The sequence below is a fragment of the Pinus tabuliformis genome, chromosome 6 (assembly GCF_031772625.1).
Source record: "Pinus tabuliformis cultivar Carrire ecotype Pingquan chromosome 6, CPIR1, whole genome shotgun sequence".
Lineage (NCBI taxonomy): Eukaryota > Viridiplantae > Streptophyta > Pinopsida > Pinales > Pinaceae > Pinus > Pinus tabuliformis.
Window position 1 is genome coordinate 732735318 of NC_142292.1, and position 144179 is coordinate 732879496.

Consider the following 144179-nt stretch of genomic DNA (forward strand, 5'->3'; position numbering starts at 1 on the left):
ACAGCATCTTTGTATGAAAATGCCTTGGCTGAAGAAGACTGTCCTGCAGCTCCCCCTCTCAAACGAAGGGCAAGAATAATGGAGGAATTTCTCTTAATGCTATAAAAATAAAGGGGGTAGAGATCCTCGAGTTGTTTACCTTCGTGTAGGAGTCGTTGAGCTGCAGATGGAATCCCCAGCTTGAGTTCCAGAGTATGTTTGAGGTTCTGAACTAAATCCGATGAGATCACCCACTGTAGCTGGGTTTTGCCTGAGATGAGCTTGATTTGGATCTGAAATGAGGCAGAGAGGTCAGAGATTCGTATTCCCCTGCAAATTTGAGAAGCCGCGTTTGAAGACTGGAGGGCGAGCCGTTCATTGATGTCTGAGAAAACCCTCGTTCCAGAACTGTAGCACGTATCATCATCCTTAGCAAGGTCGAGGTCGAGCAGGAGCCCGAGAGTGGCCGAGGGTCTGGGGCCGAGAGCGATCGTAGGCCTGGAGGCGGCGGCAAATTCGTCTGCATATTCATTCTTAGCCAATACGTCTGCGGTTAGATGGGGGCTGTTATATCTAGATGCGGTAGAAGGGGACCAAGAACAGGCAGCCCTAGCGACTTGATGGGGGGGAGCTCTCAGGAAATGTTTGTAACCATGCATCCCAGAAATGAGAGCACCTTCCAGCGTTCCCTGCGTTGAAAACGCATTACCAGCAGCGGCACCTTCCAGTGTTCCCTGCGTTGTAAACTCATTACCAGCAGCGGCACCTTCCAGCGTTCCCTGCGTTGAAAACGCAATACCAGCAGCGGCAAGGTTGGGTACCTCGACGGCGGCCGTAACAGGGGAGGCGGCAGAAACTCTGCTAGGGTTCATCTTCGGCCGGCTCCGTCCTAACTATAGTTTAGAGTTGAATTATATTATTAATACTAATTATATTAATTATATTATTATTAATATATTAATTAATATTAATAATATTAATTATATTATTATTTTTATTTATTTATTTATATTATTATTCCTCAATATATTAATTATATTATTATTAATATATTATTAATATTAATTATTAATTATATTAATTATAATAATATTAATATTAATTCTATTAATTGTATTATTAATATTAATTATATTACTAATATTAATTTGTTTTAATATATAATATTAATTCTAATATGAGATTAATATTATACCTAGGGAGATATTAATTCTAATATGAAATTGATTTTAACCTAGGGAATAATGATACTAATAGGAAATTAATTTAATATCTAGGGTTAATAAATTCTAGAATTAACCGAAATTCTATACCTAGATCTAAATGAAAACAAAGACTGAAGACACAAGAAAGGAGAGGGATAACTTACCTGCTGAGGCCTTTACCAGGGGATGCGCTTGCGATTTTTATTTCCTTGATCAAGGGAAGCCAGCTCCCGCTAATCTCCACGCCATTATCTCTGTTCAGATTATGAGGATGTTTGATAATTTCAAGCGCTTCTCTGATCTTTCGTCTCTGATGTTGCTCTTCCCTAGCGATAATTGATGCGCTTTCCAGACAGATATGGTGTTTAGTTTTTAAGGAGTGCTCTGCCAGGGCTGAAGTACGAGATCTTTCGTTCTTAATATCCGCGCCATGTTCCTTGAGTCTTGTCTGGAGGGAGCGACCTGTTTCACCAATGTAGCATTTTCCACAGGAACACTCTATTTTATAAACTCCTTTAAGCTGTTGCTTGTCGATATCATCTTTAACGGACTTCAAACTTTGTCTGATAGTACCTGGGGCTGAGAAATGAGTGATAATGTTTTTCTTTTTTAGGATTTTGGCGATTTTGTCCGTAATCCCATGGATATACGGTAGAAAAACAATACCACAATTAGGCTGGTCTTGAGCCTTAGGCTCATGAGACAACAACTTCCTTTCAGCTTTCTCTATGGCCTTTTTAATTTCCTGCTCCTTGTAGCCTATACTTTTAAAAGTTAAGATTAGATGCTTCTTCTCTTCCTCCAGGTGCTCTGAGTTGGAAATTCGAAGGGCTCTGATGGCCAGCGTGTTTAGAACACCAACCTTCTGCGCAGGGTGATGGTGGGAATCAGCATGGAGGTAACTCTCTGTGTGGGTTGATTTCCTGAAAACCTTATGGCCCAAAGAGCCATCCTCTTTTCTGATGATTAGGACGTCTAAAAACGGAATGCTCTTGTTTTCTTCAAGTTCCATTGTAAACTTTATATCTGGAGAGATCGAATTTAAGTGAGTGAAAAAATTTTCGAGTTCTGCTTTGCCATGAGTCCATTTTATATTGGTGTCATCGACAAATCGCTTCCACCAGGCTGGTTTCAAAGGATATGAATTCAGGGCCTTCTTTTCAAAGTATTCCATGTAAAGGTTGGCCACTATTGGCGAAAGGGGGGACCCCATTGCCACACCGGATGTCTGTTCATAAAATACTCCTTGGAAGGTGAACACAGTCGACCTTAGGCAGATCTCGGCCAGCTTTGCAGTCCCTGGATCAACAACTTCTTTTATAACCTGAATGGCTTCATCAAGAGGGATCTTAGTGAATAAGGATACCACGTCGAAGCTTACAAGGATATCATCATGTTCCAATTTTTCATTCTTAATAAGATTCACAAAGTCCTGGGAGTCCTTGATGAAGGAATCAGTGTTTCCGACAAGGGGCTTGAGAATTTTTGCAACATATTTCGCAAGCTCATAGGTTGGGGAACCAATAGTATTAACTATTGGTCTAAGGGGGACCCCTTCCTTATGGATTTTGGGTAATCCATAGATTCTGGGAACAGTTTCATAGGAGGGGATCAACTTCTTCTTTAATTTTTCGTCGAGGTTTGAATTAGAGATAATCTTCTTTACATCCTTCACGATTTTGGGGATGGGATTGCTGCTTAGCTTCTTATAACTGCCACAATTTAGGTGATCATTCATCTTACAAACATAATCTTCTTTGTCCAGTATGACCGTAGCTCCTCCTTTGTCTGCTTTAAGAACCACGACCTTGTCATTGCTTTGCAAGGAATTGAAGGCTTTTTGTTCCTCTTTACTCAGGTTGCTTTTGGGGATTTTGGTTTTCCTCATGATTAGAGAGCATTCTTGCCTCAATGTTTCTTTATCCTCCAAAGTAAGGTTACTGATCCCCTCCTCTATGTTACAAATCATCTTTTCAAAGGGAAGGTTTTTAGGTGTCACTGCAAACCCCAAACCTTTGCTGAGAATATTAATGACTACAGGATCCAATTCCAGAGAGGACAGGTTAACTACTTTTCTCTGCTTTCCACTGCCCATATTTATTAATGTGTCACTGCTCTGTGAGTTGGCAAAGTTATCTAATTTCTGAGGAATCATTGGAGTCACTAATGCGGACAACCCCTTGCCATCTGCGATGTGACTGTCTTTTGCATGGGAATTCAACGGATTGGCTCCATTATTCTGATCCCTAACCAGAACGCTTTCATCACTAAAACTCTTATCCCATCTGCTATTTTCTCCAGCGTTATTATTATTACCTTCTGCGCAGTTGATACCTCCATCGTTACTGCTGCCACCTCCTGCTGCGTTTTCTCCAGCGTTATTATTATTACCTTCTGCGCAGTCGATACCTCCATCGTTACTGCTGCCACCTCCTGCTGCGTTTTCTGCGTGGTCCACACTCTGTTTATCTTCAATATTATTTATTTCTGCGCAGTCTTTGTGATCTTCAATACTACCTCTGCAGATAGGTTTTATATTCTTCTTAATACCTGCGCAGATAGGTTTAATACCTGTGTGTTTACCTTCAGCGTTCACAATTGGACAGGCATTGATTTCTGTGCAGTCTTTGTGATCTTCAATACTACCTCTGCAGATGGGTTTTATATTCTTCTTAATACTTGCGTAGATAGGTTTAATACCTGTGTGTTTACCTTCAGTGTTCACAATTGGACAGGTATTGATTTCTGCGCAGCTGCCTTCTTTCGAATTGCTGATCCCTGAGCAATTGACTTTCTGGGAGACTTCATTTTGGGACTGGACTGCGCAGCTAACATGCGTGACTTTAGTGGCTGGGTTCAGGGATCCAATTTCCTCAGATTTATTTAATAGTCTAGTCAATTTCTTGTGCTGCCTTACCAAAGCAATCTGTCTTTCATTATCGGCTTTGAGAGCAGTCCTTGCATCAATAATAGCCCAGAGATTCTTATTGATGTTGTTAGCAAGCTTAAGGTGAGATGAGAGAGCCAAACGACCCAGGTTTTCCAGAGCAGCTCTAACCCTTCTGATTTCTGACCGAACTAGAGAGAAGCTTAGTTGAAGAAACGCTTTATTATTATATTTGTTTTGAAGTTTATGCTTAACCTGAGCGAATGGAGGAATGATCTTGTTATCCCGACAGTTTTTGAGAAAATGTAAATCTGCTGCTCTTCTTGCTATCCTCACTCTCGATTTTTTGAGTAAAAGGATATCACTCCAAGTATCCCCTCCGTACTGGGACAAGATTATGGATTTCATTTATTTTAAAGTAGTTATGTGTTATTAATTAAAATAATTAATTAAAAAATATTTTAAGTATAAGTTATGACATTTTGGAAGCCAAAGATTCTACATCAACTTATAAGTAGAGCCTTGTACTAGATAGCCATGGAAATAGAGATTGAACCAAATTTAGGAGTTGAAAAATTCAAATAGCTCAATTGCATGGACAATGATTTTGGTCTCATATTCTTATTAATTTCTCCAGAATTAGTGTTTCACGTCAAAGCATGCACCACTCAAAATCAAGATTGGACCACTTTGGAGACACTCTTTAGAAAGGCAGGATGAGATGTGGGGTCACATCCTTGGAAATGGGCTCAACTCATTAGAATCAACTTGTTTAAAAAACATTCAAGATTTATTTAGAAGGTTCAAATCCTTGTTACTTATGTTGAAAGAATGTGGAATCAACAAATCTAGGCAAGAAAGGAAATTAACTTCTGCGATATTGTAAAAATCAGGTCCAAAGTTTGTTATATTGGTCTCCACCTTTCACATAGTTAGGCTTGCAACATGAGCAACCTAGAAGATGCCCACACTTGAGGATTTTATTGAGTCCCTAATACATGAGAAAGATAAGCTCATAAATATGGGCACATTGAAAAGTTGCAAAGCCTATGTAGATGTGAATGGAAGGGGTAAGAACAACTCGAAATCAAATAACAAATCCAATGAGAAATTAAAGGAAAAATAATCGGATCCAAGAAAGGGACGAAATCCCAAACTTCTAGATGAATCTACAAACTTGAAGGAAAAGAAGGGTAGGAAGGGGAAATCAAAATGAAACTATTGCAACCATGGTTACCATCTAGAATCATCATGCATGAAGAAGACAACATATAAAATATACTTTAGAAGAATGATCTTCTTGATTTTATTTTAAAGAATGTTGAGAAGTAGAAGGGAGAAAAATAATATGAAACAAGAGGGAATGCACAATAATTGATTGTTATTCATTCTTCTTTTGATGCATGGAATATAGATTTTGGAGCTTCACATCATAGGACAACTGAAAAATCTGTTCTCCCATCTTTAAAACCAAATGTCAGTCCTTCTATTCTCATGGGAGATGATTCTCTAGTATAGGAAACTAGACAATGGAAGGTAGATGATGGAGAGGGAAGTTTCAAGAAGATCCTATATATTATAAAGATTTTAGTAAATCCTCTCTTCGTGTATCAAATGGCACATGCTAACACCAAAAGGAGAGTTTAATTCAACCCAAGTTCAATGAGAATATATGTCATGTAAGGTAACTTGAAAATTGTAGTTGGTGAGGTAAATCATTAGTCTCGTTTATATATTTTTTCTGAATTTGTTCCTCCAATAGATTCCACTTTACTACCGACATGTAAATGATGAAACAAAAATTTGGCATGAAAGGTTTGAACACTTAAATTTCAAATACATGCTAATCCAGATTTAAATAGGAACACAACAAATTACATGTTTAACCATAAATACAAAGATGCAGTAGAAATAAAACTCCATTTCACTAATATCAAATACTGAAATATGCTTACAAAATAATGGAAATAAGACTATCTCGGGCGATGGTAGCTTATCTCTGAGAAGATATGTGGTGGCTACATGCCTCTGAAATGTGTTACAGTGAGGCTCAAGGGCCTTTTTATTATTGAACAATAAGATCAAACCCTCAACAACCAAAACCCTAACCCGAGGAGATGTAACACCAAGAGTTCATGGGCCCCATTGGGGTTCGTTAGAAAACCAACTTCCTGGGGTTGCGACTTGGTCATATTACCTCCATTTGACGTGCATGATACCCTGTTAGAAAGATCTCTCTGAGAATTACAACAGAAAAGACGATTTTCGAAAAAAAGTGCTAGTACAAGATTACCAGAAAAACTTTGTTTATGGCCTCAAAACAGCTTCGAAAGTTTAGAACCTGAAAAGCTGCTAAAAATAGTAAATTGTGCTACAGTTAAGGAAACTGAAATAAACAATGGTGGGGGTCCAAGTGGAATTGGTGGGTGGCCACCAATATCCACCTAGATCATTCCTCCCCCCTTAGGAATAAATGGTTCCCATTGCATTGAGTTCCTCCATGAGATGGGGAAACTTCTCCTGAACTTGGGCCCTGGTTGGCCTCTTGCCCTAGTGAAGGAGTTGGCTTGCTTTGACAAGTCGATACAGTTGGATCTTTTGATGGAGACTATGCTTGATCTGTGTGTCCATGATCTGATTAGTTGTGGCTTGTTCCACGCGATCTGGATTTAACTATGTAGGTGTGAGTTGTTCTGCAATGTCTGATGTGTCTAGCAATGGTGGGAAGTATGGTCAAAGGCGGTCCACATTGAACACTGGGTGCAGGCCAAGGAATGGGGGAATGCTGAGCTCAAATGCATTGTCTCCCAAAACCTTTGTAATCATGTAAGGACCATATCAGAGTGGTCTGAGTTTCCAATAGGCTTCAGTAAGGCATTCCTTTTGCAAATGCAACCAGACTTTGACGCCCATCTGAAACTTGTGTGGCACCTGATGTTGATAATTTTTTTCCTTGTACTTGGCATTTGATTTCTCCAGAATGTCGTGGACCTACTAGTGGATATGTTGTATGCGATCAATGAATTTGTTTTCCTTATTGGTTTCGGATTAGACATGAGCCGAATCTGCTTGAGTAGCTACAAATGGCATGGCCACATCAGTGGGACATAGTGGCTGGAATCCCAAGCCCACCTAAAAAGGACTATGGCCAGTCAAGTTGTGGAGAGCCCGGTTATAGCTATGCTGGACATAGGGGAGGCTCTCATCCCATCTGCGTGGATGCTTTGAGTTGTACATGCGCATAATGTGTATGATCATCCTGTTGATGACCTCTGTCTGGCCATCAGTTTGGGGATGGAAAGTTGTGGACTTAGTGAGCTTGGTCCCCAGCATTGACCAAAGACTGGACCAAAATGTACTGAGGAACCTACTATCCCAATCTAAGATAGATAGACTATGGGATCCCAAATTGTACCCACACGTTCAAAGAAGATTTTAGTAGCGGCTTCCGCTGTGATATTCTTCTTGCAAGCAGCCATAATGGCCATCTTTGAGAATCTGTCGATGACCACAAAACCACAGTAGCTACCATTCTTAGTAGAAGGAAGGCCTAACATGTAATCCATGGAGATGGATTCCCAAGGTCAACTAGGGGTAGGTAGCGGAGTATAGAGGCTATGATTCTTGATGGTCAGTTTGGAAATGGTGCAGGCAGTGCAAGATCTGATGTACTACTCGACATCCTATCGAAGATTCGACTAGTAGAAATTCTTTTTCAGTACTTCCAACATTTTCTTGACCATGAAATGCCCAGCAACTCGATTGTAGTGTGCTTCCCAAAAAATCTTGGAAAACTTGCTTGAATGAACAAAAAGGTGTTCGAGGTGGCATAATACGGCATCCTGAAGGTGAAAATATGGAACTTGCTGACCCTCCAAGAGTGTCTGGTATGTGTGGGTGAATTTTGGGTTGCTTTTGTAGAGAAGTACCGAATCATAAGTCTTGTGCCCGCAAGAGTTGAGTACGGTGGTTAATGCCATGATTGGTGGTCAGTTGAGGCAAGCTGCAACATTATTAGTGTTGCCCTTCATATACTTGATATTCAAATGGAACTGTTGTAGGTATGTGGACCAATTCTAATGACAATCATTCTGCAACTTCCCTTGCGTCTGTAAGAACTATAGGGGCCAGTGGTCTATGTGGATGATCATTTCCTTCCCCAAAATGTAATTCTTCCATTGTTGACAGAACTACAGAATGGAATATGCCTCTTTTTGATAAGTGTGGTACTTTCATACTATGTCTGAAAGTGTCTCACTATGATATGCAGCTGGATGCCCCTGTTGAGTAAGGACTACTCCAATAGCATAATCAGAGGCATCTGTCTCGATCTCAAATGGTTGTTGCATGTCTATTAATGTGAGCACTGATGTAGAGCAGAGGCGATGTTTGAACTCTATGAATGCCTTCTATTGAGATTCAGACCAAAATAATTTTCCCTTTGCTCCTCCCTTGGTGACTTGACTCAAGGGCCAAGTGATATGAGAGAATCCAAACACGAACCTGCAGTAGAAATTAGTAAGACACAAAAAGTTACGGAGCTCTATCAAAGTGGTTGGAGCTGGCCAATCCTGAATGACTTGGATCTTGGTTGGATCCACATGCACCCCCTGTTCATCAATAATGTATCCTAGATACTGAGCCTGGGTCATGCTAAAAGTGCATTTCTCCAAATTATCACATATCTTGTGTTGCCGCAGTGTTTGGAGAACCTGTTGGATGCGGTGGAGGTGCTCTTCCCAAATCTGGCTGAAGATCAAGATGTCATCCAAGTATACCACTACAAATGAGTTGGTGAATGGCCGCAAGATGTCATCCATCAGCCTCATGAAGGTTGCAGGAGCATTCGTCAACCCGAAAGCATAACCAACCATTCGAAAAGGCCCACCTTGACTTTGAAGGCAATATTCCACACATCAGAGGGTTTTATTGTACCTGGTGATATCTTGATTTCAAGCCGATCTTGCTAAAATATTTTGTCCCCTTCAATTGGTCTAGAAGGTCATCAATCTATGGGATCAGGTACCTATTCTAGATAATGATCTTGTTCAACGATCAATAATCAATACAGAGTTTTCAAGTCCCATCCTTCTTTTGTACCAACATGATCAGGTTCCCACAGGGCAATGAACTTGGATGGATGTGACCTTTTTGCAGCAGGTCCAGAATCTGTCTCTTGATTCTCCAGAACAGATCAGCAATAGATTGGTCAATTGGGCAGTGACGCACTTGGGGTCATATCGATGCAGTGTTTGACCTGAAAGTGCAGAGGCACCCCTACGGGGGAGGTGAGGATGTCCTTGTACTCCTCCATGACCTTGTCCATCTATTATTGTCGTGCAGAGAGGCCCTATCTAGAGGTCGTGGCTATCGTCTTCTTCTTTCTCTGAGGGCGTATCATCAGGAAAACAAATTTCCCAGTTTTGGAAATGATCTTATTGCATTGTTTTGTAGTAACCAAAGAGATGGCGGTAGGTGGTGCTACCTCTAGTGTCCTGGAAAACTTATTTCCAAAAGTAACAATAATAGCACGAGGCCTTGACTTATACAAAACATGTCACTTCCATAAGTATGGTTGGCCTAATAATAAATCACAAACATCAAGGGGAGCAACCTTATATAATACCACATCCGTGAAGGGCTTGATGTTTTATGGAAGGTGACACTGCTGGCTCACGCGAAGATCCCGTCCCTGGTGAAGCCACTCGATGGTGTATGGTTATGGATGTGCTATGGTCGGTAAGCCCATCCACTTCACAACCTCTACCGAAATGAGGTTCTTTTGGCTCCCGCTATCGACAATGAACTGTAGTGGGGAACCCTTTACCCACATTTGGGAGTGGAATAGCCGCTCCTCCTCCTATGGATCTTCTTCTAGATCTTCATGGTGGCAACAGTAGCGTTGGGCTCCGCATTGATAATATGCTTCCCTTTATCATTCCCCTTGTTGGGTTCTGACTCAGAGTCAGAAAATGCATCTGATTTCGAAGCCTTTATCTCAACCACCAATGACTGCTTGGCCCAACACTCACTTGTGTTGTGAGTGGAGCTCTTATGGAACTCACACCACTTTCCTGCATCCTTCTTCAGCTTCACGATGTTGTTATTTTCTTGCAGCTTTTGCCAGTTGTCCTGAGCTACCCCGCCTTGGCTTTTTCCTTTGTTCTACAGTTTGGGGGCACCTTTCCCTTGCTTTGGATTCAAAGTCCAAAGTCTCGCTTCTTCTGTTTAAACTTTTGCTCAATCTTGACAGCATATCGGTAATATGTGCCGAGCGAGGACATGTCTAGGAATTCCATCTCGTCTTGGATGTACTTATGTAAGCAGCCATGGTACTTGAGAACCAAATGCTTCTCAGAATCCTCGAAACCCAACTTCGTGTGAAGGGTATGAAAAACATTGGTAAACCCCACCACATCTTGGTCCCTTCCTTGTCGTAGTGTTTTCCACTTTATGTATTTATCCTCATATCTCCCAAAACTATAGTACTTTTCCTTTATGGCATTTGAGAATGAGTTCCAAGTGGGTGCGGCTGAAAACATTGAGTTCGTACTTTCATCCTTCTGCTCACATTAGGTTTCCCTCCAGTCCTTGACGTGAGGGGCTGCTTTGAGAAGTGAAAAAATGATCTTTTCTCGACTGGAAAAATCATGAACAGAAAAATATCCTTCTAGTAGATTTAACCATTTATCTATAGCATCTGCATGTATCTAACCCTCAAATATGGGAATGTCAAAGTTAACTTTTACCTTAAAGGGTCTAGCACTTCCAGAGTAGCTGCCGGAAGTAGATGCATTGCCCTTCGGTAGCCACTAAAGGATCTGGGCAAAGTTGTCCATCATCGAGTTCCTTTGTCGCTCGAGGGCTTCTTTGAGCAAGATTTTGATAGCATCTCCTTCTCCCTCATCTTTTTTTCATCCTCCATGGGAGGCCATCAGGATTTGTGAGGCTGGTCTTGCAAAGGTTCGACCAGTTCAAGCCCTAACTCCTTATATACCGATCTCGTTGGGGACATTAAATAAAAACAAAGAAAGTGCAGGCCGCTCTGATACCACTGATCCAGATTTAAATAGGAACCCAAAAAATTACAGATATAACCATAAATACAAAGATTCAGTAAAAATAACACTTCACTTCATTAACATCAAATACTAAAAGATGCCTACTAACAAAATGGAAATAAGACTAGCTCGTGTGATGGTATCTTATCTCTGAGAAGAGATGTGGTGGCTACATGCCTCTGAACTGCATTACAATGAGGATCAAGGGCCTTTCTATTATTAAACAATAAGAGAAAACCTTAAACAATGAAAACCCTAACCCGAGGAGATGTAACATCAAGAGTTTATGGGCCCGGTTGGGGTTAATTGGACAACCAACTTTCCAGGGTTACGACTTGGTCATATTATCTCCGTTTGACGTGCATGATACCCCGTTGGAAAGAACTCTACGAGGACTATGATGGAAAGAATGATTTTAAATAGAAAAATCATACAAGATTGACAAAAAATCGTTGTTTAGGGCCTCAAAATAGCTCTGGAAGTTTAGAACTCAGAAAACTACTAAAAATAGTAATCTGTGCTAGAATTAAGAAAACTGAAAAACTGAAATAAATAATGGTGGGGGTCCAAGTGGAATTTGCGGGTGGCCACCAATGTCCACCTGGATCACATGCAATAGCTTAGCAAGTAGGAGATGGTGAACGACTTGCTCACCAAAGAACGTTTTAATGGAGTTTGTGAAGGTTGTGCTCTTAGAAAGCATCCATAAGAAAATTTGGAAATGAGGAAGGCAAGGAGGGTATTGTCTCCCTTGGAGCTTGGTCAAAGGGATATTATGGGGTCATTTTCAAATCCTTCCATAAGTAAAGGAATATATGTACTCACATTCATAATTGATTGCATAAGATACACATCAATGTACTTCATTAAACTTAAATTTGAAGTGTTTGAGAATCTAAGATTTTTCAAAGTGCTTACAGAGAAGAAGTTTGGAAAAAGTATTAAGATACTCCATATAAATAATGGAGGGGGGCATGTCAACAAGGATGTCCAACATTTTTGTGTTGAAATAGGAATACATTATAGCAAACATATCCTTACACTCTGCAGTAGAATGAGGTAACCGAGAGGAAGAATATATCCTTGAAAGAGATGGTTAGTTACATGTTGCATGTAATGTCCCTTCCCTCCAAATTGTGCACTAAGGAAATAACTATGCTGTGTACATAAAAAATAAATATACTTACAAATATGTTATAATAAAAACACTTTTTGAAGCATAGAGTGGCATGCAACCAAAAGTAACACATTTTCAGATTTTTTGATCTCGCACATGGGCTCACATTCCTTCAGAAAATAGGAAGGATTTGGAACATCAAAACAATGAGTGAACCTTTGTTGGATATCTAAATGGTGTAAATAGATACACAATGCTAGATATTTCAAGAAAAATTCTCTTCATTGAGAGGAGTGTCTACTTTAAATAAAGTCCCTTGCATGCCTCTAAGGAAAAAAATGTAGGATTTTTTGTGTTTCCTCCTTTATTGGATCTAAAAGATGTTGTGTTATGTCATTCAAATGGAATCTCATATTTGATTTCTAAAGCTAATTTAGAAGGTGATGCACATGCATGTGTTCATATTCCTGACCACTTTCAGTACAAAAGTGGCATGTCATGAGCGATATCTTGGGTCATCCTACCATGAGATATCAATTTCAAGAAGCACATCATGCACTCACATCTATATAACTAGTTATTCCCATGCATCAGTACATGGTTCTAATGTCTAACCCTCAAACTTAGGAAAAACTTGTAGGGAATCATTTCTTGGAAGTAACTATAGACAAAGAGTACAACTTCATCATTGGGAACAAAACTTGGGACTTTGTTCTACTTCCTTCATATCATAAGTTTTTCAAATGAAAGTGGGTCTAAAGGAAAAATGGAGCAAAAAATGGACTTTTAAGAAGATATAAATCATGATTGGTGGATGGAGCCTTTGAATAGGTTCATGGCACCGACTATGATGAAGCCTATGCTCTAGTGGATAAATTGGAATCTATTGAATTACTCTTGCTATTGCAACAACAAGAAGGTGGGTGGTTCACTACATGGATGTGAATAATTCATTTATTCATGGTAATCTCAAAGAGAAAATTTACATGGAGCAACCGAAACGGTATCTAAAGAATTGATCTTTAGTTTTCCAACTCAAGAAGTCTCTCTATGGCCTCAAGAAGGCACCTAGAAAATGTTAGGCTAAATCAGATTCCTCTTTACTATCTAGAAATTTTTTTCAATGCAAATATGATCGAAATGTTTATATGCTAAAAACATATTATTGTTGGTCATAATGATCTATGTAGACGATCTAATAATCATAGGTAGTTCAACCTCAACCATTTATATATTAAAAAATGCTTTGCATGATAGGTTTTATGTCACATATATGGCTCTATTACACTACTTCCTTAGACTTGAAATTAACCGAAATGATTCAGGAACCAAAATTGTTAAATCCAACTATGTGAGAGACATCTTAGTTCGCTTTCACATGGTTAACTGCAAGCCAACAACTACACTTTTCTTATTGGTGGTACACCTTTAGGATGGAAAGGATACATCGTTGGTTGATTACACCATGTATAGATAGCTTGTGGGGAATCTCCTCTATCTCACTCACTCCTATCTAGAATTATCATATGCAATAGACATAGATTCTAGATACACGCAAGAGGAACATGACATGCATTGGAAGGATCCCAAGATCATACCCAGATGTGCGCAAGGAACCATCATCTTTGGGATTCATCATACAACAAGATGTACTTTGGATATCATTAGGCACACTGATTCAGATTGGGCTAGTGATAACATTGATTACAAGTCCACTTGAGGATATGTTCTTAGTTTGGGTTCTAGAGACATTTGTTTGTCCAACAAAAAGAAATCCATGATTTCTTTAATATTAGCATAGGCCAAATAAAAATGTGAAATCAACATTTCCATTTAGGCCATATAGTTGTAGAAGTTCCTCACTAAGTTTGGTATCATGTTTCATCATGTGAATGCCATCATGTGTGACAATCAAAGTATACTAAGCTTTTGCAGAGATCTTATGTAGCAACAATCAACAAAGGACATTGAGATCTGCATGTGCTATATCTGGGAATTTGTATATGATGGGACCATTAACTTGCAGTATTATACCACTTCTAACAAATTGTTAATATCTTCATGAAAAAAAATCCATATACTAGAAGTTTCACGTTCTATGAGACCATCTTGGGGTGAAGGACACAACTATCTAAAAGTTATATTTCTTTTTTGCTTTTGTATTTTGAAGGGAGGGTTTTGTTCCCATCTAGTTTTCTCTCTTTCCACTTCTTGCAATTGTTCTATGTTATTCAAATGCATTACAAAATGGCTACATTAAACGGATTTTTGTTAGGACCCAATCATTTTATTCTCTTGAGTAGTGCTTTAGGGGGATATTGGAGATAACATACACTTAATTGTACTTCAGTTATACTGATGAGTGGATTAATGCATGGAAAGTTCATTATTATCACAGAGAGATCACTCCCCGAGAGCATGCATGGGTTATACTAATCCCCACTTGTGTGCGACAATTAACTAAAGACTCATGGCTAGTTAACTAGGACTAGGTGTCAGTTTTTTTTAGTGCACATTTATATCTCTCTATATTCACTACTATTATAGTTCAGCTATGTAGAATATACTGCAATGAATTTTATTCTCTCATAATTTTCTTTTTTCACATAAATGGAATTCATCGATTCTTTTTTTATCAATTTTCCTTCCTTTTTATTACAAATTTTGTTCATTGTTTTTTTTCTTTTATCTAATCCAATTTATGTACCATTTCACACATTGTTGTGGATCCATTTTTGTTCATAACAATATTGGTTATCAGAATCAATGGTATCGGATGTACATTGCTATGGATGCATTCGTGTTAATAGCAACATCCATTATTTGAATCAACGGGATAGATTTTAGTTGTAGCAAAACCTTCGGAACTCTGTACAGCTTTTTCAATAGCATTTTAGGGCGCTTCCTTAGTGTGTTTACCAATTGTGCCGTCGCATACCTTTTATTGTTGTTACAAACAACATTCGTTAACTTGTTGGGATCATTATTATTGTTATAAAAAAATTGATTGTGGTCCGGAGTAGCTATGCGTGGAAACAAAGTTTAGCCTTTTGAGAGATTGTGGTCATTTTGAATGGGACAATAATTGAGAGGTTGTGCATGATATGAATGTTTAAGCAGATGTGTCTTGTCACAGGCCACATAAAGATGGAAAGTTTGGCGAGTTGCATTTGGCATATTATCTTCCATCTTTTGCTGCTGGAAGAAACTTTACTTTGTTTCCTATGTAATGATACATTGTGAGTTCACAATAGCCATATCTATGCATTCAAATTTCTTTTGAAATAACATTTTGCAGGTTTTTAAGTATAATGCTTCACAAATGCAATCGATTTGCATTTGGACAAGTAATATTTCACTTGCTACAGTTCTTTCATACCACACTCTTTTTGCAGGAATTTGTAAGCAAATACTTAACCAAAGACATTCTCAAATATTATGCTCATTGTTTGGTGAAACGCTTCATTTACTCCTTCAAGAAAGCCTTTGCAATTATCTTCGAAATTAACTTGTTCAGCACAAGGTTTGCATCGTACTACTATTCGGATCCATTGCCAAATCACAGTAACGCATATTGTCGTTTACCATTGCACTGAATACCTCCAACCCAATTTCTGCAATTGGTTCTTCAAGACTTTGACTTTTAACCGCATGAAAATCAATACCTAAAGAAGAGAAAGAGTTATCCAATATAGCACACACATACAGAGAACTCCAATTAAATCCACTGATGTTGGAGTGTATAATTTGCGTCTTTTATTTTATTTGGTAGCGGTCTCGTCCGCTTAATCCGCTAGTTATTGAGTAGAGTTATTTATCAGACAGCTCTTTAATGCATTTACCGAGGTGTCAAGACTTTCCTTTGCAAGCTTAAAGCAATCAGATATATCCTCGTAATCTCTTCACAAATTTTGCCCGTTGTATAATCTACACTCTCAAAGTATTGTCTTAGTTTGTCAGCCTCTTCCTTTTGATAAGAAGCTATAGCTAATGCAATGCTCCTCGTGTCATTGGCTTTTAAATTTTTTGTGCCAAAAGTTGTGTCTTGTGGCTCTTTAAACTTTACGCGTGAAACTCAAAACTAAAAATTTTGATCATTGATTTATATGTAGCTTTGGATCCTCTCTGCTTTGTCACAAGGTAATTTATGTTTTATCTACTATCTTTTCAAGAAAATATTTTGTGTAGGTTTTATTTTATTAAATAGTTTTAAATTTCAATGAACATTCAAACATATAATTTTGGTAATAATATCTCAATTCATTGCTAGGATAATTTATTTGCATGCCACATTGAAATCATTGTCTCGTTTGTTTTGAATCAAATTTCTTTATATTTGTCATGTGTAGTTCAATTGGTTAATTCTAAATTTATGAAATTGTTGAAACAAGGCAGATTGAGGTTCAAATCCCCCTTGAAGTGACCCAATACTTGGGAAGGGAGATAGGTCTGGTAAACCCTTAGAGGTTTACTAGTAGTTATGTGTTAGGTGGGCTACGTAGTTCCTTTAGGATAAAAAAAAATCTTTATATCTGCCACAACAAACTTGTTCTTTGTAATCAATCTCTTTCCTAGATCAAGGAAGTTTTTTTCATAGTGTTGGATGAGCTATTCAACCTAGCCAACTAGCTCAAATCCAGTTGATAAACATATATTGTAATGACAAATGTCATAAGAGTAAAGCTCAAATCCAGTTGATAAACATATATTGTAATGACAAATGTCATAAGAGTAAACTAATGTTGGTTTAGTTAAAGTGTTTGTTTGGGCAATTACACTGTTGTAACTATCCAGACAATATATATATATATATATATATATATATATATATAGATATAGATATATATATATATATATATATATATATATATATCGATGTATCGATTATGATTTAGCTAATAAGAGATTATAGAGTGTTTTCGCTAGTTCTCCATTACCATATCTTTGTATCTTTACGTATGCTTGTTATGTGATTGTTCGATGTTTGTATGATTGGTAACTACGTGCCCTTTTCCCTAGATTACAACATTGGTTTTGTTGTTGGTAGTTAGAACTCGAGTCACAAAGTATGCAAACATAAATGTTAACATTGGAGGAGATACATATATGGTGGGAGACAAAAATCAATAACTACCTAAAGAACTATTTGTATTTAAATGAACTAATAATAGTAGAAGTCAGATCCAACTACTTTACGGAAGTGCACAAGCGATTCAATAAACATGCCCCACTGGACATAAAGAAATTCCATGACCGAATCGCCCATGAAAAAACCTCAGAATGAAACTAGTGCCTAACTTCTATTGAAACTATCAAATGTGAGTCAAACAAATCTACATGAGTGGGTTGAGTCGATTCTAGATTACTTTTGTGAAGAACAAGAAATATAATATCAAACTTCCCTTGAATGCATTAAAGCCATATTTTTTGACAACTTGCATCACAACTTCTTATGCACGATTCCTACCCTTTTGCATAAGTTTCTTCTTTAAAAGGGTGCATGACATATCATTGAGTACTAACCTCTATTGTAGAATTCAGTTAATACACACTGGCGAAAGGAGCAAACCGACTTGCAAAACCTTCTTGACACCCATTTTAAAGACACAAAAGTAGCATGAGATTACTTTTTAAGGAAATAAACATGGTTGTCCGGTATTTCCCCACAAATTGACACAAAGTTGCATCAGCATGAGGGGGGTAGCAAATTTTGACAAATAAAGTGAAAAAGGGAAAAAAAAATTATAGTTGGAAATATACCTATAAATAAAAAATATGGAAAGAAGAAGGTCAGTTTCTAGAAGGCAACAATAAGAAAGTAGCTGACAAAATAACAACCTGTAGTACAAACAGTCACCGATATATAGAAAATAGCAAGGGACAAGAGGCAACAACGATAAGAACAAATATACCAGAGGAAGAGAATGAAGAATCATGAGCATGATAGTGAAGATGCATGGGACTCCTTAGACGAGTTGAGAGACATAGAATTACCGTCTCTAACAGAGAATAATGGTCTACTTATAAGCCCTAGAGAGCAAGTAGACACTATGGATATTGATGACTCTAGTCCAATGATACAACGAGCTCTCATTATATCAGTAGCAAGTCCCATTGTTCAAGAATTCCATGAGCAAACATCATGGAATTATTCAGACATACATATAGTCTAGCATAATTAAGAAGAATACATTAAAAATCCTCATGAAAACACACTGAGTAGTAATAATAATGAAATAGAACAAGTACTTCACCAACTTTGGAATCTCATGACCATGCCCCCTACTATAGCTGGTATCAATTAGGGAAGTTAAAAGCATAAAACCAGTCAATGTAGAGTCGCGTGCCCGAGTGAGTTGGTTTATCAAATATATAGATAGAGTGTGAAAAACCAACAAATCAGTTTAAAATGGCATTGTCGATGAACAAGAAAATAGCATGCTTTAGAACAATTGACCCACCATCGATCCTATTAAATGACCAGCTAAAAAACATTCTAACATCCAGAACGTTGACACCCCAGACAAATAAAATGGGATTGAACCATATACCCATCTATGAGGGCGACGAGGATCTGAAAAAGCACTAGTTTTTCTGTGAAATTTTCTGTTTTTCCAATGATGTTACGAATGAAGATAAACAAATGGTGCAATTTGTTGTAGCCTTGAGGAAACATGCTTTGATGTGGTTCATGAATCTTATGGAGAAGAAATTGAAATAAAAAAATTAAATAAAGAAGAGCTTCCTCACATTCTTCAAGGCCCAAGATGTCAAGCACTTGGTAGCACAAAAATTAGAATAAATCAAACCATGACCAAATGAATTAGTATGAGAATACGATAAAAGATTTAAATATTTACTGAGCTAGATTACATACACTATCGACAAAAATATCTTAGTACAACGGTATGTGGCTAGTCTCCTCTAGAAGATCTATGGTCCACTCTAAATGCACAAAGTTGGAACTTGTGATGAACCACTTAAGCTATCCAATGTAACGAAACAGATGATGAAGGCCAATTGATTATATCACCAACTGAAAACAAAATTGAAGACAAGCTTGAAAAAATACAAAATTATTTGCTAGCATTGACACTTCAAAAGAACAACTTATGGTGCACCAACCGTCGTGTGGAAGGACATACTGAAGGCAATTGTAAATATGTAGATTATTTTGATAAGGATGTCCAATGAGTATAGTCTGATGTATATTGTGATATCTATTAGATCGCTTCAAATCACACAACCAAATTCTTTCAATATAATCTTTGATATTCTAAACATAAATGGTGTGTCATTTGTGAAGATAATATGCACTCTACACAAGAATGGCCACTTAATGGAAAAAACAAACCAAATTATCACATTGTTTATCATACACAAACCATGAATTAGTTTAATTAACTACCATCATATGGTGGATGAGGAATTGGTCAAGGGGGTTATGGTGGTCGATGAGGCAGGTACAATGGCAAAGGTCGTGATTGTGGACAACGTCAAGGGATATTCTACTATTATACCTATTGGAAATAAGGGCACATAGCTGCATACTTTCCTTTAAAGGATAATACGGATTCGTGCTTCTGCAACATGTGTGGATTGGGGAATCACTCCTTGGATGATTGCAACAAGATGATTGAGAATGTTTTAAATAAGATAATTATTAATTTACTATAGACTGTTCCAAAATAATAAATTATGAATTCCAAAAATATTGAAGTATTTACAAGGTCAAGAACTCGAAAAAACAACAGTAATCAAAATAGTCAAGTTATTTGACTAATAAAAAACATGATTAAATATCTAGAAATGTAGGAACTGAAAGACACAATGTGAAGAGCCGTGGAATTCCTTATGAAGGAAACTTATCAACAAATATTGTCTAAGGATATCAATTTGGAAGAATTTCTACAACTTCTAAAGTAGGTGCATTCCATGGGTTTCTTGGAACTCTTAAATATGTTAAAAATTTGTAATGAAAACATTATAAAATAAATGTTCAGCAACCCTCTTAAGGGAAACAAATGGAAGAGCACAACCCATAAGTTTACTTAGAAATAAACGGGTACATGGTTAGAAGAGTTGTTGTCAATTTTGGGTCACAAGTAAATATCCTCCGATCAGAAACATGGATCAATATGGGACGACCAATTTTGCATAGGACAACCAATTGCCTTAAACTTTTTGATCATAGATTTATCAAACCTATTAGGACATTAAGGGAATTACAAACTTCAATTATGGGAATCCCGACGACAGCTAATTTTGAGGTCATCTCCCTAGTCAATGGAATAATCGCATACCTTGCACTAATCGGTCGACCCTGGGGATGCAAAATCAAAAGGAACAATATCCACAGAGAAAGATAGGATCAAGCTCAAAGGAAACAAGAAGAAAATTATTATTCCTCAAGATCTTGAGGAAGGAAAGCTTTAGGTCGAACCTTTTGATGAAAAAACTGAAACAGGAAGAATTTACTAAGTACTTCATGAAGACCGTGATAATGTTGAACCAAATTTTTATGGTGAAATTTTGATAAATTCACCAATTTCCGTTGGACATAAATCTAACACGGAGCACTATGAATAGAAAATTGAGAACTATGAATCCAAAGCTAAAGAATGTTGGACAATGTAATCCATTATGACATCAAGGATCCAACCTTGCTACTCCATCAAATAATTACTTATTCTGAAAGAAAAATACTGTCGCGAAATGTCATCTCTACTTCTAACTAACTTAATGCATGATCCTACCAACACGATTCACTTTAAAGAATGGGAATCACCTGTTAACCATATAGAACATGTAACAAAATCTATTGGTGAAAAGGGAAGAATGTAAAGCTTAGTAAAAAAAAATATGGGTGAAGCAGCAAGATGGTGGGATACCCATTCATCTCAACTTCAAAGATGGACAACCACAATGACATATTTCATCAAGCATTTTGGAGGGGAAAAACTTATGCACAAGAAAATATACCCATTTTTAGTGTTTCACCAGACCCTATGCACATTCAAAACTGTGAGTTAGAATGGAGAAGGATTAATTATAGAGATAAATAAGTTTGGCCTAATATGTTCCTAAACATTTTAGATGACTTACCAAATAAATGGTAAAAATAAAAGAAGCACAAGGACAATCATTGAAGTGGAAATAGCTAAGACAAAATTTCATCAAGGAATTTGTATTCAAACCAAAACAATGAGAATTAAATGATTTAGTTCATAAAATCAAAGAATTCATAAAAGAATAACCATCCAATCATCATAAAGCACCAGTTTGTGTTTCATCCACCTACAATTATGTGTCATGCACATGATAATAAAAAATGGATAGCTGCATAAAAATGGAAGAAACACTTATCATTGGTCAATTTTTTTTGTTTGAAGAAAATTAACCCAGAGAATCATAAAAGAATACAACCAGTATACAAACATGACAAACAAGAGATTGAGAAGCTAGATAAATCAGATTTTCCATCAACTTATCAAGAAATAAAATTTGGGGAGCAACCACTTGATGAATCAAAAGCACTAGACTGGATGGATGTGTAAATAAAAATACGTGAAGTCGACATATCAAAAGATGACCAACCAAAGATTTCCCAACTTGGTGATTAGTGGTTGGACAAGCAGATTGTAGAATTCATTGACTTGATTAATGAATATCATGATGTATTCGCTTGTGATTACAAGGATCTGATGGGATTTGTCAAAGAAATGGGGGAAATGAAAATTAACTTTTTTTTGGGAGAAAATACAATAAAAAAGAGACCATACAAGCTTTCTCACAAGTATAAACCTATTATTCAAAAATAAATAGAGGGGATGTTTGTTGTTGACATCATCTACACAATAGAAACATCAGAATGAGCAAGTTCCATGGTCATGCAATCTAAAAAGCATGACCTAAATAGATTATGTATTTGTGTCGACTACCATGGGTTAAAAAAGCTAACAATTACTAATCCATTCCCTACTCCATTTGCTGATGAAATTACAAATGAAGTTGTAGGGCATGAATGCTACTTGTTCATAGATGGTTTCTCAAGCTACAATCAAGTACCTATTGCAAAAGAAGATAGAAAAAAAATAATGTTTGTTAATAAGTTTGGTCCTTTCATCTACTGGGTAATTTCAAAATGCACTAGCTGTATTTTCAAGAATCGTCGTTAAAGCTTTCAATAATATATTTCTAAAACAATGGCAGTTTATTTTGATGATTAGATAGTCTACACACTACATAATATCGCATCCAATGGTTAAGATAACTTCTTGAAAGACGTTCACAGATCCATTTATCATTGAATATTAAAAAGTGCATCTTTGCAACACCAATTGGAATAATATTGGGCCATGTAGTCTCAAAGGAAGGGATTAAAGTTCATATGGAAAATATTATGGTAATCTTAGATTTGAAGCCCCCATCAATAAATAAATAAATAAAAAAATTATTGGGACACACTGGCTACTACAAATGATTCATTAGGCATCACTCTGACATTACATTCCTAATAGATGAGCTCCGAAATAAATATGTTCCATTTATTTGGTCTAACGAGTGTGACAAGCCATTTCAATTGCTAAAAAAGAAACTAGTCGAAGCACCCATCCTTAAGTTTCTTAACTGGTCAAAACAATTTCATGTACATGTCGACACATCCAATGTGGTAGTTAGAGAAGTTTTGGTGCAACCCGATGACGGATTGACAGATCATCCAAATGCTTATGTTAGTTGGAAATTGAATAAAGATGAAAGAATTATTTAATAAGTGAACAGGTAGTTGTAGCAATGATTTTTTCCTTGGAAAAGTTTTGATACTACGTTCTTCCAAACCCATTCATGGTCTACACAAATCATCAAGCACTAAAATACCTCATAAAAAAACCAATTCATTAAGGGCACATTTTTGGATGGCTATTACTATTTCAAGATTTTGAATTTGAATTCATAGTTGGACCAAGAAAAAACAACATCATTCCTCACCACTTATCCTGATTAGCATATGGAGAGGAACTAACTGATATTGATGATGATCTTCTAGATGTGCACTTATTCAGAGTTGAAGAAGTCCCTTTAGAGCCCGCTGAAATAACATAATTTTTTCATACTAGTAAGGCATATGAGATACTATCCAAAAAGAATAAAAAAGCCCTTACAATTAAAGAAACACCATTTACATTAATAAATGGACAATTATATAAGCTTTGTATCGATGAGGTACATCATAGATGCGTCTTGGAACAAGAAAGAGAAGAATTTATCAACAAATCACGCAAAGGGGGAGACATAGGTCATTTATAGGGTGAAACAACTTCACAAAAAATATTGCAAGAAGGATTATGGTGGCAAATGCTATTTTGGGACTAATGACAACATGTATAAGAATGTGACATATGCCCAAGATCTGGATGACCACTATTGAAACATCATATGCCACTACATTCAGTTGTTCCATCACTACCTTTTGAGATATAGGTGACTGACTTTGTCGGCCCATTTCCGAAAAGAGCCAAATGAAGAAGAGATAAGTATATCATAACAACAGTATAATACTTGATGAAAAGGGTACAAGCAAAACCAGTCGACTCATGTAACAAAGGAGTAGCAGGAAAATTCATGTACAAAAATATAATAACACGATTCGACTATCATATGATCATTATCAGAGATAAGGGGACACATTCTGTCAACTGTACAATCCAAATATTAATCAAGAACTTTATGATTGAATATAGGAAAAATACCACTTACCACCCATAACCAAATGGCGTTGTCGAATATTTTAACAAAATACTACATAAAGGATTAACAAATATTTTTAAAATAGATAGAGACAACTTGGACAAAAAGGTTCCAACCATTTTATAGGCATACAACACAATGTACAAGCAGTAGACAGATCGACACCTTTTAAACTTGGGTATGAACAAGAAGCATTCATACCATTTCATTGTGACACAGGTGCATTAGGCCAAGAACATAAAAATAATAAGCTATTAAATTCAAACCAACAGCCTAATTATGTGATGGATTGATCACATGTCAAGGCTAGAACATTTTAAAGTTTATTTATGAAAAGTTTTTGATATAGAGAAGATTACTTAGGAATATTTAGTTAAAAGAAGTAATTTTGTAGTTAGTAGGTAGTTAGGGCTAAGGGAAATTGGTTCACATCCATGAACTAATTTCTTGGATTTTTTTTTTAGTTTTTTGAGAGAGGAGGAACATTTTTGGCTAGGAATTTTTTGGGGTGAGAGAGAGGTAATGCTTCTTCTTCTTTTTTGCGTGAGATTGAAGTTAGCTGAAAAAATTTCTTAGACCAATTGTTTTTATCAGTAAATCGAATTTGTAAGTGTGTGTGAGACAGTTATTCGCATATGCACTTGTGAGGTTTGTGAACCATAATATTAATATCTCGAGATTGAAATTTATGTGTTCTTCATATTGTTGTGTTGAATGAGGAATTGATGCACTGTATTTTCTCTGTTATTTAAATTTAAATGAGAACCTAGAGAATCACATTTAATCTTCTAATCCAGTGCTTTTATACCCAAGATTGTGTATTGGAAAGAGTCATTTACATTTCAGATTCGAGAATATAGAGCACTTTGTATCAAGCTAATAGAAGAAAGAAAAATTTGTAAGGGAAAACCATCATCAAATTTGTGGGTAAATGTTTTATCAAAGGAAGACGAAATTCAGAATTCCGGCATCTGTGTTTTGTGCAGAGCAAGGTCTATTTAGTAAATCGAGAGATATTTTCAAAAAATATCCTTGGTTGGGGAGTTACAAGGGGATATTTAAACTATGTTTTTACAAACTGCGTGGCTGGGAAAAATGATTTGTTGTTCCCCCTATACCAGCACTATGGTTTGTTGAGATAGCAACACTTTGTTGTTTCCGTTGTACCAGCACTGTGGTTTGCTGAGGTAGCAATGATTTGTTGTTCCCCCTATACCAACACTATGGTTTGTTGAGATAACAACGAGTTGTTGTTTCCCTTGTACCAACACTATGGTTTTCTAAGATAGAAGCCATCACATGGTTTGGCAAATGAAAAAAGTGCATCTACAATACTAAAATATAATACAAAATGACAAACATATTGACTCGAACAATTGCATCAACTAGAAGAAAAACGACTCCATGTACGATGCCATCAAAAAATTAGTAAAGAACAACAAAAAGCATGGTATGACATAAAACTACAAATAAAATATTTCAAGTTGGTGACAGTCTTATTGTGTGATAGTTGAGTGAAGGGAAATCCAAAGAAACTAGAAATTGCATGGTTGGGACCCTTCGACATTGAAGCAATATGACCTTTACGATCCGTTCAGTTGAAGACACTATAAGGACACCTTTTGAAGTCACTTTTTGGTGGTTCCTGCCTTAAAATATATATATCTTAACAAAATTTAGTGTGGGTTAGCTCCAGGACTACTTTGTGGTAGGCTAACCGACTGATAATTTGTAATATTAGTAATTTTTATTTCTTAAGTTCAAATTATCAAACTAATTACAAAAAGTAGTTATAAATTAGCAATAAAAATTACTAACATAACAGTTGGAGATCCAATAAAGGAAGAGAAAGAAAAAATCAAGCAGTAACACACAATAACATGGAACAAGAGCTCAACCTGTGTAATATTATAAAAAGTGGAGTAAAAAAAAACATGTAGTGACACCAATCCCAAGAAAATTGATGGCTAGAGTGCAAAGAGAAATTTTGAAGCCAGTATAAAAGTTATGTCTCAACTAATAAATCAAGACAAAAAGATACAAGTTGACTTGAACTAAGCAAAAATCGTTCGACATGACAAATTTCCAAAATACAATTCAACAGGATAGAAACTCAAGACATAGTTTTTGACCAACCATGAGAAGGGATGTTCAAAAAATCTGTTGGTAATAAACTCTTGGTGTGTGAGTATGACAGCGCATCACACAAAATACAAAAAATGGATTTAAAAATCACAGTACTCAAGTACATCTATCTAATCAGGACACGTCCCAAAGTTCACTTATCCCATCACTATCAGATGTACAATGAAGATCAACTCAAACCACCCCACAAGTAGTCACCACCCCACAAAGAATGTGGTGATCATGTGATATTCACAAATTGACCGATGGTCAAGGATCAATAAAAAATCGACGAGACATTTTGAGGAAGAGTAACCAAGTGAAAATGATGGCACAATTAATTCCACTTCTATAAAAATTAATGAATCCTTTGACCTAACCAAAATCTTTCCAGAAACATCATTTAAAGCTTCAAGTGACCTTGTCAATATCCTAGACATTCCAAGCTTTGATCTTTGATTTTGAGCTATTGGATTTCCTTTGAACTAAAATGATTTTGCAATGGTGAAGCACAAAGCTTGTTTTGAATATTATGAAGTCACGATAGTACTGAGGACCAAGACAAGGTTTCACCTTGTGGGAAAAACATAATTAAAAGTCTTCATGTACACTATAAGGCAGGAAAAGGTCATCGAAACCTCTTAGGAGAAATACTTTTAATTTTTATCAGATGGGACAACCTGAATGACCAGTGGACTTATCCATCTAAATTGTTGCAGAAAGTGGGAATTTGGGACATCCTTGGCACTCCACTAGTAGCATATTTGCAAGGAATGGAAGAAGAGGCCACCAAGTATTTAGTTATCAAATACCACCGTGGAAATATTTGGCTCGCATAACCTCAATCAAATTTTGGGGCTGCCATTCATTTGATCGCAAACCTACCATACAAAGGTGAAAATGTTTTTAGCACAATCGACTATAATAAATGGCTCACAAAAATTTGCTAGAAAAGCATCAAGAAAGAATTCAAGAGGATTAATCATTATATAGGTTTAGGACCCACTAGTTAGATGGGTTTGCACAATAGTTTCCCTCTCTCACAACTACTGGTCAAGCCTCAAACGTCAAATTGACAATGCTCGAAGTAATTGGTGAAATAGAAAAATATGGCAAAGAATATAATTGGGTGGAGCATGTAGCAGACGTCATGAAAGCCAAGTACCAAGATTGTCAAAACATCCTTAAAGAAATTAGTTTAACCTCTCTTCTAATTTGTTTAGCTATGAATTCTAGCCCATCGATTAGGAAGGAATACTTCACAAAAAAATGCATGTCTCTTATGAATAACCTTAGGATCTTCTCACATCACTAGTTAGGGAAACTACAATACTACACATTAATAACATATCCCTTAAATAGATAGTTCCCCAACACGTCCTTGAGGTTTACCTCCATCTACCCATATCTATGTCTAGATGTCACCAAAGTCAAGTATAAAATCTCCATAGAAGTCGACCCTCAAGAACTCCCTTACCAACCCTCAATTGGCCAAGTGTTCAATGAATAACATCGAAAATCCAATACCAATTACATTATTCCCCCTTAATTATTTGACCCATCCCAATATATTATTATCTCGTTATTTTATGTTGAATTAGAAAAAGGTTCATAGGCCACATTGTATTTATAACCCTTTATAATCAATTTATTCGTGACTTTACTAAAAACCTCCCAAAAGTATACTCATACACGGCCCCAACACCACCTTGACCACTTCCAAATCAACACAATGGAGAAAGGTACTTTCAAAAATATTTCTATATAATATTGAACAACAACATCAACTTGATGAAGCTATGCGACAACTGAAGGTAAACAAAAAAACAGTGAAAATGACTCAGAAACTGAAAGTTTCATGTATTCAACCAGATATCCAGAATGCAATGGAAAGCGCTAAGCAAATTTTTGAAAATAATATTTAACTGAAAATGTAGTAGATTTATCAATCTTCACTAAATCAAAGTCATGTGAAAAATGTTTCTTATTCCAATAAGAAAAATGGAAATACTCAACATAACAAAACGATACTTCAAAATAAGTCATAGTTAGACAGAGCAAGTTGTCGACATACATACTATAAAGTGACTGAAAATGATTAAACAAATGATGCGCTAGTTAAATCTATGACTCGTATTGAAGAATAACATAATTAGTTGGAGTATAACTCGTTAGATCAACAAAACCCAGAAATAATTCCAAAAGAAAATTCGCTAGATAATTTATTTGAGCACACTCAGTCTGACAAAAAAATTAGAGATTGCAATCTACAAATGACTACTGTGTTTATCAATCAACATTAACGAGAAAATAATGAAGTTCTAGTCAATAACCCACCAAAATCTAAGCCTGATTCGACTGACACAACCTCCTCAAATTTGGCTTCAACAAGCCTGCCTAGAACTAAAGATAAAAAGGAACGCATTGATATTTATACCATGTATGTTGATATCAAACTTACTAGTGATAAATTCTTTTTCCAAGTTTTAGAGAAATTCGTCAAATATGCTAAGAGGTGGATGCAAAAGGGGAATATGGACACCAACAAGCTTCAATAACAACAATAATGAGAAAGGGAGACTTGGCTGGATTGTCAAAACCGGGAAGTAGAAAATCCCAATATCGAAAGTCTAGTGGAGGTTGATGATCATTTCGTTTCTATTCAAAAATTGGTGCATCAACAAGTTGATCAAAATGAATATCTTAATGCACAGGTGACATAGCTTCAAGCCATACCTACAACTACTGGAAATCTAAAATTTACAGACATATTATAAAGGGCTCGTGATGAATTCTCAATGACCAAATAGACTCTAGAGTATACACTCGATAGAGGTATTTCTCCCACGACCATATTAAACAACCAAGCTACTTATTTGCCATCTAATCATACTCGTATCATAGTGAAATATATTGTCATTTGCAATTTGGATTCAGGGCAATTCGCAGATCCCATGGCAAAGAAATCACTCACAACAAACTGAAGCAAGAATGAGAAATTTATGAATAGTTAATTAAAACTGAGTGCCACTGGCTCAAGAAGGGAAGAAAGCACAATTGGAAGCTAGTAATACATCATAATTTTTATAGGGAGTACTTAGCAAAATTTTGAGCATTGACAAGGTCAATCCCTTCAGCCAAAGGATAGAAGAAAACACGCCTCTCGAAGAAAATGTCCAGTACTTGTTAGATCTCAAAGAATCTACTCCTATGGCTAGACTAGCAGTGCGCGAATGGTCAATATTCGATGAAAACCTACATAAATTCACTCCAGTCATTTATCAAACTAGATTTCCAAAAATGCCTCCATCGTTGTCATCTTGCTCTGATCACCACAACCGCCACTACCACGCATTAGTTTCTTACACAAATTATTTTGACATATGTTGCACCTTCAGAATAACAACTGAATGAATTTGAAGCCGACCAAGTAGTAAACTAGTCGATATATCCATTCCAAGAAGTTATAGAAAAACCCTCAGAAGTACATGCCGAAGAATTACTAGTTGTCCTATCTTGATTTACTTTTTCAATGTAATATGTTTTATATTAAAAATTTTTATCTTAAAAAGTCAGTGGGATAAATTGTATACGTATTGTCTCTATTAGAATTTTTCTAAAGTTTTTTTTATCACTCAAAATATCCACTTCTTCGAGACAAAGAAGTATTTCAGGGTGGGGGAGATGTTGGAGGAGTTAGTCATCCTAGATGACTAGCTCAAGTTGAGTTGATAAGCATACATTGTAATGACAAATGTAGTAAGAGTAAACTAATTTCGGTTTAGGTAAATTATTTGGTCGGATATTTAGATTGTTGTAATTATCCCAACAATCTATGTATATTTGTTTGTATATCAATGTATCAATTTTTATTTGGCTAATAAGAGATAATATATCAAAGTGCTTTCACTAGTTCTCCATTACTGTATCTTTGTGTCTTTACTTATGCATGTTATGTGATTGATCGATGTCTATAATATTGGTAGCTATGTGCACTTTTGATTACAACACACAACATATCTCGAGTTCCATTGCATGGACTAACGTGCATAGGATGGAGTCAAGGAAATCCTATCCACATCATATCTCAAGTTCCATTACATGGACTATGGTGCATAGTATGGGGTCAAGGAAATATTTTCCACAACATATCTAGAATTCCATTACGTGGAGTATGCCGTATATTATGGGGTGATGAAAAAATCAGGACATCCAACAAATTCCTCACATTCATGTTTGAGCTTCTGTACTTTATTAAGACCAACATAGATCCATCTTAAATACATATCTAACATGAGCCGAGAGGGATCCAATTTCTTCACGTGCAAATATTTTTATGAACGGACATTATTTAAATATTTTGCATAGTTATATAAACTTTTTGTTTCTAATTTATATTTGGGATCACATGAGAAAAATTTAAACTTTGATGATGAGCGGATAGAGCAACACATCACACTAGGTTATTTAATATGCTTCTCGGCACAAGGGCAGAGTTACACATCATGTTGGCCTATAGAATGAGCTTACCAGCTCAATAATTTATCTAGATAACACATTGAAATCATTGTCTTGTGTAATTTGAATCAAATGTCTCTATATCTATCACTACAAGTTTATTCTTTCAAATCAATCCCTTTCATGTATGAAGGATGTATTTTCCACAACATATATCAAGCTCCATTACATGGACTATGGTGCATATTGTGGGGTTAAGGAAATCTTGTCCACAACATATCTCAAGTTGCATTGCTTGGAGTATGATGTGTATTATGGGGTGATAAAAAAACCAGTTAAGGAAGTAGAATAATTAGGGCATTCAATGAATTCTTCACATTCACATTTAATCTTATGTGCTTTATTTTTCCTCCCCATTTTATGATGATCTTGCATCTTCACCATAAATTGAAAAACACAACTTTATGCATTGTTTCCTATTTTTTTCCCATATTAATGTCCTAGTGATGGAGACATCCCTCTGCACTACTGTTGGCAAATATTAAGCACCATGTAGTAAGCCAATCACTGGGTTATTGACTTTCCATCATATCCATTAGATATCACTTTAATATTTTCCAATGGACTAGATGTAAAAGTAATAAGCCAATGATTTACTGAATGGTGATTAGTATTTTCCACTACTACCCATATATTTTTTTTTTATTAGGTTGTGTTAATTATTTTTACGTCAATATCCTAATTATACTCTTTGATGACTTAGTTAACACTGAGAGTGACATTTGAGATGAAGTTTGGATACTTTTCCCAAGCATCCTCCTCTCTTTTTAGTCATGAATGGACGATATTTTCGTAAATTTGTTCCTGCCTCCATGTTGTAATCCAATATTTGATTATGAATATAGTAATCAATGTAATTTAATTGAACCCATTGTCTTGCAAGTTTCTCAGGTGGTGGTGGAGGATATTCTTGTCATTCCTCGTAAACTTGTAACAATGTTTGTCCTTGAATATTGTCATAAACACTTTGTTGTTTCCAGTCCTGACCCATCATATCCACAGATGGTGCTAGATCATACAAAGGATCCTTGAAAAATGTACTTTCTTGACCCTAAGGGATTATTTCATATCTTTCAATATGGAACTATGGATTTAATTTCCTACCAAAAACAACGTAACTAGTGCTAAAAGCTAATTACCTTCAAATATGATATTTTCCTCACTATGGGCATTCTTAGAAAGTTCTAGCTACTCCTTTGCTTCCCTCTGACCTTTGCAATAAGGAGGTGAATGTTACATTTCTTTATTTGTGTTCCTCTACCTAGAAAAGAATGCTTACATTATTATATAGGTAGATTTAGTTTGTTGGTTGGTTGGGTTGTTGAGCTATTTTCTCAACAAGCAATGTCCTAGTTTGGAATATATTGGATCTCATAAGAATTATTTATGTGGCTTGTATTTTGGTCTTCATTTGTAATATACGAATCTTTTTATGTTAATTATTTTGTGCTATGGATTCCCATCCATTTTATTTGTTGGTATCGAGGCCTATATGGGCTTGTCTCCCTCAAGGGAGGGCCTAGGGGGATGTGAGAATCATGATAACCAATCCTCTAGAAATAAGCATGTTCGGATATAAGAATGATTGATTTTTGTGAGTGTTTGTTTAATGGTTTTTGTAGTTGAATTTGTGTGTGTCCATCTCTTTCCTATGAGAAGCAACAAGTATTTTGTTTGGAACAAATCACATTCATACCCATAGGACGCAGTGACCACATGGATTGGGAAGGATCCTATAAAATGGTATAAACATTGGAGCCCCGCCACCATCAAATTTGCAATCATGATGACTGCCAACACTTCTGACACTGTGAATAAACACGATGTGCCAATAGGCGACGACGAAAATTCTTGGTTATTGGCCAACCCAAGCACATGATGATACAATATGGAAGCCATATCATGCTTGTTGATGACATGATATATGCTAGAATAGTTACAGTAAGCATCTCAAGAGGATATGACAACAAAGACATAGCTTTTCATTATGGTCTAATGCTGAGGGACTGTAGACACCATCAAATTATTGCAAGGTATGTTTTGGAGTCTCATAATATGAAAAAATTATTGGGTTATATACAACTTCCAAATTTTAACCTTGCTTCAGATGTTGCAACCACCTTTAATACATAAACCAACTGTGGCTCATTTTCTAAAAAAGAATTATGATTGGAATTATGAATGGTTTTTTGTAGAATAGAACCAAGATTTATTTGACTCTCTAAATTACATTATCAAGTGACATGTTGTTAAGGTACTTGGATAAATTTTACTAGATCAATCAAATGCTGCAGCCATGATGAGTTATGCAGACTCAAAAGAAAATTTGCAAATCCTGATGAACCTTCTCAGAGAATCTAGTAAAAACACCAAAATTGAAGGTCACGAGAATCATAGTTTCGGAGATATTCCATGCTTCCAGGAAATCATAAAGATTTCTTTGTCAACTTTATAGTTTATTTGATTCCTGAATTGCATGCCTTTGACCTATCTAAGAAAGGTATGGTCTCCAAAAAATTTACACCAACGTCCTAGATCTGATTAAGTCATGCTCTTTGCTCAAGTGTCCATGTGAAGTTAATGTGAAATGAATTATAGTATAAATTTATTTGGATATTTTATTTTAAATGTATTGACTCTAGTCAAGTCAATATGTTAATGCAAGTTTGTTATAATTGATTAGTCTAACAACTTCTTTGTGAAGGCGAGAAACTCCAATAAAAATATGAACCAAGATGAGAAAAAATGATGTTGCAATAGACGTGGTGGACAAGATTGTGTGGTTATGATTTTTTTTCCTACTTGTAAAAAGCGCAGAACCAATTATTGAGTTGTGCTACATAAATCAGATTAGTGGTTCTTGGCACTTAAAAACTCTCGAACACATCACTAGCTTGATTGTGTTTATATATTGTTATGGTTTGTTTTTCTTAGTGCTCAAAAACCCGTAAATAATGACTAAAAGTTATAGTATGAGATCCATGTGTGTAAAATAGGTCAAATTATTTGATAAAATTTTGAACAAATTTAGTATCTAGACTATCTTCCTAGTAATTGGTCGATAGTTGAAAGAAAAAAATCCAAGAAATAATGATTTGTCTATAGGATAGTTCATTACTTCATAATTTTTATCACGAAAGCCTCAATGAGTTGAGTTTGTCAATACTATTGATCTTGCAATTTATTCAAATATGGTTAGAATAGGTTATGTCTTAAATGGAATTCAAGTGACAACTTGAATATGTGGTGGTGAAGAAAGAGTGATGTTTGCGAGATTCCAGCGTGAATGTGAGTGTTGATAAAGACCAGTCAGGTAGACTATATGCAAACTGTAAGTTGTAATTATTTTATAATTATTTGTAACATTGTAATGTAAGCATTAAGGGAGGGACTTAGAAAATAATGCTTACATTAGTATATAGATAGATTTAATTTATTTTTTGGTTGGGTTGTTGAGATATTTTCTCGAAAAGCAATGTCCTAGTTTGGAATTTGTTGCATCTCATAAGCACTCTATATATGGCTTGTATTTTGGTCTTGATTTTCAATATATGAATCATTTTGTATGAATTTTTTTGTGTTGTGGCTTCCCATCCATTTTCATTTTCCTCTAAAATACACTTTTACAGCGGTTGGTTTCTTCTCATAATCATTTTGATCTTCACTACGTCACGATTGAAGTGACTTTCCTTTACCTTTTGGTTTTCCTTCCCTTTCCTTTAAACCTTTCCAAAGGAGAATAATCAAGACATGACATGATCTATGCAATGAACTTAGGCACAAATGCATACACTCCAACTAGTGCCCCTTAACACTAGTTTTGAATCTGATAATAAAAACATTTCCCACCCATTTAGAGTATGTTGTTTATGACATGGAACTGCAATGTTAAGTGCATTTGGTGCAAGCAATGTGAAATACCCATGCTAACAACATTATGTCCTCAACCCAAAAGCTACATATCGAAGCTTATGTTTGTACATATTCCAAGTGTATTACTATGGACTATGGATCCTCATGTACCATCATGTGTGCAATCACCAACTAAGCATCGTTTATGTATTTTCTAATTTGGATATGATATAACACATAGAAGCCATCCCAAGATTTATGTTAATTTCAAAGGATGATAACAAATGGCCACACATATAGATCCATTTAATATCATACAAATTTTACTATAACATATCAAAGCATTTCCTTTGAAAAAATTACTAACACTTACAAAAATAAGATTATAGTAATATATTGTATTATTGATCATTATTAATTTACCATTGATTAATACAAATCTTCATATTTAATTTAAAAAGAAAAAAATAATTTAAATATTATTTAAAAAACGTTTAATATGTGATTGGAGTATGATTTGAAGAATTTATTGCAACCATTGGACAAAGCCATGCCAATAACTACCTACCTAAATTTTGCAAATATTTCTTAAAAAAATACAATTAATTAATATGGATAATTGTCTTCTCATTTTTAATTAATATGGATAACTATCTCCATTTCCAATTTCTTGTAATTATTTTTGGAAATAATTGCAATTAAATAATATATGTAACTGCATATCCATGAATAGAAATGTTAAATCAAAACTGATTGTCTCACATTTAAAAATACAGTTAGAAATAAAAAGCCACTATGATGTTCCAACTTCCCATGCATCGTGAAGGGATTAGCATCCATGGTAGGATTGTTCATGCCATGATAACCATTCTAAACTGAATTTTAGTTTTATCAAAATTTTCAATGGTAGATTTTATAAATGTTTTGTTATAACATATCTATCAGGTTGAGATTTAATGATTGAGATAGGAGACCACCATGCAAAGAGTCCAAGTTCAGACCAAGGTAGATGTAGTTCGATTATTCATCTTTTATCTTATATTTTCTTTAGTTGTTTGCATGCTTTTATTGGCAATTAGACTGTTCCTCACATCTTGTGTCTTCTCACAGACAAACAAGGAAAAACATAATTTAAGAAGCATTTTGGACAATCTCTAATATTAGTGGGGGACCAAAGAGCATGCTCATGTGGAATGGGATTTTTATTTCTACTGTTGTTACGAGTGTCATATTTTGTGTCTAACATAACTTGAGCTTGTTGTCTTAATGCATTTCATTTTCATTCCACGTTGTGATTGATGCCAAAATTATTCCCATACTCTTAACCCTATTAACAAATGTTGAATTAGATATAAACAAAAAGAGAGCGTAGACAGTTTCAAAGGTAAATTCTCATGGAAGTAGTGAACAGATAATGTATGAAGTTTTTCTTTACTTTCATGTGTAATTTTTTGCATCATTTTCTCATGAGGATTGGTGATAACATAAGATATTTTAATTTTTATAGATACCTTGCCATTCAGGGTTGCATATAGGCACTTTGTAATCTTCTAGGTCGCATGGACCCAAGGATTATTACCATCTTCCTTCAAGGTCAAGAAAGCATATTGAGAGCTGGAGAGGTTGAAAAAAATGCAGGCCTCACATATGTCCATGTATGTGTGTGCCTAATTCTAGATGCTAATGGTTTGAATAAGATTGAATTGTAGTAAAAGGGTTGGTCAATTTTTTTTGATAATTATTTTTACAAGGCCAAATAAACAACACAATGGAAGAGCATTGTATTAATGATAAAATTACTTATTTATACATGTGCGATCTAGGTAGGCGACAGTTGTGTCTCGGTAACTTAACCGTAAAAAAATAATGTAAAAATAATTACATATTATACAATAACAGTCCCGAATGATTAGTTAACATTCCCCCCTTAATCCGAAGGGACATTTGACATGCCAAGTAACATTCTAAACTTTTCAAACTTTTCACGTCCCAATGGATTTGTAAATATGTCTGTGATTTGCTCTGAAGAAGGAAAATGTCTCAGATGAATAATTTTGGCCTCTACATAATGTCAAATCAAGTGATATTCGGTGTTAATATGCTTTTTTGTATCATGAGACTTGGGATTCTTGGCCAACGATGAGTAGTGGAATTGAAGCCTTTTATTTCTCCTATAAGTCTTCAAGTATTTTGTGAAGCCAAATGATTTATTTGTAGCTTGAACTACTGCAACATATTTGGCTTCGGTGGTAGAATCAAAACGAACAAATTATTTTCGTGATCTCCAACTAATGGCTATTGATCCAAGAATCAACAAATAACTAGAAGTAGAGACTCCATTATCCTTGTCTCCATCAAAATTAGAATCTGAATAGCCAGTGAGATGGAAATCTACAACTTTGGAATATTTGATTCCATATGTTCGAGTGCCTTTCAAATACTTAAGCACTTACTTTGTTGCATTCACGTGGCCTTCACATGGCTTATGCATGAACCTGGAATGTATCCCTACAACAAAATCTACGTCAGTTCGAGTAGTAGTTATAAAATTCAAACTTCCAAGAAGTTGCCTGTCCTTTGTTGGATCTCCAAACATACTTCTTTCAGTGGAAGTAAGCTTCAAATTCTGCTCCATAGGAGTAGCGACAGGATTATAATCCTGCATCCCAAATCTATCCAATAACTGTCCAATATACTTTTTCTGACAAATGAAAATATATTTGGGTTTCTGATCAACTTCAATCCTTAAATAATAATGTAATAAACACAAATATGTCATGTCAAAAAATTTCAAGAATTCTCTTTTAAACAATGCTATATAGTCATCATTGTTTCCTTTGATCATCAAATCATCTATGAACACAACCAAATATACAACTGACTTTCCAATTTTCTTAACAAAAAGAGTTGCATGATCGAGATCAAATAAATTACAATTCAACTTGAGAAGACGCTCAGTTAAATTTTCATACCATGCACTATATTCTTGTTTCAGTCCATACAAAGCCTTAACCAATTTGCATACCTTTTAGTCTTTTCCTTTAACAACAAAACATTCAGGCTGAAACATATAAACATCCTCCTTCAAATAGCCATTCAAAAAAGTTGTTTCAACATCCATATGGTGTATCTTGCAGCTATTCTGAGCTGCAAGAGAAAAATGGTTTCTAATTGTGCCCCATTTTTCTCTAAGAGCAAATATCTCTGTGTAGTCAATGCCTTCCTTCTGAGCGTAGCCTTTTACTACAAGTCTTGCCTTGTATTTATCAAGTGAACCATCTGCCTTTTATTTGATCTTATACACCCATTTTTAACCAATGGGTTTGACACATGTAGGAGGATCCACTAACCTCCAAGTTCCATTCTTAATAAGCGCATCATATTCCTTTTGCATTACATCATTCCATTCAACACAATTAGTAGCTTCTTCAAAATAATTAGGTTCGCTACTTCTACAATGATTGAATTCACAGTCATGAGAAAAATTACCTGAATCACCTTTAGAAGACATTCTTGTTTCAAAATCATCATACTTTATTATAAATTTTTGAGCACGTGTAGATCTTCATAAAGGTTGCTGAAGTGGTTGTGATGGTTTCTCATCTTAGAAAACAGGCTTAAGAACAAGCTCTTCAAGAGAAATTTCTTGTCCTACAAAAACATTACTATCATCCAAATTTTCTTCAGCAATAACTTTCTTATGAGTCAAAGATGGAAGAACCACATAATGATCCAAAATGAGAACCCCACCTTCAATATGTGGAACATCATTATCAGATTCAAAATAGAACTTCTTAGATGCAAATTTCTCCAAATGAGCCAGTTTCCTATCAACAGTGGAATTACTTCTATTTGATTCAAGGAAAATAACATCTCTGGAAAAAATGAAATTCTTTTTCTACTCATCATACAACATATAAGCTTTGGAATTAGCATAATATCCAAAGAAAATACATTTGTGACTTATATCACCCAACTTGTTGCATTGATGTTTAGGAATTAATGCATAGCATAGAGAACCAAAGACTCTAAAATGTCGAACAACCGGAAGATGATTATACATATTTCATAAGGAGGTTTATTATTGATGACAAAATAAGGACAACGATTGTGAATGTAAGTTGCACAAAGCACTGCTTCTCCCTAAAACATCAACTTAGCATTCTTAAAGAACACCATAGATCTAACCATATTAAGTAAAGTTCTATTCATACTTTTTGCGATGCCATTATGTTGTGGATTATAAGGTATGGTAGTTTGATGTTTGATTTCATTTTCCTTCAAATATTGTTCAAAAACATGACAAATCTACTCACCACTATTATCAATTTTGAGAATTCCTATATTCTATTGAGTTTCATTTTTAATCATCATATGAAAAATTTTAAAAACTTCAAACACTTGTGACTTATTCTTCAACAAATACACCCAACACATTCTCGAGTAATCATCAATAAGTTTCAACACATATTTATTTCCATTTGCAGTTGCAATAGGAATAGGTCCACATAGATCTAAATGTATGAGACCTAAGTTTCATGAAGATCTGAAAGAAGAACTATGAAAAGGTTGTTTACAATGCTTTCCTATAATACAAGCATCACAAGGTGTAATATTTCTTGGAACTGTCGGAATACCTTTAATACCTTATTTTTTCATAATTTTGATGCTTCCATAATTGATGTGACCAAATCGATCATGCCACAGCAAGTTGGGAGACAGGATATCACTTTGCTTCACCAAAAGAACAAGACTTTCACGAGAATTAGTAGATGAAGTACCATTTAATTTTAAAAGTGTACCTTCTTCCACACCAGTCATAACAACTGCATGATCAAATTCTCTTCTTATCTCGATGATGTTATTAAATATATGAATAGAATTCCTCTGCTAGCGAATATGGATAAGGGACATCAAATTTCGCTGAAACTGTGGAATATAAAGTACATCGTGTAGAACATAATCTGGAAAATTTAGTATCTTCAAATGAATAGACCCAATTCTAGATGATTTAATTTGAGACTTGTCAACAAATTAAATAACACCATTGATATCATCATTGATTGTTTCAAAAAAATCTCACCTAAATCTCATATGACAAGTGGCTCCTAAATCAAAAATCTAACTATCTCTCCATGAAGAAAATGCAATGATGACAACATCATTCATATTAAAATTACAATGAGAAACAGTGTTATGAAATGCAAACTCTGATGATTTTCCCTTATCTCGTGGTGGCTGATCTTTCTTTTCATTCAACTGTTCTCTCCTTTCACTGACTTTATCCCAAGGTATTTTACAGTTAGTAGTAGTATGACAAATTTTACCACATCTAAAACATTTGATAGCTCATCTATCATTTAAATTATTTTGTTCTCTATCACATTTTTGTCTATCTCCCTGATTATTTTTCCCGCCCTGCCTTTATAATTTCTCCTACCACGACCTTTGCTACTTTTATCACATATAGAAGTTTTAGCATGAGACTTCTGATCCTTTTGTGCAAGGCACAAAGTTTCTACATTAGAGTTAGGTGGAGCCTATTTCTTCCCAAAGGCCTTTTCTCTCTCAACTATTTTTCTTACTAGTTTATCAAATGTAATTTCTTTTAACTCCCCACTAGCATGGAGAGATTCCAGATAGTTTGAATAGACAAGGTGAATGAATTTTATAAAAATTGTAAGATGTGAATCTACTTTAATTCCAGTTTCTTCTATATCATGAAAAATGGCTTTTATTTCAGACACACTCTTCAAAGGATCATTATCCTTCATCTCCAAACTAAACAACTTTAGCAATAACTGAATAATTTCGAGTTGTAAGTGCGAATCATACAATTATTTCAAATCCTTTAATGCTTCGAATGAATTACCACAAGAAACAATATATCAGCTTATCTCTTCTATCACCGATACAATTATTAATGCATATTACTTGTTGTCTTCTGTATCCCAAATTGCATGATGCTTCTCATTATCAGGTAGTTCCGGTGCAATTTATTTTCCATAACTATCCTTCTTTCCTTGAAAAACTTCCCACAAATTGTTAAAAACAAGGGCACTTTTAATCTTTCTAAACCACTCTTGATAATTTTCTTTTCCATTAAGAACAACTCCAACTATGGAAACTATTGAAGTCATAATTGCTATGTAGCCAAATATTCTTCAAATCCTTTCGAATTCAAAATATATGCAATACTTCTGAAAATATATAAATATGTTTCTCCTCTTGTTTCAAACAAAGTTGCCTTTGTGGTTTAATGGTAAGTTTCAAAAATAGCCTAGCCAACAACTAGGTTCAAATATTATTAGCCTCTAAATATTTTATTTTACCAATGGCCTCTTAAAAAAATATGTATTTCAAATCACCAAAAAATTGACCAATCTTCAATTATAAATCTAATTCAAACCACCGATTAAACTCTTCCTTCAGAAATTTTACTCAAACTCTGGTCCTTCAAAAATTTACCCTGAATCCAAGTGTAAATGCATTTTTGAAATTTTTATTCCACACATGTACCTTTCCATCAATGAGTGCCACATTGAATCCTTTGTCCTCCGTTGCCAAAATAGATACCAAGTTATTCTTTAGATCAGATACATGTAGTACTTCTTGTAGATGAATGGTGTTACCTTGATTCAATTGAAGAGTAACATTCCCAACTCCCTTCACGGATAGGTGGCATTGTCTCCAAGGATAATTTCCAAATTTGTATCCTTTTCAATCAGATTTGAAAGAGCTTCCTTATACCGAGTGAAGTGCCTTGAGGCACCACTATCAATCAACCAGTTTCCCAAGGTGTCCGAAGGAGAGGCAGTAGAGAGGGAAGATATAAGATACAATTATTTTTGCTTGTTATTAACAACATTATATTCATCATACCTGGAGTTTCTTGATCTCTTAGGAGGGTGACCATTTCCATGTTGAGTAGCGGCAACATTCCTTTTTCCTCTGTTGTTGAATTTTCCATTCCTTTGATTGTTGTTTCCCTGAAATTGTTGTTGTCGTGGTTGTCATCATCATGAGGTGTATCCCTTCTATTAGGACACTCCCTAGCATAGTGGCCAAACTTGTTGCAAATGAAGCACCTTCCCTTCCTTCCATTCTTGAAACACGGTCTTCCTTGAAATTGCTTCTTTGAACCTTCATTGTTCTTCTTTTTACCATGAGCGAAGAATGCAGTAGGATCATTCCTATTTGAAGGCATATGTAGTTCCATCATCCTTGTTTCTTCTTAAGAACATTTGGTCAACAATTATTCAAAGCTTGGAATCCTATCTTTGTTAAGAATAGTAGTGTTGAACACGTGCCATTCATGAGGGAGTCCTTGAAGGGCAATAAGAGTAAGATCCCTATCAACAATAACTTCTCCAATTGAAAGAAGATCATTTTTTATCTCAGTAATACTCATGAAGTAGGATTGAATGTCTTCACCTCTTCCCTTCTTTATATCCTTCAGCTTGTTTTTGAGAAAGAGAACTTGGTTTGCATTGCTAGCTTTGAACATGCCAAGCAAATTGTCATATATCTCCTTTGATGTGTTCAAATTAGAGACGTAAGAAACTAAATTCTTATGAATAGAATCCCTGATTATCTTCTTTGCTTTGACTTCACCCTTTTTGTAATTTGTCTTAGTAGCAACCAATACATTAGAAGGAGGTTTAGAAATATTTCCCTGCACATAGTCCATAACATTTTGCTCTTCTAAAGTCAAATCAAGAGACATCCTCCATGCATGATAATCAAACTTATCATGAAGCTTGTCATCAGATTTGAAGTAGGATGAGGAGGCCATTAACTCTTACCCTTGTCCAAAAAAGCTCAATGATTTCTCTTCTTAGTGATTGTTGTTTTCAGTCTTGGTTGGGCTTTTGTCTTCACCTTAGCTTTGATCCAATGTTAACTTTAGATAACAATGGTATATTCTATGCTTGAGAGAAATCTACTTCAATTTTCTTATTAGCCTAATATCAATTTCCAGATTAGCAATCACATTAACATGATAGTAAAATGCAGATAGAATGTAAACAATAATAGTAGAAGACAAGCCAAGACAAGAGAACACAAGATATGGCACCAGCCAGGGACAAACCCCAATGTGGGGAAACCCTTTGATCTATTCTTCTTATTATTCTTCAAAAGTTCAAGAGAGAGAAAGAGTACAATATGTAACATTCACTTGCCCAATCAAAGTGAAATCTGTCCAGTCAAATAGTAGCCACATAAAGCCCTAACCAGAAAGTCAACAGTGGTCAACAAGGTATATTTTTTACCTCAAAAATATCTAGGTCAAACTTAGTCAATTCGGCCTCCAACAACAAATCAAATCAGCCCAAAAACAGTCTAAAAATACTCAGTCAAACTTTGCCAACGTTGCAATCAAACCCTTCTGCAATCAATGCTGGTCAAACAATATGTTCTGCCTCAATTTATTTGCCCAAAAATGCGTCCTGCCCAAATAGAAATTTCCCTCACAAAAACGCAGTCAAATAGGTCAATGTTGCTGGTCCAACTTCCCTGAAATTCGATCAATGCAGAAAACTGTCTTCTTCTTCTTGACATGAGTGGAGAGAGGCTGTCCTGAAATCTGTACCCAATCATGTGAGGAGAGAGAGATGTGTGAGAAGTGAGTGATGCCCAAATTTGGCAAAGGCACCTTCTATTTATATGCAAATGTTGAGGATGAATAGACGTGACTGTTGGGCTTCTGAGCCTACATTAGTTTGTTGGCTGACCTTGACAATTTGTCCATAAACAAAATAAATTCATAATTCCATTTGTACATGTTAGAATGAGATGATATTTAGATTAATTTGACACCTCTCAGAGAGAGTAATCCAATAAAAATATCAGCTGCATCATACGAGTTGTCTAAGGTGGAGTTTGGCCCTAGTTTCCAAAGTTAACACTCCCTTTCAACTAAGAAGAACTCCACCTAAGATTAAACTAATGCTTACTGTAGTAAATGAAAATACTATGCTTCAGAAATTTTACTTACTATGATTAAACTCCTTTTTTATTGCAATAGATGCAAATACTATCTTTCAGAAATTTCACTATAAGTAAACTCTCATTTAATGTGGTAAATGCAAATAAAGCCTTCCGAAATTAAAACAACAAGAGACCCTTGGATGCACGGAACTTAGACTTTTAGCAAACAATCCAACAATTATTGGTATTCAACTCAGTATTGGAAATTTTCATTGATAACAACGAGCACTCAAAACTCCAACATGTATTCTAACTTCCAAGGATATGTAAGAAAAAAATCTTGATACCACTCAATTTCTCCAATCATCTTTCATTATGACAGAAAGTTATAAAACTTACAAAGAGTCAATAATTTGGGTGTCCCACTGGGCTAACCTTCTGCTACATTTAGCTATCCTCACAACCTTCATGATTTGTGTCTCCTATACATCGTAGACTTCAAATACATGGATTTTAGAATAAGTAAACTCCAATGATGTAATAAATGAAAATAAAGCCTCCCAAAATTAAAACAACAAGTGACCCTTGGATGCATGGAACTTAGAATTTTAGCAAACAATCCAACAATTATTTGTATTCAACTTAGTATTGGAAATTTTTATTGATAAAGACGAGCACTCAAAACTCCAACATGTATTCTAACTTCCAAGGATATGTAAAAAAAAATATTTATACCACGGAATTTCTCCAATCATCTTTCATTATGACAAAAAGTTATAAAACTTACAAAGAGAATAATTTTGTTGTCCCACTGGGCTAACCTTATACTACATTCAACTATCCTCACAACCTTCATGCTCTGTGTCTCCTTTACGCCATATAATTCAAATACATGGAGTTTAGAAACAACTCAATCGGGGCTCCAATACCACTATACAAGTCGAAATAAACTCCACAATGAAATAGCATCATATTAGTGATAAAATTACTTATTTATACATGTGCAATCTAGGTACGAGACAGTTGTGTCTTGGTAACTTATTAACAGTAAAAACAGAATGTAAAACTAATTACATATTATATAATAACAATCCCGAAGGATTAGTTAACATTATTTAATTGAGAAAAATCCTTAACTTTTCTTGGAAGACTCCTTTGGAAATGGCATGGAAAATGCCCAAAAATCCATCAACTTTTCTTAGAAGAATCCTTTGTTGGAAATAATACTAAGAGGGGGCATGAATCAATATTTATAAATCAATAACTTTTTCATTTCCATAGTCTAATTTATATACGCTACTTTAGAGAAGGGAACTCACATGTGAACACAACTATTCTTAAGGAAACTAGCGTATATCCAATGAGCTTATGGTTCAGGTAATTCATCATATGTTGATCTTTAATTAGTGCATCGATACTTTATTAAACATTAAATAGTAACCATGTGCAATAATAACATAATAAACCATCACACATAAGTAACACACATGAACACCAAGATCTAAGGTGGAAACCCAATGTGGGTGAAAACCACATGCTTTTGTCATCTCTGTCTTCCTTTAATAATAAGAAAATTTGTTTATAATCTTGTACTGGTGCAGACTCATACCAGTACGCAAGCACCCACCTGCAGAAGGCTACAACCTTCTCTCGTTCTCTAGCTTCTTCTAGAAGGGAGCTATAACCCCCTAATTCTTGTACTAGCCAACATATTTACTAGTACATAGGCTTCAACCTACAGAAGGCTACAACCTTCACTTGTTCTCCAGCTTTTACTGGAAGGGAGCTCCAACCCCCTGATCAAATCACCAGCCACTATTAGCAGGAAGCTTCACTTCCTCACTGAAGGCTCCAACCCTCAGTATCCTCCAGGGACCACGTTTCATAAATTTTTAGACTGGATGCTTCTGGTACACAACAATACACATGAAGGCCTCGTTTCATCAAATTTTCACATTGGACCCATTAGTAACAATGAAGCTCAAAATCAATCACCACTACAGTACAACCATCAAATACATCTACATCAACCAATCACTGAAACCCAATCATCAATCTCTGATATAATTGAAATAATCAACCACTGAAACCTCTAAACCTCTAACACAAGTGAATCAACCATTCATTCAAACTTAATCAAATTCAACCAATCAACTGGAACAGATAGATCATTGTAACCAGTACACATATTTGAACGCAGAACACTACATCAACAACCAAAACTAACTGTAACCTCAAAAGGCATGTGTCAGAAAGTGTACGCTCCTTCAATGAAGAAAACCTGCGTCTATACGCTATTTCCTTTTACCCAACCTGTATACAGTTTTAAAGATACTAAATCATAAAACCTTTGAACCACAAACTATAACGGTCAGTGAAATTCTGAAGATCTACTTGTCATATTACAGAGTTTTCATCAATCAATCAATCAATTAGACTCAATTTCATTATTCATTTAGTTATACTTTCAGATCTAAGAAGACATCATTGAAAAACAGGAGTAAAATAGCAACACTAATCTGATAGATCAGTCATCCCTGAACATCGAGATTTTATTTTTCATACACTACCTGGAAGAGCCAAACCAGCGTGTATATACAACTTCATGAAAGCGAACTAGTGTATAGATCTGCGAATACTTAATTATAACTTAATTGCAATTCAAGACTTCATACATACCTAGATCATCACTTATAAAGGATAAAATGTGCGTTAGCAATCATATCTAGCATATCCATTATCAGATCTCAAAATGACAAGTCATTATGACCCTAATCCATCATTAGATCTCATCCATCATCAAACACTCAGGTGCATACTTAGTTCAGATCAAGCAAAGCATCAGAAAACCATAACATGCATATTTGCTTTTGATCAAACACTTCATAAGATGTTCATTACTTGTGTACTTAGCTCTTTGATCTTCTCCTCCTTATATACTTAGATCCTTTATCAATACCTCATACCAAAACCACTTAGGACCAATACCTTGGACCAAATACCTAGGGTCAATACCTCGAACCAAATACCTCAGACCAAATACATTGGACCAAATACTTCGTACGAAAACCTTGGTTTTCCAACATATAAGTGATTTCCCTCCTATGGGAGTGCGTGTATACGTATACGCTCTTTTTGTTCTGTCGATTAGAATGTATATTCTGTTTCGACTAAGTGGATCTACGTATACTTCTTAAATTGATTTACATCAACCTTTTCCTTTACCTTTTTTATTTTGATTAGTAGACTTTAGTTCCATCTTCTTGTTCTTCTGTACCAATCCCCGTGTACCTTAGAATACACTTGTTACACTGTAATTTCCCATATTACTTCTGAAATGATTCCTTTGAACTGCCCTTCATTTTGTCACATCTGTAAACACAACTTCCATGCATTCTGTCACATCTGATATCTCTCATGTAGATTCATCTAGTTACGTAGATTCATCTAGTTACCATATACAAGTGAGTTGTTCTGCTACAAGTGGGTTTCCATCAATTACAACACATGCATCATAATGCCAACAATCTCCCCCTTTGGACTTGATGGCAACCATGTTGGTGTTGATTATTGCAAGCTGTAGAAACTGTTAGAGATAATAAGCAACACCAAAATACTCTCCCCCTTTGACATCAAGGGGAAAGGGTGGACCAAGATATTAAGACCAAAATGAAGACTTTCATATCTGAACAGTTGAATATAGACATTAATCATGCCCCCCTAGGCACATGCTGAATTCTCTTATTAAAATCCCCCTTTGTACATGTTGTGATGCACTAAACCATCCATGATCTGCCTAAGGACATGTAGAGTCTACAAAAATATATTCGAAAAGAATAACATGACTATATAACTAAAATATGTGAGTTTGACCTTCCTATCACCAATGACTCATACATACATCAATCTCCCAACCAAGTGGGGATATACCAAATTTGACTCATCTACCCAACCAAGTGGGGATTAGGGAAAATTTTAGGTGCTAATATTTGCCCATGGGCTAATTTTCTATACTTTTTCCAAAAAAAAAGATTCGTTTATTTCCATTTTTTTGTAAAAATGATTTGCCCAAATTTTATAGAATGAAATTATTTTACCCTAAAAATCGCCAAAACATTATATACAGACTATATAAAAATATTATACATTTGAATATTTTTACAAAAACATCTCCAAACATTTTATAGATTTCATATTATGGACTAGTGGGATTTTCCAAGGTTTCTAAACTTTAGGATAAATTTCGATCCTTAAAATTTTCCATGGTGGGGATATACCAATTGTTTATGCATGACTCAATTATTACATCATCCTTACCATACATAGTGGGGGTGAAAATTACATCATATGACCAAAAATGACTCATTAAAAGGCTACGACGGACAGAGACATATTATTTCATCATGGGCCTTTATATGACCTTTACATCGAATGATATACATGACATTTATAACAGAGACCAAAGATCTAAATAAGACCATGATAGTCATCAACAACTATCATACACCATGTATGATCTACACCATAAGCATCTGTCAGCCACATCCAAACCCGCAACCTGTATATGTCCATCATCAGTTCTAAAGATATGACAAAGTAAATATCATCAACCTGTGACAATGTACGCCACATATAAATATCAACTCATCCTCTTGATCTCATCAAGATCAACTTTCTCTGCTTCCTTAGTAGAAAGAGCCTTATCATAACCTTCCATGAATCAACTAAGCATATGTCATATCTCCAAGAAGTAACACAAAATAATTCACATCATATCACATGTATGTGAAAACGCCATAGTCGTCATCTATGATCATAATATGATCATCAAGAACTGCATGATCTTTCCACAAGAGACCTCAATATATCAACCATGTATCATCACTAGGGAACATCTCACATCTGATAAACATTAACCATGATAATCAACATATGTGAGTATCAAACCTATCATCATAAAGTAAGTAGGCATCATCATTATGTGACTAAGTAAGCCATGTCTCCAAATATCCATGTCTTCAAATAGCTATGTCCTCATGAGACCTGTAATAAAACCATTCTCTTGGCCAACCAACAATGTTTATCAATATGCAACTTAAGTAATCATCCATGTACCCAGCATAATGTGTATCCATCAAAGAGATAGCGATATGTAGCTAGCAAATCATGAGCTCACAGTCATTTGTCAAGCTTTCTTGATACTATCAATAGCAACAATCCTCAACCATGTGAGAGACAAGAACTATAGGAATCCTGCATCATAACTACACGATATGAACTTTATGGATCTTTGAAGGCATGATGACAACAACAAAAAACAAATGAGTGACTCATAGTCAAATAATGAAGTTGTGTACTGAAGATTTGTATGTCTCCTTATACTTATGAAGATCACCATGTAAGAAACATATATGTACTATATGCATCATCAAAAGTCATCCATAATCACCCATAAATCTGATCTGAATAACAACTATGTAACCCCAAGAAATACAAGTATCATCATCATAGGCAACTCGTAACCACAACATAGCATGATGTATCATTTAAACACCTTAGTCATATAAGCCTCATCACCTATGATAAGAATCATTAGGCACCAAAGACTTATAAACATAATGCCAACAATGCAATATTAGAAGCATAGAATATTCTCCCCTAGAACTTGTGCCACCTGTTCACTGTCAGATCTGATCATTGCATATATCAATAAGAAATATTAAGGCATCTCTTTCAATTAGATATACATCAAGTCATCAACAACTGATGAGGATAAAAAGCACTTCTAAATAACATCCACAGACTGTAGTCATCAATCATCAAGACAAAAAAGATAATTGGTAGTTGTCTGAACCATATCAGATCATTTTTTTAAGTCTGTCCCACTACTTCTTCATCAAACTAACATATACGCAACTGCGCAGCTTCGAACTTACGTATATACACGACTTGTCTTCATGATAACTTTGTATGAGAATTGGAACACTGAAATTTCATACTCTCAATTTCTCCTAAGTCTATTATGTCTATATACTGAGTTATGCCACATATTTCTGGTTATACTTCCTTCTTCTTCCATACCTTGGAGTGTGATTATTAGAATTAATGGAGAATAGGCTCTTCTTGTTACGTAGTTGTGAGTTTAATTTTCATAATTAGTCTGTTCCTATTCTTCAGGGATATGATTTTTTTTCCCTAACAAATTTTATCTATTTAATATTGGAGATTAATGTTAAGGTAATGTGGCATTTTGCTTGAGGTAGCTCCTAGTGATCCACACTTGTCAGCTCCTCTTGTTTTGTTTCTCATTCCATGTCTTCCTTGTGCTACTCTTGACATGGTATCAGAGCTCAGGGATGTTAATCCTGTATGCTGAGTGAAGGGCGCGACTGAAGTGGATACGTCACGAGGTTTGGGTGGAAAAGTGTGACAAGCACATTGGCTGCGACTATCTTCACAACACCTTGGTGGATAAACGTGTTGATCTTTTGCTACATCCGTGTGGAGGAGATCTGCATGAAAGCTGCTATTGTTTGATGTCGAGGTGAGGTGCGGAGGCTGGATCATCAGGAGGGCAGATTTCCAAGCAAAGCCACAAGGAGGAGCTCTCTGATCAGCATCTCGAACAAGAAAGATCATCACTTCGAATTTCGGTAGGCCACTTTGAATCAAGGATAATTTTAGGGGCGAATGTTTGCCCTTTGGCGAAATTAAGGGGTTTTAAATTTTTAGTGGGCGAATATTTTGTATCATAGTACATTTTTACAAATCACCTCAAATAGCCCACCTTATTTTAAGGGAGAGGGTAAAAAAGGTAAATTTATCCCTTGAAATTAGGACTTACAACCTTCCATTCGCCCATTTTCAAGAATAGGTTTTATTTAAGTGAATCCATTGGCCCATTTTCAAGAATAGGTTTTATTTAAGTGAATCCTATGGGCCAAATACCATATTTATAAAAGAGGTATGGTAAATTAATAAAGATATAAATAAATGAGAAGTATGGTAAATAAATAAAACATTTTTTATATTTACTCCATAAGTCACCTTATATACATGTAAGGGTGTAAACAAATAAAAATATAAGTAAAGTGGAGGTATGGTAAATAAATAAAACGTCTTTTTATACTTACTCAAAAGGTATGGTAAATAAATAAAAATATAAATAAACTAGACGTATCGTAAATAAATAAAACCTCTTTTTATATTTAGTCCATAACCCTAGTTATATTTATGAAGGCTCAAGAAAGAGGTTTTATTTAAGTGAATCCTATGGGCCAAATACCATATTTGTAAAAGAGGTATGGTAAATTAATAAAAATATAAATAAACGAGAGGTATGGTAAACAAATAATTTTTTTTTTTATATTTACTCCATAAGTCACCTTATATTTACGAACACTCAAAAATGGGTTATATTTAGGTGAAACCTATGGCCAAAATACTATGGGACAAATACCATGGACTAGATTGTTATTAATACCATGCAAAAAACCATTATTAACCCTAATATTAGAATTAATAAAAATAAAAATGGCACATGGTATTGACCCATGGTATTCACCTGGAATGTAGCCTATTTAAATGGGGGAATTAAACCAGCATGTAGCCTATGCTAAAATTCACTAGGACTCTACAAAGTTTTATTATTTAGTGAAAGACTCACCAAGATCTTACAAGATTTTATAATTGAGTAAAATATTCGCCATGCCTGGTGAGAGATTCGTCAAAAAATTATATATACATATCATATTATTGATAAAATCACCTTCCATTTTTCCTATATACCATGGAGATTCGCTCATTTATTATATTTATAAATTTAGGGGGGGTTCTTAAAATTTTCCCTGCTTTGAATATTCGGATTTTCTTGATAGAAATTGTGCTGTGACAGCTGCGTGGTGGTTGTGTGACCTTGTAGCTACCTATTTTCCGTTGAAGGCCATGGTTGAGGTGTTGACATTCGATCGTTGTGCATAGTGGGCTGAGAGAGGCTGGATCTGATGTGGATTGCCATGTGAAGGCTGCGCGCAGAAGCACTGACATCCTGTTGTTGCTCCCATCTACTACACTCATCTTGCAGTGCATCGAGGACACCAATATGCAGAAGGCATATGACTATGGTGCTAAGGGGGAGGAAGGCGGAGCAGAATCCGTGTGGCAGAGGAGAATTCTAATGGTGCGGTGATCTACAATGTGCGGTGATCGCATGCTAATCTTGATATGCTACTTTCTTGACATTTTTTATATCACCAGATGTGGAAGGGCCAACAGAATGGGTGTGATTTTCAAAATTTGTGTGTGATCTGCAATGTGCTACGTGTGTGGAGTATGAGCATGATTGAAGGTAGTCTTCTCGAATTTGTTTCTTAACAAAACACTTCAATAATTATCACTCAGATAATTAAGTTTTTTTTTAATTGGAGTTTTTTTTCAAAGTGTAATTAAAAATTTTGGAGGGCTTTCATTATTTGAAGGAATTATTATCTGATATTAAGGGAGCATTTTTTTATAAAAAAAAGGGAATTTGGTATCAGCATTTTTTGTAGAGAATATCTGGGGTTTGTATAAATTATTGAAGGTTTTAGTCATTCAATATGAATAATCAAATTGTTGAAGCTTATCTCAATGAGAGTAATAAGCTTGATGGTTCCAATTACACTAATTGGAAGTTTAAGCTCCAGACTCTGCTTGAGGGATAGAATGCCTATGGCATTGCCACCGGTGATGAGGTCAAGCCAACTACTGCATCTGGTGGATCGAATACAACAATTCAAGACTGGGAGGAAAGGGAGATGAAGGCAAAGGTTCTCCTCAAGTTATCAGTCAAAGATTGCATCATCCCTCATATTCGGGAGTGCAAGACAGTGAATGATATATGGGCGATTCTCAAAGAAATGTATGAGATCAAGAACACGAGTCGAACATTTTACCTTAGGAAGAAGATTATCTCCATCAAGATGGAGGAGAATGAGTATGTTTCTTCATTCGTATCCTGGATAAAGGAGGTTAAAGATAAACTAACTGATATCGGTCAGACTGTGGCAAATGATGATCTGGTGATGATTACCATGAACAGCATGACAGATGATTATCATATGTTTATAACGGGATTGAATGCAAGAGAAAATCCTCCAGGATTTGAAGAGCTTACCGGGATCTTGCTACAAGAAGAGGAAAGGAGGTTGTCTCTGAAACCTTAAAATCCAGATCTTGCATCGATGACCAAGTTCAAGCCGAAAGGGAAAGCAGTGTCTGATCACATGAAAAGAAACATATCACGAAAAAAAACACTACAAGGTATGATCTCGCATAAACATGACTCTGCTCCTAAATGTTTTTAGTGTGGTAATATAGGCCATATTATTAAATTTTTCCATAAGAAAAAGGCAGATGGGGAGAGGTACAAGTAGAGAAGACATGTAGGTCATCTGGCTGATGCAGATCAGAATTAGGATGTCAAATTATTTATGGCTAAGAATGCACTAGCCATGAAGGAGGATGAATCAAATATTTGGTCCATCGATTCTGGTGCCTCCTCACATATGACAGGTAAAAAGCAATGGTTTAAAATTTTTAGAGAATCCAACATTGGAGTAAAAGTATACCTTGGAGATAATAGAGGGTATGAGATCAAGGGACATGGAGATGTCCTTGTCACTCTACCTGATGCAAAGATCAGGAATATATCTTATGTGTTGTATGTACCTGGTATTAAGAAGAACCTCATTTATGTATCAAAGATTTAAAGGTCAGGATCTCAAGGTAGAATTCTTTGAATCTTATTGTATTATTAAAGAATTACTAGACCAGATGAAGCATATTGCTACAGGTGTTCGTATAAGAGGAATCTACAAACTAGATTTGAAGAGTACACCATAGCAAGCATTGATGTCATCGGATAAGTCTGCTGAAAATTTGTGGCATCAGCAACTTGGGCACATCAATTTTAGTGACCTTCTTTTTTTACAGAACAAAGGTATGGTAGATGGTCTTCCTATTTTGAGAAAGTTGTATATTGATTGTGAAGCATGTGCATTCGGTAAACAACATAGAGATGAATTTCCTACTGTTAAAGATAGGAAACAGAGGGATACACTCGCACTTGTACACACAGATTTATGTGGGCCTATGCAGACAAGATCGTTAGGTGGGGCCTACTATTTTCTAATCTTTGTTGATGATTGTACAAGATTCACATGGGTGTATTTTCTTAGATAGAAGAGTCATGCCTTTGAGTATTTCAAGTAGTTCAGTAACATGATAGAAAAGCAAACAAGAAAGTTCATTAGGTTTCTTCGATCAGATCAAGGCAGAGAATTCAAGAAAGGGGATTTCATCAAATAATGCAAAGAGCATGGGATACAGTAGTAGTTTAGAACACCTTACAGTCCTCAATAGAATGGTGTAGATGATAGGAAAAATAGAACACTGGTGGAGTGTGCTCGCAGTATGTTGAAAGGTAAGAATCGAACTAATGGTTTTTGGGCAGAAGCTATCAATACTGTAGTGTATTTGAAGAATAGGAGTTCCACTAAAAGTCTTGATTATAAAACTCCTTTTGAAGCATTTTTTGGCTTCAATCTTGTAGTAAGTCATCTTATAGTATTTGGTTGTAAAGCTTTTTCGCATGTTCCCAAAGAAAACAGGAAGAAGTTATATTCAAAGGCCACTAAATGTACTTTCATTGGATACTGCAGTGAGTATAAGGCTTACAGATTGTTTGATCCTTCTACTCACAAGGTGTTTGTTAGTAGAGATGTAGTATTCCATGAACAAGTTGATGATGGAGATCCTGTTCAAGATAATGAAGAATGGCATGTACCCTTACTTTCAAATGAGGATATTGAAACAGGGATCAATCAACAACAACAACAACAACAACAACAGCAACAACAACATCAACAACAATAGAAATATCAACAACAAGATAAAGAGAAGGAAATTGAGTTCAGTCCATAAAGAGAAGAATAGATCAGAATAGTTGACACCCCACCACTCAGAAGATCTAGCAGGCCAAAATAGTTACCAACTCAATATAATGATTGTGTGCTCATGATTGGTGTGTTAAACATTGCAAAACCTTCTAATTTTCATGAGGCTAGTAAGAGTTCTGAATGTAAGGAAGAAATGAAAGAGGAATATGAATCTATTATTAAGAATAATACTTGGGATCTAGTAAAGATTCCTCATGGTAAACAACCCATAGGTTACAGATGGTTATTTAAGTTGAAATTTAAAGCAGATGGGTCTATTGATAAGTATAAAGAAAGGTTGGTTGCAAAGGGGTATTCCTAGAAAGAAGGTATTGATTTTGAGGAAAAATTTGCCCCTGTTGCAAAATGAAATACTATTAGATTGGTTATTTCTATAGCCACTAAGCATCATTGGAAAATACATCAATTGGATGTTAAATAATATTTCTTAAATGGTGATTTAAAAGAAGAAGTATACTTAGTGCTGCTTGCGGGATTTGTTAAGAAGGGAGAAGTGCATTTAGTCTATAGGCTAAAGAAAGCTTTATATGGTTTAAAATAGGCTCCTAGATCCTGGTACGACAAAATTGATTCATTTTTCCTCATGCATGGATATAAACGGAGAAAAAATGACCCTAATTTATATACTATGTTTAATGATGAGGGGCAGATAGTGTTGATTTCTTTATATGTAGAGGATCTGATCATGACAGGGAGTGCAGACAATCTCATTGAAGAAATCAAGTAGCAATTATCATAGAAATTTTAGATGAAGGACCTTGGAGAAATGCATTACTATTTGGGTCTAGAAGTTTGGAAAGATTCAAGCCAAAGTTTCTTGTCCCGAGGTAAGTATGCTAAGCGTTTGTTGACTAAATTTAAAATGGATGAGTGCAAGGCTGCATTTGTGCCTTTACAGTAGAACAACAAACTTTAGGTGAATGATGGTTCAAAATATACTGATGCAACATTGTACAGATAGTTGGTTGGTAGTCTTATTTATTTGACTACAATGAGACCAGATCTAGCTGACGTAGTGAGTGTTTTGAGTCAGTTCATGACTCAACCTCATGAGAACCATTGGCTTGAAGCTAAAGGAGTATTGAGGTATTTGCAAGGAACTTTAGATTTTGGTATTTTGTATTCTAACTCATTTGATATTAGCTTGACAGGTTATACAGACTCTAATTGGGCGGGAAATTTAGATGATAGAAGATCAATTACAGGTTACGTCGTTAGCATTGGGTTCGAGGTCATCTCTTGGTGCAGTAAGAAGCAACATATTGTAGCCTTATCCTCAGCAGAAGTAGAATATCAAGCTATGTGTGTAGCAACATGTGAGGTAGTTTGGTTGTGCAGACTTCTCCAAGATGCAAGGAAGAACAAACAGAAGCTATGCTTATCAATTGCAATAATCAAAGTTCCATCAAACTGGCTTACAATCTTGTGTTTCATAAAAACACTACGCACATAGACACTCAATTTCATTTTGTTAGGGAAAAGGTGCAATCCAAAGATATTTGTGTTGAATATTGTAATTCTTGTGATAATATGGCTGGTATATTTACTAAGCCTCTGGGAAGACTGCAGTTTGAGTTGTTTAGGGACATATTATTTATGTTTGAGAGCCCTTTCCCCATTAAGGGGGAGTGTTAGAATTAATGGAGAATAAGATCTTCTTGTTACGTAGTTGTGAGTTTACTTTTCATAGTTAGTTTGTTCCTATTCTTCAGGGATATGATTTGTTGTCCCTAACAAATTGTATCTATTTAATATTGGAGATTAATATGAAGCTAGTGTGGCATTTTGCTTGAGGTAGCTCCTGGTGATCCGCACTTGTGAGCTCCTCTTGTTTGGTTTCTCATTCCATGTCTTCCCTGCACTACTCTTGATAGTGATGATGTTTGCTCCTTTTGGTATGTTGGCCAAATTTTGCTCTTGAATTCTTTTGCTATATGCCCAAACTTTTTACAAGCATAACATCTTATATGTTTCATATTCCCTCTATAGCAGTTAATGGATTTGTGACCAAACATATTGCAAGAAAAACAATATCCCTTAAAGTACCTGGAAGTTGATGATCTTTCTATGTGACTATTATTAGCTTGAACCATTCTACTTCTGCATCTGGCTGCAACATGTCCAAAATTATGACATATAAAACATTCAACATTATTTATCAGAGGAAAGAATTGATTAACACTTCCATAGTTAGGAGTAAATGATTTTCTTTGAAGACTTTCTTTCCTTGGTTGTTGATGGGTTTGACCTCTTATCTCCTTGTTGAGAATTTCAGATTTTGCACTAGAGTTCCTTGCTTTAGTTTGTGAGCTAGATTCACCTTTAACAGTTTCATGAAAACCAAGGCCAAATTTGATGGCAGGAGACCTTTGACTACTAAGAATATCATCCAAAATCTTAGTACTATCTTGAAATCATAAAATTTTATCCTTTTCTTTGAATTTACCTTTTAGGATATCTACCTCAACTTGATATTGCTCTTCCTTTTCAAGATACTACTTCTTCATGATTTCTTTAGCTTTTCTTCCTTCTTCCACTTGTTTCCTTAATTCAAGAACTTCATTTTATTGTTCTTCAAATGCTACGAGTAGTTCTTCATTCTGCTTAATTGAATTTTTGAGATCTTTTAGAGAAACGATCACACCTTCAAGACCTTCACAGTAGCTAGTTCTTTCTAAAAGTTCCTTGGTTGTTGTGTCCTTTTCATTCACTTCAATTCTCAATGATCTCACTTCATCTTCTAGCCTTTGACATTGGTCTTTCTTTTCCTTGTACTTCTTCCTTACTTTGTTTCCTTCGTCCAACTAGGCTTTTAATCTGGTAACTTCTTCTTTGTAGGCACATTCTCTTTTATCAATTAGATCCTTTTGATCTCTAACTGTGTCTGTGAGCTTTTTAAATTCTACCTCTATTTGATTTATTTCCCTTTCACCCATAAGAGATAATTCAGTTGTTTCACTGCCACATTCATTATCTTGAAATGCACAGAGAAATGTATCACCAAGGGACAACAAATTCATGTCTGATAATTATTTTTCTTCTTCATCTTCATTATGAGGTGATTCCGAATCTGAGGAGTTGTTTCCACATAATGGCCAATTGTCTCTTCCACTGTCACAATTCCCTTGAGATTTCTTCTTCTTTTGAGGTGCTTTCTTCTTTAGTTTCTTTCCCATTATTTCTATGGATCTCCTTCAAGCGATCAAGCTTCTGTCAAAGGGCGTCCTCTAATACCAAATGTTGGAAATAATACTAAGAGGGGGGGGGGGGGGGTGAATCAGCATTTATAAATCAATAACTTTTCATTTCCATAATCAGATTTATATACGCTACTTCAGAGAAGGAAACTCGTGTGTGCACACAACTGTTCTTAAGGAAACCAATGTATATCCAATGAACTTATGATTCAGTTAATTCATCATATGTTGATCTTTAATCAGTGCATTAGTACTTTATTAAAAACTGAAAATTAACCATGTGGAGTAATAATAGAATAAACAATCACACATAAGCAACACACATGAACACCAAGATTTAAGCTGGAAACCCAATGTCGGTGAAAACCACCTGCAGTTGTTGTCTTTATCTTCTTTTAATAATAAGAAATTTTGTTTACAATCTTGCACTAGTGTAGACTCATACCAGTAGGTAGGCACCCACTTGAAGAAGGCTACAACCTTCCCTCATTCTCCAGCTTCCTCTGGAAGGGAGCTACAACCCCCTAGTTCTTGTACTAGTCGATATATTTACTAGTACATAGGCTCCGACCTACAGAGGGCTACAACCTTCACTCGTTCTCCAGCTACTACTGGAAGGGAGCTCCAACTCCCTAATCAAATCACTAGCCACTACTAGTAGGAAGCTTCGACTTCCTCACTGAAGGCTCCAACCCTCAGCATCCTCCAGGGACCACATTTCATAAATGTTCAAAATGGATGCTCATGGTACACAACAATACACATGAAGGCATCATTTAATCAAATTTTCACACTAGACCCATTAGTAACAATGAAGCTCAAAATCAATCACCACTACAATGCAACCATCAAATACATCTACATCAACTAATCACTGAAACCCAATCATCAATCTCTGATATAACTGAAACAATCAATCACTGAAACCTCTGAACCTCTGACACAACTAAATCAACCATTCATTCAAACTTAATCAAATTCAACCAATCAACTGGAATAGACAGATCACTGTAACCAGTACACAGATCTAAACCCAAAACACTGCATCAACAACCAGAACTAACTGTAACCTCAAAAGGCATGTGTCAGAATGTCTACACTCCTTAAATGAAGCAAACCTGCATGCATACACTACTTCCTTTTGCTCAACAAGCATACAGTTCTAAAGATACTAAATCATAAAACCTTTGAACCACAAACTGTACCAATCAATGAAATTCTGAAGATCTACTTGTCATATTACAGAGTTCTCATCAATCAATCAATTAGACTTAATTTCCTTATTCATTCAATTCTACTTTCAGATGTAAGAAGACATCATTGAAAAATAGCAATAAAACAACAACACTGATTTGATAGATAATTCATCCATGAACATGAAGATTTTCTTTTTCATACGCTACTTGGAAGAGCCAAACCAGCATGTATATGCAACTTCATCAAAGCAAACTAGCGTATAGATTTGCAAATACTTATTTATAACTTCGCTGCAATTCCAGACTTCAGACATACCCAGATCATCACTTATAAAGGATAAAATGTGCATTAGCAATCAGATCTAGCCTATCCATTATCATATCTCATAATGATAAGTCATTATGATCCTAATCCATCATTAGTTCTCATCCATAATCAAACACTCAGGTGCATAGTTAGATCAGATCAAGCAAAGCATCAGAAACCATTAACATGCATATTTGCTTTTGATCAAACACTTCATAAGATATTCATTACTTGTGCACTTAGCCCTTTTATCTTCTCCTCCTTATATACTTAGATCCTTTATCAATACCTCGGACCAAATACCTTGGACCAATACCTTGGACCAAATACCTCAGACAAAAACTTTGGTTTTGCAATATGTACGCGCTTTTCGTCCTCTGGGAGTGCGTGTATACGTATACGCTCTTTTTTTTCTGTGGACCACCATGTATACATTGTTTTGACTAAATGGACTTGCATATACTTCTTAAACTGCTTTACATCAACCTTTTCCTTTACCTTTTTTATTCTGATCAGTAGACCTTAGTTCTGTCTTCATGTTCTTCTGTACCAATGCCCTGTTACATCTGAATAGACCTGTTACACTGTAATTTTTCATATTACTTCTGAAATGATTCCTTTGAACTGCCCTGCATTTTGTCACATCTATAAACACAACCGCCATGCATTCTATCACATCTAATATCTCTCATGTAGATTCATCTAGTTACGTAGATTCATCTAGTTACCATATATAAGTGAGTTGTTCTGCTACAACTAGGTTGCCATCAAGTACAACACATGCATCATAATGCCAACATCCTTTCGAAATGGCAAGGAAAATTCCAAAAGATTATACAATTGTGGCCTTCAAACTCATAAAATATTTTCTCGATGAGACATGAAAAAAATTGTTCCAGCCATTAAAATAACACAATGTAGAAGGGAGGTAACACTGATTGGCAGATGAAATAAAAGGCATTATGTTACTCAAATTTTTTTTAGTAAAATTTGAGTGTGATTTAAGTTGATACTGAAATTACTAATTTTTCTGCCACGATATTGCTCTTATGAGTCTTAAATTAGAATTTTCTCAAATGTATATGCAGACAAATCCTCAAATCTATAGCATGCATAGCTTAGAATTATCCCTTAAACATCGATGATTGAAAATTAGAAGTCTTCCATAGACATAGAAGGTCGAAACTCAAATGGAAATTGTAATAAATTTCAATTTTCCACTATACTTTGCTTTTTCTTAATTATCTTTTTTATGAAGTCATGGATTTGGAGCCTTTATCATTAGCATTTTGCTTTTATTTATCAAGTAAAGGTTTGACATATAAACAAATAGTAATTATAATTCATATGGTTGAGGAGATAGTGTCATGAAGAGTTGAGTTTTCTGTAGCTGTGTTTAAAACACTCTTTTATGTGAAAAATTTCAAGTGGTTAAATTTTTTTTGGGCTTAAATTAAAGACACCTTAAAAGACTTCTAACACAAATTCAACCCTTTGCGATGAAAAACCATATGCCTGGGTGTTATCACTGATGACTAGCCTATAAAAACATAGGAATACTTTACATTGGTTAGTGAAAGCATGAAAAGCACTTCTAATAAGAATTCAACAATTTTCTATTCAAAATCATACATCTGGATCTTATCACTACTGATTGGCCTGTAAAAACATAGGAATAACCTTTACATTTGTTAGTGAAAGCATGAAGAACATTGAAACTAGATTATTAGGCCTATGAAATCCCAGTTAAACTCTTATATCAGACTACTAATAGGTTGTACATAGTTCAGATCCTCAAATCCAGCTACTTTGAATAATATTTCTAGGTTCGGTCTTTAAATCAGGTCATTGCTAAATGTTGAGATGATAGGGTTGGAAATCATATGTAAATTTCAAAATGTCCATCCCTGACCACAAATAAGGTTGACTAAGATGATTCGATAGATACAGGGTGAAATAGGCTTCCAAAGTTACTTTGCAGCCCTTAAAGCATAAATACTCACATGTACAACTATCCTATGGCATGCAAAATCCTTTTTTCTGCAATTAGAAAGTCAGTTTCTATTCTCAGAAAAATAGTTGTTACACTTAGAAACTTATCTGTTTCCAGCAAAATCATTATATGCCATGGTTCTTAGCAAGTTTTGGTGTTCATCAAGGGGCACTGTGCACCCCCTTGTAAACTTAGCCTTCTTTGATAATAGAATTGGAAGGAAGAATTTGATAGGCTTGATAATGGCATTGATTCCATCTTACATTTATCAGAGCACACAATGCATATAATTAATGAAATATTTTGACCGACTAACATTTCTTTGCATTGCAAAGTACCCTATATTCTAATTTACAAAACAAAACTTGTTGTTTAATATAAGATAGATCTTAAAACTTTTCCCAAAATAGGATGTCTAGTTTTGAAATAGCTTTTATAGGTTTTCTTATATGTGTCACATACTTTTTTTTACTTTTTGAATTTCTATTATTGTAATGTCGAAATAACATCTCTAAGAAAATGAATATCAAACATTCTAATAGAATTGATGGAAACCAAAAGGGAGATTGATGCTTTGGCCCATGAACATATTGCAATGAGTTATCATTCAATATTTTTGTGCATCATAACTGGGAATCACGATGGCTTGTTGTTTATTTGTATACATATTTTTATGATAAGAATAAAAATTTTACACCAAACATTATTTTATGTGGATATAAATATCTGTAAGTAGATATTGTTGAAAAAGTAACAATGTTGGGAGTTATTGAAGCTAATTTTTAATTAGAAAAGTATTTTGTAGATTTCATTGACAAATAGAAGGAAAGAAAATATTGACTTGTCTGAGGCTAACAATTTTGTGTCGAATCCCAACACTCTTTCTTACCTCACATGCCAGCATTGTGGTAGATGGAATTGGCACTTCTAAATAAATACTACCAGATTTTGTGGCTGATGGCATTGACACATGGTAAATAAATAATAACAGAGAGTAGTGTTTCAATAATATTGTGGCAGATGGACTAGGTAGTTCAGGTAGGTTACGAGGTGCATATGTGGACATGTAACCACTACAACTAATGTTAAGGCATGCGCTGGTGGCACCTATTTGCAATTTTAATCCTAGTGCCCAAAAAAAACACCAATTGTTATTTAATGGCAAGTATAGAGTCATGTAAGCTACGTACATATAAATTGGAAAATCTTTTATTATAACTTTTAGCATATATAACATTGTAAGTGCAAAATATCTCAAAGTTTAGACAAACCCTAAGGAAAAATAGGTTAAATTATTTTGTTTTCTCAGTAATGTTTTCCCACTCATCAGCTGAGAAGAGTACATCTTGTAAAGATGGATATGTTTAGTTGAAAAAATGTTAGGATAATGTAAAAATGGAAGTGTCTATAAATCTGGTAGGTTTGTTGGGTTATTTTTGTAGTTGTTGGGAAATGATGTCGATCTATATGAGTTACTAGATGTTGTTCTAGAAGTTATTGTTTTCCAATGTAACTGAGTTGTAGTTCAGTGGGAGTGTGTACTCTCCATATTCTTATGTCCATAGAGTCTAGTGGTCCTATCATTATATAATGGGACACATTGTGGTGTATTGGTAGTGAGCTAGTATGTGCAGGCTTAGGCCTAAATTAATAAAGTGTTCTACTATGTTAAACTCTTTGATTTCTATTATGGTATCAGAGCCATGAGGGTGAGATGTCAGCTATAAGATTTGAGTTGTTTTGAGTGGGTACAATTTTGTTTTTTGAGAGATTTTTCTTGTAAAGTTCCCAAGTAGTGGACGGATATGAGATTCTTTTATGCTCTTTGATCATTGTGAAGGAATTTCGAAGGCAGCCTATGTGGATTTAGTGCTTCAATTGTTGTCTCAAGCTATGACCTTGTGATCAAAGTTTGCCTATAAATTAGCATCTAAAGATCGTGGCATTTTTTTTTAGGCAAAGAATCTACATAAATAATGAAGGCCAAATCGCATTGAGAAGTGAAATCATGAAGATCTGATGTGTGGATTAGCATGTGGCTCTTGCAATGTTTTTGGTGGGTGTCTTACATTTTATGGTTATGAAGGGGTTAAATATTCCATTGTGGTTATAAGGTTACTCATGTTTGAGAAAGGGACATGGTCTATAATAAATATATAAATCATCTGTCTAAGTATAGATTGCCCGAGATCTAGAAATTTCCCATAAGATATGAGCACCATTCAATTGGAGTTATTTTGAAATCAATTTTCTATTGTAGCCAAGGAGATTTCAAAGCTTACATAACTATATTTTTGCTGGTGTAACATTAGTATGTTTGTGTGGGTTTGTCAACATTGCAACACATTTTGAAGTGGTCACCAACGGTAAAGACTTTCTCAAAGGCAGGGCGCTGAAGACATGGAACAGATGGTGAGTTAAGATTCCAAACCGTTGTTGACTTGGTCATCATCCAGTTGAACCTCTATTTGGTTATTTGTCAGTCAATTGGTGTGAGAATTTTTCGAATTGCACGATCACCATTAGTCCATGAATGATTTCCAATTTGCATGTAGATAAGAAGAACTAATGTGTGTACAAACCTGCGTGTGGCATTAGTTTGGAGAGGTGATATACATAGCATTGATCTGCATGGTGTTGTTGAACTCACGGTGCTTGCAACAAGCCTTCCCTTATTGTAGTTTGCACAGCTGGTGATTCAATTGTTTTTGAAGGCGCCAAAGGAGTATCAATGTAGCTATACGTCCCTGTTCGTGGATAGAGTCAAATGTGGGGTACAAATTTCTTGCACAAATAAAAGTGAGAGTCGAGCCACTAAATAAATAGGGACTGTGAAGCCATGCGTGGAAGTTTTTAGTGTTGTCAAAGACTACTATTTTGGTCATCTATAAGCTTATTGGTGGTTGTGCACAATAGAGAAGAGAGCATTGGAGCGGTATAGCGGAGCTATAATCCTCTGAATTTAGAGTTATGAGGGCTCTATTCTATTAAGAGTGATATTTTCATAAGAGTTGAAGAGCAGGTGGCCCAATATTGGTGAAGAATGCAAAAGATTAACTAGTGAGTGATATCAATTTCAGTTTGATGATTGTTTCCTATTTATATGATGAATTGTTGCATTGTTGAAAGGAGAAGGAAATTATGGGTAGGAAAAGTAAAATAATTTTTTTTTGAAGAGAATTTAAAAATTTGAGGAAAAAGTATTATAGAGTAGAGGTGGCATATGAAATTACAAATATAGAGTTGAATCAACCCGAAATAGAATGTGGTGAGGAATCCGACAAAGATGAAGGTGGATCTTTTGCAAAGATAAAATCCATGGAGGAATCTGTAGAAACTAATGAACTGAAGAAAGAGGAATTAGAAGCAAAATTTGATGATGGATATATGTGTTATGAAAATTAATTTCAGATGATCTCTGAAAATAAATTAGTTGATAAATTGTTGTTTTATGTTGATGATCAAGCAGAAGAAAAGAACAGGAAATTGTAGTAGTTGTTAGAGGAAAAAATAGGTTTGAAGATGTCAAACTTGATTATGATGCTGAGATAAATCTTATTGAAGAATGGCTTCAAAATTCCTTTGAACATATTGATGAAGGTCTAAAAGATGAAACTAATGTTACATGCTCAAAGGCGAAGGCTCTTGAAAATCAGAAAAATGGTAGATCAATGAATGATTTAGATGATATGGAAATGGAAATAGTGGTGGATACATCTGAATATGTTAATGAAATTTTGATGCATTGAAGCCCAAAGGAAATAAGATATTAATATGAATTGATGAGGTAACAATCAAGTAAACAAGAAACTATTGATGATGAAAATTGTAGGTTTTAACCCCCTATAGAAATTACCTGCATATGAATTCTAAAAACAAAGAATAAACAATGGTGAGAGCATAACACATAAGAAAAATATACACAGAGATTTTCCCATGGATCCCAAAATTGGGACTACCAGATTGATTTTTCATTATATTCCTTACAAGGTGGCAATACATATATATACATGTTGAAGCATCCATAAACCCCAATCCATTAACGTTGGATTAGAACATAATCGTAGTTCCCTCGACTGGATCTACCAAATACCATGGACCGAAAACCATCACGCCCAAAACCATGTGAGAAATCCATGCACAAAACCATAGGTAGGTCTTCCCACCTAATATGGGGTCCCAAAAGTTTTTCATCAAGGCGCTACCCGTGACCCCGTAGAGGGGGGCTCCCACCCTCGTCAAACACCTTAACAGGGGGGGCTGTTGGCCCCCTGTGACCCCGTCATTGTGCCTGACGCAATGAAGGGGATTCTCCACCCCCCTCTCACCCCCTGGTTCAACTACTAGTGTTAGTCATGGAAAGAATATAACACACCCCAACATTCTCCTACTTGTTGTTTTCTTTCCACAGGGGGCCACAAGAGAGCTTAGTCATTGATCCAGCCTTGCAACACCCATTGTTTCTCTACACCAATAGAACTTCTCAGAGCTCACAGATTTTGTCAATGCATCTGCAGTATTCTTCAAAGTATCCACCTTTACCAGCAACAACTTTTTGTCTTCTACCATATCCCTCACAAAGTGATACTAAACATCAATATGATTTGTCTTTGAATGAGAAGGAGGGTTCTTTTCCAAGAAAAATGCACTTTGGTTGTCACAGTCTATCCTTATAGCTTGTTGTACTAACTCCATACTTGAACACAATCTCTGCAATGAAACTGCTTCCTTGCTTGAATGAGTGGTTGCCATGTATTCTACCTCTATAGTTGATAGTGCCACTACAGATTGTCTCTTAGTCACCCAACTGTCTGCACCTCCAAATAGTTTAAACACATACCCACTTATAGATCCTCTATGATCCAGATCTCCAGCCCAGTCTGCATCAACAAAGCCATGATGTTCAAAACTCTATCCAATCATGGTCTTCCTTGGTAGCACAAACCATAACCACTAGTGCCACACAAATACCTAAAAACCCGCTTCACTCCTGTCTAATGCTCCTTCCCTAGTTTTTACATAAACATGTTCAATACTCCCACTATGTGTGCAATTTTTGGTCTAGTATATACCATTGCATACATCAGACTACCGAATGCACTTTCATATGGAGCATGGGACATGTCATCTTCCTTTTCTTATGCCTTGGAACATTGTTCAATAGATAAATTTACACCTACAAGAATAGGAAAGTTCACTAGTTTACTATCCTACATATCAAACCTCTGAAATATTGTCTCGACATACTTCCTATGGTTTAACCAAAGCTTCCTCTTTGCTCAAGCTTGCTTAATTTCCATGCCCAAAATATAGTTTGCAGCACCAAGATCCTTCATGTTGAATTTGGAGGACAATCTGGTCTTCAAATCCTAGATAATTTCTTTGTCATTTCCAACTAGCAACAGAGAATCCACATACAAGACCAGATAAATAACATGGCCACCAAATAATTTAAAATACACACAGTGATCTCCTTTTCTTCTGGTGAATCCAAATCCTTGTATAAATGTATCAAATTTTTGATACCATGTCCTTAGTGACTGTTTTAACCCATAAAGAGACTTTTTTAACTTTCATACCAATTCTTTCTTACCCTTCACTGCAAAGCATTCAGATTTCTTCATGTAGATCTCTTATTCCAGATCCCCATGAAGAAATGATGTCCTCACATCCATCTATTTTACCTCAAAATCAAAAGCAACAAAAACATATAAAATTAATCCAATAGAAGCTACCTTGGCAATAGGAGAAAAAATATCACCAAAATAAATTCCCAGCACCTAGGAATAACCTTTTCCTACCAAACAAACTTTGTATTTCTCCACCTTTCCTTCTACATTCATCTTCTTTTTGAACAACCATTTTCTACCAATGGGTTTCCTTCCAACCGACAAGTCTAACAAATCCCAAGCCTCATTTTTGTGCAAAGATGCCATTTCATCAACCACGAACTATTTCCAGAGTTTTCCATCCTCTGAATCTACTGCTTCCTTCACATTTTTGGGATCATCATCAGTAATAGATAAATTAAAATTTGAACAAAAAGTAGACAGGCTATACCTTTCTAGCTTTTGTTTTTCTCGAACTAATCTTCCCACATCCATAGTTTGTGGCTCTTCGTCTTCTGATTCCTCTTTTTTTGTAGAGAATGATTCTTCCTACTTTAGTTCAAACTCTATCCTCTTAGGTTCATTTGGTAGGACATCATGTTTAATAACATCTTTCACCTCTCCAAACACCACATCTCGGTTGTAGACATCCTTCCTTGTTACTGGGTTTTAAAGCTTATAACCTTTTAAACCATCCTTATACCCAATAAAGATGCACTTTTTAGATCTACTATCCAGCTTTGTTCTTTTCTCCTTTGGAACATGTACATATGCATCACATCCAAATACCCTCATATGTGAAAGAGAAGGTTTCTTATGAGTCCATACCTCTTGTGGAGTCTTATCCTCCAACGCTAACGAAGGTGATCTGTTGACTAGGTAACATGCAGTCTCCACCACCTCTGCCCCCAATTCTTGTCCTAACCCGACACCACTGAGCATGCTTCTTACCCTTTCCATCAATTTCTTATTCATTCTTTATGAAAATCTAGTTTTCTCAGGTGTGTACGGAGTAGTCTTCTCTCGTGCTATACCACACTTCTTATAGAACTCTTCAAATTCCTTCTTGCAAAACTCTCCACCATTATTTATCCTCATCACCTTTACCTTCTTCTCTGTTTGGTTTTCCACCATAGCTTTAAATTCTTTAAATCTGTCAAAGACTTCATATTTCTTTTTGAGGAAATATATCCATGTATTGCTTGAAAATTCATCTATAAGTAATACATACTACACAGAATTACCCAGTGATGTAACCGACACAGGCACAAACACATCACTGTGCACAAGCTCTAATATATGTTTCTCCCTCTTACGACCTAAGGGGAAACTCACTCGATTCTACTTCTCATATACACAATTTTCACAGAAATCAAAATATAGAGAGATATTAGACATACCCTCTACCATACCTTTGCCATGAAGTATTTGAAGGCCCTTCTCTCCAATACGTCGAAGCCTTTGATGCCATAGCATGGTCTTTTCTCCAGAGACCACTAGATATTCTACTCCACTTTCAGGAACCACATAACTGTTGCACTGCTTGTAGAAAGTTTTAATCTAAACTCCCCACATCAATACCAATTCTCCCTGAACCATATTATAGGTATCTTTCTTGAACACTCTTTTTACACCTGCATCATCCAACTTTCTTACAGAAATCAGATTTCTGGCTAATGCAAGAATATGCAGAACACCTAGAAGTGTTTTAATCCTTCCACCTTGCAACATAAACTTGATTTTTTAGTGACAAATGATTCTAGCCTTCCTGTCATCCCTTAAGAAGACATCACTACCATCATATTTTTCATACTCGCAGAACCACTCTCTTTGGGGAGTGAAGTGAAAGGATGCACCTGAGTCAATCAACCATGCCTCATGATCTACATCTATACTTGAAGAAAAATACAAGTACACATCCCCACCTTCATCTGAGCTGGTTTTCACCTCTGCAGAAGGAACATCATTAGATCCTTTTCCTCTCTGAGGAGCTTTAGATTTACAATCCATTTTTTAGTGCCATTCATTTCTGCATTTCCATCACATCTTTATAGGTTTTCCTAGAGATTTAGATCTCCCACACAAGCACTTATTTTTGTTTCTATTCTGGGACTGTCCTTATACAAACAAGGCTTCACCATTCTGGCTCTCCAATTTTTTTTCTCATCTCCTCCATCAACAAGGATGAGACTATTTCATCAAACTACAAGGCAATTGCATTTCTACCTATTGAAAAAACCGGACTATCCCACGAATCTAGTAGATAACACAATAGACTGATGCACTTATCTTCATCTAAAATGTTAATATCAATAGATAATACCTGGTTTACCACAGTATTAGATGCGTTCAGATTCTCTGTCACCGAGTCTCCATATTACATCCTCAGTTTATACAAAATTTTTCGTAGAAACAGTTTATTCACCAGCGACTTAGATTGGTACAAACTCCCTAACTTGTCCCACAAAGCCTTCATCATAGCTTCCCATGATACATTCCACAATACTGAATCTGAGATGCACAATTGTATCATGCTCTTTTCCCTCTAATCCAACTTCTACCATTCTTCATTGGACATTGTCGTTGGTTTAGTAACTGGATCTACTACGATCCATTAATCTTTATCCACCAACAGATCCTCCATCTCGAGTTTCCACAACTCAAAGCTCTCACCATTAAATTTATTGATCTCTATCTTTCCACGGCTCGCCATGTTTTTTCACCACCAGAATCAATCTCGCAGATCTCCTAATAAGCAAGGTCTACCATAGGCCCAAGAAAAACCCCCTCTGTAGCAAAGGTGTCCCCTTGAATCCAAAACAGCTCTGATACAAAATGTAGATTTTAACCCCCTACAAGAATTACCTACATGCGAATTCTAGAAATAGAAAATAAATAATGGTGAGAGCATAACACATAAAACAAATATACACAGAAATTTTCCCCTAGATCCCAAAATCGGGACTACCAGATTTTTTTCATTATATTCCTTTTAATGTTACAATACATATATATGCATGCCGAAACATCCATAAACCCCAATCCATTAACTATGGATTAGAGCATAATCGTAGTTCCCTTGATCGTATCTACAAAATACAATGTACCGAAAACCATCGCACCCAAAACCATGTGCGAAATCCATGCACAAAACCATAGGTAGGTCCACTGACTCTATATAGGGTCCAAAAATATTTTGTCCCCATAGAGGGGGGCTATCACTCCCCTCAAACCCCCCAACAGGGGGGTTTCCACCCCCCTGTCACCCCCTCACTGCATCCAGCGCAATGAAGGGGGGGCTCTGCCCGCCCTCTAATCCCTTAGTTCAACTACTGGGGCCAATCATGGAAAGAATATAGCACAACCCAGCATTCTTCCACTTGTTGTTTTATTTCCATAAGGGGCCACAGGAGAGCTTAGTCATTGATCCAACCCTGAAATGACCATTTTTTCTCTACACCAAGGGAACTTCTCAAAGCTCATAGATTTTGTCAATGCATCTAAATTATTCTTCAAAGTGTCCATCGTTACCAAAAACACCTTTTTGTCTTCTACCATATCCCTCACAAAGTGATACTTAACATCAATGCGCTTTGTCTTTGAATGATAAGTAAGGTTCTTTTCCAAGGAAATTTCACTTTGGTTGTCACAGTCTATCCTTATAGCTCGCTATACTAACCCCATACTTGAACACAATCTCTAGAATGAAACTGCTTCCTTGACTGAATGATTAGATACCATGTATTCTACCTTTGTAGCTGACAGTGCCACTACAGATTGTCTCCTACTCATCCAACTAACTGCACCTCCAAATAGGTTAAACACATACCCACTTGTAGATCTTCTATGATCCATATCTCAGGCCGAGTCTGCATCAACAAAGCCACAAATGTCCAAAACTTTGTCCAATCCTAGTTTTCCTTGGTAGCACAAACCATAATCATTAGTGCCACGCAAATACCTCAAAACCCACTTCACTCATGTCCAATGCCCCTTCCCTGTTTTGACATAAACCTGCTCAATACTCCCACTACATGTGCAATGTATGGTCTAGTACAGACCATGGCATACATCAGACTACCAAATGCACTTGCATATGGAACACAGGACATGTCCTATTCCTCTTCTTGTGTCTTGGGACATTGTTCAACATATAACTTTACACCTGCAGGAATAGGAACCTTCACTAGTTTACTATCCTGCATATCAAACCTCTATAGTATTGTCTCAACATACTTCGTGTTGTTTAACTAGAGGTTCCTCTTTGCCCAATCTCATTTAATTTCCATGCCTAAAATATAGTTTGGAGCACCAAGATCTTTCTTGTCAAATTTGGAAGACAATTTGTTCTTCAAATCTTGGATAATTTCTTTGTCATTTCCAAGTAGCAACATATCATCCACATACAAGACAAGATAAATAACATGGTCACCAATTAATTTAAAATACACACGGTGATCTTCTTTTCTTCTAGTGAAGGCAAGTCCCCGTATAAATATATCAAATTTCTGATACCACATGCTTGGTGACTGTTGTAACCCATACAAAGATTTTTTTAACTTGCATACTAGTTCTTTCTTACCTTCACTATAAAGCCTTCAGGTTGCTTCATGTAGATCTCTTCTTCTAGATCCCTATGAAGAATGTTGGGTTGTGTTATATTTTTTCCACCACTAGCCCACGTAGTTAATAGGGGGGTTAGAAGGGGGCGGAGGCCCCCTACGTTGTGCCAATTGTGTAGCAGGGGAGTCACAGGGGGCTTGAGGGGTGCAAGTAACCCCTCTCAATGGGGTCTTAGGCAGAACCCCAGAAAATTTTGTTTTTTGGACCCTATATTAGGTTGGGCGGACCTACCTATTGTTTTGTGCATATTTTTCACACATGGTTTTGGACTCGATGGTTTTCGGTCCATGGTTTTGGATGCGATGGTTTTCAGTCCATGGTATTGGATGCTTCAACATGTATAAATATGTATTATAACATTGAAAGCAATATAATGAAAAATCAAGTTGGTAGTCTCGGTTTTGTGATCCAGGGGAAATCTCTGTGTATATGTGTTTTATGTGTTATGCTCTCACATTGTTTATTTTCTGTGTTTTCGAATTCGTATGTAGGTAATTTCTGTATAGGGTTAAAACTTACAAAGAAAGGTTTTCTTCACATCCATCTTTTCTACCTCAAAATCAAAAGCAACATCAATAGATAAAAGTAATATAATAGAAGCCACCTTTGCAACAGGAGAAACAATATCACCAAAATCAATTCCTGGCACCTGGGAATAACTTTTTGTTACCAACCGAGCTTTGTATTTCTCCACCTTTCCTTTTTCATTTGTCTTCTTCTTTAAAAACCATTTTATACCAATGGGTTTCCTTCTAACCGGCAACTCCACAAAATCCCAAGCCTGATTTTTATGCAAAGATGCCATTTCATCAACCATGGCCTTTTTCCAAAGTTTTCCATCCTCTAAATCTACTACTTCCTTCATAGTTCTGGGATCATAATCAGTAATAGATAAATTAAAATTTGAACATAAAGTAGATGGACTATACCTTTCCGGTTGCCTTCTTTCTCGAACTGATCTTCTCACACCGAATTTTGTGGCTTTTCATCTTCTGAATCCTTTTCTACTATAGAGTAATATTCTTCTTGCTTTAGCTCATGAAACTCTATATTCTCGGGTTTGTTTGGTAGGACTTCATGTTTAATAACATATTTCACCTCTCTAAACACCACATCTCAGTTGTACACAACCTTCCTTGTTACTAGGTTCCAAATCTTATAACCTTTTAAACCATCCTTATACCCAATAAAAATGCACATTTTGATTTACTATCCAAATTTGTTTTTTTCTCCTTTGGAACATGTACGTATGCATCACATCCAAATACCCTAAGATGTGAAAGAGAAGGTTTCTTACCAGTCCATACCTCTTGTGGAGTCTGTTGAAGCCCCGAAAATCGGGTCTACAACAAGGGGGATACTCGCCCGGTCTGGACCTTGGTTGGCAGCTCCTTTTCCGTTTGGTATAGCAGGTCCGACTGGGGATATGGGACCAGTTTCCCAATTTATGTGTGTGTGTGAGAAAGATGGATATTTCTATTTCTAACAGTTTCTAAATGGAATACTTCTACTCTAATTCTAATCTAATAATAAGGAAATTATTATTCTAATCAACAGAAATATGTAAATCTACACTAACTCGGGGTGAGATCTTTCTTCTATGTGATCTAAAATGATTTCAAATAACAACTGGTAATAAAGATCATTCAGATGTTATGAGAAAAGAATTCAATGAATATGAACCACTTCATATAAAAAGTTAGACGAAACAGTTGTGAAAAATTTATCGCATAATAAGCTATTCATACACTGAGCATAAATAAATAGCTATCACCATACAAAAGTGACAAATGATAACTCAGGCATTCATACATTAATATATAAATAACTGAACATGAAAATCACTTGAACACAAGGCAAAAATAGTTAAGAGATAGAAATACCATTTATAACTAGTCCTACTCATGAGCTTCAAGTGATAACGATTAATCTCTTCTTGATAAAATATCTACTAAGAGTACAAAAGTGCAAAATCAGTAGCAGATATCAAATGCAAACATCAATAAATCATATTCCATTCATTCATCAAAACCTCCTCAGAGGGTACAGAAGTGCATGTTCTGGGGATAAGTTTTTGATAAATTTCAGGACCCTTCTCTAAATGCATGAGAAGGGTTTAAATACTACTAACTAAATCTAAAAATAAATTATTACAAAAATATAGGATGCGGTTTAAATGACCGTTCTCTTTTCAGGAAAATAAAACAAAATTAAAACTACAATTGAATCTAAAATTAAACTACTTTTGTATTTGGTCCTTGAAATCGCATGTATGCAGCATCTGTCTGAGAAGAGTCGGCTGGCCGACTTCCACTCTTAGCTGAGCTGAGAAAACAAAATCGACGAGAGTTGGCACCATTTTTTTGGCCAAATTGATGATACACTTAAGAGTCATCCACTGGCTATGTGGCTTTACCAAGTAAGCCTAGTAATAATCCCAGTTTAACTTGGTTAACCCTTGGATTGCTTGTGTGTTTTCTTTGGCCTTCTACTTCCAATTAGCCTGTCTCATTGCCTTCTTGCAATTTTCAAAGCTTGCAGGTGACTGGGCAATTAGCAGCTTGCCTTTTCGGAAAACATTTCTCAGCACGCATCGAAAACTGCCTCCGTTTCTTGATCCAGATTTCCTTGATGCTTTTTTCGCCTTTTGCGCTTTTTCCTTCCAGCGGATATAAAGTTCAAAATTTGTAAAAATAATAATTTCGTGAACTCTTGACCTTGAGTCTTAAACTGTCTATTTCTGATATCTGCGCTATCCAGTATTCACTTCACCATGTCTATGTATGGAAGAATTTTGGGCCTTGCTGTTATCCGGTGTAAGAATGAGCAAGCTAGCTCTGTGATGGATGCCTCAGATGAATTGTTTGAGCTCGTAGTAGCAACAACTTCCATTACTCTGGGATTCTCCTCTTCGAGAAGATTATACATGCCTTCCCACGTAGCAATTCCCTCGCCTCTGTTACATGCCGTGTCTGTATATAAGAGCGCCATTTCCTTTTCCTCAGAGCTCAGGGCTTTGCTTTTCTTTCCCATTTTAACCTACGTATTGCTTTGTATCGTCCTCTGTTCTCCGTTCCTGCAATTCACAAGTGAAGAAAAAATGAATGACAAGGAAGGGTGATGGGAAAGTTTTAAATGCTGCAGACACATCAAGCATACCACCTTACATGAGATGATTTTTTCGATAAGCATGAACCCATATTCCATTAATATCTAGCAACTAATTCATTTATTAGCATTAAAGCGCATAACCAGGTGTCAGCTTATGGAAATATTTTTCTTGAATAACGTGCTCGAAAGATCTATGAGGAGCGATTTTATGATTTTCTTCGAAACATCGCGAAATGATAACATCGCAAAATCGTAACATCGCAAAGTTGGTCGCTTGTGATATCGCATTATTACATTGTCATTGTATCACGAGATCACAATATCGCAATATCGCAGATCGCATAAACGTTATATATGATAAACTTTGTTAACTTGTTTTCTGCGAAATGCGATTTGCGATCGGCGTCATCGCATATCAGCAAATTAAAGTGTTTCATTGTAAATTGTGCTATATGCGATGCGATATTTTATTATCACACATCGCAATCTCGAAATGCTTAAGATTTAGCTCATAAGGAGGTATCCCATTATATTTTTCCAATGCAATATTCCTAAGGAAAGATTTGCGTCTTACCTTATCATAAAACTTAGATTTTTTGGATTTTTCAAGGGGGGCTTCCTAAGCTTATGATGGTAATTTTATTCGAAAAAGGAAATTTAAACACTACTTTTATTTTTAAATTTTTTTGCAAAGGGTCCCCACTTATTTAGCATTATTCCTAATACTAAATAAGAAGGGGGGTTGCTGTTGGCCACAACAGAGTCTTATCCTCCAACACTGATGAAGGTGATTTATTGACCAAGTAACATTAGGCCTCCACTGCCTCTGTCTAGAATTTCTATCCTAACTCGACACCACTAAGCATGCTTCTTGCCCTTTCCATTAACGTCTTTTTCATTCTTTATGCAAATCATTCTTTCTCAGGTGTTTACGGAGTATTCTTCTACCATGTTATACCACACTTCTTACTAAACTGTTCAAATTCCTTCTTGCAAAACTCTCCATCATTATCTGTCCTCACCAGCTTTATCTCCTTCTCCGTTTGGTTTTCCACCAGAGCCTTAAATTCTTTAAACTTGTCGAAGACTTCAGATTTCTTCTTGTCGGAATAAATTTGTGTATTCCTTGAGAAGTCATCTATAAATGATACATAGTACACAGACTTACCTAGTGATGGAACCGACACAGGTCCAAACACATCAATGTCCACAAGCTCTAATATTTGTTTCGCCCTTTCACAACCAGAGGGGAAACTCACCCGATTCTACTTCCCATATACACAAATTTCACAGAAATAAAATTCGAGAGAAATATTAGAGATACCTTCTACCATACCTTTACCATGAAATATTCGAAGGCCCTTCTCTCCAATATGTCCAAGTCTTTGATGACATAGCATGGTCTTTTCTCCAGAGAACACTATATTTTCTGCTCCACTTTTAGGAACCACAAAATTTTTGCACCTATAAGTAACAGTGCTACCTTGTAGTTTGTACAGAATTCCAATCCAAACTACCCGCATCAATACCAATGCTCCCCAAACCATCTTGCAGGTATCTTTATCGAACATTGTTTTTACAATTGTATCATCCAGCTTACTTACAAAAATCATATTTCTGGTTATGGAAGAATATGTAGAACACCTAGAAGTGTTCTAATCCTTCCACCTTGCTACTTCAACTTGACTTTTCCGCGACCAACGATTCTAGCTTCCTTATCATCTCCTAAGAAGACATCACCACCATCACATTTCTCATACTCGCAGAACCACTCTCTATGGGGAGTGAAGTGGATGGATGCACCTTAATCAATCAGCCATGCCTCATGATCTACATGTTTACTTTAAGAAAAAGCCAAGTATGCATCTCCACCTTCATCTAAGGTTATTTTTGCCTCTACAGAAAGAGCATCATGAGATCTCTTTTCTTTCTTAGGAGCTTTAGATTTACAATCCCTTTTGTAGTGCCCTTCCTTTTCACATTTCCAGCACACCTTTACAGGTTTTCCTGGAGATTTAGATCTCCTTCTAGATTTAGATCTCTGACTGAAGGACTTATTTTTTATTCTGTTCTAGGACCGTCCTCATACAAATAAGGCATCACTATTCTGGCTCTCCATATCTTTCCGTCTCATCCCCTTCGTCAGGAACGATGAGACTATTTCGCCAAACTGCAAGGCAATTGCATTGCTACCTATTGCAACAACCAAACTATCTGGTAGAGAATACAAAAAACTGATTCACTTATCTTCATCTGAAATTTTAATATCAACAAATAATAATTGGCTTACCACAGATGTGTTCAGATGCTCTGTCACCAAATCTCCATGTTTCATCCTCAGGTTATACAACTTTTTTCATAGAAACAGTTTATTCACCAAAGACTTAGATTGGTACAAACTCCCTAACTTGTCTCACAAAGTCTTGGCTGTACCTTCCCCTAATACATTCAGCAATACTAAATCTGAGACACAAAATTGTATTGTGCTTTTTTCGTTCTGATCGAACTTCTTCCATTCTTCGTAGGAGACTGTCGTTGGTTTAGTACCTAGATCTACTGCGATCCACTCATCTTTATCCAACAATAGATCCTCCATCTTCAATTTCCACAACTCAAAAATCTCGCCATTAAATCTCTCAATTTGTTTCTTTCCACTACTCGCCATCCTCTTTCACCACCAGAATTGATCTCGCATATCTTCCACTGAATAGGGTCTACCACAGGCCTGAGCAAAAACCCCTGAGCACTAAAGGCGTCCCCTTGAAGCCAAAACAACTATGATACCAAATGTAGTTTTTAACCCCGTACAGAAATTACCTACATATGAATTTTAAAAACATAAATTAAACAATGGTGAGAGCATAAAACATAAAACAAATATACACAAAGATTTTCCCCTGGATCCCAAAACCGAGACTACGAGATTGATTTTTTATTATATTCCTTTGAATGTTACAATACATATATATACATGTCAAAGCATCCATAAACCCTATTCCATTAACGCTGGATTAAAACATAACCATAATTTTCTTTCCCGAATCTACAAAATACCATGGACTGAAAACCATCACGCCCAAAACCATGTGTGAAATCCATGCACAAAACCATAGGTAGTTCTGCCCACCTAATATAGGGTCCAAAAAATATTCCCTCAGGGCGCTGGCCTAAACCCCGTAGAGAGGGCTACCACCCTCCGGAAACCCCCTCATACAGGTATTGCCCTGATCCTCCGCCCCCTACTACACACAACGCAATGAAGGGGGGCCTCCGTCCCCCTTCTAATCCCCTTGTTCAACTACTAGGGCTAATCGTGGAAATAATATAACACAACCCAACAAAAATGAACTTGTTGACAAAGGAGTTGAAATGGACTGGTATCATCCTAGTTACAATAAGGAAAAATATCCAGAGTTCATGATTTGGAGTAGGAAGAATATTGAACAAGCTGAAAGTGTCAGAGTTTGGAGCAAGAAGTCCAACAAGAAATTTCATCAATATGTTGAAGCAAAGAGAGTCAAAATGAAATGTTTGAGTCATATTTGTAAGCCTGACTGAGACATAGACCAACATGTGTTCTTATTTATGTTATAGGAAATCTATTTCTCCATTAAGGGGGAATGTTAGAATAATGTAGAAATGGAGGTGTCTATAAATGTGATAGGTTTGTTGAGTTGCCTTCCTAGTTGTCAAGAAATGATGTCGATCTATGTGAGTTACTAGATGTTGTTCTAGAAGTTATTGTTTTCTAACATAGTTGAGTCATTGTTTCCAATGTAGTTGAGTTGTTGTTGAGTCAGAGTGTGTATCCTCCATGTTGTTATGTCCATAGAGTCTGGTGATCCCATCATTATAGAATGAGACAAATTGTGATTTATTGGCAATGAGCCAGTGTGCAGGCTTAAGCCTAAATTAATAAAGCGTTCTGTTTTGTTAAACTATGTGATTTCTATTAAAAAAAAAAAAGGAGAAAAAAAGAGTTGATTTACTAGATGGATATATTTAATTGCAACTTGTTCTACAGTATATTTGATTGTCCTGTTCAAATTTATTATTGGAAAAGCTCATGAGTTTCATTTGTGATATCAATGAAAACCTAAAAAAGAAAAATCCAATCTATGAGCAGTTAAAACTGTAAAAATGCTCCTCAAATCCACTAGCTGGAGAAAGAGATTATTGACTTCGTTCACTACCAGATGCCTCCCCAATTATGCCTTGACGTTATGAATGTCGTAACAGAGCGGAAGAGAGAAAAGTAAGGAAATAGTTGTGACCGAGCTCACCAGCTACCCATTTAATCCGTGTCATCGTTTCAGCAGTTACGCCTTGCATATTTCACTTCTGCATGTTAGGGACGAAGCTGCCATGAAGCAGCACATTTTACATATTGACTTAAGATTATTATTTTCAGCTTTATCTAAACCTGGGTGGTGAGTACCAAGCTCCTAATTAAGGAGAAATAGGATAAATGTATAGGCTCCACTGATTAGAAGGTCGTCGCCCAAAATACCAATTTGTATTAAATTTCATTTTCATGGTAAAATTTAGTTGGCATTGTGGGGGCAGTTAGTTACTCATGGTGAGCATTAAAAATAAAGTTGGAATTTGGATTTTTTTTACTTATTAAACATTTTTGTTTTGAGGTTTTGGGTTTTTAGCTTTCTTATCACATAAAATTATGTTTATTTTTTTTTCCCAAGAGTGATGTTCTAATAATAAATTAACCTTTCACTAATAAAGATTTTATTAAAAAATTACCTTTCAGTAATATAGTTATATTATAAACTTTCACATATTTATTATAATGAAAAAACAAAATGACTATAACATAAAAATGACTTAAAATTTCACATATTTATTATAATGAAAAAACAAAATGACTATAACATGAAAATGACTTATTAAATCTTGAATCTTGGTTTGAAATTATATGGAGCACTCACTATAAAATCTAGAGAACCTGAAATCAAATGTGATTGAAAACATCTTCACTTTAAAATTTAAAGAACCTGAAAATAGATGTGATTGAAAACATGCCATAGCATTTGTATCAATATGCCTGAAAGAATCTTAAAATAGACGACAAAATACTTAATTTCATGACTGCAAATTAATCTCTCACATATTTAAGGCCCATATCAAATCGAGGAGATGAAAAACATGATAAGATCTAACCAATTTTAGTATATTCTTATAAAACTTAACATTCATATGAAAATGATTCAATATTTTATAATAAGTTGTTCACTACATAAAATAAAACAAAAAAACATATATATTAAAAAGGAAAATTTGGCCCACAGGGCTTTGGATTGATGGTGAATAGGTGCACTGTTAAGGCACTCCTTGCGATAGGTCGCCGGTTCAAATCCCCCGTGAGTACTTAGGTTAGTCTAAACATAAAAAATTAAAAAAAAAAAAAAAAAAAGGAAAAATTGGAAACATATAATTTTTGGTCTAAAATAAAGATATATTTATTTTGTAAGGCATGTCAAAATTAGTAAATTTCTTCAATTGCCTCACATTTCTTTTTACCATAGTGAGCCCAATCTTTAATGCATTTGTTCTTCTTCTAATACAAGAAATCATTTTATCCTAAATTTACCATGTTGGTCCTAGGAGTAAGGAGATTTAGAAACACTATAAATGTGTAATGCAATGTTGTATTGTATAAACCAGTGAACAAATATTTGCTCAAAATTGTAATATATAATATTCTTGAATTTATATTCAAAAGATGTATTAAAAAAAATATATGTTTTACAATTTAATATTGAATAAGTTGGTGAACAAACACTCAAAATTGTGATATATAACATTTTTAAATTTAAATCAAAAACATATATTTAAAAATTGAACGAGAACATTCTTATACTAAGAAAAATAAGTACACTTTAAAGATCCCAATATCTCCTAAATTTAATATTAATATATATTAATTCTTAGGATATATTATATAAAATTCAAAATTAAAACAATTTATTTAACGTAATTATTATTTATTTTTTATTTCTTTATAAAATATATTATATAAAATTAAAATTTAATAAAAATAAATTTAATTTGAATTACTTAATAATCATTTAAATTTATATTCAACCATCCATAATACTTTATCCATAAAATTTTAAATCAATAATATTTATATTAAAAATATATTATTATCTTTTCTTTCTTTTTTTATCATCCTCTATTCAATAATATTTATATTAGAAATATCTTATTATCTTTTTTTTATTTTGTCATCCTCTATTATATTAGGCGTGAAAAAATTTGTAAGTAATTCTTTCTGACTAAAAACTAAAATGTATTTTATTTTATTTATCTTCTCCAAAATTTCAAATCCCACACTAAATTGTATTTTATTTTATTAATCTTATCCAAAATTTCAAATCCCACAAGCTACCCATAATATGTTTTCATACTTTTAAATGATCGTGGACATGGACACGAGAGCATATTGCATAGCTAAATAACCTTTTAGAGGGAGAAAAGTAGAGGTAATCATACCTGGTATGGATGGCTTTATAACCCCCAAATGCTAATTGACTCATTAGTGTTAGGAAGAGAACTATATGGGTTAATATGGCAATGTGGCAATGGGAGAAATGCTAATTGACAAATTTTAGGGTGTAGGGTAATTTACTGGTGGTTTACGATGGTTCGTCCAATTTTTAATTCATACTATTGTTTATTATTTATTATAAATTTGAATAGTGGTCTCAATTTATAATAATGGATCCTAAATTTTGTATCACATCTTATCTTTATCTCTATCTCTTTTCATTTCCACTAACATCTTAGCTTTTCTTAACCCAATGAATTCAGGCACGTGAGATATAAACGTTTAGCCTGCTTGACAATGAAGTATTAATATCAAAGACTTATACTAAAACTTAACCCATATAACGTCAATGAAACGTACTCAGTTGATATTTTAGCTCAGTTTTAGTATCAAACACCTATACTAATATTAATTCGCATAATGACAATGAAACTGATTTTTCCACGCTGCCACCCAACCAGAAGTATTGGCGCCGAATATTTATACCCAAAGTTTATTCATGAAATTTAGAGTGAGTACTCTTCTGATATGATATTAAAAACTACAAAATCCCTTATCCATCAATCCCCATTGATACTTTTACTTAGTAAAACAACACAAAGCTAATCAAAAACAACACAAAGCAAGTACAGGATAAAAATGTAAGCAAATTCATTCTTAGAAGAGAAAAGAGGAGATTTTATAATAGTAGGAGGGAAAAGAGGCATATCAGATTATTGTTTTACAAACATGCACCCAAACAACACATCATCGAGGGGAAGGCCAATTTAGCACACTTATCCCGCAACCAATTGCAACCAACATTAGTAGGAGAAACTACTATGGCGGTCCCCATAGAAATCAAAATATTCTTAAAGGCATAATTAGTAGAAAGTTGCAGTTATTTATGAGAAGGCTTACAAGGAAATACTAGCAACAAAATCAACCATTATGTAAGTTGGATTGCTGCATATAGTAGAAGATTAAATAAGAAACAGAATGAGAACACAGAACACATGACAAGGAGAAGAGATATTTACCTTCTCGCAATCACATAAAGATTTGTTGGCAGAAACTGCTTGTCCTCCTCCCGGAGGTCTTACTCATTAGAAGCCTATGGAAAAGTTTCTTCCGTTGTTGCTGCTTATGTCTCTGTGCTCAACTCCCTCTTCCTCTTCTTAATCGTAAGAGGATCCTCCAATGGAAAAGTTTCTTCTGTTGTTGTTTCTTTTGTTTCTGTGGTCAACTCCCTCTTCCTCTTCTTAATCATAAGAGGATCCTCCACATGTGGCTCCTCCTGGAGGTCCTCCTCATTGGAAGCTTCTGGAACAACTTTTTCCTCTGCGGTTGCTTCTTTTGTTTCTGTGCTTGACTCCCTCTGCCTCTTCTTGATCACAATAGGATCCTCCACAGGTTGCTTTCTTGTTTTTCTTCTTCCATTCCCATCATTGAGGTTATGTCCTGTTATGCTTTAGTAGAAATTGTAAATCCCTGTACTCCAATTGCCTGTATTCACTCGTTTCTCCCTTCAACACGTTAATAGTGATTCATTCAAATAACAAGCATGTCATGCATCCATAATAACCCACTCCAACACTCACCAGGTGCCCAACTTTCCAGGGTTGCATTGTGAAGACACAGATCAAATAAATTACTAAAAGAATAACAAATGCCAGTCAATTTGTTGAATCCTTGGGATGTTCACCGTCAGGACTTGCATGGCAAGGGAAAATAGGGATCAGGGTTTCACGTTGACACTATTTCATTTCTAATTTTAGAAAAAATTGTCTATGCACATTGCAATCTCACCGCCAGTTGCAGAGTTTTCACGGGAATTGCTGGGAAGCGTGAAAATATGCACAATTTCACCACTGTAAGATTGTGAAGTTGTGATGTGCATCCCCAAAATCGGAACAGAAGGCAGAAAGATCTTTCTATGTTCAGAAAATATGGTGATTTTCGGGGAGAGGTAGCATTAATGTCCTCCTATTCCTTCGGGGGCACCCTCCTTCCAGACATAAATGGATGTGACAGACCCTTCGCTATCATTTTCCGACTGGCTTGCAAGCAGTTAAAACTTAAAAGTACAGGGAGGCTTGTGTCGCACGAAGACTTCCTCACATGTAGTTTATCATTGTTTGCAAACTGTCATCTAGAATGGTTTCCACAGGTAATATTATGACAAACCTCAGCTAAAATGAAACACAACTTGATATACAGTATTAATAATGTTCTCCGAAGAAAATAAGCCATTGAAAAATATATTTCATAAATTTTAAAATACATTAAGCAAAACATTTATGCAAATTTTTTAAATATCAATAATGAGTAAAATGCCTTCTGATATCAATTTTGCCGGTCAAATTCAAACCCTTACCGAAAATCAAGTGGTGCGCGTCAATTAATGGGAGAGAGAGTGGTGGGCAGCAGTTACGGCGGTTAATTCTTGACAGTAAGGCCTATAAGCCATAAATGACAACAAAACAATAATGCTTGCAAAATGGAGTTGTCTATAATGCGATTTTTTGGAGATTCCGGTGACGGAATCTGGCGGAAGAAATTCAGGTTAAATCTTGATTTGTTGCAGTTAAAATGGTTTTCTAACTGCATATTTGGATTCAGCACCCTCGAAAACCCCTGGGACGCTTTCGTTGTGCAGAAACTAGCTATCAAACTTGCGATTCCAATAAATTCCTGCCGGATTTCGACGGGAAAAACCCGCCGGAAAGGCTTTCAAAAAGTCGCGTTATAGACAACTGCCTTTTAAAATACACACGTATTAGAGTTGTATATATATATATAAAATTTTAAGGTTGGTATATAATTTTAAAATATGAAAGTTATATATATATATATATATATATATATATATATATATATATATATAATTTTAAGGTTGGTATATAATTTCAAAATATCAGGGAAAAAGTCATGAGTGAAATATGTCTATTATTATTATATTTAATTTAAATTTCTAATATCAAACGCATAGCATACATATTTAAATCTGGAAAAAATCATTTTTTTATATTTTAAGTTTGTTTTATTAATAAAATTATCAAAAAGAAAATCATAATATGTATGATATTATGTTTTACTATATAATTTAAAATAATAAGAGAATATTAGATGCGTACATTTTTTAAATTTAATTTTTTTTATATTGTAATTTTTTTATGAATAAAATTAAGAACATTTTTTTTGATAAAAGAAAATCATCATATACTTATCATATTATGTTTTATTGTAAATATTATTAACTTGTAAATATGGTTTATTACAATACTATGGCTTATCAATACCACATGTCTAAAACCACACATTTCAAAATCTATTTTTAAATATTTTATTTTAATTTATTTTTATAACATTTTTAAATTAAATCTAAAAAAAAGGATATGGGCAAGATGTTGTACTTGCATAAATGTATGTACTTATTTACATGTGGACTCAATTAAAAAATAGTAGAAGGGTAAAAGTAATATATATCCTGTTATGGGGGAGATGTATAGTGTCTGTATATGAATCTAAACGTTTAAATGTTGGCTCAATTAATAATGATGATGATGACAACAACCATTAAATACCATTGAGGTCTATCACACCTTAAGAAAATAAGATATTAATTGAGGCTTTTTAACATTTTATTGCTATGATCAAAGAGAAGGGAAAGAAGCATTCCTAAATCACTATAGTTTTGATGATTGAATAAGTCAAGAAGGTTGGTAGCGTGGAAAATGTTTTGGAAATTTGAACAGATGTGAGTAAGAGCCAAAGAATCCTCTTAGTATGACACAGTTGACAGATTCTTTCATCCCATGGTGTTTTGGGAATAGACCAACCTTCAATTTAGCTCAGGGGAGTTAATTCTTACTTTTATAATGTTCATTTTCCTCTTAGCACTTGTCAAAATGAGAGATAATTCTGGTTAGTGAGAGTGAGATCCATCACCTCCTTATAGTACCTTATCCTCCTTTCCCCCTCTAGCTCCTTTCATCCCACAATTTGCCCTTAAATTTAGGAGTAATATTATTTTTAATATTATATTTATTCTCCAAGATGATCTCATCCTTTATCACCCAATAGTTGAACCAAGAATAGGCATCCTTATGCCAAGGTGGGGGTTTCGGCTAGAGTTAGAAGCAATTTTGGGGAACCTTTTGGTTTACATGTTGCAAAGCTTCTTCTTATACTTTACATAGCAGAAAATAGGCATGGTTGCAATGGGGGAAGGCTACCTTCAATCAAGGGTGAAACATAGTCATGGTTGCAATGGGGAAGGCTACCTTCAATCAAGAGGATACGATAAGGAGTATTACCTTTCATCTTTAGGTTGTATGTTATAAGCTCCTTTTGAATTAACTCGATCTTCCTTTATGATTCTCTTGATATACTACAAACCCAAAGCTCATATCCATATAAAATAACAGGGGTGATAAGTATCTCAAAGAGATTTTTTTTTACTCCAAATGCAAAGAGCAATCATCTTGCAATTGTATTCAATCTCATAATAAGATTTCCAACCTCCAATAATCCTTTTCACAATGATACAATTCTAGTGGAGCTGATGATATCAATACCTAAATATTTTCTTGAAGAAACTTTCTCCAAGTAATTGTTATCATCGATGAAATTGTGGTGGTTGATATTTTTGGATTTAATTATCATGACTTTAGTCTTGTTGGTATTAACATGCATACCCATCAAACAGAAGTAATCATGAAAAAAGTTAAAAGTAGTAAAAATAATAAAATTCAATATGTGATATTGTAATTTTAGTTTTGTTAATAAAATTTGGAACATTTTTTTAGATAAAAGAAAAAATATATATACATATCACATTAAAATATATAACATATAAATAATAGTTATAAATTAAGATCCAATTTTCCATATAAATTAAAATAATAATTTGGTAATCATCTTTAAATTTAATTAATAAGTACACAAAACTTAAAACTTTCTTAACCATGGATATTCACTCTCATTTTCCCATGGATATTATTAACTTGTAAATAGGGTTTGTTAAAATATATTGTTGGATAATCTTACATTTTCCTACATGGTCTAACTTCTCTACTTTTGGGATGTCACATATGGCTACCATTAAAACCAACAAAAAACATCTATACATGTATTGAATTCTTCACCTAGTTCACTTCATTTAATTTTTCTTAATCCTTATACGAGATTTCTTTACAACATGAAAAATTAATAAACAAATATATTGTTAGTTTCATACTTCACACAAACAAAATATTCTAGTTTAACCCCATATTACACATAGATTTTGAATTTTTTCTAATTCTAGATTTCACATAAAGACTAGAATTCTTCTATATTTGAAAAATGACAATTCATGAAGATATAAATGGAATTCTATTTCATTAAATCAGTTTTTTACATACACATGCATCATAAAACTCTCTCCATTTACTCTCTAGCCTAATTCTATGTTCATTTGGCCATCTTAGAAATATCTCATATTTTCTAGATGCTCTCCATTTACTCTCTAGCCTGATTTTACGTTCATTTGGCCATCTTAGAAATATCTCATATTTTCTAGATGCTAAAATCACTCCATAAATCACTCTACAAATCATATTTTCTAATTCCTAAAATCACTCAAGCTGTCCATAGAATCCCTCCACAAATCACCTTTAAATTTCTCATGCCTTCTATGATAACTAAAGAAACTAAAATTATCTACAATAAGGAATTAGGACTCCTTCTCTGTGTTCAAACCCCCTTTCCAGATCTATCCCAAAAAAGAATTGATTTTTCAAAAATGTCTTGGAAGTTGGCATGCTCCTGCATTATACTCCCAAGGTGGAAAAAATTATGACATCCTAGTCATAAGCCTTTGATGAACTAATCGTATTGGATCCAAAGCTTTGTAATGTACTTGATCGGTTCTTTCTTTATGCTCATGTTCAATTGTTTTTGTTACTGTTATATTCCAATTCTAAGGCTTCAAAACATTGTTTGGTAGCTTTCCAAAAACCTTATTGATGCACTCTTGTATAGTCATTTTGAAATTTTTGTAAAATGGCTTGGTTACATCCATATGCCTTTTCTTAGGAACTTTCATCATACGTTTTTCCAACTTTTCAATTTCATCAGTCTAGTTTTGAACATAACTTTACATTGTCATCCCACCTTTGCATAAGAATTTCAAATTTCTTATTTTCTTCTATCTCAGCATACATTCTCTCATGGATGTTTAATAAATTTGAATGTATTTTCCCTTATTGCCTTATGAAAAAAACATTGTTGTCTAATTCATATTTTTCCTTTATGATCTCCTTTTTTGTCTCAACAATATTTTCTTGCATGAGTTTTCCTTTTCTTCGTTGAAAATTGTTGTTGTTTCTATTCATGGTTTGTTGCATTTCCTTTTCCTTTATGACACTAATTTATGAATCTTTTATTTTCTCCTCTTCTTTAGATGAGTCTGAAAAATCTTTGTGGTTTTCTTCACTTACAGCTCCTTTTATCCATTCTTCAAAAAACCTCATATCTTCATCAGAACCCTCTCTACTAACAAGTTACTCCTTAATCTATTGCAGTACCTCACCAAGCCATCTTTGAGCCTGGAATTTTCGTATCGTTGTTTCTCTCCCCTAAAGCCAATTGAGATTCTCTTCTCCTTTTAGGTTTCTACATATCTTCACTTCCTCTGAGAACATCCACCTATCATCCTCCTAACCTCACCTGAAACATATAAAATTATTTTCCATAGCCTCCAAGGAATTTATTTGTTCTTGGTTATAATTATCTTATTGTAACTACCCTCATTACTGCTACTGGTAATAAAAAAATCATTTCACAAACTTATTGAAACCAAAAGACTAAATTTATCTCTATGTTAAACTTCATTTGAACATGTATAAATGTTAGAGTTTTCAATCCTTTTGTTGGCTCTATTGTTGTAGATATTTCATTTTTCTTTCACATCTAAAGAACATGTTTTTGTGTCCTCCTAAAGTAGAAATTCTCTTCCTACCCTCAAATAACATTAGTGTTGTTTCTCTTTCTCCAAGATCCCAATCCATGCAACTTTAATATAAATTGAAAATAAAAACCTATTTACCTCATTTAGATTTCTCAAATGTTTGATGTTGCAATCTCTAAATTTCTCCTCCAATGAGAAATCCTACTTTGACTTCCTTTCCCAAAGAGCATACCTGCTCTCATACCACTTAATATAGGAAAATATTACTTTTCCTTTAAGTTATTTCTCTACCTTCGAGATGCCAATTTATCTTTGACATATGTACATGGGTGTCATTAAAAATCACACAAAACATATATGCATGTACTGAATTATTCACCTCATTAAAGATCAATCAAAAAATATATCTTCAGTTTCAGCCTTCAGAGAGATACTAAGACTCTTCTAATTTAACATCAAATTGCACATAGAATTTGAAGTTCTGTTAATTCGATTTCACACAGATACTAAAACTCCTTTAATTTAACTTAGATTGAACATAGACTCTAAAGTTAGATACTAATTCTAGATTTCACACGGAAGCCAAAATTCTTCTATATTCGAACAAAGACAATTCATGAACATAATAACATGCAATTATATTTCATTAAATCAAATTTGCATGATTCTAGATTCATTTGACCATCCTCTCTTTTTCGAACACTCTCTCTTTTTTATTGTTGGTAGGCTTACAATAGATAGAATTTAGAAACATCACAAAATTTCTAGATCCTAAAATCACTCCATAAATCACTCTACAAATCAAATTTTCTAATTCCTAAAATCTCTCAATCTATCCCTAGAATCAGTCCAAAAATCACCCTTAAATATCTCATTATTTATATGATACTTAAAGAAACGAAAATTATCTACAATAGGGAATTAGAATTCCTTCTCCATCTCAAGACCCCCTTTAGAGCTTTATCTACAAAAAAATTTATTTTTAAAAAATGACTTAGGAGTTGGGATGTTCCTAGATTTGACTCTGAGAGAAGAAAAAATTGTGATCACTTGGTCATAAGCCTTTGATGAACCAATCCTCTGAGATCCCAAACTTTGTACTATAGTTGATTATATGTTTCTTTATGCTCTTGTTCAATTGTTTCTCGTATTGTTACCATCCAATTCCCAGTGTTTGAAACTATGTTTTGTAGCTTTCCATTACCTCACTAATGCACTCTTTTATATTCATTTACCTCCTGATGTTCAATTCCTTCCTTACATCAATATACATTCTCTTAGGAATTTTCATAATAAGTTTTTTCAACTTTTCAATTTCAACATCCAATCTAGTTTTCAACTTCTGTTGCTATCCCTCATTTGCATAAGAATTTGAAATTTCTTATTTTGTTCTTTCTCAGAATGCATTCTCTTATGGTTGTTTAAGACATTTTAATGCATTTTCCCTTGTTTCCTTACAACTGAAACATTGTTGTTTACTTTATAATTTTCCTTTATGATTTCCTATTTTATGTCAACAATATATTATTTCATGAGTTTTCCTCTCCTTACTTGAAATTTTTTGATGTTGCTATCTAGGGTTTTTTACATTTCCTTTTCATTTATGCCACTTTTGTGTGGAACTTTGATCTTCTCATCCTCTTAAGGTGAGTCTGAAAACTCTCTGCGATCTTCTTCACCTATACCTCATGCTAGCCAATCTTCTAAAAACCTCATTTCTTCGTCAAAATCCATAAACATTATATTTGGATTTTTAACCTAAGGCCTTGTTCTATATCTAAGAAATAGCTTGACTTCTTCATTGAACTTTACCACCACTTCTGAGATATTTTCCTTGTACACTTATACATTGCATCCAAGCCTCTGCAATAGCAAGTTACTCCTTAACCTATTGCAATACCTCACTGACCTACCTTTGAGCCAAGCCTATTAGTATCCTTTATTCTCTAATTTAGAACTACTTGAACTTCTCTACTCCTTTTAGGCTTCTGTAGATCTTCACTTTCTATGAGAACATCCACCTGTCTTCCTTCTAACCTCAGTTATAAATTATAAGTTTATTTTCCACAATCTCCATGGAATTTATCTGATCTTGGTTAAAATTCTCTTACTATAATTATCCTCATCACCACTACCTGTAAGCAACGATTCATTTAATAAATTTATTCAAAATGAGAGAGAAAATTTCCCTCTATATTTGATGCCATTTGAACATATATTTATGTTGCATTATCTAATCCTTTTGTTTTGAACCCTATTCTTGTAGATATTCCATTATTCTTTCACATCCAAGGAACATGTTTTTGTGTCCTACTAAAGTAGAAATTTTCTTCATACCCTCATATAAAATTACTATTCTTTCTCTTTCTCCAAGAGCCCAATCCATGCAACTCCAATCTAAATTTAAAATAAAAACATATTTAACTCATTCATATTTCTCAAACCTTTGATGCTACAATCTCTGATTTCTCCTCCAAATAGAAATCCTGCTTTGACTTCCTTTACCAAAGATAACACCTTCTCTAATACCACTTAATGTAATAAAATATACTTTTCTATAATTTATAACTTCTCCACTTTTGGGATGTCAAAATCACACAAAACATCTATGCATGTATTGTGTTCTTCACATGGTTGACTTCATTTAAATTGTCTTAATCTTTATATAAGATTTATTTTTAACATGACAGATCAATCAACAAATCTATGATTAATTTTAGACTTTACACATATACTTAAACTCTTATAATTTAACACGAGATTGCACATAGGCTCTAACTTATACTAATTCTAGTTTTCACAAAGAGACTAGAATTCTTTTATATTTTAACAAATAGAATTCATAAACATAATTACATGAAATTACATTTCATTAAATAAAATATGTGCATACACATACTCAGAAAACTCTAGCTTCACTCGATTCTGATGCAGGGTTATCCCGCTTACACCCATAGTATGTATGTAAAAATGCATAAGCACATTAGTCCCAGGAATTTAACTCACAAAGCAGACAATTCTACAACTATCAATGGTTAAGGCCCTTTTCTTTATCTCTGCATAGTTATGTATAGACTAACCAAGTCTAACCCTTAACTCACCTTTTCCTTTATATCGAAACTCAATCACCCCTTATAAACCTTAGTTTAAGCCTTACTCGCGCTTTAGGCCTTCATAGTATTATTGCTGCATGTATAACAAACCCCTCTTCCAAAATTGGTTACATATATTTTAACTCATAAACCTTCTATCAACGTTCTTTTCCTTTATAAACCATTTACAAAGGAAAATCCTACAAAAGATACATTTTTGCCTTTATACAGCCTCTGCACACTTTCTGAGATTACACCTTTATCGCAATTGGGCTTTGGGAGTTCCGCAGGCCCTTTACAATTCACCCTTTCACATCTGCCAATGCGATTAACATATTGTTTTATTTTAAGCTTTGGCCTTTTAAAACCCTGACAACACATTTAATTGGAGTACAAGGAAATATACGAGAAGCCCAACATAATACATAAGGGTCGGACCTCAAAATTTATACATCCACAATTTTATTTAGCATCAGGTCCATTCTTCCACCCGCCGTTATCGTAATCAGACTTCGCAACATACAAGGGTCCGGGTTCTTACCTTTGAATTTCTCCGATGCAACAACACTCAACAATGCGATATATCGCTATCGCAACATTCCCAAGTCCACTCTCGATATCATATAATGGAGTGATGTGATTCCAGCGATGCGATACTCCCTTGCGATATAATCCCATCCGTCGATCTTCCAAATCTAACGGCTCGTGTGCATCAACGCTTTACTTCTCTATTTTTCCTTTCTACTTGTATTTAAGCCTTTCTTTCAGTGTTTCACTGTGGTTTTCGGGTTTCTTCCATGGTTCTGGGTTTTCTACTTTTTTGTTGCGCAATCCCTCCTGAGCTTAATGCCGTGTGATTCTTTCATCACTGCCCCTCTAGAGTATTATCTTGATCTTTCAAATGGATTCTGTGATCCATCCTGATTCCATTGAATCATTCCTTGTCTCCAATTTGGTTGAACTCTGCCTACACCCATCTATCATACAAAATTCCATGATTCATTCATAATTCAACATTTGATATTCAAAATGCAGATTTGTATAATCTTGGAATTAAATCTTTGTTTATGTAAACATAGCAACTGATTACATAATGGGTCTCTCTGTCTCTCAGGCATATTCTTCCATTATCAGTGGCCTCTTTTTCACACTCTGCCCACAGGATTACAATCACACTCCCCCTGGATGGCTGGCTAGCTAGCTAACCTATCCCACCTCTCCCTTTTTTCCTTTTCAATACATTATTAGCAATTTCTTTACAGTTGAGGAACTGTTCCTCAGTTACTTTTCAGTTGCTCAACAATTTTCTTCAAACTAGTTCCTAACTAATCCTAACTTGATGTGCTTGTCTAATTTAAAACTAATAATGGTTGAGCCAGCCTCAATTTTAAATGAACCACTAAATAAATTCCCTATCTACGCTTACTAAGAAATAAAGATTGTTTTACATGAAATTTTGCAATGGCCCCTTCTTGGCTAACGTCTAGACCTTTAGGTCCGACTAGACACTTCGAGCTTGATCTTTGAGAGCCAATGCTCCTGCATTAGACTCCCAAAGTTGAAAACATTCATGATCTCCTGATCATGTGTCTTCATAAGTTAAATGGAAAACCTCCAGGGTCCCAAAATTTTGTTTGTTGTTGTCCATAAGCTTCACTGTCTTCATCTCTCTTTGGTTGTAACCTTCCAGGCTTCCACACCTTATGCTGTAGTGCTCCGCTGTCTTTACCTTCAACATTCTTCACCCTCCATTCAACTTTACAATGGATTACTTGGTTGGCTCTACTGTAGTTTTTCTTAGGTACTCGCATCAAATCCCATAGTTCATCTATGGACTCTTGCAGTTCAATCCTCTATTGATAACAAATCTTGCTTTTATTACTCTGCCACTTCATCTCACTGCATGTTGTCCTTTCATATTTAAACTGCTGATTACTTCCTTCATCTTTTTCTACTTCAACTTCTGCTATTATTCTTTAGATTTCTCAAGATATTGCTGCCATCAAAACTTCCTGAGTATCCTTGAAGTTATCTCCCTATGCAATATCCAATTGCTGCTCCTTGTCTGCAAATTTTCTTTCAAAAAGTAAACTGCTCTCCAATTCCCTGACTGCAGTAACATATTCACTCACATTACTCTGTATATTAGTTAACATAACATGGTTTAGCAAACTAATATCTGATTTTGTCTCAGTAAAAACTTGAGACATTCTTCTGTCAATGTCTACAATCCCTTTCTCATGTTTAGATGCTTCTAGCAAATAGTTCAGCAATTCACTTTCTACCTGATTCCTTTCAAACACGTCATCACTATGCTGCTTATCAATTTCGGCATAAATCTCCTCCTTTTCCTTGACAAAATTCCATAGCTGTCCTTCAGCTCCTTGACTAATCCTGGTAGTTAGTTGAGTCTCCTTCAGTTCTAAGACTAATTCTTCTTTAGCAAGAGACATATTTGTCCCACCCTCTTGTACATTTCGATTCTTCTCTTTGTCATTGTTACATGACACTTTCATCTGTCCTTCTGAGCTGACATAATCTTCCTCATTCACATCTCTACCTATGCATTCTTCAAAAAACCTCATTTCTTCATAAAAAGTACTAAAACTTAAATCATTTACCTGAGGTCTCAATTCATGGCTTGAATCAGACTCTCTTAATAGATTTTCTAACCATAATATCTCTCTGTTAGCTTCTTCAAGCATTAAATTTGTATGCTTGACATATTCCTTCTCTTCTATTTGCTTTTGGCTACCCATATAAGCCAAACTCCCTATGTTTACAACTTTAGTAGTATGCTGAAAAGAAATATTCTCCCGCAACTGTGTATAAGCTTCCTCATGAGAGCAAACTGTCTCATCCTTCTTCTTTAAAACATAATTCAAATTATGTCTCTCCTTTTCCTCTTCTTTGACAATACCCAAAGATCGTCCATCATCCTATATTACATCTACAATCATACACAAATTGTTAATTTCGAAAGCATAAGGCTCAATAGCCTCAACTGATGTTTTGGTTATCATTTCTCCATCTTCAAGTTCACAAGGAACTTGTTCTTCTCCAACAACTTTTTTTTGTTGTAGTTCAACTCCTTTGAGCTTCTCTGACCTCAATTGAACATCCATTAAATCTACTCAAGCTTCCTAAGCTCCTCTATTAACTAAGTATTCACCTGCTGCTCTCTCTTCTTTTGTAGCCTATGTCATTTTACCTTATTTCTTATTATATAACCATACCTTTGGTCTTTCTCTTTCCCCTGTAATAGTTCCATCAGTACTTCAAGATGGACTCTTATCTCAGCCTTCTCCCTCTCGTATTCTTCATCAGTCGACTGCTTCCATATGCCATTTGCCTTGGCATCTTCTTTCTTCACTTTTCTTCTATTGTGGTCTTCCTCAGAACCTATGTTATGACTATCAGTAGCCATCTTCTTCTCCTCTCTCTATGAGTTCCTCATTCATTCACTATGAGCTGCACTAAAGCCTTTGTAACAACAAGTCCTCCTTGTTGCAACTTACCTCACCAAGCTTTCCTTTGTACTTGGTCTTTTGGCAAGTACTTGGTTCTCTATCTCTGGAACCTCCTTTGAGCACTTCTCTCTGCTCCTTCTAGGATTCAACTCATCTACACCTTAGAGAACACAATTGACCTCTTGTATTTCAATCACAACTAAAATACTAGGTTCTGGACACACTCTCTTAGAAACCCTTACTGGCTTCCTTCATCATTGCTCTTAAGGCTGTGATCTTCTTGTTGAGTTGCTTCACTAATTGTTGTTACTTGCATATCAGTGATATTTAAAACAAAGACCATTCCCAAGATTTCAAAATCTTGCTTCTCAGTTCCCTTTTGAGAATACTCTTATCCTCTCTGTCCAACCTTTAATTGGATTCTTCAGGTTCACTGCTACTTTTTTTTCAGAGTCTTTCATTCACTTTGTTCCTTAGAACACATACAGCTTTCCTTGTTTGTCTACTGCTATCAATGTTTAATATGTCGTTAAACTGTAAAATTCAGACCAAAGTTAACATAAAACACTACCTTCATGATTTCACAAGACAGTCTGCTTCGACTCTTCAACATTGGACTGGATCTTCATTCTTCCCAAGAAATCAATCGTCGCTTTGTTAGATTTTACTATCTAACTTTCCTTTCTACATTTTCCTCCACCTTTTTAGATTTATAATCAGATTTCCTTTCCTCTACAGACCTCCTGTCTATCTTCTTTCTTCAAAAAACATAACCTGCTAAGTTTCCTCAAAAATCTTTAACTGCTCTGATACCAATTGATGCAGGGTTATCTCGCTTACACCCACAATATGCATGTAAAAATTCATAAGCACATTAGTCCCAGGAATTTAGCTCACAAAGCAGAGAAATCTACAACCATCAATGGTTAAGGCCCTTTTCTTTATCTCTGCGTAGTTATGTATAGACTAACCAAGTCTAACCCTTAACTCACCTTTTCCTTTATATCGGAAGTCAATCACCCCTTATAAACCTTGTTTGAGCCTTACCCGTGCTTTATTCCTTCATAGTATTATTGCCGCATATATATAACAAACCCCTCTTTCAACCTTGGTTACATATATTTTAACTCATAAACCTTCTATCGGCACTCTTTTCCTTTATAAACCATTTACAAAGGAAAACCCCGCAAAACATACCTTTTTACCTTTATATGGGCTCTGCACAATTTCCAAGGTTACAATTCACCCTTGCGCATCCGCCGATGTGATTAACATATCGTTTTATTTTAAGCTTCGACCTTTTAAAACCTTGACAACACATTTAATCAGAGTACAAGGAATTCCACTACAATCCCAACATAATACATAAGGGCCAGACCTCAAAATTTATACATCCGCAATTTTATTTATGGTCGGGTCTGTTCTTCCACTTGCCACTATCGCAATCGGACTTCAAAGCATACAAGTTTTCAGGTTCTTACCTTTGAATTTCTCAGATGCGACAACATTCAACGATGTGATATATCTCTATTACAACATTCCCAAGTCCACTCCTAATATCATATAACGGAGCGATGCAATTCCTGTGATGCTATGCTCCCTTGTGATTTAATCTCGTTCTTCGATCTTCCAAATCTGACAGCTCCTGTGCATCAATGCTTCACTTCTCTATTTTTCCTTTCTACTTGGATTTAAGCTTTTCCTTCAGTGTTTCACTATGGTTTTCGAGTTTCTTCCATGGTTCTGGGTTTTCCCCTGTTCGGCTGCGCGATCCCTCCTGAGCTTAATGCCGCGTGATTCTTTCATCATTGTCCCTCCAGAGTATTATCTTGATCTTTCAAATGGATTCTGCGATCCATCCTGATTTCGTTGAATCATTCCCCGTCTCCGATTTGGTCGAACTCTGCCTGCACCCATCTATTATACAAAATTCCATGATTTGTTCATAATTCAACGTTCGATATTCAAAACACACATTTGTATAATATTGGAATTAAATCTCTGTCTATGTAAACATAACAACTGATTACATAATGGGTCTCTCTGTCTCTCAGGCCTATTCTTCTAATATCAGTGGCCTCTTTTTCACACTCTGCCCATAGGCTTACAATCACACTCTCCCTGGCTGGCTAGCTGGCTAGCTAACCTATCCCACCTCTCTCTTTTTTTCCTTTTCAATACATTATTAGCAGTTTCTTTACAGTTGAGGAACTGTTCCTCAGTTACTTTTTAGTTTCTCAACAGTTTCTTCAAACTAGTTCCTAACTAATCCTAACTTGATCTGCTTGCCTAATTTAAAACTCATAATGGCTAAGCCAGCCTTAATTTTAAATGAACCACTAAATATATTCCCTATCTATGCTTGCTAAGAAATAAAGATTTTTTTACATGAAATTTTACAATGGCCCCTTCTTGGCTAATGTCTAGAACTTTAGGTCCGACTAGATACTTCGAACTTGATCTTTGAGAGGCAATGCTCCTACATCATATTCACTCTCTATGGCCTGATTCTACATTCATTTTACCATCCTCTATTTTCATCACACTTACTCACTTACTCTTTTTTTATTACTCATAGGATTACAATATATAGAATTTAGAAACATCACAATATTTCTAGATCCTAAAATAACTCTATAAATCACCGATAAAATCACTCTACAAATCAAATTTCCTAAAATCAGTTAAGCTATCGCTAAAATCACTCTACAAATCAAATTTCTTAAAGTCAGTCAAGCTGTCCCTAGAAACATTAGACAAATCACCCTTAAATATTTGATGTTTTCTATGATAATTAGAGAAACTGAAATTATTTACAATAAGAAATTAGAATTCCTTATCCATATGTCTAAAACATTTTGATTTTTCAAAAATGAATTTTCAATTGGATGTTGGGATGCTCCTACAATAAAATACCATAGGACATTATCATGTCCAATCAATACCACATGCCCAAAAACCATAACTCATTTCAACATCAAAATATTTTATAAATATTTTATTTTAATTTTATTGGGTAGAGAGGCCCTTTACAACCATGTATGGGGTAGATGTCAAGCATATTTTTTTTATAATTTAACATTTAAAAAATTTAATCTAATTTCAATGTCTTTTTTACAACCCAGTATAGGGTAGTTGTCAAGCATAATTTTGAAGAATTTAACATTTAACAAATTTAATCTAATTTCAATGTCCACCCTAATTAAAAATAGATATAGAGGTAGATGTCTTCGCATAAATTTTTAACATTTAACATTTATATGTCGACTCACATAAAACATAATAAAAGGTTAGAAGTAATATAAATCCAATTATAAGTTATGTTGAGGACAACCAGGATGGGAGCTCTGAGTACACTGACCTAGGGTTTACTCTGTCTCTGCAACAGAGATCTGCTCTGAGCACGACGCCACCGAATCATCAACTCTGAAACCTCTGACAACTACACGCGCTAGACATTAGCGCAACCTCAATGGCGACCTTATCGGGGGAGGACTCTGAGCCTCCCCCCATGGTGAACTCTGTGCCACAGGCCAAGCATAGATTTGACAAGGCCTCTACATTGAAGATGCAGGAAAAACATGACAATCATGATTTAAAGAAGGGACCACAGGAAATAGAAGCTATACTCCAGGACAAGCAGCATAAAACTGCAAGAGATGATGAGGTTCCCAAAGTAACCTCTGTGACGTGCAAACCTGTAGCAGCTGAACGACCAGAGATTGAACTTCCCAGCCAACAAATCAACACCCAAATCTAGTTCATGAAAGATCATGCACTCATTGGCAAATTTATTGGGTTCTGGCCAACAAAGGCGGCCTTACAGGGATGGATTATAGCCAAATGGAAACCAAAAGGACACATAAATCTGCAGCTCGGCCCAAAGGGGTCTTTTATAGTGGTTTTCAACTGTATTGAAGACCGAAACAGGGTCATCTATGGCGGCCCTTATTTCTTCAATGCTGCAGGCTTGTATCTGTGGGATTGGATCAAAAGATTCAATCCGAACAAAGAAGATCTAAGCTTGGTACCAGTTTGGATCCAGTTATATTCCCTGTCATTGGAATATTGAGATGAAGAATCACTAAGAGACATTGGAAACGGCCTAGGAGAGTTCATTAAAATTACAGAAGAAACAAAACTCAGAAGGTATACCTCCTATGCACGCATTTGTGTCTACATGCATCTGAACAAAGCTCTTTCGGACTCGGTAAGTCTATTTCATGATGATTTTGAGTGGATTCAGACCATAGATTATGAACATGTCCCCTTCAGGTGTAGGAAATGTCACGCTCATGGACATCTATTCCGTGACTGCCCGCTTAATGCAAAGCCCTCTTCCAATGCCTCCTCAGGACAACCTAATCTAGATGGCTTTACAAAAGTGAACTCTCGAAAAAGGAACCATAAAAAACCTACTTCACAACCCAAAAATCCCCCTGCCAGCAACTCTTTTCCCTTTAGTAGCAACAACTTCGATATCCTAGCTCAACTGGCCTCAATGGTCTCTGAACCCAACATGCACTCTGATGAGCTTCCAAATCTCCCTCCGCCTCCCTTCATTCTTATTCAATTCTAGCCCAAATCCCCGAGCGAACCCAAGTTCTCCCCATTTCCTCTTCCATTAAAGATTCAGATTGGAAACCTAACGGTATGGATATTGATAGCTTTCTGATTGATCCCAAGCATGCAGTTGACAACCTGGCGGAGAAAAGTGAACCCAAGCAGATGGACGAAGAGCCTGAAAGTATCGAATTAGGAGATCTAGATATATTTGGCCTCGAGCAAGCATGCAAGCATAAAGAATTTGATAAAATCCTGGCAAGATAGCTAGAAAGTCTAGAGGTCATCTTATCTAGAGCACATCAGCAACGATCCTTAGGAATTCAACCAGGAAGTCAATGGGATGGAAAGAATCTACCCAAGGATACCAAGAAAAGGGGGAGAAAATTAGATCTACAAAGAACCATCCTCATCGGGGAAATGTTAGTGGAATCTGGAAGATATTCTAAATTAACCAAGTACTACAGGCCGCTCCCCAACCTTGAAACATGAAGCTCACATCCTGGAATTTAAGAGGGTTAAACAGCCCTAGGAAATACCGAATGATAAAAAACATGATACAGTAGGAGAAACCTCATCTTTTCTTCATGCAAGAAATGAAATGTAACAGTACATTCCTCATCACCATTCTCTCAAAAGCATGGAATAGCAATAGCATGGAATGCACAAGCCATTGCACTCTCAGACTTCCATGCAACCCATCATTTAATACAAGCCACCTTCCATATCATAGGGACCAATGTGCATGGTCACCTCACCAATGTTTATTTTCCACAGGAAGCTATGAACAAGTCAACAATTCTGGACACGCTCACACAACTCAACTCCACCAGGATTCATCCACTCTGGATAAAGGGGGGCCACTTCAATATGATAACCAAATTAGAGGAAAAAAGAAGGGGGTGAATCAGACTGGATAATGAAAGTGAGCACTTAAAGGAGTTCATTCAAAGCAACTGGCTAATTGACCAGCCTTTCAACAATGAAATTTATACTTGGAATAACAAAAGATCTGGCCCCCAACAGATTGCTTCTCGGCTAGATAGATTCCTAATTTCAAATAATGCTATCCACCTGGGAGGAGACATATTAGCCTCATTTTTGCCTCTTTATGCTTCAATGGAGACATATCAGGTTCGGACCATTGGCCTATTATGCTTCAATGAAAAAGACCCGGAAATTCCATTTGAAGACCCTTCTACTTTGAATCATTCTGATTGACTCATCTAAATTTCAAGGATCTAGTACAAATTGTGTGGAAATGTTTCCATCCCCCAGCAGGCTCCAAAATGTTTCAATTCTAGCAAAAGCTTAAATTCCTCAAAGCGCACATTAAGCAGTGGAACCATGCCACCTTTGGGAACATTTTCCATGCTCAAAGAGCCCTAGCTCAGGAAGTGGAGAAAATTCAGCAATCCATCATAATCGAAGGCAGGACTGAATATCTCTTATAAAAGGAAAAGACCCTTCAGACACAGATTACAGAAAGAGAAAAGGCGAATGCATAACAACATCACTCAAATTCAAAATGAGCAGGGAGACTGATTGGAAGAACATGAAGATATTGAAAAAGAACTCCTCAAGCACTTCAAAACGGTACATCAAGAACCTCACCAACCGACAGTCAGCAATTGAAAATATTCTCCCACACATCCCGAAAGTGATAACAGAGGAGCATAATTAATTGCTCCTCTGACCGGTCTCTTTACAAGAAGTTGAAGTAGCTATGAAACAACTTAATGAAGGAAAAGCACCTGGTCCTGATGGTTTTACCTCCAACTTCTTTCATATATTCTGGGATGTTATCAAAGATGAAGTCTGGCAGGTAGTGGAAGAATCTAGATCCCTCCATATAATGCTCCCCTCTTTAAATGCCACTTTCATTACTCTTATCCCTAAAGAGGAGCATTCTAATACTCCAGACAAATTTAGGCCTATATCTCTTTGCAACATCATCTACAAAATCATATCTAAAGTCATCGCTTCCTGATTGAAGCCGCTGCTCCCCCTACTTATCTTTCCAAAACAATCGTGCTATGTGTACGGAAGGCAAATCATAGATGGAATCATCCTCACCCATGAGATCATCCACTCCCTCAAGCTCAACAAAAGAGTAGGTATGCTTCTTAAAATCGACCTCTCAAAAGCTTTTGATAAATTGAGTTGGATGTATATTCAAAAAATGCTGACAGCTTTTGGCTTCTCACCTATCTAGATATGATGGGTTATGAGCTTAATCTCATCTACTTTCTTCTCCATTCTTGTTAATGGAATTCCTTCAACCCCCTTTCAACCCACTAGAGGCATCCATTAAGAAGATCCCCTCACCCCCTTTCTCTTTGTTCTCATGGCTAAAGGGTTGGGTAGAAACATCAAGCATGCTCTCGAGGAGCATCAACTTAAAGGAATATCTCTTCATAATTCCCCTACCATCACCCACCAGAAATTTGTGGACGATATCATGTTATTTGGGCATCCTTTGGTCCAAGAAGCACGAAAGCTCAAATCCCTTCTAGATGATTTCTCGACAGCTTCTGGAGCTAGCATCAACATCGTTAAATCCAAAATCTTATTTTTTCATTCTCTTGCTATTACACAAAACTCCATGGCCCGAATCCTAGGATTATTTGTTGTCTCTCTCCCCTCCAAGTACCTCGGAGACCCCTTAACTGAGGCTTCATTAGGTAGTCATAGAGTGCGGAATAATCAGTCTTTATTATGTCAAGGAAATATTACAGACTCAATGGATTTACAGACATTTTCCTTCTCAGATAGACTGCTATAGCTTTTAACAGTAGTATCTTAGCAAAGCATAAGAAACGCCGTAGGCTACCTGGCATACAAGCAGACTGAGACCAGAAAATTCTAAAACTCTTTGAAATTCTAAAATTCTTCGTGATGCAAGTAGGTCAGTCTTTGAACCGCAGATGTAGAGCAGGAAGATCTTTCAAAACCTAGACTCTCTAAAAACTCCTCTTCTCTCGATGAGCCTTACCTTCATTTATAGATTCGAAGGAGGACAAACATCTGTGAGAAGTTACATCCAAACCAATGACTCAAAAGCAAAGCTATCTAGACTTGATTCGGTTATGAGTGGATAGCTCATACTATCACGTCCCTTTTCATTTTGGAAAGCCAAAGGCATATGGGGACCTAATATATGGACAAAAGAAAAGCAAAAACAGAGTGGGGAATCCAAACATGTGATCCCACTAGAGTCATATGATTATACGGAAAGAAAACCACAGACATGTGATTTTTGCATTATTGTACTTAAAGATACATAGTGGAGATTCATAAACGGGTGAATCCATGAAAGCCTGTTCAACACCAACGTCGGTTGAAAAGACAACACAAAAATTATAGGACATAATACTCAATTTGAGGATGAGTATAATGCTAGTAGCAGAATATTTCAATCAAGTGATTTGAGAAGTATTGTACTCGGACATCTTTCTCAGATTCCCAAGTCCGTGAAGCATAACTATTAGGTGGCTCCAAAAAATTTATGTACTAAAAAGGATTTGATTCCGGATCCACTTGATCATGGAAATCATCATAGCTTTGGTGGGTGTTGCTGACTGTCCTGGCCTTTTAGTGGTTTGTGACAAACCATCTGACATGACCACACCTTCGGACTCCGTGATAGAAATGGAGATCTTCAATTTCTGCAATATCTCTGACGGATTTGTACAATATGACTAATTGATGTGTTGTGGGCTCACTAAATCTGTAGATCTTCAGCAAGTTGAGAGAATATGGTTTGGTAATAAGAGCAGATAATCCTAGATCTTTCACCAATCAATGAACCACTCCGGAGTGGGGTCTATGTTTTCCATTGCTTCTACTATTTGTCCTTCATAGAGAAATGAAAAATGCAAAGAATAAAACAGGTTAGAGGAGTAATTTTGCAGGTTCATACTTGTGTAGAAAGATTCCTTCTGCTGGTCAGCATCAAAGTTGTCCCTGTTGAAATGATTATCAAACTGTCTGAAGGTTAATTGGCAACTTTCTATCAAATCTTCATCATCATCACTTCTCTGAAGCACATATACAATACTTCCAATGTGTTCTAAATAATCCAAGGCCTCAATGGCTTCATTATTCATTTCCTCTTGCATCCTTTCAGTCCATAGATATGGAATTCCCATCCTGTATCTGATTTCCTTCACGGGGAACAAATTTCCATCATGAACCATAAGTGGGGTTTCCAAATCATAACTAACCCATTCTGTCATGGTTTTTATTTGGACCGAGTCCTCATTTCTTCTGATGAAATTACAGGATAAAGAGAGGATTGAATTTTCAGATAGAAATTCACGGCTTAGCATATCAGCAAAGATGTTCTTGTCTCCTCATACAAACTCAATATTAAAATTATACTGGCTCAGCTGCATGACCCATTTGACCATAGCAGCATCTTCAAATTCACATTTCTGAATGGCGTACTTCAAGGCTTGGCAGTCATTTTTAACAGTAAACTTAGTGTAGATGACAAAATCTTTAAATTTCGAGATGCCAAGGCATACTGCTCTAAGTTCCTTTTTTAGACTGGCCCAATTTAACTGGTTCTTGGCCCATAAGCCTAAAGCATACTGACAAACTTCAATTTCTTTCTTATCACTAGGGTTCTTCTGGCATAAAACCACGCCCCAACCACTGTGGCTAGCATTCGTCATAATGATCTTTTCCCATTCTTCTCGTATGGGAGATAGAGGCTGGACATTTCTTACGCTGTCTTTTATTCTCCTAACTGCCTCGGTGCAGTCATCATTCCATGGGATTGGATTCTTTTGAATCCTTTTATTCAACAATTTTCTTTCCTGAGCATAATGTTTCAGGAATTTTGAAATATAATTCAGGCTTCCAAGAAACCTTTGGAGCTGGTTTTTATCAAGAATTTCATCAGGAAAATGATCAACAAAATTAAGACTTCTTTGAATTACTTTATATGAACCATACTGGATATTATAACCCAGAAAATCAATCATGGATCTGAACAATTTCATATTTGATTCAGATAGGACTATTCCCATTTCTTTAACCCTTTTTAGAAAGATTTTCAGGTGCTTGATATGTTCAGGAATGTTATCCGAATGTATCAACAAATTGTCTATATATTTTTTGAGGAAATCATCCATACCTTCGAAAGTCTCATCCATGATTCTTTGAAATGTAGAAGGTTCATTTAACAAGCGAAACAACATGATATTCCATTCGTAATGACCTTCTGGCACAGAGAAGGCAGTCTTCCACTTATCTGATTCTTTTATCCCGACTTGCCAAAATCCTAATTTTAGATCAAACTTTGAAAATACTTTAGATTTAGAAATTTGGGCAAGTATGGTGGAAGGCTTTGGTAGTGGATAAGCATCATAGTCAAGGATACTATTCAGAGGCTTATAGTTGACAACAAGTCTGGGTTTACCTCTGGCTATTTCTGAATGCTTATTTACATAGAAAGCAAAGCAGGCAATAGGACTTTTGCTTTTTCTTATAAGCCCTTTTTTCAATATATCTTTAATTTCTTCTCTGCAAAGCTTCATCTGTTCTGAGATCATGGCGATTGCTTTTGATCTCCTTAGCTTACCACTGAAATCAGATTTGAGAGGAAGTTCAACTCCCTGTTTTTTGATATGCCAAAATGTACTGGGATGATCCGAACAACATTCTTTAAATTTAGCAGTGATGTCTGCTATTTCTTTGGCATATTTCCCATTATCCAAATGTTCTTTAGTTTTTAGTATTTCCTTTTTCATCTCTATTTTTGCTAGCAAATTTTCCATCCTTTTTATTCTCTTCAATATGTTTGGAGAATTAGAATGAATAAATGGGAAAAATATTTCTTTATTATTTAAGCTGACAAAGTATCCATACCTTTGACTGGTTTTGTCAAACTTGGCACCATGCTTGTCAAAATTCTGGAAGAATGGAGTTCCTAGGTACATGGCACAATCCATACTTGGGACTACTGAACATACAAGCCGAACACTTGTGTCATCATTCAGAAATACATCAACCTCTACTTCTGACACTGTTTTAATATCACCACTAGCAGTTGTCACTCTTGGGCAGGCAGTTGGTATTTTGTGAAGTGTGCTGACAACTGTATCATTAACAATATTCAACCTAGAACCAGTATCCATTAATACCTTCCAGTATTCATACTGTGTTCCAATTCTGACTTTCATCTTGACACAATACATAACATCTTTGTTAAATATATTGCATCTTAGACCTGTTCTTTATGATTCATTCCCAGAATCATCATCTTTTTCTCTTGTCTGATTTATTTGTTCACTAATTGGATTATGAAATGTCCAATTATCTATCTTGGTTAATATGGGAGGATTCTGAGAAGTAGAAGCTTCTTGTGCATTCATTGATCTGACACTTATATCCCTGTGATCTTCCATGCACAGTTTCTTATTTTCTTTTACTGTTTTCCTCAGTTCCTTTATTGCTTGATGAATACTAGGTAGAGTCTGGGGTAAATCTTCACCAAAATCTTCATTTATATATTGCCTAGTTAAAGCTTCAACTGAGAACAGAGATGCAAGAGGAACATACCCTTTATTCGGAAGATTCTTTGAACTTGAAGGGGTCTTCTCCAAATGTTTCATCAACAGAGACTTATACATTTCTTTGATTTGGGGATCTGTCACTGCCATCATCTGAGTGAAATAGTTCCTGCTTGTTTCTCCATAATCATCTTTCATCATTCTTACTGCATTGCATTGGCACACATCAGGATCACTGCAATCATAGTCTTTGCATTCTGTGCAATACGGGTCTCTGCATAGTTCTTCTTCAGAGGACGAGGAATAATCAGAATGAACAAAATTCAAATCATTTTCTGATTCAGAATCAGAAGATATTAGCTCATCACAACTGCTGGGTAGATCAAAGAAATTTACCTTTCCCTTTTTATTTCTGTAAGGCAATTTTTTCTTTGAAGTTTCTTTCTTTTTCTTAGGACAATGGTTTGTTGTGCATCCTTTTTCATTGCAGTTGTAGCAGGTGATTTCTTTTTCTTTGGAAAACATTTCTGCCTGTTTCTATGGATTTTTCTTGAAATGTTTTTTGTGTGAGACTCGAGATGACTGGTAATTCTTTTTTGAATGCTTGTGATTTTGTCTCTGCCCCTCAGAATTGCTAGGCTTACCAAGATGCCATTGCTTAAAAAGATGCTGGTAACCATGTGGTTTTTTGGGATTTGTAGCAGCACGATAAATTTTCATTTGTGAGCATACTTCTACAATGACAGCCTTAATAGCCTGTTGAATAACTCCAAATTTATAATCACCAATTTTACCAGGGAGTTTATTCACAATTGCTGAAGAAACCCAATGTGGAAGAGAAGAAACAAAGATTTCTTTCCACTTCAGTTCAAGAATAAGACCTGGAGATAGAGTATGAAGTCGATGAAGAAATTCATTAAAATACTCATCAAAATGCTGCATATTATGCAGCTTCATGGCCAACAAAGTAATTGTAGTAATTTCATTGGTTATCTGTGGGAAACCAATAAAATTAACAGTGATACCATACAAAAGTCTTCCTATCATATTGTTAACAGGAAGATGTGTGACTAGATCCATGTAAGTGCTTCCATCGTCATTTGTGACGACTGATTGTTCCCATGATGGAAGCAAATTTGGCTCTTTCAATGTTTCAGCTTTTAACCAGGCATCTAGGGTTCCTTCAAATCCACCAATGATTCTTCTAGTGGCATTTACAGGACCAATATCATCAGCTAGATAGGTTCTGTAGCAAACTAACATTGAATGTAACACAGACATTACTTCGGCCTCTGTACAGTTGTCTATGTTCCATGAATAAGTGGAGTTGGCTGACTAGTCCTTATGATATTCTGATTTCATCAGATCTCTGCGATCTGGTGTTGGGTTCCAAGTAGTGTTCCACTTAGGTCTTGAGGAGGTGGCATTGACTTGAGTCTTGCCAAGATCATCAGAATTTATGATACCAAAATGTTCTTTATCCTGAGTAGAAAAATTATTTATACATGCTTCAAGATCTTCTAATTCAGGAGAAAGTTCTATCTTATGAATACCAGTATCATGATCATCTTTTGTCTTAGAAGCTTCAACATCTTCTTCACCAAACAAAAATTCAAAGAGACTACTCCTAGTTTGTTCTTCTGGTTCTTTCTGGATTTTCCCAAAGAAACTAGGGCTAGCAAATGGTGAATACTGAAAAGTAGAGCCTGGTGGAGGAAAGTTGATAGAACTTGGTGCTTTAATTAATTTCTCAACCGAGGGAGTGATAGAGTATGGTACGGAGGTCTTCGGATATGAGAATAAAGTAGATGACTTATAAGCCTCTGTACTATGCTTTTTCTTTAGAGAGTCTATTCTTGAAGAAACAATCCAAACTTGCTTCTTAATTACGTCAAGGCTATTATTAACCTTAACAATTTCTTTCCCATGGGCGACTGCAGCTTCATGGATCTTTTTTTCTGTGTTCAGGGAGAGTTTTTCAAGGTTTTGAGCAATTGTCTGGTCATTTTCAGTCAGAGTTTTAATACTCTCATTCAGATAGACAATATTGTAATCTTGCTTCTATAGGATTCTGCCAAGCATTAACTTCAGTTCAGAACACGCAGTTTCTATAGAAGCAAATTCTTTTCTGAGATATTTTTCTAAACTAGACAAAGCTAGATTTGTCCAGTTTGTGGCTGCCATTGATTCTTTAACAGACAAATAAGGATCATCAAGATGGGAGGGAAGTAATTTGTACATTTTTCCATCTTGTTGTCTTATTACAAAATTCTTCCATGACAAAAACTCTGTTTCTATTTCAAGTACAGAACCATCCATGAGTTCCCACTTGTGTCTGCTAGGACTTCCGATCCTAATCATATTTACATTAAACTACAAACATACATCTCTGATCAAATTTTCTCCTTTCATCCTTACTGCAATCAAAGATTTCGGAATATTAGGTTTGGACAATATGCTCTAAATTTTAGGATGAAAGATTGGGGCTTGCAGAGGTGATGGAATAACCACTCAGTTTTTCTCCAATTTTTCCTCTATAAATTTTTTAGGTTCAGAAATTCTTTTTTGTTTTGCTTCATTTCTGAATTGTTTGATCAAAGAATCTTCTACTTTATTTATAGAAGGTTAATACCATTCGTAGAATGATATCCACTAGTTTTGAGCTTGCACCAAAGTTTTCCATGCAGCATCATTCTGTTGATTGAAATTTTGCCTATCTTGCTTTTCGAGAAGAAGTAATTCTTGCATATACAAATGTTCTATTTCATGTGTGTAGATGTCCCAGTTGAACATCTTCTTCTTCCATGCATCTTCTGGATCATATAGCCCAATTCCCTTGAATATCTTTAAGAAGGCAATGATTTCTGAGTCAGAGGGAATTTCTACAAACTTGGGTATTTTATCAATCGGATTTCTTCTGTAGGAAGGAATAGCAGAGGAATTTACAAAACCAAGACCATGAGAGGTAGTCGAAGAGACAGAATCTACAATTTCTTCCTGAACATTAAAGAAAGAGACCTTCTTATAACTTTGTTCAGAAGAAACAGATGATGGTAAAAATCTGATCATATTTACACAATGGTGACCTGAAGATTCTCCATGCGGAGTAGGAGGATCTGAAGAGAATTGAAAAAAGGTCTTTGAGTAGTGCGGGTGGTCACAGACAGAGCTGAAAACTGGATTTGGAGATGATTGTATAAAAAAAATTTGGAGTGACTCATAGACTACCGAATCAATTACAATTTTCGAAGGAGACTATACAGGATGTAATTGATTTGTAGGAACAGATGTCAAAATAACTATGACAGAGGTTCCACCACGCTAGACTGGCTGAACTCTGGGGAATCTGGTGATTACTTGATCAACTATCTCAGTGATTATGGATTGGGCAGAAGCAATAGGTTTACTAACAAGTTTGTTCCAGTTAGTGACCCAATCATCAGGAGGGGTGAGTGCCCTTCTAGAAACATAAACGGGAGCAACGGGGTTGCAAGCAGAGTCATATTGTATGAGAGTAACGGTACCAGAATCTTTATCAGGGTAATTTAGTATAGTTGGTATGGTAGTATTATAAAATTGGACACACGTTATATAGAAAATGGACAATTTTTTTGCCTTAGATCCGAACCCTTCATAGCCTTGGTTCTGCACTCCTAAAGTGAGACATTTAAGAATGTGGGGATCATCAAGTGCTACGGAGAAATCTGGATATACATCATACTGGACTGGGCCATCAGACAGGCTAGTCTCAATTCCTCCTATCAAGGATTGTGTAAAGGATGTCCATCTATTATCGAGTAATGTAGAGAACACAAAAGTTTGTTGGCATTTTCTGTGTAATGCATTAAGGCCTATTCTCACCATCCCGAGATGGACACACTGATAGCCAAATTTAAGGGCAGCTTGGATATGTCGGGGCTCGAGAAGTGGAATTGTCATCATGGCATTAAGACTTAGTTCAATCTTGAGAAATCTTTCTTTAATCTTGATTTGACTAAGAGCTTTGAGGTGAAATGGGGAAAATCATTTATAGACAGTAGATGGAGAGATGGGCGGAAGTTTCCAATTCACATGGGGGTTAGATTCTTCAACATTCAAACAAGCAGAATTTACATCTTTATCTTCAGACTGACACAAAGGGTCTAATCCTGATCTTAAATGTTCTTCTGTTTCTAAATCATCAAAATTCTTGGAACCAAAATGACCCATTGAAGTAGAAGCTGAGAAAGATGAATCCATTGAAACAAGATTGATAAATATAAATACCAATTTTTAGACTTCGCCAAACGTTATCAAGAAGTATTGCGGCTTTCTCTTGCTGGAAAAATTGTTGATTTCTCGTGTACCAAAGTACGAGTTCTAGTCCAACGTCTTCAACACCTTCAAATGCCAACACGGCAACACAAGCTACAAATGCTATTCAGGACATCAAGCAAACTCGCGATCCACTCAAACAATAGTTCACAAGCAAGATCCACTCATACAATAACTTGGCTATGATACCATTAACAGGACCTTCATTAGATAGTCATTGAGTGTGGAATAATCAGTCTTTATTATGTCAAGGAAATATTACAGACTCAATGGATTTGCAGACAGTTTCCTTCTCAGATGGACTGCTGCAGCTTTTAACAGTAGTATCTTAGCAAAGCATAAGAAATCTCGTAGGATACCTAGCATACAAGCAGACTGAGACCAGAAAATTCTAAAACTCTCTGAAATTCTGAAATTCTTCGTGATGCAAGCAGGTTAGTCTTTCAATTAAGCACACCTCTTGGCAATTTCTCCTAGACAATCTTGAATCCTACCTCACATCCTGGACTTTCAGAGCCCTCAACATGGCTATTCATCTAATTCTTACCAAGGATGTCCTGCAATCTATGCCTCTTTATCTCTTCTCTGTTTTGGCTACACCTAAATGGGTGCTTAAAAAAGTCAAAGATCTTCAAAGAAACTTTTTATGGGGATCTTCTGGACATAATCGCAAATGGGCTTTGGTCAAGTGGGCAATAGCATGCCTCCCAAAATACCTTGGGGGTTGTTATGAAACCAGCTCACAAAGAGATAGAAAAGAGAGATCCACGCCTTAGAATTCAGCCTTTCTAGGGGGCAACCTCCTTTACATTACATAAATGAACAATTCTTGGATGATACAAATGAAAAGACCTCCTTTCTATATATAGGAGTCTAAGGGGTTATAACATAATCAGAGCCGACATAACAATAATAATGTAAGGGCACAATAATAACAATAGTGGGCTTCTATGGGGCACAATAGTAACAATATGGGCACTACATGGGTACATCAATATAATAAGTGGGTTATACTAATAACAATAAGGGGTTACACTAGTAGTATAGGGGCCTAACATGCCCCTCTCCTTCAAAAAGCGTTGTCCTCAATGCTTGAGTAGTTCTTGATGCTTCTGTATAAAATTCTTGTCCTCCCATGTGGAATATTCAGTGGGTAAGTTCTTCCACTTGATGAGATACTCTGAAATTGATCGATTTCGTAGCTGTCAGGTTCTTTTTTTTGTGACTGCTCCAGGTTCCAATATGATTTTTCCTTCCTCTTCAATTTCTGGCAATATTTCTTGAATTGGGATCTTTTGCAACTTTTGAATAAATGGCCATACTTCTTCGTCCTTCTTCCATTCATCCCTTGCTTCGTTTATCCAATTTGGTTGGATAATATAAATAGCACAAAACAATGCTTCCACATCCTCATTCTTGAAGAGTCTTCCCATTTGGTAAGGTCGCCATTTTTTAAGTGCATGTAGTATTGCCAACATTTTCTTCTCATAAATAGCTTGCTTGAGATGTAGCAGTAAAAATACCCAATCACCTACATCAAAATTTTTTTCACTATGATGTTGATCTACCTGTTGTTTCATTTGATTTTGCACCGAAGTGGCGTTATCCTTTAAAAGTTGGAGAACTTGTTGTTGATGCTCGATGTGATCTTTCTCTGCTTGAACCTTTTTCTTCTTGATATGTCCTACTATCTTTTGAGGATTGCTAATTTCTTCCAGTCCTTTACAAGATATGGTCGGATTCATTTCTTGATGCTCGATGTGATCTTTCACTTCTTGAACATTTTTCTTCTTGATGTGTCCTTCTATCTTGATAGTTTGAGGAGTGGTAATTTCGTCCATTGAATTACAAGATATGGTTGGATTCATTTCTTATTTCTCGATGTGATCTTTCACTTCTTGAACCTTTTTCTTCTTGATATGTCCTTCTCTCTTGAGAGTTTGAGGAGTGGTAATTCTTTCCAATGCTTTACAAGGTATGGTCTGATTCATTTCTTCTTTCTCTGGGGTGGTGTCCTGGCGTATATCCTCTTCTTTTGATGTTTCTTGATCCTTTTCTTCCTCCTCTTCATATTCTATGTAAAATAATTTCTTCTCAACACACCTATGACCTTTAGTGCATTTGCTATCACAATTGTAACAAAGCCCTTTTTCTCTTTTTTCTTCCAATTGTTGTGGTGTAACCCTTGTAGGTTGTGGAAGGCTGGGAGAAACAACACTTCCATATTTATAGTTGTGAGGGGTATGCTTCCCGGTTTCCATAATTTTGCTTTCCATTATGTCACAAAGCCCTTTTACTCTTTCCAATTGTTGTGGTGTTGCTCTAAAGAAGGTGTTGCTCTTTGTATCCTCATAATGTGCTATCATTTCCTTCTCATAAATAGCTTGCTTGAGATGTAGCAATAAAAATTCCCAATCACCTACATCAAAACATTTTTCACTACAATGTTGATCTACCTGTTGTTTCGTTTGATTTTGCACCGAAGTGGCATTATCCTTTAAAAGTTGGAGAACTTGTTGTTGATGCTCGATGTGATCTTTCTCTGCTTGAACCTTTTTCTTCTTGATATGTCCTTCTATCTTTTGAGGAGTGGTAATTTCTTCCAGTCCTTTACAAGATATGGTCGGATTCATTTCTTGATGCTCAATGTGATCTTTCACTTCTTGAACATTTTTCTTCTTGATGTGTCCTTCTATCTTGATAGTTTGAGGAGTGGTAATTCTTGCCAATGCTTTACAAGATATGGTCTGATTCATTTCTTCTTTCTCTGGGGTGGTGTCCTGGCGTATATCCTCTTATTTTGATGTTTCTTGATCCTTTTCTTCCTCCTCTTCATATTCTATGTAAAATAATTTCTTCTCAGCACACCTATGACCTTTAGTGCATTTGCTATCACAATTGTAACAAAGCCCTTTTTCTCTTTTTTCTTCCAATTGTTGTGGTGTAACCCTTGTAGGTTGTGGAAGGCTAGGAGAAACAACACTTTCATCTTTATAGTTGTGAGGGGTATGCTTCCTGGTTTCCATAATTTTGCTTTCCATTATGTCACAAAGCCCTTTTACTCTTTCCAATAGTTGTGGTGTTTCTCTAAATAAGGTGTTGCTCTTTGTATCCTCATAATGTGCTATCATTTCCTCCGTGAAAATTGACCACGTAACAAGTTTTTTACGAGAACAAAGCCCTTCATACCATAAAAATTGATCTGGTTCTAAATATGAAGATGCAATACATACCTTTTGTAACAGTTGTACACCATGTAGATCAAAATATTGCTCCATCTGAAGTATCCAATTTACCGGATCCTTGCCATCAAACTTCCTCATCTTGCTTTTTCTTGATTTTAGGAGCTCAACCTTGAAATGATTGTAACTCTGTACTTTCAGATCTTTAAGTTCTAAAATTGTGAACTATAGTAGCCCTCTGTGTCCTCTCTCCAATGCCACCAGTCTGATCCAAATTAGATTCTCCAAGAAAGAGTTATGCACAATCTCCCGCAGTGACCTGATTATAGACTAGTTCAGTAGAGCTAACTTGTATGAAGCGCCACATGTCACTGTTTCAACCTTTGACTCTAAAAAATATATAAAAGAAAACTAAAATCCGTCCTCTTTCTGTACCTTCTTACGAAATTTCAATCCGATGCTCAGAAAGAAAGTTATGATGATTTTTCCCAGGTCACCTGTTTTGAGTGTAATTCAGGAGTTTGCAAAAAGACCAACTTCCTCAGATCATATCTCCGAAAATATCACGCAAAAAGATCTGTAATTCAGAACCAAGGTTCAGCGTGATTTCTTCTCAAATGGGTTTTTTTTGCGACTTCTAAAACGTCACAGAAAAAAAGTTATAGCTAAAATGCCACGATGACCTGTTTGGAGCAGCGAAACCCTAGAATCCAAAGCTCTGATACCAAATGTTATGAAACCAGCTCACAAAAAGATAGAAAAGAGAGATCCACGCCTTAGAATTCAGCCTCTTCGAGGGGGAAACCTCCTTTACATTACATAAATGAACAATTATTGGATGATAAAAATGAAAATACCTTCTTTCTATATATAGGAGTCTAAGGGGTTATAACATAATCAGAGCCGACATAACAATAATAATGTAAGGGCACAATAATAACAATAGTGGGCTTCTATGAGGCACAATAGTAACAATATGGGCACTACATGGGTACATCAATATAATAAGTGGGTTATACTAATAACAATAAGGGGTTACACTAGTAGTATAGGGGCCTAACAGGGGTATTGGGCTTCGGGACCCTCAACACGGTAATGCTGTCATGGGAGCTAGAATCTAGTGGAAGTGGCTTTCAGATTCGCACAAACCCTAGGTGATCCTATGGAATGCCAAATATGCCAAAAATAGACCAACTGAAGATTTGATCAGACTCACAGAAACAGAAAAGGGCTCCCTTATCTGGAATGCAGCTAGACAACACAGAAACATAATCCATCAGCACAGTTTCTGGGAAATATGAGACAAAAACAATGCCCGCTTCTGGATGGATTCTTGGCAGCAAAGACCCAGACTCAACAACATAATCACACTCCCACAAAGAGAGGACGAGGATGCTCATCAATGGAAAACGGTCAATGAGTACTAGTCTCCCACCATCAATCAAGGTTATAGACAATGGAAAAAAGCAGAGCACATCATTAGGCAAGGAACAGAGTTAATGTACAAGGAGTTGAACACAGAACTTACCAACAAGAAAATCAGGTACTTTGGAGAAAAGGACATCTTAAGATGGGGATAAAAACCTCGTGGGACTTTCAGCAGGCAAGAGGCGTACAACCTTCTAATTAATACTCAGACTAGCAAGGACCCTCTCTGGGATAAATTTTGGTCTCCTAAAATAGGGCCCAAGATTTCCACATTCCTATGGTTGTTATGTCACAAAATAATTCTCACATAGGACAACCTAAGGAAAAAGAATTTCCACGAACCCTCAAGGTGCCCCAACTGCAAGCAATAGGAGGAAACCATACAACATATCATGGAATCCTATTTCTTGGCAAACAAATTTTGGGAAAAAACAAGTTTTAGATGTCAAAAAGATGGCAGAGTCAAAGAAGACATTACAAATACCATCTGCAACTAGGCTAAAAATCCTTACAAGAGCCACCTGCTTAATTCCTTATGGAGAATAGTTCCAGGCCTCCTTATCTGGACTATTTGGAAGGAAAGGAATCACCGCATCTTCAAGAATCAAACCACTCCCATAGAGATCATTTGGAGCAATCTTTGCAATAACCTTCAGGAAACACTTGTACTCCAAACTTGGAGTGATGATGATTTTCCCACCTCTCCATAAGAGCGAATCATTTGGCAGAATTGGAATCTCAAGATCATCTGGACTCAAGAGCATCCCAGTAGAACCCTACTGCTTCACCAAATCTCTAGAAAATGGCTCCCTCTGCCACCAGGAATCACCCAATTAAATTTTTATGGCGCTTCTAAAGGCAATCCAGGCAAGGCTGGACATGGAGGAATTTTCAGGGATCACAATGGAAAACCTTTGTTGATTCTCCTAGGCACTACAAGATGGGACACGAACAATTCTGCTGAACTGGAAGGATTATGTCAAGCTCTTCATCTAGCTCAACAACATGGCCTCTTTCCCTTAATAATTGAAGGAGACTCTTAAATCCTCATCAATATGGCTAATCAAATTATACAAGGAACTCCAGTACATAATTTATCCTGCAGTTGGAGACTAGCATCTCATCTACAACACATTGAACAATGGCTTGCCACCAATAGAGCAATCACCTTCAAACACATAAAGAGAGATGGCAACAAAGTGGCCAACCTCTTAGCTAACTTAGGGGTGGATAGTGATCGAACACTATACTCTAGTTCGCTCGACATTATAAAAAATGATATTCATCAACAGGACTGTATTGCACTGGTACAAAATGATGCATCACCCCCAGATGCAGGTTGTTGAAACTGAGTTAATGTGGATGCAACGTCAGTCTGGCAGGTGGCTGAGCCACATGGTCCTACTCACTCTCACCTGTGGGAATTTAAGGCAGGCCTCTGTCTCTTGGCTGGCTCCATTAATCTATTGCGTGGTTTGAGACCTTCCCTGCAAGCTTAAAATCATGGCTCCGAGCCCTCAACAGACCTCCATTCTGCCTTTGAACTACTCTTTCCACCCTGCTGCAGTAGAGCCAAGCTCTTGCACTGCAACAGGGTGGCATTGCAGGCTTCTCAGTTGTGTCAACCTGGGAAATGGTATTCATTTCTCCCACTCTATTCTTTGCACCTTGCAATTTGATGCCTCGACCCCTGCCTCTTTCCCTATTGTGAATCCCCCTGACATTTACAATGGTGATTCAGCTACCCACGTCCAGTTCCCAGTCCGTAACTTGACCATTTTGGCTCACCTCTCGCTACAGAACCCCACTCAGAGCCATATGCCATGTCATCGTCACTGCATGCGAAGTAGGCGCGAAGGTAGCCACAAAAGAACCATCTACACCCCTTCGCCTCTTCCCTCTGCGTCGACCTCCCCTTCACCCTCCCTGTCTCCCAGTCCTTCCACTTCCCATCTCCATGGCAGATATCTAGACACTCGCAACAAAAGAGGACAAGCTCGTTCCGTGGAGACTCGTCGGTTTGATGGGGCTACCACCCAATCCACTCAATTTCATTTCCTTTGCTCCATGGATAGACCTGTCATCAATGCCACCGTTTTGGTGGATTTCAGGGAGGAAGCTAGTATGCATAATGATACTGATCCTAGTCCAATGAAGAACCTGGTTCATCTGCCCCTCGACCCAGTCTAGAAGATGTCGAGCACCAGTAATCAGCAGGAAGCCAAGGATCACCCGACCACCAGCAAACCGAAAGCTTTGAGCGATAAGGCCACCAGCACAGACAAAGATGTTCAGGATGAAGCAAAGGATATTGATTCAAATCAGTATGGGTGTCCGATTGTGGAGGAGAAGCCACCGTCATAAGACACCTCATACTCGCATGCAGACAGGTCACGTGTCCAACTCAGTTTTTTTAGTAGTTTGTCCTTTACTGTTGTTAATTTTGACAGTTAATTTTGAAATTTCCCATGACAGTAAATTTTGAGTTTTGGAGATGTAGCCCCTACGCGGGAAGAAGGTTTTTTCTTCACTCGATTTTGGACTGGTTTCCCCTCCCGGGGCAGTCTCATTTTAGTTTTGATGTGTAAACTAGTCATATGGCTATTCTAGACCTACAGAGGCCGGGGCCTCACTGTATATTATCTTTTCTTTAATAGATTTAGTTTTACATAGAAAAAAAATATATATAAAGCCAAGTATGGTGGAGATGTAGTGAAAACACTTAAATCTTAGATTAATTAATAATAAAAAGTTAAAAGTAATAAAAATAGTAAAATTTAATTTTTTATATTGTAATTTTGTTTATGAGGTCAACATAGCTTCAACTTAAGTTAGACATTATGTTCTAGGAAAATTTTCATAAATAATTAGAAGTTACATTAGTCAATGCTAAATTAATAATAGTTGATAGACGAATCATCTATATCCATTTAAAAAATAATCATAAGTTACATTGGTCAATGCTAAATTAATAATGGTTGATAGACAAATCAACCTATAGCCTTGATTTGGCAAAAGCTAATAAATTGAGATCCGCAGTGGATAAGTAAATTGCTTACTCAAGGAAAACAACTTGCATAAATTTTGCTGGGTAGTAAAATTCTATGCATTTACAATTTTACTTCTACATAAGTGTTAAAGAAAACATAAATAATTGTGCGAAGTAAGTATTTCTTTTTGGGTGGTTTCTTGTGAGGGATGGGTAGGTGAGAGAGAGAGAGGGAGGTGTGAGAGATAGGGAGAGCTGGGAATTAAGAGAGAGAGGAGGGGAGGGAGAAGAGGGAGGAATGGAAAGAAATATGGAGTTGGAGGGGGGGAGAAAAGGAGGGAAGAACAAAGGCATAGAAAGATAGAGGCAGAAAGAGATGGAGTGGCAACTTAGAGATGGAGAGAGAGAGAGAGAGAGAGAGAGAGGATAGGAGGGAAAATAGAGAGGATAGGTGAGGGAGAAGGAGACATAGTGATTGAGGTGGTAGAGAGGGGGTGAGAGAGAATGAAAGAGGGAGGGAGATAGTGAAAAAGTTAGAGGGTATAGAGATAAAGATGTGGGGGTAGAGAGAGAGTTGGGAGAGAAAGGAAGAGAGAGAGGACTTGAGAGAGAGGAGGACAGAGTGATTAAGGGAGTAGAGAATGGGAGAGATATTTAGAGAGAGAGAGAGAGAGAGAGAGAGAGAGAGAGAGAGATGGAGAGATGGATGATTATATGTGGAATGTGTACATAAAAACCAGCCTAGATCTATCTTAATTCCAAATCTATCAAGGGCCGAGAGGGTCAAATCCATTTTCACTTTAAAATAAGTTTGCATTACAAGGTATTTGATCCCTCTGGAAGCTTGATATATTCAGGGTTAAGAAGGATCTAGGATGGTTTTAGAATACTTTTTAATTTCTGAATTTAGGCTTCTAGCATTCATAATTATGATTGTTGGGACATCTTTCGGTACTAATCACATCCAGATTATTCTGCCTAGATCCATCTTACTCCCAAATCTATCGAGGGCTGAGAGGGTCAAATATATTTTCACTGTAAAATAAGTTTGCATCTCAAGAGATTTGATCCCTCTCGAAGCTTGATATATTCGGGGTTAAGATGGACCTAGGATGGTTTTACAATAGTTTTATTTTCTGAATTTAGGCTTCTGTAATCCATAATTATGATTGTAAATCCATTGTCACTTTAAAATAAGTTTGCATCTCAAGAGATTTGATGCCTCTTGAAGCCACATATATTCAGGGTTAAGATGGAACTAGGATGGTTTTACAATAGCTTTATTTTCTAAATTTAGGCTTCTCTGATCCATAATTATGATTGTTGGGACATCTTTTTGTACTAATCACATCCAGGGTATTTTCTTTATTTTCTGAATTTAGGCTTCTGTGATCCATAATTATGATTGTTGGGACATCTTTCGGTACTAATCAAATCCAAATTATTTTGTCAACGTGTTTCGAACCAACCAGTGTGGTTCATCATCAGGACAAGATGCAAAGTCATATAATGGAAACATAATAAATCGGAACCGAACGCAGAAAGATCTTTCTATGTTCAGAAAATATGGTGATTTTCGAGGAGAGGTTGGATTAATGTACTCCTATTCCTTCGCGGGCACCCTCCTTCCAGTGTGAATCCATGCTTCAGAAATAAATGTATGTGACAAACCCTTCGGTATGATTTTTCAACTGGCTTTCAAGCAGTTAAAAGTACAGGGAGGATTATGTCACACGAAGACTTCCTCACATGTACTTTATCATTCTTTGCAAACTGTCATCTAGAATGGTTTCCATAGGTAATATTATGACAAACCTTAGCCAAAATGAAACACAACTTGATATACAGTATTAATAACGTTCTCCAAAGAAAATAAGCCATTGAAATATATATTTTGTAAATTTTAAAACACATTAAGCAAAACATTTATGCAAATTTTTTAAATATCAAATATGAGTAAAATGCCTTCTGATATCAATTTTTCCTATCAAATTCCAACTCTTAGTGAATTACGGCAAGGAGAGAGAGTGGTGGGCAGCAGTTACGACGGTTAATTCTTGACAGGAAGGCCTATAAGCAATAAATGACAACAAAACAATAATGGTTTTAAAATCCATATATATTAAAATTATATATATATATATATATATATATATATATATATATATATATATATATATATAAAATTTTAAGGTTGGTATATAATTTTAAAATATCAAAGTTAGTTTTATATATATATATATATATATATATATATATATATATATATATAAAATCTTAAGGTTGGTATATAATTTTAAAATATCATGGAAAAAATCATGAGTGAAATATATCTGTTATTATTATATTTAATTTAAATTTCTAATGTCAAATGCATAGCATATATATTTAAATCTAAAAAAAATCATTTTTTTTTATATTCTAATTTTATTTTATTAATAAAATTAGCAAAAAGAAAATCATAATTTATGTATTCTATTATGTTTTACTATATAAATTAAAATAAAAAGAGATATGTGTAGGCGTTAAATATTAGATGTGTACATTTTTTTAAATTTTTTTTTTTATATTGTAATTTTTTTATGAATAAAATTAGGAACAATTTGTTTGATAAAAGAAAATCATAATATACATATCATATTACGTTTTATTGTAAATATTATTAACTTTAAATATGGTTTATTACAATACCATGGCTTATCAATACCACATGTCTAAAACCACTCATTTCAAAATCTATTTTTAAATATTTTATTTTAATTTATTTTTACAACATTTTTAAATTAAATCTAAAAGAAAAAGGATATGGGCAAGATGTTGTATTTGTATAAATGTTTGTAGTTGTTTACATGTGGACTCAATTAAAAAATAGCAAGTGGGTAAAAGTAATATATATCCCGTTATGGGGGAAATGTATATTGTCTGTATATGAATCTAAACATTTAAATGTTGGCTCAATTAATAATGATGATGATAACAACGACCATTAAAGACCACTGAGGTCTATCACACCTTAAGAAAATAAGAGATTAATTGATGCTTTTTAACATTTTATTTCTATGATCAAAGAGAAGGGAAAGAAGCATTCCTAGATCACTATAGTTTTGTTGATTGAATAATTCAAGGAGGTTGGTAGTGTGGAAAATATTTTGGAAAGTTGAATGGATGTGAGTGACAGCCAGAGAATCCTCTTAGTATGACACAATTGATAGATTCTTTCATCCCTTGGTGTTTTGGGAATAGACCAACCTTCACTTTTGCTCATGGGAGTTAATTCTTACTTTTGCAACGTTCATTTTCTTCTTAGCACTTCTCAAAATGAGAGATAATTCTGGTTAGTGAGAGTGAGATCGATCACCTCCTTATAGTACCTTATCCTCCATTTCCCCTCTAGCTCATTTCATTCCACAATTTGCCCTTAAATTTAGGAGTAATATTATTTTTAATATTATATTTATTCTCCAAGATGATCTCATCCTTTATCACCCAATAGTTGAACCAGGACTAGGCATCCTTATGCTAAGGTGGGGGTTTCGGCTAGAGTTAGAAGAAATTTTGGGGAACCTCTTGGTTTACATGTTGGAAAGCTTCTTCTTATACATTAGATAGCAGAAAATAGGCATGGTTGCAATGGGGGAAGGCTACCTTCAATAAAGAGTGAAACATAGTCATGGTTGCAATGGGGAAGGCTACCTTCAATCAAGAGGATACAATAAGGAGTATTACCTTTAATCTTTAGGTTGTATGTTATAAGTTCCTTTTGAATTAACTCGATCTTCCTTTATGATTGTCTTGATATACTACAAACCCAAAGCTCATATGCATATAAAATAGCAGGGGTGATGAGAATCTCAAAGAGATTTTTTTTTTTTACTCCAAATGCAAAGATCAATCATCTTGCAATTGTATTCAATCTCATAATAAGATTTCCAGCCTCCAATAATCCTTTTCACAATGATACAATTCTAGTGGCGCTGATGATATCAATACCTAAATATTTTCATCAAGAAACTTTCTCCACGTAATTGTTATCGTCAAAAATTGTGGTGGTTGATATTTTTGGATTTAATTATCATGACTTTAGTCTTGTCGGTATTAACATGCATACCCATCAAAAGGAAGTAATCATGAAAAAACGTTAAAAGTAACAAAATTAATAAAATTCAATATGTGATATTGTAATTTTAGTTTTATTAATAAAATTTGGAACCTTTTTTTAGATAATATATATATATCTATATATCTATATATATATCTATATCTATATCTATATATATATATATATATATATATATATATATATATATATATATATATATATATATATATATATATATATATATATATATATATATATATATATATATATAGATATATATACATATCACATTAAAATATACAACATATAAATAATTGTTATAAATTAAGATCCAATTTTCCATATAAATTAAAATAATAATTTGGTAATCATGTTTAAATTTAATTAATAAGTACACAAAACTTAATACTTTCTTAACCATGGATATACTCTCATTTTCCCATGGATATTATTAACTTGTAAATATGGTTTGTTAAAATAGAATGTTGGATAATCTTAAATTTTCCTACATGTTCTAACTTCTCTACTTCTGGGATATCATAGATGACTACCTTAAAACCCACAGAAAACATCTATGCATGTATTGAATTCATCAACTAGTTCACTTCATTTAAATTGTCTTAATCCTTATACGATATTACGATATTTCTTTACAACATGAAAAATCAATAAACAAATATATCATTAGTTTCATACTTCACACAAACAAAATATTCTAGTTTAACCTCATATTACACATAGCCTTTGAAATGTTTCTAATTCTAGATTTCACATAAAGACTAGAATTCTTCTGTATTCGAAAAATGACAATTCATGAACATATAAATGGAATTATATTACATTAAATCAATTTTTTACATACACATGCACTCATAAATCTCTGATTTCTCTCCGTTTACTCTCTGATTCTACGTTCATTTGGCCATCTTAGAAATATCTCATATTTTCTAGATATTTGGTCATTTTGAAATTGTTGTTTAATGGCTTGCTTACATCTGTATGCCTTCTCTTAGGAACTTTCATCATAAGTTTTTCCAACTTTTCAATTTCATCATACAATCTAGTTTTGAACATAAATTTCCATTGTCATCCCTCCTTTGCATAAGAATTTCAAATTTCTTATTTTCTTCTTTCTCAGCATACATTCTCTCATGGATGTTTAATAAATTTGAATGTATTTTCCCTTTTTTCCTTACAACAAAAACATTGTTGTCTAATTCATATTTTTCCATTATGATTTCCTTTTTTATCTCAACAATATTTTCTTGCATGAGTTTTCCTTTTCTTCGTTGAAAATTGTTGTTGTTTCTATCCATGGTTTGTTGCATTTCCTTTTCCTTTATGCCACTAATTTATGAATGTTTTATTTTCTCCTCTTCTTTAGATGAGTCTGAAAACTCTCTGTGGTTTTCTTCACTTATACCTCCTGCTATCCATTCTTCAAAAAACCTCATATCTTCATCAGAACCATCTATACTAACAAGTTACTCCTTAATCTATTGTGATACCTCACCAAGCCATCTTTGAGCCTGGCATTTTGGTATCATTGGTTCTCTCCTCTAAAACCAATTGATATTCTCTTCTCCTTTTAGGATTCTACATATCTTCACTTCCTCTGAGAACATCCACCTTTCCTCCTCCTAACCTCACCTAAAACATATAAAATTATTTGCCATAGCCTCGAAGGAATTTATCTGTTCTTGGTTATAATTATCTTATCGTAACTACCCTCATCACTGCTACTGGTAATAAGAAAATCATTTCAAACACTTATTGAAACCAAAAGACAAATTTATCTCTATGTCAAACTTCATTTGAACATCTATAAATGTTAGAGTCTTCAATCCTTTTGTTGGCTCTATTGTTGTAGATATTTCATTTTTCTTTCACATCTAAAGAACGTGTTTTTGTGTCCTCCTAAAGTAGAAATTCTCTTCCTACCCTCAAATAACATTAGTGTTGTTTCTCTTTCTCCAGGATCCCAACCCATGCAACTTTAATATAAATTGAAAGTAAAAACCTATTTACCTCATTTAGATTTCTCAAACGTTTGATGTTGCAATCTATAAATTTCTCCTCCAAAGAGAAATTCTACTTTGACTTCCTTTCCCAAAGAGCATAACTGCTCTCATACCACTTCATATAGGAAAATATTACTTTTCCTTTAAGTTATAACTTCTTTACCTTCGAGATGCCAATTTATCTTTGACATACGTAGATGGTTTTCATTAAAAATCACACAAAACATATATGCATGTACTGAGTTATTCACCTCGTTCACTTCATTTAAATTTCCTTAATCCTTATACAAGATTTCTTTTCAACATGAAAGATCAATCAAAAAATATATCATTAGTTTTAGCTTTCACAGAGATACTAAAACTCTTCTAATTTAACCTCAAATTGCACATAGAGTTTGAAGTTCTGCTAATTTGATTTCACATAGATACTAAAACTCCTTTAGTTTAACATTAGATTGCACATAGACTCTCAAGTTCTACTAATTCTAGATTTCACACAGAGACCATAATTCTTCTATATTCGAACAAAGACAATTCATGAACATAATTACATGCAATTATATTTCATTAAATCAAATTTGCATGATTCTAGATTCATTTGACCACCCTCTCTTTTTCTCACTCTCTCTTTTTTATCGTTGGTAGGCGTACAATAGATAGAATTCAGAAACATCACAAAATTTCTAGATCCTAAAAGCACTCTATAAATCACTCTACAAATCAAATTTTCTAATTCCTAAAGTCACTCAATCTATCCCTAGAATGAGTCCACAAATCACCCTTAAATATATCATTATTTATATGCTAATTAAGGAAACTAAAATTATTTACAATAGGGAATTAGAATTTCTTCTCCATCTCAAGACCCCCTTTAGAGCTTTATCTCACAAAAAATTATTTTTCAAAAATGATTTAGGAGTTGGGATGTTCCTAGATTTGACTCCTAGAGAAGAAAAAATTATGATCACTTGGTCATAAGCCTTTGATGAACCAATCCTCCTAGATCCCAATCTTTGTACTATAGTTGATTATATGTTTCTTTATGCTCTTGTTCAATTGTTTCTCTTATTGTTACCATCCAATTCCCAGTATTTGAAACTGTGTTTTGTAGCTTTCCATGACCTCACTAATGCACTCTTTTATATTCATTTACCTCTTGATGTTGAATTCCATTCTTACATCAATACACATTCTCTTAGGAATTTTCATAATAAGTTTTTTCAACTTTTGAATTTCAACATCCAATCTAGTTTTAAACTAAAATTTTCTGTTGCCATCCCTCATTTGCATAAGAATTTGAAATTTCTTATTGTGTTCTCTCTCAGTATGCATTCTCTTATGGATGTTTAAGACATTTTAATGCATTTTCCTTTGTTTCCTTACAACTGAAACATTGTTGTCTACTTTATAATTTTCCTTTATGATTTCCTATTTTATTTCAACAATATTTTGTTTCATGACTTTTCCTCTCCTTAATTGAAATTTTTTGATGTTGCTATCCAGGGGTTTTTACATTTCCTTTTAATTTATGCCACTTTTGTGTGGAACTTTGATCTTCTCCTCCTCTTAAGATGAGTCTGAAAACTCCTTGCAGTCTTCTTCACTTATACCTCATGCTAGCCATTCTTCTGAAAACCTCATTTCTTCATCAAAATCCATAAACATTATATTTGGATTTTTAACCTAAGGCCTTGCTCTATATCTAAGAAATAGCTTAACTACTTCATTGAACTTTCCCACCTCTTTTGAGATATTTTCCTTGTACACTTATAGATTGCATCCAAGCCTCTGCAATATCAAGTTACTCCTTAACCTATTGCAATACCTCACCAACCTACCTTTGAGCCAAGCTTATTAATATCCTTTATTCTCTAATTTAGAACTACTTGAGCTTCTCTACTCCTTTTATGCTTCTGTAGATCTTCACTTTCTCTGAGAACATCCACTTGTCCTCCTTCTAACCTCAGTTATAAATTATAAATTTATTTTCCACAGTAACCATGGAATCTATCTGATCTTGGTTACAATTCTCTTACTATAATTATCCTCATCACCACTACCTGTAATCACCAATTCCTTTCACAAATCTATTCAAAATGAGAAAGAAAATTTACCTCTATATTTGATGTCATTTGAACATATATTTATGTTACATTATTTAATCCTTTTGTTTTGAACTCTATTGTTGTAGATATTCCATTATTCTTTCACATCCAAGGAGCATGTTTTTGTGTCCTCCTAAAGTAGAAATTTTCTTCATACCCTCAAATAAAATTACTATTCTTTCTCTTTCTCCAAGAGCCCAATCCATGCAACTCCAATCTAAATTTAAAATAAAAACATATTTAACTCATTCATATTGCTTAAACCTTTGATTCTACAACCCCTAATTTCTCCTCCAAATAGAAATCTTGCTTTGACTTCCTTTACCAAAGTGAACACCTTCTCTAATACCACTTAATGTAATAAAATATGACTTTTCTGTAATTTATAACTTCTGGGATGTCAAAATCACACAAAACATCTATGCATGTATTGTGTTCTTCACATGGTTCACTTCGTTTAAATGGTCTTAATATTTATACAAGACATGATAGATCAATCAACAAATCTATCATTAATTTCAGACTTTACACATATACTTAAACTCTTCTAATTTAACACGAGCTTGCACATAGGCTCTAACTTCTACTAATTCTAGTTTTCACAAAGAGACCAGAATTCTTTTATATTTTAACAAAGAGAATTCATGAACATAATTACATGACATTACATTTCATTAAATAAAATATGTGCATACACATACTCAGAAAACTCTAGCTTCACTTGATTCACTCTCTATGGCCTAATTCTACATTCATTTTACCATCCTCTATTTTCATCACACTTACTCACTTACTATTTTTTATTACTCGTAGGATTACAATATTTAGAATTTAGAAACATCACAATATTTCTAGATCCTAAAATAACTCTATAAATCAATGATAAAATCACTCTACAAATCAAATTTCCTAAAATCAGTCAAGTTATCACTAAAATCACTCTACAAATCAAATTTCCTAAAATCAATCAAGCTATCCGTAGAAACACTAGGAAAGCCACCCTTAAATATTTCATGCTTTCTATGATAATTAGAGAAACTGAAATTATTTACAATAAGGAATTAGAATTCCTTATCCATGTGTCTAAAACGTTTTGATTTTTCAAAAATGAATTTTTAATTGGATGCTGGGATGCTCCTACAATAAAATACCATAGGACAATATCATGGCCAATCAATACCACATGCCCAAAAACCATAACTCATTTCAACATCAAAATAATTTATAAATATTTTATTTTAATTTTATTGGGTAGATAGGCCCTTTACAACCACGAATGGGGTAGATGTTAAGCATATTTTGTTATAATTTAACATTCAAAAAATTTAATCTAGTTTCAATGTCGTTTTTACAACCCAGTATAGGGTAGATGTCAAGCATAATTTTGAAGAATTTAATATTTAACAAATTTAATCTAATTTCAATATCAACCCTAATTAAAAATAGATATAGAAGTAAAAATAGATAAATTTTTAACATTTAACATTTATATGTCGACTCAATTAAAACATAATAAAAGGTTAAAAGTAATATAAAGCCGAGTATGGTGGAGATGTAGTGAAAACATTTAAATCTTAGATTAATTAATAATAAAAGGTTAAAAGTAATAAAAGTAATAAAATTTAATTTTTTATATTGTTATTTTGTTTATGAGGTCAACATAGCTTCAACTTAAGTAGACATTATGTTCTAGGAAAATTTTCATAAATAATTAGAAGTTACATTGGTCAATGCTAAATTAATAATAGTTGATAGACAAATCATCATATATCCATTTAAAAAATAATCATAAGTTACATTGGTCAATGCTAAATTAATAATGGTTGATAGACAAATCAACGTATAGCCTTCCCTTGGAAAAAGCTAATAAATTGAGATGCTAAGTGGATAAGTAAATTGCTTACTCAAGCAAAACAACTTGCATAAATTTTGGTGGGTAGTAAAATTATACACAATTATAATTTTACTTCTACATAAGTGTTAAAAAAACCATAAATAATTGTGCCAAGTAACTCCTCTAAGTATATTTTTTACATATTATTCCTATCCATTTTTGTATGCAAAGACTTCATTAAATTATGGTGGGAAGTAATTGATGGTAGATATGTTATTTACTTGAGTATAAGTTATTTTCAAGTATTTTGTTTTTGGGTGGTTTCGTGTGAGGGATGGGTAGGTGTGAGAGAGAGAGGGAGGTGTAAGAGATAGGGAGAGATGGGAAATAAGAGAGAGAGAGCAGGGGAGGGAGAAGAGGGAGGAATGGAAAGAAACATGGAGCTAGAGGGGGTGCGGGGAGAAAAGGAGGGAAGAAAAAAGGCATAGAAAGATAGAGGTAGAAAGAGATGGAGTGACAACTTAGAGATGGAGAGAGAGAGAGAGAGAGGATACAAGGGAAGATAGAGAGGATAGGTGAGGGAGAAGGAGACATAGTGATTGAGGTGATAGAGAGGGGGTGGGAGATAATCAAAGAGGGAGGGAGATAGTGAAAAAGTTAGAGGGTAGAGAGATAAAGATGTGGGGGCGGGTAGAGAGAGAGTGGGAAGAGAAAGGAAGAGACAGTAAGGAAGAGAGAGAGGACTTGAGAGAGAGGGGGACAGAGTGATGAAAAGAGTAGAGAATGGGAGAGATAGTGAGAGAGAGAGAGAGAGAGGGATAGATGGATGATTAGATGTGGAATGTGTACATAAAAACCAGCCTCTATCCATCTTCATCCCAAATCTATCAAGGGCCGAGAGGGTCAAATACATTTTCACTTTAAAATAAGTTTTCATCTCAAGATATTTGATCCCTCTCGAAGCTTGATATATTTAGGGTTAAGATGAATCTAGGATGGTTTTACAATAGTTTTTAATTTCTGAATTTAGGCTTCTGGCATTCGTAATTATGATTGTTGGGACATCTTTCGGTACTAATCACATCCAGAGTATTCTACCTAGATCCATCTGTAGAAATTCCCACTGTAGATCAACAGATTATGCAATAGACTAAAGCAAAATTCAAGATCTACTTCTACAACAATCTTTGTGGAAGCTTAATCGAATTGAGCAAGATCAATGAGAACACATATAAATGAGAATGAGAAATCAATCACACATGAACACAGAAGAATAACCCAGGGAAAGCCTCAGCCTAAAACCCCAATCTCTGTATTGTCATACAAGTGGAAATATCTTCAAATTACAAAAAGAATAAGCTCACAAGCTATTGTTATCTCTCTGCAATCCCTTTGTTGCTCATAGACAGTCAAAGGCTTCTCACAAACCTTCTCCTCTGATCTCCAAGCCTCCTATTTCCTTGCACAGTTGTCCTTGGGGTCCAGCGTTGCCACCTGTGTGAATTTGCCTCTTCACACACTCACTAACCTCTGATATAACTGTGCAATCCTGAAGGAGATAATTCCTTCTGCATGGATGAGTTTCCCATATAGGAAAAATCATCCAACTAAAAGTACATTGTCCCTTCCTCTGATCTCAACTGGGTCTCTGACTGAACTGACATGCATGAGTTATTTATGAGAGAATATTCAGTTATATGGAGAGCAGCAGTTACATGCATGCAAGCATTAACTAACTGAACTCACAATTAATTCCACAAACTGTTGGAACTAATCTAACTGGACTTAACTCAGATAACTGAGCTAACTAATTACAACTCAAAGTACAACTCATCCTTATCTCTTTAACTAAGGGATAAATTCCTCAATCAATGGAACAACTGTTTCATGTCCTCACATAAACTTCATGTTTTATTTTCTCCAACTAATTAACTCAAGATGAATTAATTAATTATTTTACAAACATTTGCTAAGATCAAATTTGAATTTTACTTCTCAATTTTAGTTCAGGGACTAACTAAAACTAGAATCCATCCCGAAATGCTATTTATAGCAATGCTATTTTTAGCACTTCCATTTTTCATTCCTTGTTGATATATCCAACACTAGTACACGAACTGCTATTTATAGAAATGCTATTTTTAGCATTTCTTGTTGCCATTTTCAACACTCCCTCTCAACAAGAAAGGCATTCAACTCAAACCCGATCCTGAACCTTTAGAACGTTCTGCATGCAACACTTCTCCCAAGTGTTATTGCTCCAGCAACTATAGAAACAAATGATACTATCATCTGAACTCCCTATTGGGCTAGAAGCATCCTATGATGCTGAAGCTTCCTCTACCACTGACAAGTGTTCCCTCCCTGACCTCTGAGCTACTGCAACACTCCATGCATCTCACACCATTGAACACCTCTCTGTGCCATCCTGCAATGGTGCAACACTCCTGTGCCTCTCGCATTGTTGCATCCTGCTAGCTCTACACTGTCTTGGGATTCCTGCACTATAGCTCTCTTTGCTGCTCCATCCACATCCATCTCTACCCACTCAGCCAGTCCTACTACTCCTCATTGGCGCTCCCGTAGCAAGGTCTAATCAAAGAGGTTGGGTACGTCAATGATCATGCCCCTATTCCAACCTTCTTGGGACTGTCACTCTACATCGCCCCACCTCCTACCTGGAGGTATGGATGCATGTGCTCCCTCTGCCCACTTGGCTCGAAATTTACCCCTACTGGAGGTCTCTACATGAGTGGATGCCTCCACTTGATCTCCTCTCGTCTTCTCCAGTTGTGGCTGCTCCACAACCTCCTGAGGTTGCTTCACCAATTGTGGCTCATCCACAATTGTCTGAGACTTCTTCTGGCGCTGCATGTTGAGAGGTAATGTACTCTCCCTCTCAACCACCAAGTCTCCATCAGTTGCCTTGCTCCTCAAGGCTTTTCATGCATCTTGAACCTCAAGAGCATACCGGATCTTGACTTGTGAACCGATCTGCTTCACCTGTATAGTGGTGATGTGTCGAAGGAAAACCTTTCCCTTACTAAAGATTACATCATAGCCTCTATCTTCCAGCATTGTGATCGACACCAAATTTTTCCTCAGTCCTGGTACATACTTGACATCGATCAAGGTAATGCAAGATCCATGCTCCCTCTGAAAAAGAACCATGCCTACACCTGAGACACTATACTTTTCATCATTACCCATCACTATGAGTATCTGGAGATCTTTCTCTTCCAAGGTATTGAACAAACTCTTATCATCGGTCATGTGTAATGAAGCTCCACTGTAAAGAAACCAACCATATCCCACCATGGATGAAACCATGCATGCGAAGAGGGTGAAATCCAACTCGAACTGTGAGGCCAATGCCTCACCTTCAGATCCTTCCTTGGATCCCATCTTGGATTTCTTCAGTGGATAATTTGTTGCAAAATGGCCCACCTCATGAAAATGAAAGCATCACACTTTCGATTTGTCAAACTTCTTCCCACCATGGGAAGAACTCGATTTGGGATGAAAGTCCTTCCCTTTCTTTGCCTTACTTGCTAAGGCACAATTTTCTTCATCCTCCTTGGATGAGGAACCATCTCTGGTGCTTCTTCTTATCTCCTCCTACATCAGATCTGACCAAAGTCGTTCCCAATCTGCCAGTTTCTCTCTTCCATTAATTGAGACTTGGTAGCTATGCCAGCTCTTAGGAAGACCAAGGAGTGAAAGACTCACCATGTCATCATCAGTTGTCATGGTCCCTACACTTCCAAGCTCATCCCTGCAGGTGGTGAGCTTGTTCAGATATGTAGGGATCGTGTCGCCCTTTTCACACTTGGTTTTCCGAAGCTTTTCTTTCAGCTCCAGCTTCCTCTGATCCCTGTTGTTTTGATATAGATCTTTCAATGTTTTCCACTTCGAACGCAGTGTCTCCTTCCCATGGAGGCTCGAGACAATGTGGTCTCGAACTCCCTCTAGCATGATTCTCCTTGCTCTAGCCACACATTTCTTCCATTTCGCCAATTCTGTAGCATTAGCTCTTGCGGTCTTGGAGACTTCTTGATCAATGAATTCCTTTATACCGTTGTCCTTTAATACTGCTTCCACGCTATCCTTCCAAGATATATAATTCGAGCTGCCATCAAGGGCATACTCGAGTCTTAAACCACTGAACGTCATTGGTGAAATTGAGATGTGATAAGAAATCGACTTCTATAATCAGGAACTTCAAACTTCAAACTTCTCCCTTCTTTGTATATTTTTCTTCGCTTTGATCACCTTTTCTCTAATACCATGTAGAAATTCCCATTGTAGATCAACAGATTATGCAATAGACTAGAGAAAAATACAAGATCTACTTCTACAACAAAGTTTGTGGAAGCTTAATCGAATTGAGCAAGATCAATGAGAAGACATATAACTGAGAATGAGAAATCAGTCACATATTAACATAGAAGAATAACCTGAGGAAAGCCTCAGCCTAAAACCCCAATCTCTATATTATCATACAAGTGGAAATATATTCATATTACAAAAAGAATCAGCTCACAAGCTATCCTACTCTCTCTACAATCCCTCTGCTACTCATAGACAGTCAAAGGCTTCTCACAAACCTTCTCCTCTGCCCTCCAAGCCTCCTATATCCTTGCGCAGTTTTCCTTGGGGTCCAGTGCTGCCACCTATGTGAATTGTCCTCTTCACACACTCACTAACCTCTGATCTAACTGCGCAATCCTGAAGGACGTAATTCATTCTGCATGGCTGAGTTTCCTATATAGGAAAAATCCTCCAACTGATATTACATTGTCCATTCCTCTGATCTCAACTAGGTCTTTGACTGAACTGACATGCATGAGTTATTTATGAGAGAATATTCAGTTATCTGGAGAGAAGAAGTTACATGCATGCAAGCATTAACTAACTGAACTCACAATTAATTCCACAAACTATTCGAACTAATCTAACTGGACTTAACTCAGATAACTAAGTTAACTAATTACAACTCAAAATACAACCCATCCTTATCTCTTTAACTAAGGGATAACTTCCTCAACCAATGGAATAAATGTTGCATGTCCTCACATAGACTTCATGTTTGATTTTCTCCAGCTAATTAACTCAAGATGAATTAATTAATTATTTTACAAACAGCTGCTAAGATCAAATTCAAATTTTACTTCTCAATTTTAGTTCAGGGACTAACTAAAATTGGAATCCATCCCGAAATGCTATTTATAGCAATGCTATTTTTAGCACTTCCATTTTTCATTTCTTGTTGATATGTCCAACACTGGTACCTGAACTGCTATTTATAGAAATGCTATTTTTAGCATTTCTTGTTGCCATTTTCAACACCATCTTAATCCCAAACCTATTGAGGGCCAAGAGGGTCAAATCCATATTCACTTTAAAATAAGTTTGCATCTCAAGATATTTGATCCCTCTCGAAGCTTGATATATTCGGGGTTAAGATGGACCTATGATGGTTTTACAATAGTTTTATTTTCTAAATTTAGGCTTCTGTGATCCATAATTATGATTGTAAATCCATTTTCACTTTAAAATAAGTTTGCATCTCAAGAGATTTGATCCGTCTCAAAGCTTGATATATTCGGGGTTAAGATGGACCTAGGATGGTTTAGCAATAGTTTATTTTCTGAATTTAGGCTTATGTGATCCATAATTATGATTTTTGGGACATCTTTCGGTACTAATCACATCTAGAGTATTTTGTTTATTTTCTAAATTTAGGCTTCTGTGATCCATAATTATGATTTTTGGGACATATTTCGGTACTAATCACATCCAGAGTATTTTGTCAACGTGTTTCGAACCAACCAGTGTAGTTCATCATCAGGACAAGATGCAAAGTCAGATAATGGAAACAAAATAAATAGTGATAGCAATGAATAGAGTTAATAATTTGACCGTTAGAGTATAACGACTAACTTTGACCCACACTATAAAATTTTAATTAAGGATGAGGACTCTCACTAATTTATAGCTAAAGTTATATAAAAAATGATTTATTAAATCAAAATATATGTTGACTCTCCCCAACAAATATTTACCTATCATATTTTGAGTAAGTAAAAGTTAAGTTATTTATTTTATTTTAAGTTATTAAGTATTATTATTATTATCAGTTATATTTATTAATATTATTAGTAGCTTTAAATTTTTCTAATTTTGATTTAGTTTTTATTTGGTCAGAAACTATAAGTTTAATTATTTATTAATTTATACTTATTTAGGTATTTAGTTGGTCCTACAATTTTAGTTAGTCATAACTTAAAATAAAATAAATAACTTAACTTTTACTTAGTCAAAATATGTTAGGTAAATAGTTATTGGGGAGAGTCAACATATATTTATTTGAACCCATATAGGGTAATATTTTGATTTAAGAATATATAGTTTATATAAATTTAGTTATAAAATGGTTAGAGTCCTCATGCTTAATTAAAATTTTATATTGTGGGTCAAAGCTAGCCGTTATACTCTAACGGTCGAATTATCAAGTCTATCCATCACTGTCACTATTTATTCGATTTCCATTATCTAACTCTGCATCTTTTCCTAATGGTGAACCACACTGGTTAGTTTGAAATGCATCGACAAAATAATTTGGATGTGATTATTACCCAAAGATGTTCCAACAATAATAGTTTTTAAATTAAATCTAAGTGCAAAAATGTATGAGGGACATGGTAAAGATGTTGTAATGTCGTGTAAACATTTTGACTTGGTAATAATAATAATAGTAATAATAAAAGATGGTCAAATTACATAAAACTAAATGAAGAATAAAATATAATAAAAAAAAAAAAATTTATTATTATGTTTATGTTTATAATTATAATTAATTATAATTAACAATAAAACCAACCTAGTACCATCCTACCCAGTGCCTAGAGGGACCAAAGTATTAAAAATATAACATATAAATTGTCGTTATAAATTAAGATATATTGTAACATATAAATTAAAATAATGATTCCATAACCATATATAAATTTAATTACTAAAAGAAAAAAAATATTTACAATAGATATATAATATAACAAGGTTATTAACCATGAATATTCACCCTCACTTTACCATAGATATTATTAGCTTCTAAATAGGATTTGTATACCATAACTCATCAATACTTCATGACAAAAACCATAACTCATTTCAAAATCAAAATATTTTAATTTAATTTAATTTTAGAACATTTTTACTATTAAACTTAAAAGAAAAATGGTATGGGGAGATCTCATAGTGTCCATAAGTGAGCATAGATATTTAAATGTTGGATCAATTAAAAATAAAAAGACAAAAGTAATAAAAATAATAAAATTCAATATGTGATATTGTAATTTTGTTTTAATGGATAAAACTACGAACATTTTTTAAGATAAAGGAAAATCATATCATACATATCACATTAAAATATATAACATATATCCCTGATCGAGGTGTGTGACAAGAAGTAATTCCCTATGGGCTTATCATCGTCATGGTTAGAAGAGGGTAATAAATGTTGGTGGGCGACATCGCCACCCCCTCACATGTACTCGAATGCGTAATGGGATGGTGAAGTATGCAGGTGTAATTGAGGAGGGATCTCTTGCGAGGAAGAATATTGAATGGTGGAGTATGTTGGTAAACATGTATATTTTTTGGTGTTTTTTTGAGATTCTTGTTAATCTTGCTGAGAAGTGAGACATAGGGAGAAAGATAGGACCATAGGAGGACAGGAAACAATATAGTTTTAGGAAATTCTAGGCATTGAAACAAGGTATATACATTTATGGGTATGTTATGCTTTCTTTACCTCTCCCTTTGATTCTTATGTCTTACTTGAATGCCAATGGTTTCTACAAATGATTGATTTCCTAGCTTGAGAATTGACAGATGGTATCTCAGTATTCCTTTCATTTTGTTTCTATGCATGGTTAGCTTGGTTCTAGGGAGTTTTACCATCCTTAATTTGTGTTTATTCAAATATCCTTGAGAAAACCTTGAACCTGGAGTTGTGGTCCTACTTCTCGTCTGTTGAGTTCAATTTGTGATGCCTACATTAGGGAGGATGGGGTTTCTATGAATTTTTTATATGGTCCTGAGACGTATTAGGTTATGGTCATCATCCAAGCTGAAGGGTTAGTTTATAAAGCCCATTTGAGATCCAAAAATTTCCCGGGGTGATATCCTGTCCTTTTTCACCGAGATGGGTTCATATATGAGAAATTTGGACGACCTATTTTAGATCATGTTTTAACTCTCTATTTTCTGATATGATTTCCTGACAATTCAATGTACATGGATCTGGTTCAAGATATTGTTTGTTCATTGGGATTCCCTCTCTTAGAAGGTTTAATGTTATCTCAGTTAGAAGTTTGTCCTACTACTAATGTAATGTTTACATGGTATAGCCAATCCCAGGTGATTTGGTTAATACTTGCATAAGAGTCCAACCAGAATCATGATGGGGTCATAAGATCTGGATCAACCTATAACAAATTCTCATCAAGGGAGACCTTTGTGAATATAAAGTACTATTTTATAGGGATTAACATGGCTCGTATTTGTTTGAGGTGTTGTAATAATACCAATCACAACCAAAGTTGAGGCTAAGGATGGGAGATGACCAGTAGAGGTTGAGGTGACAGTCATGATCGAGCTCGAAGAGGGAGGGGCCTTGGAGGTGGGTTTGGCTCAAAGGTGGAGGCATTTTCCTTATATAGGTTTTCAGCCAAAAACACATCAGGCTCTAAGTTGGAAGAGTGGGAGGAAGTGTTAAATCATGATCGTGAGCCAAGCATGGAAAGTTAATATGAGACTAGGGTAATATTGTGGTAGACCCAGGACACACTAAAGGGATAAGGAATGTACACTTAGACTTTGCTTCTATACTGAAAAATGAATACCTTGATGGCCAAATTTATGGCAGCAATACGAGGAGACCCCTTGCAGACACAGGGAGATTTGGCCTTGCTATGACAAGATATAGAACATGAGAATTTTGGTATGAACAAAATGCATGGGAAACCTGTAAGAATTTAAACTTGCATTCCATGCATTCCACTATGATCCCAATAGGGATTCACTGCAAAGGATCAAACTCCTATTAAGTCATCTAATGATTAGGGTCTTTTACTTATAGTTAGAATCCCCTGGGAACTATCAAGGTAGTGATAGAGTTCAACAAGATATCTCAGTATTTTTAGCTTTACAATAATTGATCTGGACATTTAAATTTTTGTTAGGTTATGACTCCATCAGATGGTCAACAAACTTGTTTTCCCTCTAGTTAGGTTGAGACCATCTATTTCTTATTTGAAGTTGCATGTACAATCTTCTTTTTTCAATGAAATAGAAGGACCCAAATCAAACTTATTATTATTCTTAAAAATTAATATTATAATAAACTTATGAAATTAACAATAACCTTAATAGTAATTATAATAAACCCAATTATTATAATTATTAACAAACTTATAATAACTATCATAGATCCATCTTAATTTTGGATCTAACAAGCACAGAAATTTAAGATGCAAGTAAAACTTGAGAAAATATTTTCACCTCAAGAGATTTGATACCTCTTGAGTCCTCGCAGAATACTAGCAGATCCAAAATTAAGATGGATCTATGTTGATTTTGAGAAATACACTAATAAAATGTTTGAACGATAAGGTATTTTTTATTTTCACTTGTTTTATATAATATATAAGTAGTTGATGTTGAAATAATTTATTTATGATTCACAATCTCCACCTCCAAATTTTAATACATGCCCCCCTATTTAGAAATAGAAAACATATATTCATATGATATGATCTCTCTCTCTCTCTTCTTATATATGTTACATGTTTGTCTATCTATATATTTGTTTCTCTATGTGTTTGTATATAATGAATATTTTTTAAATGTCACATACCAAGTCCATATTAAATGTGGAAGGAATTAAAAAGCACCTACTAATAGAGTAAGAACCCTCTTTCTCTCTCTCTCTCCCTCTCTCATTCTTCGTGTTAAAATATGTTACATGCATATTAAAATACATTATTTATAACTCACATTAAATATTTTTTAAATATTATATATCAACTTCATTTTAAAAATGAAATAAATTACATATCTCCATCCTAATATAAAGTGAAAATATATATAATTTTTTTATTTAAATTACTTTATTTTTCTTTATACAAAATTAATATGCAATCATGATGTTTAATAAAGATATTGAAATATTTTATTTATAGTCTAAAATATTTTTATTATTAATGTATTTTTTAAATATTACTTGTCAAAATTATATATCTCCCTCATACTAAAAAGTACATTATTATTTTTTTACTTTTGATTACTTTATATGTTTATATAAAGTTGATAGTAAAATTGAGATGAAAATTAAAATATTTTATTTCGGATAAAAATTATTGTAACCTCCCTAATCATATTCACATTTCACATTTCTGTAATATTACTAATAAATATGTGGACAATTAAATTCCACTATCAATCAAAATAAAGGAGTCACATTTTTATATGGAAATATTACGTGCCTGTACGTATTGCATAATCAATTAGGTTACCTCCAAGAACAGTTACGAAACTATTAAACCTATTGTTCATAATAGGTGGACAATTCCACTAGTAATCAGAATAAAGGAGTTATATTTTTATATGGAAATATTATTTGTTTATACTTATTGCAAAATCAGTTAGGATACCTCCAAGAACAGTTATGAGACTATTAAGTAATTGTATTGTTCATGGAAACAAATTCATCAACACGGGAGGGTGACTACATGGGCCGCACTTTTTCTCAGTTGAAAAGAACGTAGGAAAAGGGAGGAAATGCTAAAGAATATATATGAAAGTGATCATATTCTCCAACCGTGGAAAATGTGTCGTTGAGTTTCCTTTTTATTTAATTATCTATTGTTCGTCAAAGGATGGAAGTTGCAGCTTGGGCAATGGACTGTATATGGAAGTCGGTTGTTAAAGAATAAAAAAATAAATAGATACTAAACGAGGTGTATCATACATCAATTCTCTAATAAATTTGATGTTGTTCAAGACCCCTCCATCTGTTACGCGTATTGAATGGAGATGTATCACAGAGCGAAAGGTTGTGACACAATATAATAATAAAACAACGACAACTGACGAGGAGAGAGTGCAAATGAAAGGAAGAAAGAGGAAAATTTCTCCACAGATAAGATAGCTATCTTGTGCATTGAATTCTTGAAATATTCATAGCTAAACTAACTCTGTGAATTGCGTGATTTATGTGGATAGAAGTTAAGTCAACCTGGTTGTTTTTTTTAAATATTTGCTTGTCATTTTTTTATGAATAAAATATGGGTTAGAAAGCACAAACCCTTGCATATAGAATGATAGACATAGTATTTGCTTGTCATTTTTTTATGAATAAAATATAGGTTAGAAAGCACAAAACCTTGCATATAGAATGATAGACAACTATGTGTTAGTTCATGAAAAAGATTATATCAGAATCATGTGCTTAACAAGGTCAAGTAAGCATGTATTTTTCGAAAAGAATATGTGATTATTTTAATAGTTTCTTGAAAAAGGAATATGTGATTAATTGCATAGAGATAATAGTTATTTTGAAGTTCTTGAGAAATAAACACGTGTTTGAATGAAATAAAAGTTATCGTGTTAGATCTTCTTAGAAAAAAAGTATGCACTTGCATGTATAAAATACCAATTTCACAATAAATTTCATGGGAAGAAAAATAGCTATCATGAATTTCAGTTCTTGAAAAGAATAAATGAAATCTAACGTGAAGATAATAAATCAATAAAAAATAAACAAATCTAATATTTGTTTATGAAAGGGAAAAGAAACTAAGTTATTTCATTTAAAATGTTATTGAGTATATTTGTATAATGTCTCTTTATTAGATTTATAAAGAGAAATTTTGGACTCTTAAAGAGAATATGTGGTTATGTGCGTAGGAATAATATATATTATATTAAATTTACTGGAAATGAATATGTGAATTTACATGTATGGGAAACTTACGTCGTGTGGAAAGTGCTAAGTAACATTCTTGAGAAAGGTTTGACATAAAACCTTTGCATAAAAGATAATTGTTTATGTTATTTCAAAAGGATTTGTTATTCATGTAGAAGAAATATTGCATATTTATCTTATGGGAAAATGATAGAAAAAAATTGTAATGCATGCATATATATGTGTGTTTGTGTGTGCAAGGAAATATTTTGTGTTAAAACTCTTAAAAAAAGAGAAGAGAAAACATGTCATTGTGTGCATTATTATCTTAGATTCTTGGAGAGGAAAACATGTAATCACATGCCTTATTGCATTAAGCTTCCTTTTGGGAGATTCTTTAGAGAAACATATGCACTTGCATGCATGAAAAAGAATAGTTTTTGTGTTAGATTTATGGAGGAAATAAAGATGCAATCACATAATATTTATAGTGTTAGTTTTCTTTTGGGAAACATAATATGCATTTGCATGCATAAGGGGATTAGCTATGGTATTAGCTTTCTTTCGAGAGAATATTATGTAGAGTGTTTGGGTTAGATCTTTCTGTAAGAGGAAAACGTTGGTTTGCATGAATGAAAGAATGGATGTTATACATTTGATCCCTTGGAAACTGTTGTACAGAAAACTCAACACCCCCTCATTATTTGAAATAATGGGGAGCCTTTTCATTAATTTTGGTTAAGAATCTTTTATGATTTTCATTCAAGTTAATTGTCTTACAATTTTATTATTTTTTCATTTTTGTCAAATTTCTGTTTTGATTATTTCATTGAATCTGACTTTTCACAAGCTTTCAATCGATACTTGTTTCGACTCATTTGGTCAACCGGTTTGTAAATAGTACTCCTGTGAAGTTTGATCATTTTCTTGCTTGGACAAAAAAATGTTAATAAATGTATGATATTTCAATTTTTGCAATTAAAATAGCTATTCATTGTGAATATTAACCGTCGGTTAATTTTTACTAATCTTTTCATTTTTCACTAACGGTCCTACAAAATGACCCAACTAAGTTGTACAATGGATGAAAACACATTTCGGGATGTTGGCAATTTACTCCAATTTGTTATTTTAAAGTAAATTGCCAAACCCAAAACCCCAAAATTACAAAATGGCTAAACTCCAATTTGTAGGAACATTAATTCATGTAGGGCCCATTTGTCATCAAATCCTCTTTTCCAAAATACCAAAATTTAAAATCGTTGAAATAAAATTTGTGATGTGATATTACAATTGCGATATATTGCATATTGCATATCGCAAAAAACAAATTTCATAAGCCACTCATTTAAAAAAAATGCGATGCAATTTGGTTTATAAGAAAGGTTAAGTTTGTTTAACATAAGGTTTGGTTTGTCTCAGTCCCTTATGCCTCCTAACTCTATGACCTCATTCTCACGCTCACCTCCTTATTCCTCCACCTCACACTCCACTGAAATCACCCTCCACTCACCTCACCATCCCACTTCTCCCACCTTCCAGGCTCCCACTCCATTAACAATCACTTCCCCTTATAACTCCACTACTCCCTCACGTAACTTGTTTCATGTTAACTTGTTTTATTAATATGGGTTGATTCCAATGGTTTGTATTTTAAATATTATATATTAATATTATAATAATTATATTGTAATTATAATATTTATTATAATTTTAATATAATTTGTATTATAATATTAATATAATATTATTACATTTTAATTAATTTCTGTAAATAATTAATTTAATTTTTAATCACAATTAATTATAATTAATTAAATAATAACTATAATTTAATTTAGGGTTAGAATGTAATTTAAAATTCTGATTTTTAGCCTATGCAACAAAAATTTCAGAATTCTAGCCATTTTAAAACACCAACTTTGGAAGCTCATAAATAGAGTTTTACTTGGCAAAATGAGGCCCAAGACGGTTCATTGTAAAAATAAAATTATGGAGAATATTTATGAAGTAGTTTCATTTCTATATTTGATCATTTATTGGGTCTAAAATTTAACAGAAGATCAAGCTATGAATTTGTCAAAAAAACTAATTTCTGAGTTTAATTTTCTGCATTTTCATTTTCACATAACTTCTTCTGAGTGCATATCCATTCACCTATGTTCTCTTGACCAATTAAATATTCACAAGAATCAATAGAAAACTTAGATTTATTTTATTTTAATTGTATAATTAAGTTTTGATTGGATTTGTTTTAATTCCAGATTTGGTATTTTAATTTTATTTTTCCATTTAATTTAGTTTTGATTTGTTTATTACATGAAAACAATTGAGAAGATGAGGAGAATAAGATATCAATCAATGAGAATGCTCCAACAATAGAAGAATGGTATTTTGAGCCAATGAAAATTGATGGAGGAGATTTATTCTTCAACAAACCTTCTTGTTGAGAATTCCTTTCTAAATATTATAAATAGAAAATTGTAGAATTTATTAAGGGCTTCGCTCCTCTGCAATTCTGGAATTCTAAAAGCACTACTATAATAGGGATTTATATTTGTAGGTGAGAGGAGAGAAAATCTCATGTCTGTGGATTATTGAGGGTTTTTCTTTTGCATTCTGAATTATGTGTGATGGGAAAAGCTTGCACTACTGTAGCTCTTGTTGTAACAACAAAAGTTCAAAAATTGTAGAGGGATGTTGAAGACCAAAGCGAGTGAAATGGATTCAATAAATTGGTATTTATAATACTATTTTTTTAAATACTAGTTTCATTTTATGATGACAGGAATGTGCCATTTCATTCATATTTGTGCACTATTGCTGGTATGAGTAATTTGTCTCAATCATATGTTATTATTTATCTCTACTCTTATGGGTTGAATTCTGATTTCTCAGTAACTATTTACTCATAAATTTTCCTTTTAATACTGATTTAACAAATAATGATATGTTGTGAACTATTTCCACATATTATTGTTTAATTATTTGAATTATTGATTTAACAATCAATATCATTTTGTGAATCATTTCCTAAATGTTGTTAGTTGATTATTTTAGTTAAGAAATCTCTGAATAGAATGCGTTTTGGTATTCATAATGTCACTTAATTGAACTACTTCATTAGCTTTATTCATTATAAGAGAGACATATTTAAATCCCAACCATTTAAATATCTTTCTCACTGGATTAGATCTATATCTGCCTAATGGAGATAGGATTAGGATTTAGTTCCTTTTTCTTGCATTTTAGAATAATTTTTCATTTATATTAATTCTACATTCTTAAAAAGTCCTCTTCCCAAAGAGGCAAACTTTACTTGTGGCATGTTGAGCCCCAGATCAACTTAACGATCACTTTCTAGCCTGATCGGTAAGAGAGTTGATCTGATGTCTCTTCTCCATTAGACCTAGTTAAACCATTCGGAACCACCATTCCAAATGGAAAATGAGTTTCTTTAAGGTCTAGACTGGGTGGTCATCCCATCGTTGTTGCAATGAATTTCGAGGCTTCAACGTTTTGGCCCTAGAAGGAGGAGCACCTAAAACTTGTTGTCTATTGGAGTCTTTGTATTCTAACATTTCATTTTTCACAATGACTCCTCTTAAACTTCCAATTTGTAGTTTTATTTCTCGATGTGGATCTTCCAATACTCAACCCGAAGTGGTAAGAATCTTGTCTCAGGTAAAGTTTAATGGGAAGAGGAATACTTCTTCATTTAATCATGCTTTACAGTTCATTCAAAAAATTTCAAATTCTACTTTTCAAGGAATTGATGAAGGTACTTTATGCAGGATCTTTACTCTTATATTCTTGGCAAAAGATAGAAGTTGGTGTCAATCACTTCCAGTTGCCTCAATTCACAGCTGGGATCAATTTGTTACAATGTTCCTTTGTAAATTTGACCACTATAACTATGAACAGGTATGTGACGAAATCGAAGATTTACAAAGGTTTGAAAATGAGTCTTTGATTGATTTTACTATTCGATTTCGTTTAAATTGCTTGAGATTTAAAATTAAAGAAAAAACTTCAGAAGATGAATTATTAGATTGGTTTGAATATATTTTCTCTCTTCCTCCCATTCATAATCCATGTGAAATTATTTCAAGCTTTGCTCAATCTCCTTCCAATTTCATTAACATAATTGAGAATTCCAATATGGAGGTGCAAACAAATGATGATGAAGTGGCCTCTATTATGTATGATCAATTTCTTCATTTAGTGCACACTTCCTACAATATTAATAATGATTAGGATGCACCTTCACATTTCAGCAAATCTGAATCACAAATCTTGGAGAATTTTACTATTCAAATGCAAGAAGACATTAGCAACAATATTGAAGAAAGCAATGCTTTGAAATCTGAAAAGAAGTATGAAATAAATTTAGAAAAGCAGAACATAAATCGGCAAGTACAAATAGCAACTAAAGTTTCCATAACACACAATCCACTGCACAAATTCCTGAATTCTTTCACGATGAGCAAATGCTAAATTTAGAGAAACAAAGCAACATTCTTCAAGAAAGCACAAGTACACAAATGAACCATCTCATGTCTAAAATTTACAATGAGAAGAATGTATAAGAGTTATTAAATAGAGACACTTTTAAATCCATTGCTTCTGATTCTCA